Source organism: Pleurodeles waltl, chromosome 7 (assembly GCF_031143425.1).
Source record: "Pleurodeles waltl isolate 20211129_DDA chromosome 7, aPleWal1.hap1.20221129, whole genome shotgun sequence".
Lineage (NCBI taxonomy): Eukaryota > Metazoa > Chordata > Amphibia > Caudata > Salamandridae > Pleurodeles > Pleurodeles waltl.
Window position 1 is genome coordinate 7,168,740 of NC_090446.1, and position 122,549 is coordinate 7,291,288.

Consider the following 122,549-nt stretch of genomic DNA (forward strand, 5'->3'; position numbering starts at 1 on the left):
TGGCATTTCCTGGGCATCTGCCCATCTCCGACTTGCTTGTGACTTTTGGACTTGGTCCCCTTGTTCCACAGGTACCCCAGATTGGAAATCCACAGTTGTTGCATTGCTGGTTTGTGTCTTTCCTGCATTATTCCTCTAACACGACTCTTTTGTCCTTAGGGGAACTTTAGTGCACTTTGCACTCACTTTTCAGGGTCTTGGGGAGGGTTATTTTTCTAACTCTCACTATTTTCTAATAGTCCCAGCGACCCTCTACAAGGTCACATAGGTTTGGGGTCCATTCGTGGTTCACATTCCACTTCTGGAGTATATGGTTTGTGTTGCCCCTATCCCTATGTTTCCCCCATTGCATCCTATTGTAATTATACATTGTTTGCACTGTTTTCTAAGACTATACTGCATATTTTTGCTATTGTGTATATATATCTTGTGTATATTTCCTATCCTCTCACTGAGGGTACACTCTTTTGCAGGATGACTATGGGGAATACTGCTGCTGCCACCATGGGTATCTAAACCCAAACTTCTGTCTTTCCTTCTCTAATTCTAAAGACTGTCTATCCAAATCCAGCTGTTGCTTCTTGAGCTTCAGTCTGGTTTGTTCCACTCTCAATCTATTGAGCTCCCTTTCTAACAATCTGTCATCAGGGTGGGTGGGAGGGACATTTCTAGATACAGAGGTATGATGGGAATGAACAGAAGGAGACCTGTCCCTTACAGAGGGCACCCTAACAGCTTGGCTAACAGTATAATGTGAGAGCACACCATCAGTATGGTGTGATTCAACCTCTGTACCAACTATGCTAGACTGTCTAGTAATGGGCAGGCTGAGAAGTTTCTTTCCTGAATCTTTTCCTGGGGGAGTCCCTGGATCAGATTGAGAACCATTAGCTACTTTTTCACCAGATTGGGCACTTATGGCCTTATCCTGTACTCTAAGCATGTTAATTAACAGTTCTAAGGAAGGATTCTTCCCTACACTCAAACCTCTCTCTATGCAGAGACTCCTTGCTCCTTTCCAGCTAAGGTGATCATATGCAAGTTTGGACAGTTCAACATTTTGGCCTGTGCCAGACATTTTTAGAGAGAGTTAAAGTGATAGAAAAAGTGAAGAAAGTTTTCAGAACTTTTTGGAAAGACAGAAAAAACTTTTTAAACTTTTAAGAACTTTTTGAAAGTTTTAGAAGTACTTTTCAGCACTTAGAAAAGAGTGAAAAGAGGAAATGCAAAACTTTTTGGCTATGTGTATATACACTGACCTTGTTTTGTATATTTTTCTCTTATGAAAAGTACAATGACAAGAGTGGTAAGTAGTCTCAAGCACTTATCCCACCACTGCACAACCAATGTAGGAGGCTGGACTGGCTTGTAGTGAGTACCAAGGGGTACTTGCACCTTGCACCAGGCCCAGTTATCCCTTATTAGTGTATAGGGTGTCTAGCAGCTTAGGCTGATAGATAATGGTAGCTTAGCAGAGCAGCTTAGGCTGAACTAGGAGACGTGTGAAGCTACTACAGTACCACTTAGTGTCATATGCACAATATCATAAGAAAACACAATACACAGTTATACTAAAAATAAAGGTACTTTATTTTTATGACAATATGCCAAAGTATCTTAGAGTGTACCCTCAGTGAGAGGATAGGAAATATACACAAGATATATATACACAATAGCAAAAATATGCAGTATAGTCTTAGAAAACAGTGCAAACAATGTATAGTTACAATAGGATGCAATGGGGAAACATAGGGATAGGGGCAACACAAACCATATACTCCAAAAGTGGAATGCGAACCACGAATGGACCCCCAAACCTATGTGACCTTGTAGAGGGTCGCTGGGACTATTAGAAAATAGTGAGAGTTAGAAAGATAACCCTCCCCAAGACCCTGAAAAGTGAGTGCAAAGTGCACTAAAGTTCCCCTAAGGACAAAATAGTCGTGTTAGAGGGAAAATGCAAGGAAAACACAAATCAGCAATGCAACAACGATGGATTCCTGACTGAGGGTACCTGTGGAACAAGGGGACCAAGTCCAAAAGTCACAAGCAACTCGGAGATGGGCAGATGCCCAAGAAATGCCAGCGGTTGGTGCAAAGAAGCTCTTACTAGGCTGAAGAACTGTGAATACTGCAGGAACGACAAGGGCTAGAGACTTCCCCTTTGGAGGATGGATCCCCCACGCCTTGAAGAGTCGTGCAGAAGTGTTTTCCCGCCGGATGGACGCCAACAAGCCTTGCTACACGCAAATCGTGCGTTTGGCGTTTTTGGACGCTGCTGGGGCCCAGGAGGGACCAGGAGGTCGCAAATTGGACCTGCAGAGAGAGGGGACGTCGAGCAAGACAAGGAGCCCTCACTGAAGCAGGTAGCACCCGGAGAAGTGCCAGAAACAGGCACTACAAGGATGCGTGAAACGGTGCTCGCCGAAGTTGCACAAAGGAGTCCCACGTCGCCGGAGACCAACTTAGAAAGTCGTGCAATGCAGGTTAGAGTGCCGTGGACCCAGGCTTGGCTGTGCACGAAGGATTTCCGCCGGAAGTGCACAGGGGCCGGAGTAGCTTGCAAAGTCGCGGTTCCCAGCAATGCAGCCCAGCGAGGTGAGGCAAGGACTTACCTCCACCAAACTTGGGCTGAAGAGTCAATGGACTGTGGGGGTCACTTGGACAGCGTCGCTGGATTCGAGGGACCTCGCTCGTCGTGCTGAGAGGAGACCCAAGGGACCGGTAATGCAGCTTTTTGGTGCCTGCGGTTGCAGGGGGAAGATTCCGTCGACCCACGGGAGATTTCTTCGGAGCTTCTGGTGCAGAGAGGAGGCAGACTACCCCCACAGCATGCACAAGCAGGAAAACAGTCGAGAAGGCGGCAGGATCAGCGTTACAGAGTTGCAGTAGTCGTCTTTGCTACTATGTTGCAGGTTTGCAGGCTTCCAGCGCGGTCAGCGGTCGATTCCTTATCAGAAGGTGAAGAGGGAGATGCAGAGGAACTCGGCTGAGCTCATGCATTCGTTATCTAAAGTTTTCCCCAGAGACAGAGACCCTAAATAGCCAGAAAAGAGGGTTTGGCTACCTAGGAGAGAGGAAAGGCTACTAACACCTGAAGGAGCCTATCACAAGGAGTCTCTGACGTCACCTGGTGGCACTGGCCACTCAGAGCAGTCCAGTGTGCCAGCAGCACCTCTGTTTCCAAGATGGCAGAGGTCTGGAGCACACTGGAGGAGCTCTGGACACCTCCCAGGGGAGGTGCAGGTCAGGGGAGTGGTCACTCCCCTTTCCTTTGTCCAGTTTCGTGCCAGAGCAGGGGCTAAGGGGTCCCTGAACCGGTGTAGACTGGCTTATGCAGAATTGGGCACATCTGTGCCCAACAAAGCATTTCCAGAGGCTGGGGGAGGCTACTCCTCCCCTGCCTTCACACCATTTTCCAAAGGGAGAGGGTGTCACACCCTCTCTCAGAGGAGGTTCTTTGTTCTGCCATCCTGGGCCAGGCCTGGCTGGACCCCAGGAGGGCAGCTGCCTGTCTGAGGGGTTGGCAGCAGCAGCAGCTGCAGTGAAACCCCAGGAAGGGCAGTCTGGCAGTACCAGGGTCTGTGCTACAGACCACTGGGATCATGGAATTGTACCAACAATGCCAGGATGGCATAGAGGGGGCAATTCCATGATCATAGACATGTTACATGGCCATATTCGGAGTTACCATGGTGAAGCTACATATAGGTAGTGACCTATATGTAGTGCACGCGTGTAATGGTGTCCCCGCACTCACAAAGTTCAGTGAATTGGCTCTGAACAATGTGGGGGCACCTTGGCTAGTGCCAGGGTGCCCTCACACTAAGTAACTTTGCACCTAACCTTTACCAGGTAAAGGTTAGACATATAGGTGACTTATAAGTTACTTAAGTGCAGTGTAAAATGGCTGTGAAATAACGTGGACGTTATTTCACTCAGGCTGCAGTGGCAGGCCTGTGTAAGAATTGTCAGAGCTCCCTATGGGTGGCAAAAGAAATGCTGCAGCCCATAGGGATCTCCTGGAACCCCAATACCCTGGGTACCTCAGTACCATATACTAGGGAATTATAAGGATGTTCCAGTAAGCCAATGTAAATTGGTAAAAGTGGTCACTAGCCTGTTAGTGACAATTTAGAAAGAAATGAGAGAGCATAACCACTGAGGTTCTGATTAGCAGAGCCTCAGTGAGACAGTTAGTCACTACACAGGTAACACATTCAGGCACACTTATGAGCACTGGGGCCCTGGGTTACCAGGGTCCCAGTGACACATACAACTAAAACAACATATATACAGTGAAAAATGGGGGTAACATGCCAGGCAAGATGGTACTTTCCTACACAACCCCCCCCCAAACGAAGGACAATAAGACTAGCCATTACCTGATGAGTCTTCATTGTTTAAGTGGAAATATCTGGAGAGTCCATCTGCATTGGAGTGGCTACTCCCAGGTCTATGTTCCACTGTATAGTCCATTCCCTGTAGGGATATGGACCACCTCAACAATTTAGGATTTTCACCTTTCATTTGTTTTAGCCAAAGTAGAGGTTTGTGGTCTGTCTGAACAATGAAGTGAGTGCCAAACAGGTATGGCCTCAACTTCTTCAGAGCCCAGACCACAGCAAAGGCCTCCCTCTCAATGGCAGACCAACGCTTTTCTCTAAGGGTAAAACCAAAGATCCCACTTCAAATCTTAAACACTCTTCAGAGGGTGGGGATAAAACTAATTCTTCCTCTTCTTCCCAACCTGCACACATTAAAAAGCCTTGGGGGCATATTTATACTCTGTTTGCACCAAATTAGTGTCATTTTTTTTTACTCTAATTCGGTGCAAAACTAACTCCATATTTATACTTTGGTGCTAGACCCCTCTAGCACCAAATTTATGGAGTTAAAGTCATTTTTTGAAAGTGGAGTCCTACTTTGCCTTAATGAGATTCAAGGTAGGCGTTCCCGTGCCAAAAATGACTCTATGGCCTTAACACCATATCTAGGGGCATATTTATACTCTGCGGCGTATTTATACTCTGTTTGCACCGAATTAGTGTCATTTTTTTTAACTAATTCGGTGCAAAACTAACTCCATATTTATACTTTGGTGCTAGACCCATCTAGCACCAAGGCCCTTATTTAAACTTTTTTTGCACTGCATTAACGTCATTTTATGACACAAAAGTGGCGCAAACTTACAAAATATTGGCCCTTATTTATACTTTTTGCTGCAAAACTGCACTAACTCAGTTTTGCACCAAAAAGTTGAGCACCGGCTTGCACCATTTCTGTGCACCAGCCGGGCACCATATTTATGGAATGGTGCAAGCCGGTGCAAAGGGTAGGCTAGAGTTTAAAAAAATGACTTTAGTCGGGTGGGGCTGGCAGTATAGAAGAAGAGGGTTTAGCACCAAAAAATGGCTTTAGGCAGGTTAGAGTAAAAATAAATGACTCTAACCAGATTAGCGTCATTTTATGGTGCTAAACCTACCATGCCACATGACTCCTGCCTTAGGAAAGGCAGGAGTCATGCCCACCACCCCAGTGGCCAGCACAGAGGACAGGGGTCCCCTGGGCATGGCCATTGCACCCAGTGCCATATATGGGGGCCCATTTCAGGGCCCCCTATGGCACTTTCAAAAATAAAATGCACTTACCTGTACTTACCTGGGATGGGGTCCCCCATCCTCGCAGTCCCTCTAGTGTGGGTGGGGGTGCCCATGGGGCCTAGGGAGGGCACCTCTGGGCTTATTCCATGGTGTTCCACCATGGAAATAGGGCCACAGGTCCTCTAAGACCTGCCCTGACCCAGGTCTTAAAAAATGGGGCAAAGCAAGCTTTGCCCCATTTTTTGACCCTTCCTCCCTCCTTTGCACCATTTTTACATGGGAGTATAAATATGGTGTTAAGGCCATAGAGTCATTTTTTTGCACGGGAACGCCTACCTTGCATCACATTAAGGCAAGGTAGGTTTCCACTTCCAAAAAATGACTTTAACTCCATAAATTTGGTGCTAGACGGGTCTAGCACCAAAGTATAAATATGGAGTTAGTTTTGCACTGAATTAGAGTAAAAAAAAAATGACGCTAATTCATTGCAAACAGAGTATAAATACGCCCCTTAGCGTCAAAAAATGATGCTAATCTGCTCAGAATCATTTATTTTGACTCAAAACTGCCTAATGTAATTTTTTTTTTAAGCTAGCCTACCCTTTGCACCGGCTTGCACCATTCCATAAATATGGTGCCCAGCTGGTGCTAAAAAATGGTGCAAGCCGGTGCAAAACTTTTTGGGGCAAAACTGCCTTAGTGCAGTTTTGCACCAAAAAGTATAAATAAGGCCCTTGGTGCTTTGTGTGTAAAAACAGAGGCCATAGGCCAGGGGATAAGTCCTGTCCAGGTAAACCCCCTGAGCCTACCACCACTAATACATCAAGCTCTAGTGCCCCTAGCAGTAGTGGTACTAGTGGTGGGACTGCTGGCAACAGTCAAGCAAAGGGTGTAGTTGGGTTCACTTATGGGTCCATAGTGGAAACTGATGTAATCAGTCAAGACAGTTTCTGTCACACCTAGTGGCATTGGCCTTGCCACACTGGCTGCTTGTCCCCTTACAATGGATAAGTACAGGCAGACAGTTTCAATAAATGGTGTTTGAGGCCTTGGCCTACAGGGACACAGGTGCCAGTTTCACTTTGGTGACTGAAAAACCTAGTGCCTCCTGAACAACACATCATTGGACAACAGTATAAGATTATTGATGTCCCATAACTCCACTAAGTTTCTTCCTTAGCTATAATTCAGTTTAGTTGGGGTGGAGTTACTGGCCCTAAGCAGGTGGTGGTATCACCTAGCTTACCTGTAGACGTCTCTTAGGTAATGACCTAGAGGCCTCAGGTTGGGCTGATGTAGAGTTTTATGCCCATGCAGCCATGCTGGGCATCCCTGAGGAATTGTTCCCTCTCATTTTCAAGTGAAATGAAAAAGCAAGAGGCGAGAAGGCCTGAAAACTCAGGATCCCTCTCCATCAACAGGTAAAAAGGGTATCACAAGTATCCCCTAACCACCCTACCATTCAGGATACCAATCCTGTGGTGGGAGAAACCTCTCCTGGGGTGGCACCTGTTCCAAGGGAATCATCAGCTGGCAAAGCTGGACTCCCTGAGGTGGAGTACCTCTCTGTGGGATAACTAACATTGGTGAGAAAAACAGCACCATTTTAGTTAACATGGAGCATCCCTCCAACCCTCCCAGAGAAACTTTAGTGCAGAAACCCTGCACTACCTCACAACACTTAGGACAGCATCCCTGCCCTAGTGTGGAGCTCATAGGACAGCATCCCTGCCCTGCTCCAACTCAAGAGAAACAGCATCCTGTTCTCTCTTCCAGCCAGATGGACAAAGTTTTTGCCCAGCTATGGCTTTTCTGAGACAGCATCCCTGTCTGGCATTTCCATCACTACAAATAGGTTCAGTGGACAATTCCCACTGCTCTAAACTAAAACTTACTGATAGAAACTCTGAAAATACATCTTCACATTGTTGCTTAGCTAAAAAACTTCAAACAGGGTGGTTTACATCCCCACAGGGAAGTAACCATATAGTGGATGATAAAGGGAGTAACCAGTCTATTGCAGAGCTACTCTCTACTTATCACCACTTAGACAATAAAGTCTCAACTGGCCAAGGTTAGCCTTATTGTCCTTCGTTTGGGGGGGGGTTGTGTGAGAAGGTAGCCTCTTTCTAGCCTTGTTACCCCCACTTTTGGCCTGTTTGTGAGTGTATGTCAGGGTGTTTGTCACTGTTTTCACTGTCTCACTGGGATCCTGATAGCCAGGCCTCAGTGCTCATAGTGAAAACACTATGTTTTCAGTATGGTTGTTATGTGTCACTGGGATCCTGCTGGTCAGGACCCCAGTGCTCATAGGTTTGTGGCCTATATGTATGTGTCACTGGGACCCTGTCACACAGGGCCCCAGTGCTCATAGGTGTGCATGTATATGTTCCCTGTGTGGTGCCTAACTGTCTCACTGAGGCTCTGCTAATCAGAACCTCAGTGGTTATGCTCTCTCATTTCTTTCTAAATTGTCACTAACAGGCTAGTGACCACTTTTACCAATTTACATTGGCTTACTGGAACATCCTTATAATTCCCTAGTATATGGTACTGAGGTACCCAGGGTATTGGGGTTCCAGGAGATCCCTATGGGCTGCAGCATTTCTTTTGCCACCCATAGGGAGCTCTGACAATTCTTACACAGGCCTGCCACTGCAGCCTGAGTGAAATAACGTCCACGTTATTTCACAGCCATTTTACACTGCTCTTAAGTAACTTATAAGTCACCTATATGTCTAACCTTTACCTGGTAAAGGTTAGGTGCAAAGTTACTTAGTGTGAGGGCACCCTGGCACTAGCCAAGGTGCCCCCACATTGTTCAGAGCCAATTCACTGAACTTTGTGAGTGCGGGGACACCATTACACGCGTGCACTACATATAGGTCACTACCTATATGTAGCTTCACCATGGTAACTCCGAATATGGCCATGTAACATGTCTATGATCATGGAATTGCCCCCTCTATGCCATCCTGGCATTGTTGGTACAATTCCATGATCCCAGTGGTCTGTAGCACAGACCCTGGTACTGCCAGACTGCCCTTCCTGGGGTTTCACTGCAGCTGCTGCTGCTGCCAACCCCTCAGACAGGCAGCTGCCCTCCTGGGGTCCAGCCAGGCCTGGCCCAGGATGGCAGAACAAAGAACCTCCTCTGAGAGAGGGTGTGACACCCTCTCCCTTTGGAAAATGGTGTGAAGGCAGGGGAGGAGTAGCCTCCCCCAGCCTCTGGAAATGCTTTGTTGGGCACAGATGTGCCCAATTCTGCATAAGCCAGTCTACACCGGTTCAGGGACCCCTTAGCCCCTGCTCTGGCGCGAAACTGGACAAAGGAAAGGGGAGTGACCACTCCCCTGACCTGCACCTCCCCTGGGAGGTGTCCAGAGCTCCTCCAGTGTGCTCCAGACCTCTGCCATCTTGGAAACAGAGGTGCTGCTGGCACACTGGACTGCTCTGAGTGGCCAGTGCCACCAGGTGACGTCAGAGACTCCTTGTGATAGGCTCCTTCAGGTGTTAGTAGCCTTTCCTCTCTCCTAGGTAGCCAAACCCTCTTTTCTGGCTATTTAGGGTCTCTGTCTCTGGGGAAACTTTAGATAACGAATGCATGAGCTCAGCCGAGTTCCTCTGCATCTCCCTCTTCACCTTCTGATAAGGAATCGACCGCTGACCGCGCTGGAAGCCTGCAAACCTGCAACATAGTAGCAAAGACGACTACTGCAACTCTGTAACGCTGATCCTGCCGCCTTCTCGACTGTTTTCCTGCTTGTGCATGCTGTGGGGGTAGTCTGCCTCCTCTCTGCACCAGAAGCTCCGAAGAAATCTCCCGTGGGTCGACGGAATCTTCCCCCTGCAACCGCAGGCACCAAAAAGCTGCATTACCGGTCCCTTGGGTCTCCTCTCAGCACGACGAGCGAGGTCCCTCGAATCCAGCGACGCTGTCCAAGTGACCCCCACAGTCCAGTGACTCTTCAGCCCAAGTTTGGTGGAGGTAAGTCCTTGCCTCACCTCGCTGGGCTGCATTGCTGGGAACCGCGACTTTGCAGCTACTCCGGCCCCTGTGCACTTCCGGCGGAAATCCTTCGTGCACAGCCAAGCCTGGGTCCACGGCACTCTAACCTGCATTGCACGACTTTCTAAGTTGGTCTCCGGCGACGTGGGACTCCTTTGTGCAACTTCGGCGAGCACCGTTTCACGCATCCTCGTAGTGCCTGTTTCTGGCACTTCTCCGGGTGCTACCTGCTTCAGTGAGGGCTCTTTGTCTTGCTCGACGTCCCCTCTCTCTTCAGGTCCAATTTGCGACCTCCTGGTCCCTCCTGGGCCCCAGCAGCGTCCAAAAACGCCAAACGCACGATTTGCGTGTAGCAAGGCTTGTTGGCGTCCTTCCGGCGGGAAAACACTTCTGCACGACTCTCCAAGGCGAGAGGGATCCGTCCACAAAAGGGGAAGTCTCTAGCCCTTTTCGTTCCTGCCGAAACCTCAGCTTCTTCTGTCCAGTCGAAGCTTCTTTGCACCCGCAGCTGGCATTTCCTGGGCATCTGCCCATCTCCGACTTGCTTGTGACTTTTGGACTTGGTCCCCTTGTTCCACAGGTACCCCAGATTGGAAATCCACAGTTGTTGCATTGCTGGTTTGTGTCTTTCCTGCATTATTCCTCTAACACGACTCTTTTGTCCTTAGGGGAACTTTAGTGCACTTTGCACTCACTTTTCAGGGTCTTGGGGAGGGTTATTTTTCTAACTCTCACTATTTTCTAATAGTCCCAGCGACCCTCTACAAGGTCACATAGGTTTGGGGTCCATTCGTGGTTCACATTCCACTTCTGGAGTATATGGTTTGTGTTGCCCCTATCCCTATGTTTCCCCATTGCATCCTATTGTAATTATACATTGTTTGCACTGTTTTCTAAGACTATACTGCATATTTTTGCTATTGTGTATATATATCTTGTGTATATTTCCTATCCTCTCACTGAGGGTACACTCTTTTGCAGGATGACTATGGGGAATACTGCTGCTGCCACCATGGGTATCTAAACCCAACTTCTGTCTTTCCTTCTCTAATTCTAAAGACTGTCTATCCAAATCCAGCTGTTGCTTCTTGAGCTTCAGTCTGGTTTGTTCCACTCTCAATCTATTGAGCTCCCTTTCTAACAATCTGTCATCAGGGTGGGTGGGAGGGACATTTCTAGATACAGAGGTATGATGGGAATGAACAGAAGGAGACCTGTCCCTTACAGAGGGCACCCTAACAGCTTGGCTAACAGTATAATGTGAGAGCACACCATCAGTATGGTGTGATTCAACCTCTGTACCAACTATGCTAGACTGTCTAGTAATGGGCAGGCTGAGAAGTTTCTTTCCTGAATCTTTTCCTGGGGGAGTCCCTGGATCAGATTGAGAACCATTAGCTACTTTTTCACCAGATTGGGCACTTATGGCCTTATCCTGTACTCTAAGCATGTTAATTAACAGTTCTAAGGAAGGATTCTTCCCTACACTCAAACCTCTCTCTATGCAGAGACTCCTTGCTCCTTTCCAGCTAAGGTGATCATATGCAAGTTTGGACAGTTCAACATTTTGGCCTGTGCCAGACATTTTTAGAGAGAGTTAAAGTGATAGAAAAAGTGAAGAAAGTTTTCAGAACTTTTTGGAAAGACAGAAAAAACTTTTTAAACTTTTAAGAACTTTTTGAAAGTTTTAGAAGTACTTTTCAGCACTTAGAAAAGAGTGAAAAGAGGAAATGCAAAACTTTTTGGCTATGTGTATATACACTGACCTTGTTTTGTATATTTTTCTCTTATGAAAAGTACAATGACAAGAGTGGTAAGTAGTCTCAAGCACTTATCCCACCACTGCACAACCAATGTAGGAGGCTGGACTGGCTTGTAGTGAGTACCAAGGGGTACTTGCACCTTGCACCAGGCCCAGTTATCCCTTATTAGTGTATAGGGTGTCTAGCAGCTTAGGCTGATAGATAATGGTAGCTTAGCAGAGCAGCTTAGGCTGAACTAGGAGACGTGTGAAGCTACTACAGTACCACTTAGTGTCATATGCACAATATCATAAGAAAACACAATACACAGTTATACTAAAAATAAAGGTACTTTATTTTTATGACAATATGCCAAAGTATCTTAGAGTGTACCCTCAGTGAGAGGATAGGAAATATACACAAGATATATATACACAATAGCAAAAATATGCAGTATAGTCTTAGAAAACAGTGCAAACAATGTATAGTTACAATAGGATGCAATGGGGAAACATAGGGATAGGGGCAACACAAACCATATACTCCAAAAGTGGAATGCGAACCACGAATGGACCCCAAACCTATGTGACCTTGTAGAGGGTCGCTGGGACTATTAGAAAATAGTGAGAGTTAGAAAGATAACCCTCCCCAAGACCCTGAAAAGTGAGTGCAAAGGGCACTAAAGTTCCCCTAAGGACAAAATAGTCGTGTTAGAGGGAAAATGCAAGGAAAACACAAATCAGCAATGCAACAACGATGGATTCCTGACTGAGGGTACCTGTGGAACAAGGGGACCAAGTCCAAAAGTCACAAGCAACTCGGAGATGGGCAGATGCCCAAGAAATGCCAGCGGTTGGTGCAAAGAAGCTCTTACTAGGCTGAAGAACTGTGAATACTGCAGGAACGACAAGGGCTAGAGAATTCCCCTTTGGAGGATGGATCCCCCACGCCTTGGAGAGTCGTGCAGAAGTGTTTTCCCGCCGGATGGACGCCAACAAGCCTTGCTACACGCAAATCGTGCGTTTGGCGTTTTTGGACGCTGCTGGGGCCCAGGAGGGACCAGGAGGTCGCAAATTGGACCTGCAGAGAGAGGGGACGTCGAGCAAGACAAGGAGCCCTCACTGAAGCAGGTAGCACCCGGAGAAGTGCCAGAAACAGGCACTACGAGGATGCGTGAAACGGTGCTCGCCGAAGTTGCACAAAGGAGTCCCACGTCGCCGGAGACCAACTTAGAAAGTCGTGCAATGCAGGTTAGAGTGCCGTGGACCCAGGCTTGGCTGTGCACGAAGGATTTCCGCCGGAAGTGCACAGGGGCCGGAGTAGCTTGCAAAGTCGCGGTTCCCAGCAATGCAGCCCAGCGAGGTGAGGCAAGGACTTACCTCCACCAAACTTGGGCTGAAGAGTCACTGGACTGTGGGGGTCACTTGGACAGCGTCGCTGGATTCGAGGGACCTCGCTCGTCGTGCTGAGAGGAGACCCAAGGGACCGGTAATGCAGCTTTTTGGTGCCTGCGGTTGCAGGGGGAAGATTCCGTCGACCCACGGGAGATTTCTTCGGAGCTTCTGGTGCAGAGAGGAGGCAGACTACCCCCACAGCATGCACAAGCAGGAAAACAGTCGAGAAGGCGGCAGGATCAGCGTTACAGAGTTGCAGTAGTCGTCTTTGCTACTATGTTGCAGGTTTGCAGGCTTCCAGCGCGGTCAGCGGTCGATTCCTTATCAGAAGGTGAAGAGGGAGATGCAGAGGAACTCGGCTGAGCTCATGCATTCGTTATCTAAAGTTTCCCCAGAGACAGAGACCCTAAATAGCCAGAAAAGAGGGTTTGGCTACCTAGGAGAGAGGAAAGGCTACTAACACCTGAAGGAGCCTATCACAAGGAGTCTCTGACGTCACCTGGTGGCACTGGCCACTCAGAGCAGTCCAGTGTGCCAGCAGCACCTCTGTTTCCAAGATGGCAGAGGTCTGGAGCACACTGGAGGAGCTCTGGACACCTCCCAGGGGAGGTGCAGGTCAGGGGAGTGGTCACTCCCCTTTCCTTTGTCCAGTTTCGTGCCAGAGCAGGGGCTAAGGGGTCCCTGAACCGGTGTAGACTGGCTTATGCAGAATTGGGCACATCTGTGCCCAACAAAGCATTTCCAGAGGCTGGGGGAGGCTACTCCTCCCCTGCCTTCACACCATTTTCCAAAGGGAGAGGGTGTCACACCCTCTCTCAGAGGAGGTTCTTTGTTCTGCCATCCTGGGCCAGGCCTGGCTGGACCCCAGGAGGGCAGCTGCCTGTCTGAGGGGTTGGCAGCAGCAGCAGCTGCAGTGAAACCCCAGGAAGGGCAGTCTGGCAGTACCAGGGTCTGTGCTACAGACCACTGGGATCATGGAATTGTACCAACAATGCCAGGATGGCATAGAGGGGGCAATTCCATGATCATAGACATGTTACATGGCCATATTCGGAGTTACCATGGTGAAGCTACATATAGGTAGTGACCTATATGTAGTGCACGCGTGTAATGGTGTCCCCGCACTCACAAAGTTCAGTGAATTGGCTCTGAACAATGTGGGGGCACCTTGGCTAGTGCCAGGGTGCCCTCACACTAAGTAACTTTGCACCTAACCTTTACCAGGTAAAGGTTAGACATATAGGTGACTTATAAGTTACTTAAGTGCAGTGTAAAATGGCTGTGAAATAACGTGGACGTTATTTCACTCAGGCTGCAGTGGCAGGCCTGTGTAAGAATTGTCAGAGCTCCCTATGGGTGGCAAAAGAAATGCTGCAGCCCATAGGGATCTCCTGGAACCCCAATACCCTGGGTACCTCAGTACCATATACTAGGGAATTATAAGGATGTTCCAGTAAGCCAATGTAAATTGGTAAAAGTGGTCACTAGCCTGTTAGTGACAATTTAGAAAGAAATGAGAGAGCATAACCACTGAGGTTCTGATTAGCAGAGCCTCAGTGAGACAGTTAGTCACTACACAGGTAACACATTCAGGCACACTTATGAGCACTGGGGCCCTGGGTTACCAGGGTCCCAGTGACACATACAACTAAAACAACATATATACAGTGAAAAATGGGGGTAACATGCCAGGCAAGATGGTACTTTCCTACACAACCCCCCCCCAAACGAAGAACAATAAGACTAGCCATTACCTGATGAGTCTTCATTGTTTAAGTGGAAATATCTGGAGAGTCCATCTGCATTGGAGTGGCTACTCCCAGGTCTATGTTCCACTGTATAGTCCATTCCCTGTAGGGATATGGACCACCTCAACAATTTAGGATTTTCACCTTTCATTTGTTTTAGCCAAAGTAGAGGTTTGTGGTCTGTCTGAACAATGAAGTGAGTGCCAAACAGGTATGGCCTCAACTTCTTCAGAGCCCAGACCACAGCAAAGGCCTCCCTCTCAATGGCAGACCAACGCTTTTCTCTAAGGGTAAAACCAAAGATCCCACTTCAAATCTTAAACACTCTTCAGAGGGTGGGGATAAAACTAATTCTTCCTCTTCTTCCCAACCTGCACACATTAAAAAGCATTGGGGGCATATTTATACTCTGTTTGCACCAAATTAGTGTCATTTTTTTTTACTCTAATTCGGTGCAAAACTAACTCCATATTTATACTTTGGTGCTAGACCCCTCTAGCACCAAATTTATGGAGTTAAAGTCATTTTTTGAAAGTGGAGTCCTACTTTGCCTTAATGAGATTCAAGGTAGGCGTTCCCGTGCCAAAAATGACTCTATGGCCTTAACACCATATCTAGGGGCATATTTATACTCTGCGGCGTATTTATACTCTGTTTGCACCGAATTAGTGTCATTTTTTTTAACTCTAATTCGGTGCAAAACTAACTCCATATTTATACTTTGGTGCTAGACCCATCTAGCACCAAGGCCCTTATTTAAACTTTTTTTGCACTGCATTAACGTCATTTTATGACACAAAAGTGGCGCAAACTTACAAAATATTGGCCCTTATTTATACTTTTTGCTGCAAAACTGCACTAACTCAGTTTTGCACCAAAAAGTTGAGCACCGGCTTGCACCATTTCTGTGCACCAGCCGGGCACCATATTTATGGAATGGTGCAAGCCGGTGCAAAGGGTAGGCTAGAGTTTAAAAAAATGACTTTAGTCGGGTGGGGCTGGCAGTATAGAAGAAGAGGGTTTAGCACCAAAAAATGGCTTTAGGCAGGTTAGAGTAAAAATAAATGACTCTAACCAGATTAGCGTCATTTTATGGTGCTAAACCTACCATGCCACATGACTCCTGCCTTAGGAAAGGCAGGAGTCATGCCCACCACCCCAGTGGCCAGCACAGAGGACAGGGGTCCCCTGGGCATGGCCATTGCACCCAGTGCCATATATGGGGGCCCATTTCAGGGCCCCCTATGGCACTTTCAAAAATAAAATGCACTTACCTGTACTTACCTGGGATGGGGTCCCCCATCCTCGCAGTCCCTCTAGTGTGGGTGGGGGTGCCCCTAGGGCCTAGGGAGGGCACCTCTGGGCTTATTCCATGGTGTTCCACCATGGAAATAGGGCCACAGGTCCTCTAAGACCTGCCCTGACCCAGGTCTTAAAAAATGGGGCAAAGCAAGCTTTGCCCCATTTTTTGACCCTTCCTCCCTCCTTTGCACCATTTTTACATGGGAGTATAAATATGGTGTTAAGGCCATAGAGTCATTTTTTTGCACGGGAACGCCTACCTTGCATCTCATTAAGGCAAGGTAGGTTTCCACTTCCAAAAAATGACTTTAACTCCATAAATTTGGTGCTAGACGGGTCTAGCACCAAAGTATAAATATGGAGTTAGTTTTGCACTGAATTAGAGTAAAAAAAAAATGACGCTAATTCATTGCAAACAGAGTATAAATACGCCCCTTAGCGTCAAAAAATGATGCTAATCTGCTCAGAATCATTTATTTTGACTCAAAACTGCCTAATGTAATTTTTTTTTTAAGCTAGCCTACCCTTTGCACCGGCTTGCACCATTCCATAAATATGGTGCCCAGCTGGTGCTAAAAAATGGTGCAAGCCGGTGCAAAACTTTTTGGGGCAAAACTGCCTTAGTGCAGTTTTGCACCAAAAAGTATAAATAAGGCCCTTGGTGCTTTGTGTGTAAAAACAGAGGCCATAGGCCAGGGGATAAGTCCTGTCCAGGTAAACCCCCTGAGCCTACCACCACTAATACATCAAGCTCTAGTGCCCCTAGCAGTAGTGGTACTAGTGGTGGGACTGCTGGCAACAGTCAAGCAAAGGGTGTAGTTGGGTTCACTTATGGGTCCATAGTGGAAACTGATGTAATCAGTCCCAATACAGTTTCTGTCACACCTAGTGGCATTGGCCTTGCCACACTGGCTGCTTGTCCCCTTACAATGGATAAGTACAGGCAGACAGTTTCAATAAATGGTGTTGAGGCCTTGGCCTACAGGGACACAGGTGCCAGTTTCACTTTGGTGACTGAAAACCTAGTGCCTCCTGAACAACACATCATTGGACAACAGTATAAGATTATTGATGTCCATAACTCCACTAAGTTTCTTCCCTTAGCTATAATTCAGTTTAGTTGGGGTGGAGTTACTGGCCCTAAGCAGGTGGTGGTATCACCTAGCTTACCTGTAGACTGTCTCTTAGGTAATGACCTAGAGGCCTCAGGTTGGGCTGATGTAGAGTTTTATGCCCATGCAGCCATGCTGGGCATCCCTGAGGAATTGTTCCCTCTCATTTCAAGTGAAATGAAAAAGCAAAGGAGAGAAGGCCTGAAAACTCAGGATCCCTCTCCATCAACAGGTAAAAAGGGTATCACAGTATCCCCTAACCACCCTACCATTCAGGATACCATTCCTGTGGTGGGAGAAACCTCTCCTGGGGTGGCACCTGTTCCAAGGGAATCATCAGCTGGCAAAGCTGGACTCCCTGAGGTGGAAGTACCTCTCTGTGGGATAACTAACATTGGTGAGAAAAACAGCACCATTTTAGTTAACATGGAGCATCCCTCCAACCCTCCCAGAGAAACTTTAGTGCAGAAACCCTGCACTACCTCACAACACTTAGGACAGCATCCCTGCCCTAGTGTGGAGCTCATAGGACAGCATCCCTGCCCTGCTCCAACTCAAGAGAAACAGCATCCCTGTTCTCTCTTCCAGCCAGATGGACAAAGTTTTTGCCCAGTTATGGCTTTTCTGAGGCAGCATCCCTGTCTGGCATTTCCATCACTACAAATAGGTTCAGTGGACAATTCCCACTGCTCTAAACTAAAACTTACTGATAGAAACTCTGAAAATACATCTTCACATTGTTGCTTAGCTAAAAAACTTCAAACAGGGTGGTTTACATCCCCACAGGGAAGTAACCATATAGTGGATGATAAAGGGAGTAACCAGTCTATTGCAGAGCTACTCTCTACTTATCACCACTTAGACAATAAAGTCTCAACTGGCCAAGGTTAGCCTTATTGTCCTTCGTTTGGGGGGGGGTTGTGTGAGAAGGTAGCCTCTTTCTAGCCTTGTTACCCCCACTTTTGGCCTGTTTGTGAGTGTATGTCAGGGTGTTTGTCACTGTTTTCACTGTCTCACTGGGATCCTGATAGCCAGGCCTCAGTGCTCATAGTGAAAACACTATGTTTTCAGTATGGTTGTTATGTGTCACTGGGATCCTGCTGGTCAGGACCCCAGTGCTCATAGGTTTGTGGCCTATATGTATGTGTCACTGGGACCCTGTCACACAGGGCCCCAGTGCTCATAGGTGTGCATGTATATGTTCCCTGTGTGGTGCCTAACTGTCTCACTGAGGCTCTGCTAATCAGAACCTCAGTGGTTATGCTCTCTCATTTCTTTCTAAATTGTCACTAACAGGCTAGTGACCACTTTTACCAATTTACATTGGCTTACTGGAACATCCTTATAATTCCCTAGTATATGGTACTGAGGTACCCAGGGTATTGGGGTTCCAGGAGATCCCTATGGGCTGCAGCATTTCTTTTGCCACCCATAGGGAGCTCTGACAATTCTTACACAGGCCTGCCACTGCAGCCTGAGTGAAATAACGTCCACGTTATTTCACAGCCATTTTACACTGCACTTAAGTAACTTATAAGTCACCTATATGTCTAACCTTTACCTGGTAAAGGTTAGGTGCAAAGTTACTTAGTGTGAGGGCACCCTGGCACTAGCCAAGGTGCCCCCACATTGTTCAGAGCCAATTCACTGAACTTTGTGAGTGCGGGGACACCATTACACGCGTGCACTACATATAGGTCACTACCTATATGTAGCTTCACCATGGTAACTCCGAATATGGCCATGTAACATGTCTATGATCATGGAATTGCCCCCTCTATGCCATCCTGGCATTGTTGGTACAATTCCATGATCCCAGTGGTCTGTAGCACAGACCCTGGTACTGCCAGACTGCCCTTCCTGGGGTTTCACTGCAGCTGCTGCTGCTGCCAACCCCTCAGACAGGCAGCTGCCCTCCTGGGGTCCAGCCAGGCCTGGCCCAGGATGGCAGAACAAAGAACCTCCTCTGAGAGAGGGTGTGACACCCTCTCCCTTTGGAAAATGGTGTGAAGGCAGGGGAGGAGTAGCCTCCCCCAGCCTCTGGAAATGCTTTGTTGGGCACAGATGTGCCCAATTCTGCATAAGCCAGTCTACACCGGTTCAGGGACCCCTTAGCCCCTGCTCTGGCACGAAACTGGACAAAGGAAAGGGGAGTGACCACTCCCCTGACCTGCACCTCCCCTGGGAGGTGTCCAGAGCTCCTCCAGTGTGCTCCAGACCTCTGCCATCTTGGAAACAGAGGTGCTGCTGGCACACTGGACTGCTCTGAGTGGCCAGTGCCACCAGGTGACGTCAGAGACTCCTTGTGATAGGCTCCTTCAGGTGTTAGTAGCCTTTCCTCTCTCCTAGGTAGCCAAACCCTCTTTTCTGGCTATTTAGGGTCTCTGTCTCTGGGGAAACTTTAGATAACGAATGCATGAGCTCAGCCGAGTTCCTCTGCATCTCCCTCTTCACCTTCTGATAAGGAATCGACCGCTGACCGCGCTGGAAGCCTGCAAACCTGCAACATAGTAGCAAAGACGACTACTGCAACTCTGTAACGCTGATCCTGCCGCCTTCTCGACTGTTTTCCTGCTTGTGCATGCTGTGGGGGTAGTCTGCCTCCTCTCTGCACCAGAAGCTCCGAAGAAATCTCCCGTGGGTCGACGGAATCTTCCCCCTGCAACCGCAGGCACCAAAAAGCTGCATTACCGGTCCCTTGGGTCTCCTCTCAGCACGACGAGCGAGGTCCCTCGAATCCAGCGACGCTGTCCAAGTGACCCCCACAGTCCAGTGACTCTTCAGCCCAAGTTTGGTGGAGGTAAGTCCTTGCCTCACCTCGCTGGGCTGCATTGCTGGGAACCGCGACTTTGCAAGCTACTCCGGCCCCTGTGCACTTCCGGCGGAAATCCTTCGTGCACAGCCAAGCCTGGGTCCACGGCACTCTAACCTGCATTGCACGACTTTCTAAGTTGGTCTCCGGCGACGTGGGACTCCTTTGTGCAACTTCGGCGAGCACCGTTTCACGCATCCTCGTAGTGCCTGTTTCTGGCACTTCTCCGGGTGCTACCTGCTTCAGTGAGGGCTCCTTGTCTTGCTCGACGTCCCCTCTCTCTGCAGGTCCAATTTGCGACCTCCTGGTCCCTCCTGGGCCCCAGCAGCGTCCAAAAACGCCAAACGCACGATTTGCGTGTAGCAAGGCTTGTTGGCGTCCTTCCGGCGGGAAAACACTTCTGCACGACTCTCCAAGGCGAGAGGGATCCGTCCACAAAAGGGGAAGTCTCTAGCCCTTTTCGTTCCTGCAGAAACCTCAGCTTCTTCTGTCCAGTCGAAGCTTCTTTGCACCCGCAGCTGGCATTTCCTGGGCATCTGCCCATCTCCGACTTGCTTGTGACTTTTGGACTTGGTCCCCTTGTTCCACAGGTACCCCAGATTGGAAATCCACAGTTGTTGCATTGCTGGTTTGTGTCTTTCCTGCATTATTCCTCTAACACGACTCTTTTGTCCTTAGGGGAACTTTAGTGCACTTTGCACTCACTTTTCAGGGTCTTGGGGAGGGTTATTTTTCTAACTCTCACTATTTTCTAATAGTCCCAGCGACCCTCTACAAGGTCACATAGGTTTGGGGTCCATTCGTGGTTCACATTCCACTTCTGGAGTATATGGTTTGTGTTGCCCCTATCCCTATGTTTCCCCATTGCATCCTATTGTAATTATACATTGTTTGCACTGTTTTCTAAGACTATACTGCATATTTTTGCTATTGTGTATATATATCTTGTGTATATTTCCTATCCTCTCACTGAGGGTACACTCTTTTGCAGGATGACTATGGGGAATACTGCTGCTGCCACCATGGGTATCTAAACCCAACTTCTGTCTTTCCTTCTCTAATTCTAAAGACTGTCTATCCAAATCCAGCTGTTGCTTCTTGAGCTTCAGTCTGGTTTGTTCCACTCTCAATCTATTGAGCTCCCTTTCTAACAATCTGTCATCAGGGTGGGTGGGAGGGACATTTCTAGATACAGAGGTATGATGGGAATGAACAGAAGGAGACCTGTCCCTTACAGAGGGCACCCTAACAGCTTGGCTAACAGTATAATGTGAGAGCACACCATCAGTATGGTGTGATTCAACCTCTGTACCAACTATGCTAGACTGTCTAGTAATGGGCAGGCTGAGAAGTTTCTTTCCTGAATCTTTTCCTGGGGGAGTCCCTGGATCAGATTGAGAACCATTAGCTACTTTTTCACCAGATTGGGCACTTATGGCCTTATCCTGTACTCTAAGCATGTTAATTAACAGTTCTAAGGAAGGATTCTTCCCTACACTCAAACCTCTCTCTATGCAGAGACTCCTTGCTCCTTTCCAGCTAAGGTGATCATATGCAAGTTTGGACAGTTCAACATTTTGGCCTGTGCCAGACATTTTTAGAGAGAGTTAAAGTGATAGAAAAAGTGAAGAAAGTTTTCAGAACTTTTTGGAAAGACAGAAAAAACTTTTTAAACTTTTAAGAACTTTTTGAAAGTTTTAGAAGTACTTTTCAGCACTTAGAAAAGAGTGAAAAGAGGAAATGCAAAACTTTTTGGCTATGTGTATATACACTGACCTTGTTTTGTATATTTTTCTCTTATGAAAAGTACAATGACAAGAGTGGTAAGTAGTCTCAAGCACTTATCCCACCACTGCACAACCAATGTAGGAGGCTGGACTGGCTTGTAGTGAGTACCAAGGGGTACTTGCACCTTGCACCAGGCCCAGTTATCCCTTATTAGTGTATAGGGTGTCTAGCAGCTTAGGCTGATAGATAATGGTAGCTTAGCAGAGCAGCTTAGGCTGAACTAGGAGACGTGTGAAGCTACTACAGTACCACTTAGTGTCATATGCACAATATCATAAGAAAACACAATACACAGTTATACTAAAAATAAAGGTACTTTATTTTTATGACAATATGCCAAAGTATCTTAGAGTGTACCCTCAGTGAGAGGATAGGAAATATACACAAGATATATATACACAATAGCAAAAATATGCAGTATAGTCTTAGAAAACAGTGCAAACAATGTATAGTTACAATAGGATGCAATGGGGAAACATAGGGATAGGGGCAACACAAACCATATACTCCAAAAGTGGAATGCGAACCACGAATGGACCCCAAACCTATGTGACCTTGTAGAGGGTCGCTGGGACTATTAGAAAATAGTGAGAGTTAGAAAGATAACCCTCCCCAAGACCCTGAAAAGTGAGTGCAAAGGGCACTAAAGTTCCCCTAAGGACAAAATAGTCGTGTTAGAGGGAAAATGCAAGGAAAACACAAATCAGCAATGCAACAACAATGGATTCCTGACTGAGGGTACCTGTGGAACAAGGGGACCAAGTCCAAAAGTCACAAGCAACTCGGAGATGGGCAGATGCCCAAGAAATGCCAGCGGTTGGTGCAAAGAAGCTCTTACTAGGCTGAAGAACTGTGAATACTGCAGGAACGACAAGGGCTAGAGACTTCCCCTTTGGAGGATGGATCCCCCACGCCTTGGAGAGTCGTGCAGAAGTGTTTTCCCGCCGGATGGACGCCAACAAGCCTTGCTACACGCAAATCGTGCGTTTGGCGTTTTTGGACGCTGCTGGGGCCCAGGAGGGACCAGGAGGTCGCAAATTGGACCTGCAGAGAGAGGGGACGTCGAGCAAGACAAGGAGCCCTCACTGAAGCAGGTAGCACCCGGAGAAGTGCCAGAAACAGGCACTACGAGGATGCGTGAAACGGTGCTCGCCGAAGTTGCACAAAGGAGTCCCACGTCGCCGGAGACCAACTTAGAAAGTCGTGCAATGCAGGTTAGAGTGCCGTGGACCCAGGCTTGGCTGTGCACGAAGGATTTCCGCCGGAAGTGCACAGGGGCCGGAGTAGCTTGCAAAGTCGCGGTTCCCAGCAATGCAGCCCAGCGAGGTGAGGCAAGGACTTACCTCCACCAAACTTGGGCTGAAGAGTCACTGGACTGTGGGGGTCACTTGGACAGCGTCGCTGGATTCGAGGGACCTCGCTCGTCGTGCTGAGAGGAGACCCAAGGGACCGGTAATGCAGCTTTTTGGTGCCTGCGGTTGCAGGGGGAAGATTCCGTCGACCCACAGGAGATTTCTTCGGAGCTTCTGGTGCAGAGAGGAGGCAGACTACCCCCACAGCATGCACAAGCAGGAAAACAGTCGAGAAGGCGGCAGGATCAGCGTTACAGAGTTGCAGTAGTCGTCTTTGCTACTATGTTGCAGGTTTGCAGGCTTCCAGCGCGGTCAGCGGTCGATTCCTTATCAGAAGGTGAAGAGGGAGATGCAGAGGAACTCGGCTGAGCTCATGCATTCGTTATCTAAAGTTTCCCCAGAGACAGAGACCCTAAATAGCCAGAAAAGAGGGTTTGGCTACCTAGGAGAGAGGAAAGGCTACTAACACCTGAAGGAGCCTATCACAAGGAGTCTCTGACGTCACCTGGTGGCACTGGCCACTCAGAGCAGTCCAGTGTGCCAGCAGCACCTCTGTTTCCAAGATGGCAGAGGTCTGGAGCACACTGGAGGAGCTCTGGACACCTCCCAGGGGAGGTGCAGGTCAGGGGAGTGGTCACTCCCCTTTCCTTTGTCCAGTTTCGCGCCAGAGCAGGGGCTAAGGGGTCCCTGAACCGGTGTAGACTGGCTTATGCAGAATTGGGCACATCTGTGCCCAACAAAGCATTTCCAGAGGCTGGGGGAGGCTACTCCTCCCCTGCCTTCACACCATTTTCCAAAGGGAGAGGGTGTCACACCCTCTCTCAGAGGAGGTTCTTTGTTCTGCCATCCTGGGCCAGGCCTGGCTGGACCCCAGGAGGGCAGCTGCCTGTCTGAGGGGTTGGCAGCAGCAGCAGCTGCAGTGAAACCCCAGGAAGGGCAGTCTGGCAGTACCAGGGTCTGTGCTACAGACCACTGGGATCATGGAATTGTACCAACAATGCCAGGATGGCATAGAGGGGGCAATTCCATGATCATAGACATGTTACATGGCCATATTCGGAGTTACCATGGTGAAGCTACATATAGGTAGTGACCTATATGTAGTGCACGCGTGTAATGGTGTCCCCGCACTCACAAAGTTCAGTGAATTGGCTCTGAACAATGTGGGGGCACCTTGGCTAGTGCCAGGGTGCCCTCACACTAAGTAACTTTGCACCTAACCTTTACCAGGTAAAGGTTAGACATATAGGTGACTTATAAGTTACTTAAGTGCAGTGTAAAATGGCTGTGAAATAACGTGGACGTTATTTCACTCAGGCTGCAGTGGCAGGCCTGTGTAAGAATTGTCAGAGCTCCCTATGGGTGGCAAAAGAAATGCTGCAGCCCATAGGGATCTCCTGGAACCCCAATACCCTGGGTACCTCAGTACCATATACTAGGGAATTATAAGGATGTTCCAGTAAGCCAATGTAAATTGGTAAAAGTGGTCACTAGCCTGTTAGTGACAATTTAGAAAGAAATGAGAGAGCATAACCACTGAGGTTCTGATTAGCAGAGCCTCAGTGAGACAGTTAGTCACTACACAGGTAACACATTCAGGCACACTTATGAGCACTGGGGCCCTGGGTTACCAGGGTCCCAGTGACACATACAACTAAAACAACATATATACAGTGAAAAATGGGGGTAACATGCCAGGCAAGATGGTACTTTCCTACAAGGACATAGATCCTCTTGCAGGCAAGTGCAGTGAGTGGCTGTTCCTGCCTTCAGGAGGAAGTCTGGGGGACCCATTTTCCTCTTTCCTCCTGTTGGAAATGGCCCTTTCTGCAGGGTCACTATCAAATTTTTTGCCATCCTCCTTCCCTTTTTGCTGAATTTGTTTTTGTTGGCTTTAGGACTCTGAGCACCTTACCACTGCTAACGAGTGTTAAAGTGCATGTGCTTCTCCCGTAAACATAGTAACGTTGGTGTACAGACAATTGGCATTTTTAATTTACCTCCAAGTCCCTTACAAAATGGTATACCATATACCTGAGGCCTGTAAATGAAATGCTACTAGTGGGCCTGCAGCGCTGATTGTGCCACCCATGCTTTAAACATGACTCAGGCTGTTGTTGCAGGGCCTGTGTGCGCAGTTTACTGCCACTTCAACTTAGCATTTAAAACTCCTTGCCAAGCCTTAAACTCCCCTTTTATTACATATACGTCACCCCCATCTAGCCCATAGGGCAGGGTGCTATACAAGTAAAAGGTAGGACATGTACTTTTAGTTTTGCAAGTCTTGGTAATGAAAAACTCCCAAAGTCGTCTTTCACTACTATGGGGTCTATACCTTTCTTTGGCCAGCATTCAGAATGCCTTAATACACCTTTAAGCTGAAGTTCCTGATCAGAAAAGAGTAGCTTTGTCATGTTTCATATCTTTAGAATGGTAATGATAAATCGTTGTTATTGGTAAAGTCGGATTTAACATTACTATTTTAGAAATTCCACTTTTAGAAAGTGGACATTTGTCTGCTGTTATTGCTCTGTGTGCCTTACAGCCTGTCCCCAATACATGTCTAGGGTAGGTGACAGCCTCACTTTGTGCATTCCCTCAAGGTGGTCACAAACAAAAGAAGGGTAGGTGTGTCTGAGCATTCATCCACATCTTGATGGGCTTTTCTGGGCACAAAGGGTGGAGGGGAGCTGACACACATGAATAGGAAAGTGCCTGTCCCAACACAAAGGGCTGATTACTGCCCCCTCCCCTATCCCCCTTCAATTCCCCCTCCCACCCCAATCAACTGCTAGCCTGGAGCCAGGGTTGGGATGAAAGGGGGAATTTGTGGATTTCAAGAAGCTGCTTTGAAGTCAACCCCACTTCAAAGGCACATTTGGGTATAAGTACTGGGGCTCTGACTCTCTAAAATCAGATTACCACTGGACTTGGGAAGAACTCTGTTGGAGTAAAGACTGTGGAGCTGCAAAGATTGCCACTTTGCCTGGACTGACTGTTCCAAGGAAATGGTTCTCTGTTTTGCTGAGCTGCCCTGCTGCATGCTGATCTCTGTCCTGCTGAGGACAAGGACTGGACCCATCTCAACCCAGAGTGACGCCAAGGGCTTGCTGGCTTGCCACTTGTTCTTCTGCAGTCTCAGGGACATCAAAGACTGCATGCAACTCTCATGGTGCTGCTGGACTCTGTCATCTGTGAGTCCTATCATTGCACGAGGAGCCACTCTCCAGTCCTGGACCTCAGAAGTGGGTTCTGCAGCTAATTCCTGCAAAAACTGACACCGCCTCAACTGCGTTAGAATTTCCTCTGCATCACCCTTCAACACCAAGGCAGAGGCTGTTCGATGACAGACGATTCACAGCCTGCGTGACCCAACAACAGCACTCTGCTTGCCGACGCAGCATTGCATTCATCTCTACGGAGCCCTACGATGATGCAGTGACTAGGCTGTGTGGACAATACCAACGCAGTGTGCCCTCAGCTTCGATGCTTTGCTCCATACAAGGTACTTTCTCAGCGGACACTGTGTGGGTTCTGTAGCCAGACAACCCTCCATCACAGTGGACCTGAACTTTGGATTTGCACTAGTGCCTCATGACCTCAAGTAACCTTTTGACTGTTCGTGACTTCTAAGCACTATAGCCCATATTTATGGTCTGTTTGATTTATTTTGGCGTCATTTTTTTTCTTACGCTAAAACATTGCAAACTGGAGTTATCATAATTTTTTGGATGCATGAACCAAACTTGTGTCAATGAGATGCAAGGTAGGCATTCCTGTCCAAAAACAACGCTAAGCTCTTAGCGCCATATTTATCCCCTGGTGCAAAAACGATGAACGGGTGGGAGGTGGACCTATATAATGATACTAAGCTTGCCTAGCGTAATTATTTAACGCCTGGGTCAGAGCAGGTGTTAAGGTACCTGTGGACCCTTTTCCATGACCAAACACCATTGAATGGGCCCGTAAGTGCCCGCCCCAGGAACACCCCCACACATACCAGAGGATAGGGGTCCCCATTCTGGGTAAGTATAGGTATGTATTTAATTTTTTTTAAGTGCCATTGTGGGCCCCCTGCATGGCACTGGGTGTAATAGCCATGCACAGGGGGACACTGGTCCCCTGGCCATGGCCATTGGGGAGGTGGGCATGAATCCTGTCTTTACTAAGGCAGGAGTAATTTTTGGGTGCTACTGCGTCAAGATATGACGCTAGGCTGGTTAACACCATATATATTGGTGTTAACCAGCCTAGCGTAATTTCTGCCACCCTAATGCCATTTTCCCCTAATGCCACCCAACGGCTAGCTTCTTTTATTTTGACGCCAGCCGATCCTTAGCACATGCTTTCACCATTCCAAAACAATATGGTGCCCAGCTGGCGATCAGGAATGACACAAGCCGGCGATAAACTTTTTGGCGCAAAACTGCATTTGCTCAGTTTTGCTTCAAAAACTAGAACTATGGGCCTATGTTTGGGCGCTAATCTTTAAAAAATAATATCTAAACTTCTACTGATGGATTTTGTTGTTTTGGTCTTGTTTTACTCATATTCTCTAGTTTTCCAACCCTGTGTGGATTCTTTTTGTAGTGTTTTAATTGTGTTACTGTGTATGTTGCACAAATACATTACATCTTAAGTTTACCCTGCTTGCTCTGTGCCAAACTACCAGAGGGTGAGCACAGGTTAATGTCTAAATGTGTATCTAGCTTACCCTAACTAGAGTGGTGGTTCCTGCCTGACCTAGGTGCATACTTCAGCCGACCAGGAAACCCATTTTTAACACTCTTGTTCAAAATATGCCCTTGGAGGAGCACTGGACTGTAGTCTACCCCTATGCGGCGCAGTCACTGAACTTCCTAATAGCTTCTTTGCCTGTGCACCAACATCTATTGCATGGTGTAGGAGCAGAGGCAGTGTTTCACCAGAGACTGTGACAATGCTACATGCGCAGCAGAGCTATCTGTATTACAGAAGAAGCTGCACACGCTTCCGTGACCCACCCTTCTGAAATACTAATGTTTCCTGGTGGCACAAACAGCAGGCACACATCCCTATTGTTGTCCCCTCCCACACCCTGGGCGCTTTTGATGACCTCGCTCTGGGTGAATAAGGATTGACATTGCCTGGAAAGAAGAAAGTCTGTTAAGTTGCACTTGCAAAATTAAGGAGTTGCAAACATACATTTATCATCATTGAAACCTAAGTAACATTCAACTTCAATAGTCCAACAAGAGAGAAATGAGACCACAATTTCCTAGAGTGCTTTATCTTGTTAAATGAACATTCATGACTGGGCCATCAATTTCTCTTTGCCATTGGGTCTTTCACTACCCAACTCTCAATATTTCTTATTTTAATGACCTTAGGCATCAAAAGGGCAGATTAAGCCCTGCCAAGATATGAACCAATAAACAATAGTTCTTTCTTTCTTGTCTAGCTGTTGTGACACCTTTCACTCATTTACATCTCTGCAGAGGCCAAACATGCTTGTTTCATCAGCGATTTTGTTAGTCTGTATCCAAAGGAATGGAGCTCATGTGCCCCCGGATACTGCTTAATGTTCTTGCACAGAGGGTGTAGCGTGTGATGCTGTCGGTAGTGCCTCAGATCTAGTCTGCCACATCTGTGCTTAGGCAAAAAGAACAGTGTTCCCAAGACCAAGGATATCACAATTATTGTGCAAATACATAAAATGTTCATCTTGTTCAACTGTGTATAAAAACACTAGAAACAATGTGACGGCACAGTGGGTTTGTGGTGAGAAGCATACTCGATGCTCTCATACAAGTGATAAACGTGACAATATGTGATCAAGAGTGAGTATCAACTAAGAACAAGCCATTTTATACTTGAGTACAATCAAGGTGAGCCCGTAGAACTAGTTGACAATGTACACATGAGCGATACAAAATGAAAAATTATATGTGAGACACAAACATTACAGGAAATATAATTCTATTTTTCACAGAAACAATACTAATTAAAATTAATCGAAAAACAATACGGGCGTAATCAGTGTATGCTTTTAGACTGACGCGCCTGCTGTAGCCAGGAGCCACACCTCAATTTTGGATCTCTGCTCAGATACGCACATTTCCACTAACCAGTCTCCTCACTGTCACCCTCTTCCTTAATAACCCGTGCCCGCAGTTTGCTTTGTTCACTTCTTCGCATCCCCCTCATACACGTCTCAAATTCTTTAATTTTGTTTTGCAACTGCAATAGCTTCATTCATTCTCATTCTCCCACATTGCACTGAAAGACATGGAGCGACCTCCCTCTACACATAGAGCCTCCTCCGCACATCTTAAGTTCTGCAAGAAGCTGAAGACCTGGTTCTTCGCAGGGATCACACACCTGCCTATGCCCCTGAGTACCCTCCGGTTGATTAGTGCACTATACAAGTCAACATAACATACCAGGGAAGGAATGCTAGCCACTCACATGTGCTACTGCATTCTTTCTGTTGGCAAATTGTTCAGAGTTTTTTGTGTTAATCAATTAATTTCATTCATTTAATTAACCTGAACTGAGATTTTATTGCAGGCCCCCTTAACCTATCCCCAAACCCATCCACCATTTCACCCTATGTTTGAGGTGCCTGGTCATGGCGACACTTTGCAAACCAGGCTTCCAATCTCTTACGCCTCCTTATAAACATCTGGAACAGTTCCTTCTGCCCTTACCACCCCAGGTAAGAATCAGAAAATGTACTTTCTTGCCTAATGCACTTAGCGACAAAGAGCTCTTCCTGCTGGATGAGAATTTAAGCTCATCCAGTGCTTTCAAGACCTTGATCCAGTCTTCCCATTCAGTGGATTGGGTGTCAGCATGAGGGAGTTGTTGGGACTTTAACTGCTAATGAGGTATCCATGTTGTTGCGTCACACTATGAGAAGTAAGGTTGAAAGAGGCAAGTAATATTTCCTTATTGTTGTTTCATCTTTCTTGATTGAGGTTTTGGTACAAAATTGGAAAGAAAGGAAAGGGGGGTAGGTAACATGGAACATCAATCGGTACAAAGCAGGAGTAACATGTAGTGCAAGGCGAGCAGCAGCCAACCTGGTCCAGTAGACACATGGGCGCAACAGGGACCCAACCAGGGCGCATCTATGTAGCTAAATCACCACCCGAGGTGGCCACCCCACATGTGGAGAAAAGGAGAGAGAAAGAAAAGGGAGGGAGAGGCAAGAAATTGGAAGGGATATCAGCCCGCAGGATCCAGGACAAGTCTACAGAGCTACGAGGTTCCATCATCCTGGAAAAAGGGTGAGGAGGAAGGTCTCCGCCTTGTCCTGTAGGTTATAGTTGATGTGTTTGCATGAAGCTGTCCCGATACATGGCCGAGAGCCACTATTTGTGGGAGGGGGAGAAGGGCCAATGATGAAGAATGCAATTCTTTGACATCACAGACGATTTGTGGAGTAGGTGGCCCTCAAGCTGGGAGAGGGCTGGGGCATTCGAGAGGTCATGCAGTAGAATCAAGGCTCAAGTTAAAGGCACTGAAAATGGGAAAGTTTCCCTAAAAGTGACACAGCTGCTTCCCAGAAGGGCATTCATAGAGGATATGGAGCAAGTCACAATGGTCACTGTCACAGCACCAGCAGTTGGAGTGGGGCAACAGACCTGAAGCCCACAGTTTCGTCTGGGTACAGTGCGAAATTCCAACCATGCCTCTCTGGTGCCAACATGTAGCGCCATCCCGCCCAGTCCTCTGGTTCATATTCCATTTGTGGTCGGCTTGCCATTTGTTACATAGACTATTCAGCAGGGACAAGGAGAATAAATGGGGAGTCAGAAGGCGGTAAAAGCTGGCCATCACTCCTGGAAACATACCAACATTCCGAGTTAGGAAACCATGGGGGAGCACTGGAGGGTACAGGGGCATGGGCCCAGGCGACGGGTGAGGCAGTGTCCCAGCTGGAGGTACCACCAGCACTGATGAGACAGGAGGCTAAACTCTTCATGGAGGGCTAAAATGGGTTTACGGGCTCCTTGGGCAAGCACGTGACAGAAGGTGTGGATATCCACAGTGTGCGTCACTCCCCAGTTCAGGACCCTGACGTTGATGCAGAGACTGGAACTTCCCCATAAAGGCACGTGGTCATGAAGATAAGCATTAACTACAAAACTATAGTGGGCCCTGGGTAATTAATTTCCTTATTGTTCTTGTGTAAGTTGTAAAACGTTCTTGGTAAAGGACAACTTTGTGGAGAAACTAGTGAGGAAAAGGCAAGGCATAAAACGATCTGACTGGTGAGCAGTAGGGCGATGCACTCAAGTGAACACAAGCTCCTACCCGGCAGTGACAGTACAAGCAGTGTGTGAAGCGAACTATGGCCGTCCATGCGGACATGAGCTGCTTTAGATGATGCAGCCAGTCGCAGGTTGACCAGAGGTCCATCTTTGTTCCAGAAAGCCACTATCAGTAAACATGTAATGAAACACTCCCCACAGTCCTGGTAGAGTGAAGTGATCCCAAGCGGGATGTCTGGCTGGGGAACTGATGCGCTGTCTACGAAGGCCATAGTTTCATTTAGGATTCATTTTTTCTACCAGAATCCGGTCCTGCAGAGCCACTAGCCTGAATTAGATACTAGAATGTAGTGTCAATAACTTTACAGGCCGGTGGTGGGGAAGCAAGAAAGATTAAAGCAAGGATTCTGTAGTGCCACCAGAAGGTCAGCTAACCCCCTCAGCCACACACCGCAGAAGAATGCGCAGAATTTGGAAGAAACATAATCCTATAGCAGAGCACAAGGACGTAGCATCCCTGAACATTTTCAATGGGAATGCTGCTTACGCACGATATGTGCCTGAGCTACACACGCTGCTTCAGCGCAACAGACATTCTCAATACCAGCAATACAAGGTGCCCTGGCTGGTGGGCTGTGTGACGCAACTGATGGAGGTGAGGCCTTCCAGTACTTCACGCCCAGTGTGGCTGGTTCTGGCTGAAGGTAATGCAGATGTCTGATGGCTCCCGGAGCAGTGATGTGTCAGATCTGCTAACGGAGTTCAGTCAAGGACAAGGGGATGGCTAGCATGCTAACAGGAGCGCTACAACGAATCTTCTACGACAATTTAACTTAAAAGCTTTCAAGAATGGTACCAGGAAGTGCAAAAGTTCATAGGCTGCTTAGGAGCACCTGGCGGTATTCCGTCACTCTGATTAACGAGTTCCATGACAAGCATCAACTTGCTCCACTTCCTCGGTTGCAATCTTCCTCCAGACAGATCTTCCTGGGTGCAGCTTTAGGTAATGCCTCGGTTGCAATCTTCCTCCAGACAGATCTTCCTGGGTGCAGCTTTAGGTAATGCCTCGCTTGCAATCTTCCTCCAGACAGATCTTCCTGGGTGCAGCTTTAGGTAATGCCTCGCTTGCAATCTTCCTCCAGACAGATCTTCCTGGGTGCAGCTTTAGGTAATGCCTCGCTTGCAATCTTCCTCCAGACAGATCTTCCTGGGTGCAGCTTTAGGTAATGCCTCGCTTGCAATCTTCCTCCAGACAGATCTTCCTGGGTGCAGCTTTAGGTAATGCCTCGCTTGCAATCTTCCTCCAGACAGATCTTCCTGGGTGCAGCTTTAGTTAATGCCTCGCTTGCAATCTTCCTCCAGACAGATCTTCCTGGGTGCAGCTTTAGGTAATGCCTCGGTTGCAATCTTCCTCCAGACAGATCTTTCTGGGTGCAGCTTTAGGTAATGCCTCGGTTGCAATCTTCCTCCAGACAGATCTTCCTGGGTGCAGCTTTAGTTAATGCCTCGCTTGCAATCTTCCTCCAGACAGATCTTCCTGGGTGCAGCTTTAGGTAATGCCTCGCTTGCAATCTTCCTCCAGACAGATCTTCCTGGGTGCAGCTTTAGTTAATGCCTCGCTTGCAATCTTCCTCCAGACAGATCTTCCTGGGTGCAGCTTTAGTTAATGCCTCGGTTGCAATCTTCCTCCAGACAGATCTTCCTCAGTGCAGCTTTAGGTAATGCCTCGCTTGCAATCTTCCTCCAGACAGATCTTCCTGGGTGCAGCTTTAGGTAATGCCTCGGTTGCAATCTTCCTCCAGACAGATCTTCCTGGGTGCAGCTTTAGGTAATGCCTCGCTTGCAATCTTCCTCCAGACAGATCTTCCTGGGTGCAGCTTTAGTTAATGCCTCGCTTGCAATCTTCCTCCAGACAGATCTTCCTGGGTGCAGCTTTAGTTAATGCCTCGCTTGCAATCTTCCTCCAGACAGATCTTCCTGGGTGCAGCTTTAGGTAATGCCTCGCTTGCAATCTTCCTCCAGACAGATCTTCCTGGGTGCAGCTTTAGTTAATGCCTCGCTTGCAATCTTCCTCCAGACAGATCTTCCTCAGTGCAGCTTTAGGTAATGCCTCGCTTGCAATCTTCCTCCAGACAGATCTTCCTGGGTGCAGCTTTAGGTAATGCCTCGCTTGCAATCTTCCTCCAGACAGATCTTTCTGGGTGCAGCTTTAGGTAATGCCTCGGTTGCAATCTTCCTCCAGACAGATCTTCCTGGGTGCAGCTTTAGGTAATGCCTCGCTTGCAATCTTCCTCCAGACAGATCTTCCTGGGTGCAGCTTTAGGTAATGCCTCGCTTGCAATCTTCCTCCAGACAGATCTTCCTGGGTGCAGCTTTAGTTAATGCCTCGCTTGCAATCTTCCTCCAGACAGATCTTCCTGGGTGCAGCTTTAGGTAATGCCTCGCTTGCAATCTTCCTCCAGACAGATCTTCCTCAGTGCAGCTTTAGGTAATGCCTCGCTTGCAATCTTCCTCCAGACAGATCTTCCTGGGTGCAGCTTTAGTTAATGCCTCGGTTGCAATCTTCCTCCAGACAGATCTTCCTGGGTGCAGCTTTAGGTAATGCCTCGCTTGCAATCTTCCTCCAGGCAGGTCTTCCTGGGTGCAGCTTTAGTTAATGCCTCGCTTGCAATCTTCCTCCAGGCAGGTCTTCCTGGGTGCAGCTTTAGGTAATGCCTCGCTTGCAATCTTCCTCCAGGCAGGTCTTCCTGGGTGCAGCTTTAGGTAATGCCTCGCTTGCAATCTTCCTCCAGGCAGGTCTTCCTGGGTGCAGCTTTAGGTAATGCCTCGGTTGCAATCTTCCTCCAGGCAGGTCTTCCTGGGTGCAGCTTTAGGTAATGCCTCGGTTGCAATCTTCCTCCAGACAGATCTTCCTGGGTTCAGCTTTAGTTAATGCCTCGGTTGCAATCTTCCTCCAGACAGATCTTCCTCAGTGCAGCTTTAGGTAATGCCTCGCTTGCAATCTTCCTCCAGACAGATCTTCCTCAGTGCAGCTTTAGGTAATGTCTCGCTTGCAATCTTCCTCCAGACAGATCTTCCTCAGTGCAGCTTTAGTTAATGCCTCGCTTGCAATCTTCCTCCAGGCCGGTCTTCCTGGGTGCAGCTTTAGGTAATGCCTCGCTTGCAATCTTCCTCCAGACAGATCTTCCTGGGTGCAGCTTTAGGTAATGCCTCGCTTGCAATCTTCCTCCAGGCAGGTCTTCCTGGGTGCAGCTTTAGGTAATGCCTCGCTTGCAATCTTCCTCCAGACAGATCTTCCTGGGTGCAGCTTTAGGTAATGTCTCGCTTGCAATCTTCCTCCAGGCAGATCTTCCTGGGTGCAGCTTTAGGTAATGCCTCGCTTGCAATCTTCCTCCAGACAGATCTTCCTCAGTGCAGCTTTAGTTAATGCCTCGCTTCCAATCTTCCTCCAGACAGATCTTCCTGGGTGCAGCTTTAGGTAATGCCTCGGTTGCAATCTTCCTCCAGGCAGATCTTCCTGGGTGCAGCTTTAGGTAATGCCTCGCTTGCAATCTTCCTCCAGACAGATCTTGCCTCGCTTGCAATCTTCCTCCAGGCAGGTCTTCCTGGGTGCAGCTTTAGGTAATGCCTCGCTTGCAATCTTCCTCCAGGCAGATCTTCCTGGGTGCAGCTTTAGGTAATGTCTCGCTTGCAATCTTCCTCCAGACAGATCTTCCTGGGTGCAGCTTTAGGTAATGCCTCGCTTGCAATCTTCCTCCAGACAGATCTTCCTGGGTGCAGCTTTAGTTAATGCCTCGCTTGCAATCTTCCTCCAGACAGATCTTCCTGGGTGCAGCTTTAGTTAATGTCTCGCTTGCAATCTTCCTCCAGACAGATCTTCCTGGGTGCAGCTTTAGGTAATGCCTCGCTTGCAATCTTCCTCCAGACAGATCTTCCTGGGTGCAGCTTTAGTTAATGCCTCGCTTGCAATCTTCCTCCAGACAGATCTTCCTGGGTGCAGCGTTAGTTAATGCCTCGCTTGCAATCTTCCTCCAGACAGATCTTCCTGGGTGCAGCTTTAGGTAATGCCTCGCTTGCAGTCTTCCTCCAGACAGATCTTCCTGGGTGCAGCTTTAGTTAATGCCTCGCTTGCAGTCTTCCTCCAGACAGATCTTCCTGGGTGCAGCTTTAGGTAATGCCTCGCTTGCAATCTTCCTCCAGACAGATCTTCCTGGGTGCAGCTTTAGGTAATGCCTCGCTTGCAATCTTCCTCCAGACAGATCTTCCTGGGTGCAGCTTTAGGTAATGCCTCGCTTGCAATCTTCCTCCAGGCAGATCTTCCTGGGTGCAGCTTTAGGTAATGCCTCGCTTGCAATCTTCCTCCAGACAGATCTTCCTGGGTGCAGCTTTAGGTAATGCCTCGCTTGCAATCTTCCTCCAGACAGATCTTCCTCAGTGCAGCTTTAGGTAATGCCTCGCTTGCAATCTTCCTCCAGACAGATCTTCCTGGGTGCAGCTTTAGGTAATGCCTCGGTTGCAATCTTCCTCCAGACAGATCTTCCTGGGTGCAGCTTTAGTTAATGCCTCGCTTGCAATCTTCCTCCAGACAGATCTTCCTGGGTGCAGCTTTAGGTAATGCCTCGCTTGCAATCTTCCTCCAGACAGATCTTCCTGGGTGCAGCTTTAGTTAATGCCTCGCTTGCAATCTTCCTCCAGACAGATCTTCCTGGGTGCAGCTTTAGTTAATGCCTCGGTTGCAATCTTCCTCCAGACAGATCTTCCTGGGTGCAGCTTTAGTTAATGCCTCGGTTGCAATCTTCCTCCAGACAGATCTTCCTGGGTGCAGCTTTAGTTAATGCCTCGGTTGCAATCTTCCTCCAGACAGATCTTCCTGGGTGCAGCTTTAGGTAATGCCTCGGTTGCAATCTTCCTCCAGGCAGATCTTCCTGGGTGCAGCTTTAGTTAATGCCTCGCTTGCAATCTTCCTCCAGGCAGGTCTTCCTGGGTGCAGCTTTAGGTAATGCCTCGCTTGCAATCTTCCTCCAGGCAGGTCTTCCTGGGTGCAGCTTTAGGTAATGCCTCGCTTGCAATCTTCCTCCAGGCAGGTCTTCCTGGGTGCAGCTTTAGGTAATGCCTCGGTTGCAATCTTCCTCCAGGCAGGTCTTCCTGGGTGCAGCTTTAGGTAATGCCTCGGTTGCAATCTTCCTCCAGACAGATCTTCCTGGGTGCAGCTTTAGTTAATGCCTCGGTTGCAATCTTCCTCCAGACAGATCTTCCTCAGTGCAGCTTTAGGTAATGCCTCGCTTGCAATCTTCCTCCAGACAGATCTTCCTCAGTGCAGCTTTAGGTAATGTCTCGCTTGCAATCTTCCTCCAGACAGATCTTCCTGGGTGCAGCTTTAGGTAATGCCTCGGTTGCAATTTTCCTCCAGACAGATCTTGCCTCGGTTGCAATCTTCCTCCAGACAGATCTTCCTGGGTGCAGCTTTAGTTAATGCCTCACTTGTAGCCAGGAGGTTTTCTCTAGACCCTCTTTGCGGTTGGGATAAATATGCATCATATAAGCATGAGAAATACTACACAAGGTAAATGACAGCAATGTCTTTAACATGAAACTGATGGAAGGCTTAAATTAATCTCAGCCATCCCGAACTGCAAGGCCCCCTTCAGAAAGGATCACAAGTGACCACAGACTGGTTCCAACCTATTCAGGTCTCATCAGCGAGGTAGAGACGGAGTCCTACGGCAAAGTGATCAAAAAGCACAGGTATGAGCGAACTAGTTGCACCAAGGGTGTCAACGGCAACAACAAGGTAATGGATGGAATTCTTGAATTAATCTCCGCCAGTGGCAATCGCTCGAGCCGCATACCAGTCTCTTGTATTTTTTTTTTTTTAATGCAAAACCAACAAGTGAACCTACAAGGCTTATTTGTTTTTAAGGTTAACACATACTTGGTTGAAAAATAATGAAATCAAGCACTCTTTTTCTCCATATATGATTAACCCCTATTAAAAAAAAAACAACAAAAATCCAAGCTTGAGACTTCATTTCACTGTACTTTGTCCTGTCAGAGTCCTCATACAATGGATTCATACAATAGATTCAAATTTGGCTTATGATTAATATTCCTTCAGTGACAGCAGCTGACAAGTGTTTCACTCTACTGAACAATTATCTTCTTTGTCAAAGCTGATGTGGACCAGCACGTACATGAGAACTAGAGAAAAATCAATTGTTTGCTAGTATTTTGGAAGCTGTAGTTTCAAACCATTAATTTCATGATATCTTGAATCCTGTTTTTTTAAGTTGCAGCCTTTATCAGGGCTGAGGGGGAGGATACAGCTCCAGAGACTGAAAGTACTGCACAGCTTTTCCTTAAAATAATCCGAGCGGTCTTTATGTTCAGAACTGTAACATACCCTCTTCCATGTCACTTACAGATGTTCATTAGGGAGGTTTCATTGTGATCAAAGTACATTGCATGGACATTGGTTGAAGTTTGTGTAATTGTCATCATTTGAGAATGTGGGATCCCATCAAATCCTTGTTGATAGGTAATCCATGCTAAATTCAGTTTGTACCTTGTTGCGGTTGCTGCAATGACCTTTATTCCTGGGCAGGGCTGTGGATTACATATTAATCGTCTACAAACCTTTGTATTTGGTCAAGATGCAGTTAGCCGGGGGACCCACACAAACTGCCAGAAGCTATCTCTGTGCACAAACTGAGGACAGAGAGAAGTAGAGGTTTCGGATTTAGCAATCACACGACTAACAGCCATTTTATTCCCAAGTTTTATACAGATGTTGATTTCTGATGTTGCTGTCTGCATTCTTTCACGTTCTGGAAAGTCTGAGTGTGTGTCTTTGGATACCGTTGCACGTGCATCTGTGCACAGAAAAGACCTCAAGCCTGTGTGAGTTTTCAGGTGTTAAAGTATTTTTTATTTCAGAGTAATACTTTTCTAATAATAAGTGGGAACTACTGATGCGTCACAGTACACTGGTGATTTTTAAACCCAGCCTTTGATTTAAACCTCTTTGTACACTTGGTGCAGGGAAACAGCTCTGATCCTTTGTGGGTTTTCAGGTGTGGTATAAGATCTGACTTCCGAATAAACCTCTTTTCGCATTCTGTGCATTGAAATGGCCTCACTCCTGTGTGAATTCTCATGTGGCGAGAAAGGGTTGCTTTCACAGCGAAACTTTTCTCACAGTCAGTACACTGAAATGGCCTTGTTCCTGAGTGTATTCGTTGGTGATTTAAAAGACTTGACTTCTGGGTAAAGCGTTTCTCACAACTAGTGCACTGAAAGGGCTTTACTCCAGAGTGGATTCTTTGGTGATTTAAGAGGCTTGCCTTTTGAGAAAAACATTTCACACACTCATTGCAGGCAAAGGGCCTCTCCTCTGTGTGTACTCTTTGGTGATTTTGAAGATTTCCCTTTTGAGTAAAGCTTTTTCCACACTTGTTACAGTGAAAAGGCCTCACTCCAGAGTGGATTCGCTGGTGGTTGATGAGATTAGATTTTTGAGTAAAGCTTTTCTCACACTGATCGCACTGATAGCGTCTCTCTCTGATGTGAGTTCTTCGGTGGTTCAGATCTGCTTTTTCAGTAAAGCTTTTATCACAGGCAGGGCGCTGGAAGTCCCTCACTCCAACGTGCATTTGCTGGTGCTCGACAAGATGCAACTTTTTGGCAAAGCTCTTTTCACACTCAGTGCAGGAGAAGGCGTGTGCACTTCTGTGGGTTACTTGCCGATTTCCTAGGAGGAGTTTCTTTGTAAACTTCTTCTTCCAAGCTCTCTCATTCCCACTTCTGGTCTGTGATTGCTTTGCTGCAGAAAGAAAAAATAAAAGGTATTAAAAAACAATTCAACAATTAAGCATCAATTTTTTTTATACATCAAAGTTTGACAGCTCAGGGCAGGAATTTGTTTAGTGTTATAATGAGAGGAACCTGCCATGCTCCTCCTTGACCGACAAACATCAGGAATATCTCTGTTGTACAAGTGCCATCATTTATTCCCGCAAAGAGAAACTCCTGGGAATTCCAGTGATGGACATGAGTCGCTCAGTAGAAACAGCCAGTACTGACAGCGCAGCGTCAGCAGAAAGTAAAGGGCCAGAACTATCGACGAGCATCACTGCACAGATTCAGCTATCGGAATGTGGCATGCACTTTAAAGAAATGCATGAGGCAAGAAATGCAAACATTGTGCCCGATTCATTGAGCTTAAAGATCAGCAACTGTAAACAGAGCTCACTAGTGCAGGACCCTCTAAGCTCTACAGCAGTGGTTGTTAACCTTTTGACTTCTGTGTACCGCTACATCATTCATTACCGGAATCCTGGGACTGCCCACTGGATCATTATTGGAACACGGGGAGCCCCAGTCATCATTGTTGGAATCCGGGAACCCTGCACTAAGCAGTTTGGTTAATTTCAACCCTAAAACAATATACAAAAATACGAAACAATCATTTATCAAACAACCACACAAATGATGTAGCTGCCTGGGCCACGCTCCCACAGCCTGGCCTGGCCTATTCCTGGGCGTGTGCCCAACGCCCACAGCAGCCTGGCCTGACAAACAACATGGCGCGTGAAAGAAAAAAGCAGCTCCTAGCGTGGGAGCAGTGGATGGACACAAGTACTTGGTCCATGCTCCAGGGGAGGGTCAAAGATAGGTGAAGTGTTCCATGACCCTGCCCTTACTGGCAACTCTTCTGTGATTGATGTAAACTCCGTTCATTTGGACTTCCGCCTGTTGTATTTAATAATGGCAGCTGGGGTGCCACACGAGAGGCAGCACAAATTACTTCATACAGTAGTATGAAGCCGTACCTACGCCTCCAGGGTACTAATGTGTATTAAACCTGGTGTTTGTTTAAAAAAAACAAAAAGACTGCTGTACTCATTGACACGGACTCTGTTGTGGTAGAATGAAAACTGGACAGTTAGCATCGTAGATCTCCATGAAAAATTAGTGAAAAGAGAGGGATAGACGTTGACTGGCCCAGTCACTGGAGACTCGGACGTCTGGCGGGGCTCTCATCCATTCAACTGTGAATATTCCTTATATTCGACTATGTACGGGCCAAACACACGGTTAGATTAATACCTGTTGCCAAAGGCTTGATTAAGCTAGTCTCCAATGTTGAACATTTGTGTAGGAAACTGTCTAATCATACCCTGATGTTTCTGTTTGTTTGCTGAGGCAAACCCCTTATATACATAGCCTCTTGGCGGTAACCGTTCTCAGCACTGCAGAAAGCTCAGGTGCCATTTTGCACTATTTCAGGAAGGAGGGCTCTCTAGGGAACACGTACTGAATGGAGGGCCTAGACTGTGATCTGAGGAGCCTGCACAATATGGCCGCCGCACGTTTGAAGTTACCCATTCAAGGCTTGATCGTTCCCATTCATTTTAGGCGTTAATTGGAAAGCACAAAGGAGGGACCAGAGTTGCATGCCTATCAGGCATAGTGATAAATGGGTGATTTTGATTTAAAAAAATCCTTTTTTTTTTATTGTTATGACTTTGAAAGTAAGATGTTGTACAAACTGAGACTCTGCCACCATAAGTACCTTTTCATTGTATCTCCTTGATTATGGCCGTTGTGTTAGCGGGAATTAAATATTAGCAATAGCAAGTATTAGCAATAACAGTGCACCCCTTGTTTCTATGATTTGAGCTGCCAGAAAGTCACAGTATTTTGTTTATTTAAATGACCACACTATGGTCAGGCTTGGACACTGAGAAAGGCTTTTCACGCCGAAATGTGTTTGTCAAAGTCAGTTTTGGGTGGTGTGTGGACCAATAAATATTACAAAAATTCTATGGAGTGCACGTTCTGTGTTTTTGTAAAACGTGTGTATATATATTTTTTCCCTCACTAAAAAAAAAACAAAGGTTACAGGGACATTATAGTTAGGTTCTGAATTTACTTGTACAAAACCATAGAAATTCAGTAGTTATATAGTTAGAGTTCTTTTAGGTAACATATTACTTTAAAGAAGTCTAACTATAACTGCTGAATTCCTATTGTTTTGTACGGATAAATTCAGAACCTAACTATAATGTCCCTGTAACCCTTGTTTTTTACAGTGAATTTCAATGGCTTTTTACCGTAAAACAATTTGAATTACTATATGTTATTCCAACCAACACCTTTGGCTGTGCGCAGCATGGGTTGGTCGCAAAGGGCTAGCCTGCAGCCAGACCTTGCAACCAACCCCTTAGAGCCACTCAACCCCACGCCACGCACGGCCTTTGGCTGTGGACAGCGCAGGTTGGCCACAGGGCCAGTCTCTGTCAGTAGATCTGTGACTGTGTGCATGAGTGTTTGAGTGGGTCTGAAAATGGGTGTGCGAGTCTGAGTGGGTGCATGAGTCTGAGTGGGTGTGTAAGTGGACGCATGAGTGAGTGCATGTATGAGTGAATTAATTAGTGTATGAATGAGTGTTTCGTCTGTCAAATTTGTTCACATTCATGAATCACACATGGTGAGGCAAAACTATTTTAAACCCATAATTTGCACCCAAAACACCGATATCACCCTGACCGCTAAAGCCACTTTCAATTTGGATTTATCACTTCGGGGACCATGTCCCATGAAATAAAGTGACGGCCACAATTTTGTAGTCAGGTTGCGGTCAGCCAATTGCAACGCTTCTTTTCACAATCGTATTCACAAAAAATAGTGATTTTCACAAATTATTTGTGAAATATTCGAGGGCAGAGATATACATATTTATTTTTGCTTTAATATCTCAAAAACTACTGAACAGATTCACACCACATAAGTGAAAATGTAATCTGTGTACCAACAGCTAGCTTTCTGCCAAATTTGGTATAATTCAGTTCAGTGGTTCGGCCTGTAGTCGTGTCTAAAGAATTAACAAGGAAAATGCAATGTTTTTAGCCCCCTTTTTCTCGGCCCCCGCTTGACGGATCACCCAGAAACTTTCCATGCTCAAAACGAATCACAGCGACACATATTTCAGAAATTTCGTGACGATTCCTCAAATGGTACCAAAGATATAAATCTATCTATCCATCTATATGTGCACAAAATGTTAAAACTGCACATTTGCTAAAATCAAGCATTTGGAATTCAAAGAGAAACTCCCAGAAATTGAGGCCCAGTCTGACAAAGTCTGACTCTTGGACTGAAAAATGAAGTGCAACAGTTTCTTACTAAGGTATTCACAGAAGGCAGGACTGCAGCCAACATGTATGCCCTGAAAGTCTCTCTTTTTACCTTCCAGAAAATCAGAGAGTAGGAAGAGGAATAAGGAGACTGTGTTGGCAGAATTGGCAGATACTGGGCAACATGACTTTGTAACTCGGGCAGTGGCCAGAGCCCGTGTTTTATTTTCCAGAACTCGGCCTGGCTACCCAGAAGTGCTGGCAGGACCTGCAAGTTTCAAAGAGAAAATCAATTTATAGAGGTGCGCTGGCCACACTGCTCAGAGTCTGAGCTGGAGACAAAACCCATGTTTTTAATGAACTTTCTGGCAATGTTCTAGACTTCGAGAATGGATGCTACTCACCCAGAGTGAGAGAAAGGAACTGTGGGCCACCTGTTCAAAGTCCTTTTGAGGTCACAAGCCGGTCGGTTTGCAGAATCGGCCCATTTGCGAACGCAGAAAGACATTTTCACATGTACGAAGCTCAAACAGCGATTCAGTAACCTGTTAACGAATAACAATTTGGGTTTGCGATTCGGTATTTAGAAGGGGCGGGTTGAGAGCGTCCCTTCCTAATACCGAATTCCAGTGGTATGTATGAACATTTTGTGACCGAAATACGGTGCAAAGCATTCACATTTTACCACCAACTCAAAATTGGTGGTAACACTTTCACAAATGGGAAGGGGTTTGCAAGGGACCCCTTCCCCTTTGGGAAAGTTTGTAAAAATGTTTTTTTAAGAGTAGGCAGTGGTCCCACACACCACTGCCTGCCTTTAAAAAAATGAAAAAATAAACTTTTCTTTAAAACAAAAACAAAATTGTTTTCCTTTAAGGAAATGGGCCACAAAGCGAGACCTACCTCTTTAACATTCATGATGTAGGTCTATCTACGACCCACTGGGAATCACAAAATGTGTCAAAGACACATGTATACATTGGTGTTCGCGATTATCAAATAGTGAATTGCTAAGATTTGCCATGTCGTAAACACAAACAATTACCTTTGTTCGTGTGGCCCTATGGTTTGGGTTATGACACTGGGGCACTTAACATCCATGATGATTCACAAGACAAAATAAACATTTTCCTAACATGCAGGGAGTTTTCGCCCTGTGCTCAGGGGAATTTTACAACTTTCTTGGCCAGGAATGTCATGCCATAGGATAGATCATGATCCTGAACAGAAAGGATTGTCTTGCTCTACCTCTCGCCTGCTCTAATGCAGGAATACCTCTCTTTTAACTGAGAGGAGACTAGAGCAGCCTTTTTATCCATCATCTGATCACAAACAAGAAAAGTTTCCTAGGACTCAGATGTCAGAGAAACATGTAGCAGCAAAATCTGTTGCATTTCAAACTAGAATCTATGTTTGCTGTATTCAAAAAATTAAAGGGTCACTCAGAGTTTGTCTGCAAGGAATGACTTTCTGCCTCCCTATAGTTGGGAGGACTGCATGGTTTCTGATGCAGAGCCTCAACTGACTCCACCGCTGGAAACCCGTGGCGTAAGGTCGGCCAGGAGTCACTCGACATGCCGAACAGCTCCACCAGCCTGCCTCCGTGCCCCAGACCCCGCCCTTGCTTCTGGCGAGAGTTTGAGGCCCTCCACCACCCGCATGCACCCGTCTGTGCCTCATCCCTGGTGTCTAGTGGTTTGCTGTAAGGGGGGGGGGGTGGTGTGTGTGTGTGTAATCTGTATTAGTGCCTTTTACTGTTTACCGTTTGTTTTGCTTTTTCCGCAGTTTTTTGACTGTTTTATTGCCCTTTTTTTACTGCCATGTCTGCCCGATTCTCCCCAGCTCTGCCGCTGTGTCCCCTGCAGCCCCACCCCCCTCGCGCCCCCATTTGTTACCGCCTCCCAGCTGCTCCTCCCTCCCACCTCCCCTTCTTAATGGCACCCGCTGCGCAGTACCAAGTGTGACCCCTGACCTGCCTTAAGGCCAGGAGTCACTCGACACGCCGAGCAGCTCCACCAGCCTGCCTCCATGCCCCAGACCCCACCCTTGCTTCTGACGAGAGTTCGGGGCCCTCTACCACCCGCAGGCACCCACCTGCACCTCACCCCTGTTGTCTAGTGGTTTGCTGTAAGAATAGTGTGTGTAATCTGTATTTGTGCCTTTTACTGTGCCTTTTTTGTTTACCGTTGGTTTTGCTTTTTCCGCAGTTTTTAAACTGTTTTATTGCCCTTTTTTCACTGCCTTGTCTGCCCGATTCTCCCCAGCTCTGCCGCTGCGTCCCCTGTGTACCGCCCCCCTCGCGCCCCCATTCGTTACTGCCACCCGCCTCCCAGCTGCTCCTCCCTCCCACCTCTCCTTCTTAATGGCGGCCGTTTCGCTGGCGTGTCAGAGGCAAGCCCGCCTGGCCCGTCTGAGCCTGGACCGCACCCAGCGCCAGTCCCCCTGTGCTGCACGTCCCCCCCCCCTCACTGCCAGACGCCACTACACTGCGTCAGAACTCCTCACACTCAACCCCAGCCACTCCACTGCCTGCGTCCAGACCTCCCCTAGGCATGCCCATAGACCTTTCTCCTGCCACACGTGCCACTTCACCAGCACGCAAGCCCCCAAGCACAACAACGCCACCCACCTCAGCTGCATTCTCCTCAACGCCCGCTCCGTACACAAGCATGCCATCGAACTCTGGGACCTGCTCACATCTAACGCCCCGGACATCGCCTTCCTCACCGAAACCTGGATGAACCCCTCATCGGAACCATACATCGCCACAGCCATTCCTGAGGGCTACAAGATCACCTGAAGAGACCATACAAACAAGCCAGGAGGAGGAATCGCCACAGTCCACAAAAGCTCCATTAGGATCTCAACTGACATCCGCGATCCAGATACACATCAACACCAACACCACCCTGAGAGGAACCCTCGTCCACAGACCACCAGGTTCCCGCACTCAATTCTGCAACGCCATCGCCAACACTATCAGCTCCCATGCCCTCGCCTCCACGGACTATGTGCTCCTCGGTGACCTGAATTTCCACCTGGAGAACACCAGCGACAGCAACTCCTCTGCCCTACTAGACAACCTCCCCAACTTCGGACTCAAGCAACTGGTCACCTTGCCTACCAACTCAGCCGGTCACACTCTTGACACCATCTTCTCCTCCAGCAGCCAGATCACCTTCACTCACACCACCGAACTCCACTGGACCGACCACCGCTGTGTTCATTTTTCCTTCCGGAAACCCACCAGCCACCACCAACCACCCCAGATCCCCCACCGCAAGTGGAACAAGATCTCCAAGGATCAAATGATCTCCAACCTCGCCCGTGCCCTACCACCCACAACCAACGACCCCAACACTGCCGCCCTCAACCTCAAACAGTGGCTCGACGACTGCGCCAATACCCTTGCCCCTCTCAAGAAAACCACTATCACCCACGTCAACAAGAAAGCCCCCTGGTTCACCACAGACATTCAGTCCTCCAAACGAGAATGATGGAGAGCTGAGAAGATCTGGTGCCAAGAACACTCAGAAAGCAACCTCGCTGCCCTCAAGTCAGCGGTGCACAAACACCACCAGCTCATCCGGTCCACCAAAAGATCTTTCTACAAAGAACGAATTGACAACTACGCGCACAACAGCAAGGAACTATTTTAGAATGATCAAGGAACTCACCAACACAAAGTCCTGCTCCGCCATCCGACCCCACTCGCAAGACATATGCAACTCCCTCACCACCTTCTTCCACCGCAGGATCACAGACACCCATGGAAGCTTCACACCACTATCCCCCACCACCATCACCACCAAGGGCGACCCCATCAGGTCCTGCCGGACCAACATACTGAGCGCCTGGACCCCCACCAACGATGAGGAAACCACCAAGACCATGAGCACCATCCACTCCGGCTCTCCCGCTGACCCCTGCCCTCATCACATCTTCAATAAAGCCAGCCAAATCATCGCCCCCCCCCCCCCTCCAACTACGGACTATAATCAGCAACTCTTTCAAGATCGCCATCTTCCCGGAGAGCTGGAAATACACGGAGGTCAACGCCTTGCTCAAAAAGCCCAAAGCTGACCCTTAAGACCTCAAAAACAACTGTCCTACCTCCCTACTCCCCTTCCCCGCGAAGGTGATCGAGAAGATAGTCAACTGCCAACTTTCCCGCTTCCTGGAGGACAACGACCTACTCGACTTCTCCCAGTCCAGATTCTGCAAAAATCACAGCACCGAGACCGCCCTCATCGCCTGCACCGATGACATCAGGAACAGACCCGACAAAGGTGAAACTATCGCCCTCATCCTCCTTGACCTTTCCGCAGCCTTCGACACCGTCTGTCACCACACCCTGCGCACACGCCTCTTCAACGCCGGGATTCACCACAGAGCCCTGGACTGGCTCACCTCCTTCCTCTCAGGAAGGCCCCAAAGAGTGCGCCTTCCCCAGTTCCTGTCCAAGGCCAACGAGACCATCTGCGGAGTTCCGCAGGGCTCCATCCTCAGCCCCACCCTCTTCAATGTCTACATGGCTCCGCTCGCCAACATCGTCCGATCCCAAGGCCTCAACATCGTTTCCTACGTCGACAACACTTAGCTCATCCTCTCCCTCACGAAGGACCCCGCATTCGCTAAGAACAACCTCCACACCGGACTCCACGCCATTGCCTACTGGATGAAAGCAAGCCGCCTCAAACTGAACTCAGAAAAGACAGAGCTCCTCAACTTTGGCCCCAACAGCTCTGCATGGACGACTCCTGGTGGCCTGCCACTCTGGGGTCGCCCCCAATGCCAGCCACCCACGAACGCAACATGGGCTTCATACTGGACTCCGAGCTCTCTATGACCCAGAAAGTCAACGCCATCTCGTCATCATGCTACAACACCCTTTAAATGATCCGCAAGACCTTCAGATGGATTTCCTTGGAAACCAGAAGAACGGTCACCCACGCCCTCGTCAGCAGCAGACTGGACTACAGCAACACCCTCTACGTGGGAACAACGGCCAAGATCCAGAAGAAACTCCAGCGAATCCAGAACGCCTCAGCACGACTCATCCTCAACCTCCCTCACCACGAAAACATCTCGGCTCACCTCAAAGACCTCCACTGGCTACCCGTCAACAAAAGGATCGTCTTCAAACTCCTAATCCACTCCCACAAAGCTCTCCACGACGACGGACCAGCCTACCTCAACGAGCGCCTCCACTTCCACGTCCCAACACGCCAGCTCCGATCTGCCAACCTCACACTTGCATCCGTCCCCTGCATTCGCCGTACCACAGCCGGCGGCAGATCCTTCTCCCACCTTGCCACCAAAACCTGGAACTCCCTCCTCGTCAACCTACGTACGACCAAGGACCTCCCTACCTTCAGGAGGCGCCTCAAGACCTGGCTCTTCAAACAGTAGCATCCCCCTCCCCGACCCCCAAGCGCCTTGAGACCCTCTAGGTAAGTAGTGCGCTTAACAAAAAAATATCTGATTTCTGAGTGACAAGCACCTCGCTTTATTTACGGCTGTGTCACCATCACTAGATTTCACTTCCAGGGGCTGCCATGCAAGCTCTTGTGGGTTTGGACGGAGAACTAAATAACTTACCCCAACACAGAGTGAGCAAACACTCACATCTGGACCACAGACTGGAGTATGTCATTAAAAACAAACAACTTTGCAAAGGGAAACAAAGATGATACCTGGGAGAAAGTTGTCTCTTTCTAACATGGTTACCCCCACTTTTGGCCTGTTTGTGAGTGTGTGTCAGTGTGTTTTACATAGATAAAAAACTAAAAGTCAGTGTCTCACTGGTATCCTGCTAGCCAGGACCCCAGTGCTTATAGTTTGTGGCCTAATGTGTGTGTTGTTAGTAGTGCTTAACTGTGTCACCGAGGCTCTGCTAATCAGACCCTTAGTGCGTATGCTCTCTCTGCTTTTAAATTTGTCACTATAGGCTAATGACTTTATTTACCAATTCCAATTGGCACACTGGACTCCCCTTATAAGTCCCTAGTGTATAGTACCTAGGTACCCAGGGCATTGGGGTTCCAGGAGATCCTTATGGGCTGCAGCATTTCTTTTGCCACCCATAAGGAGCTCAGACAAACCCTTTCACAGGACTGCCACTGCAGCCTGCGTGGAATAGTGTACACACTATTTCACAGCCATTTTCACTGCACTTAAGTAACTCATAAGTCACCTAAATGTCTAACCTTCAATTACTGAAGGCTAGGTGCAAAGTTACTAAGTGTGAGGGCACCCTTACACTAGCAAATGTGCCCCCACGTTATTCAAAGCCAATTTCCCGGACTTCGTGAGTGCGGGGACACCATTACACGTGTGCACTACATATAGGTCAATACCTATATGTAGCTTCACAATGGTAACTCCGAATATGGCCATGTAAGGTGTCTAAGATCATGGAATTGTCCCCCCATTCCAAATCTGGTATCGGGGGGCCAATCCCATGTATCCCGGGGGCTCCACCAGTGACCCCCAGAACTGCCAAACCAGCTCTCTGAGGCTTGCACTGCAGCTACAGCTACAGCTGCTGCCATATCACAGACAGGGTTCTGCCCTCCTGGGGTCTGAGCATCTCAGTCCCAGGAAGGCAGAACAAAGCATTTTCTTTGAAAGGAGGGCGGTACACCCTCTCCCTTTGGAAATAGGTGTTTCAGGCTGGGGAGGGGTAGCCTCCCAGAGCCTCTGGAAATGCTTTGAAGGGCACAGATGGTGCCCTCCTTGCATAAGCCAGTCTACACCGGTTCAGGGACCCCCTGTCCCTGCTCTGGCACGAAACTGGACAAAGGAAAGGGGAGTGACCCCGCCCCTGTCCATCACCACCCCAGGGGTGGTGCCCAGAGCTCCTATAGTGTGTCCCAGACTTCAGCCTTCTTGTTTTCCAAGGTGTGGGGACTCTCTGGAGGCCTCTGAGTGGCCAGTGCCAGCAGGTGACGTCAGAGAGCCCTCCTGACAGGTCCTTACCTGATAAGGTAGCCAATCCCCCTCTCAGGGATATTTGGGGTCTCTCCTGTAGGTTTCTCTTCAGATTCTACTTGCAAGTTTCCAGCAGGAATCCTCGGCAACTACTACTTCATCCTCTGACCTCGGATCGACCGCTGACTGCTCCAGGAACCGTTGTAACAGCATGAAAATGTCACTTACCCAGTGTACATCTGTTCGTGGCATTAGTCGCTGCAGATTAACATGTTTCGCACAGTCCGCTGCCTGGTGTTGGGCTCGGAGTATTACAAGTTGTTTTTCTTCGAAGAAGTCTTTTTTGGTCACGGGACCGAAGGACTCCTCCCTCTTCGGCTCCATTGCGCATGGGCGTCGACTCCATCTTAGATTGTTTTCCCCGCAGAGGGTGAGGATGGAGTTGTTTGCTATAAATAGTGCCCATGCAATGGAGTGAATACGTATGTACATAAAAAGTTTATAATAATTATTTACAAATGTACAAATGTTTAAGATTTAAGATCTTCTTCTAAACGGCTACAGGCTTCCCGGGGAGGCGGGAGGGCACATGTGAATCTGCAGCGACTAATGCCACGAACAGATGTACACTGGGTAAGTGACATTTTCAGTTCGATGGCATATGTTGCTGCAGATACACATGTTTCGCATAGACTGTAAAGCAGTTACCTCCCCTAAAAGCGGTGGTTTAGCCTGTAGGAGTTGAAGTAGTTTGGAATAATGTTCTTAGTACAGCTTGGCCCACTGTAGCTTGTTGTGCATTTAGTACGTCTACACAGTAGTGTTTAGTAAATGTATGAGGCGTAGACCAGGTTGCAGCCTTACATATTTCGCTCATAGGAATGTTTCCTAGAAAGGCCATTGTAGCACCTTTCTTTCTGGTTGAGTGTGCCTTTGGTGTAATAGGCAATTCTCTTTTGGCTTTAAGATAGCATGTTTGAATACATCTGACTATCCATCTAGCAATGCCTTGTTTAGAGATTGGATTTCCTATGTGTGGTTTTTGAAAAGCTATGAACAGTTGTTTTGTTTTCCTGATTAGCTTTGTTCTGTCAATGTAGTACATTAGTGCTCTTTTGATGTCTAATGTATGTAGTGCCCTTTCAGCCACAGAATCTGGTTGTGGGAAGAACACTGGCAATTCTACTGTTTGATTTAAATGGAATGGTGAGATTACTTTTGGTAGAAATTTTGGATTTATTCTTAGAACTATTTTATTGTTGTGTATTTGAATAAATGGTTCTTGTATGGTAAATGCCTGTATTTCACTTACTGTAGGAAGTTGGCTCTGTATGTGCTATTTCAAAGTAAGGAATAGCATGCACAGAGTCCAAGGGCTCCCCTTAGAGGTAAAATAGTGGTAAAAATAGATAATACTAATGCTCTATTTTGTGGTAGTGTGGTCGAGCAGTAGGCTTATCCAAGGAGTAGTGTTAAGCATTTGTTGTACATACACAAGACAATAAATGAGGTACACACACTCAGAGACAAATCCAGCCAATAGGTTTTGTATAGAAAAATATCTTTTCTTAGTTTATTTTAAGAACCACAGGTTCAAATTTAACATGTAATATCTTGTTTGAAAGGTATTGCAGGTAAGTACATTAGGAACTTTGAATCATTTCAATTGCATGTATACTTTTCAAGTTATTCACAAATAGCTATTTTAAAAGTGGACACAGTGCAATTTTCACAGTTCCTGGGGGAGGTAAGTTTTTGTTAGTTTTACCAGGTAAGTAAGACACTTACAGGGTTCAGTTCTTGGTCCAAGGTAGCCCACCGTTGGGGGTTCAGAGCAACCCCAAAGTTACCACACCAGCAGCTCAGGGCCGGTCAGGTGCAGAGTTCAAAGTGGTGCCCAAAACGCATAGGCTTCAATGGAGAGAAGGGGGTGCCCCGGTTCCAGTCTGCCAGCAGGTAAGTACCTGCGTCTTCGGAGGGCAGACCAGGGGGGTTTTGTAGGGCACCGGGGGGGACACAAGCCCACACAGAAATTTCACCCTCAGCGGCGCGGGGCGGCCGGGTGCAGTGTTAGAACAAGCGTCGGGCTCGCAATGGAAGTCAATGAGAGATCAAGGGATCTCTTCAGCGCTGCAGGCAGGCAAGGGGGGGCTTCCTCGGGGAAACCTCCACTTGGGCAAGGGAGAGGGACTCCTGGGGGTCACTTCTGCAGTGAAAGTCCGGTCCTTCAGGTCCTGGGGGCTGCGGGTGCAGGGTCTTTTCCAGGCGTCGGGACTTAGGTTTCGGAGAGTCGCGGTCAGGGGAAGCCTCGGGATTCCCTCTGCAGGCGGCGCTGTGGGGACTCAGGGGGGACAGGTTTTGGTACTCACAGTCGTAGAGTAGTCCGGGGGTCCTCCCTGAGGTGTTGGTTCTCCACCAGCCGAGTCAGGGTCGCCGGGTGCAGTGTTGCAAGTCTCACGCTTCTTGCGGGGAGATTGCAGGGTCTTTAAAGCTGCTCCTTTGGATAAAGTTGCAGTCTTTTTGGAGCAGGTCCGCTGTCCTCGGGAGTTTCTTGTCGTCGTCGAAGCAGGGCAGTCCTCAGAGGATTCAGAGGTCGCTGGTCCCTTTGGAAGGCGTCGCTGGAGCAGAGTTCTTTGGAAGGCAGGAGACAGGCCGGTGAGTTTCTGGAGCCAAGGCAGTTGTTGTCTTCTGGTCTTCCTCTGCAGGGGTTTTCAGCTGGGCAGTCCTTCTTCTTGTTGTTGCAGGAATCTAATTTCTAGGTTCAGGGAGAGCCCTTAAATACTAAATTTAAGGGCGTGTTTAGGTCTGGGGGGTTAGTAGCCAATGGCTACTAGCCCTGAGGGTGGGTACACCCTCTTTGTGCCTCCTCCCAAGGGGAGGGGGTCACATTCCTATCCCTATTGGGGGAATCCTCCTTCTACAAGATGGAGGATTTCTAAAAGTCAGAGTCACCTCAGCTCAGGACACCTTAGGGGCTGTCCTGACTGGCCAGTGACTCCTCCTTGTTTTTCTCATTATCTCTCCTGGACTTGCCGCCAAAAGTGGGGGCTGGGTCCAGGAGGCGGGCATCTCCACTAGCTGGAGTGCCCTGGGGCATTGTAACACGAAGCTTGAGCCTTTGAAGCTCACTGCTAGGTGTTACAGTTACTGCAGGGGGGAGGTGTGAAGCACCTCCACCCAGAGCAGGCTTTGTTTCTGTCCTCAGAGAGCACAAAGGCTCTCACCGCATGAGGTCAGACACTCGTCTCTCAGCAGCAGGCTGGCACAGACCAGTCAGTCCTGCACTGAACAATTGGGTAAAATACAGGGGGTATCTATAAGATGTCCTCTGTGTGCATTTTTTAATAAATCCAACACTGGCATCAGTGTGGGTTTATTATTCTGAGAAGTTTGATACTAAACTTCCCAGTATTCAGTGTAGCCATTATGGAGCTGTGGAGTTCGTTTTTGACAGACTCCCAGCCCATATACTCTTATGGCTACCCTGCACTTACAATGTCTAAGGTTTTGACACTGTAGGGGCATAGTGCTCATGCACATATGCCCTCACCTGTGGTATAGTGCACCCTGCCTTAGGGCTGTAAGGCCTACTAGAGGGGTGACTTACCTATGCCACAGGCAGTGGGAGGTTGGCATGGCACCCTGAGGGGAGTGCCATGTCGACTTAGTCATTTTCTCCCTATCAGCACACACAAGCTGGCAAGCAGTGTGTCTGTGCTGAGTGAGGGGTCCCTAGGGTGGCATAAGACATGCTGCAGCCCTTAGAGACCTTCCCTGGCATCAGGGCCCTTGGTACCAGGGGTACCAGTTACAAGGGACTTACCTAGGTGCCAGGGTTGTGCCAATTGTGGAAACAATGGTACATTTTAGGTGAAAGAACACTGGTGCTGGGGCCTGGTTAGCAGGTTCCCAGCACACTTCAGTCAAGTCAGCATCAGTATCAGGCAAAAAGTGGGGGGTAACTGCAACAGGGAGCCATTTCTTTACACTTACTCTTCTGAGGGATGTGATTGCAATGAGAAATGCGACTTTCCAGGTTAGATATTGCATTTCACAGGAATGCATGGGTTCGAAAGGTGGACCCATGAGTCTTGTTAAGACGATGTTAAGGTTCCAGGAAGGAACTGGTGGTGTTCTTGGTGGTATAATTATTTTTAGCCCTTCCATGAATGCTTTAATAACTGGTATTCTAAATAGAGACGATGAATGAGTAGTTTGTAGGTAAGCAGATATTGCTGCGAGATTCGCTTTTTGCAAATGTAGTAAGTATCCCACTATGTCCTTTGTAGAGGCATGCAATGGTTGGATTTGATTGGTATGGCAGTAGCAAACAAATCTTTTCCACTTAGATGCATAGCAGTGTCTAGTGGAAGCTTTTCTAGCTTGTTTTATGACCTCCATGCATTCTTGTGTGAGGTGTAAGTGTCCGAATTCTAGGATTTCAGGAGCCAAATTGCCAGATTCAATGATGCTGGGTTTGGATGCCTGATCTGTTGTTTGTGTTGTGTTAACAGATCTGGTCTGTTGGGTAGTTTGACATGCGGTACTAGTGAAAGGTCTAGTAGAGTTGTATACCAAGGTTGTCTTGCCCATGTGGGTGCTATCAGTATGAGTTTGAGTTGGTTTTGACTCAACTTGTTTACTAGATATGGAAGGAGAGGGAGAGGGGGAAAAGCGTATGCAAATATCCCTGACCAACTCATCCATAGAGCATTGCCTTGTGATTCGCGGTGTGGGTACCTGGATGCGAAGTTTTGGCATTTTGCGTTTTCTTTTGTTGCGAACAAATCTATCTGGGGTGTTCCCCAAATTTGAAAGTACTTGTTCAGAACTTGGGGTTGAATTTCCCATTCGTGGACTTGTTGGTGGTCTCGCGAAAGGTTGTCTGCTAGTTGGTTTTGGATCCCTGGAATAAATTGTGCTATTAGGCGAATGTTGTTGTGAATCGCCCACTGCCATATTTTTTGTGTTAGGAGACACAGTTGTGTTGAGTGTGTTCCTCCTTGTTTGTTTAAATAATACATTGTTGTCATGTTGTCTGTTTTGACAAGAATGTATTTGTGTGTTATTATGGGTTGAAAGGCTTTTAACGCTAGAAATACTGCTAACAGTTCTAGGTAATTGATATGAAATTTTGTTTGGTGTACATCCCATTGTCCTTGAATGCTGTGGTGATTGAGGTGTGCTCCCCACCCTGTCATGGAAGCATCTGTTGTTATAACGTATTGAGGCACTGGGTCCTGAAATGTCCGCCCTTTGTTTAAATTGTTGCTGTTCCACCATAGAAGCGAGAGGTATGTTTGGCGGTCTACCAACACCAGATCTTGAAGTTGACCCTGTGCCTGTGACCATTGTGATGCTAGGCACTGTTGTAAGGGTCGCATGTGTAGTCTTGCGTTTGGGACAATGGCTATGCATGATGACATCATGCCTAGAAGTTTTAGCACAAATTTTGCTTGTATCTTTTGGTTTGGAAACATAGCACTTATTACCTTGTGGAATGCTTGCACTCTTTGTGGACTTGGAGTGGCAATTCCCTTTGATGTGTTGATGGTTGCTCCTAGATATTGTTGTGTCTGACACGGTTCGAGGTGTGATTTTGTATAGTTGATGGAGAAACCCAGTTTGTGAAGGGTTTGTATGACATATGTGGTGTCGTTTGTGCACTTTTTTACTGTGTTGGTCTTGATTAGCCAATCGTCCAGGTAAGGAAACACATGTATCTGTTGTCTCCTGATATGTGCTGCTACTACTGCTAGACATTTTGTGAACACTCTTGGTGCAGTTGTTATTCCGAATGGCAACACTTTGAATTGGTAATGTATTCCTTTGAATACGAACCTTAGGTACTTTCTGTGAGAAGGGTGTATCGGTATATGAAAGTACGCATCTTTTAGGTCTAATGTGGTCATGTAATCTTGCTGTTTGAGCAGTGGAATGATGTCTTGTAGTGTGACCATGTGAAAGTGGTCCGATATGATGTAGGTATTTAGTGTCCTGAGATCTAATATTGGTCTTAATGTTTTGTCTTTTTTTGGAATTAGAAAGTACAGGGAGTAAACTCCTGTGTTTTTTTGTTGTACTGGTACTAACTCTATTGCATCTTTTGCAGTAGTGCTTGAACTTCTAGTCCTAAAAGTTCTAAATGTTGTGGTGACATTTTGCGTGTTTTTGGAGGGATGTTTGGTGGGAATTTGTGGAATTCTATGCAATAGCCATGTTGGATTATTGCTAATACCCAATTGTCTGTTGTAATCTGCTGCCAAGATTGGTAGAATTGGCTTAGTCTTCCCCCCACTGGTGTTGAGTGAAGGGGTTGTGTGACTTGAAAGTCACTGTTTAGGTGGAGGTGTTTTTGGAGTCTGGAATCTTCCCCTACTCCTTGGGAATTGACCCCCTCTATATCCCCTGAAACCTCCCCTTTGGAATGAACCCTGATATGGTGTGGTTCTTGTTTGTTGGCTGGTGGGGTCTGTGGGTTGGCCACGAAACCCCCCTCTAAATGGAGTTTTTCTAAAAGAGCCTCTGCTCTGCGGGGAGTAGAGTGCGCCCATGGCTTTGGCCGTGTCTGTGTCCTTTTTAAGTTTTTCAATGGCTGTGTCCACTTCAGGGCCAAAAAGTTGTTTCTCGTTGAAGGGCATATTAAGGACAGCCTGCTGGATTTCAGGTTTGAAGCCTGAAGTGCGGAGCCAAGCGTGTCTCCTTATGGTGACAGCAGTGTTGACTGTTCTCGCTGCAGTATCGGCTGCATCCAGTGAAGAGCAGATTTGATTGTTTGAGATCGTTTGTCCCTCTTCAACTATTTGCTGCGCCCTTTTTTGGTATTCCTGGGGAAGATGGTCTACGAGAAGTTGCATCTCATCCCAGTGTGCGCGGTCATATCTGGCCAGCAGCGCTTGTGAATTTGCGATGCGCCACTGGTTGGCTGCCTGTGATGCTACTCTTTTTCCTGCCGCATCAAATTTTCTGCTTTCTTTGTCCGGAGGTGGGGCGTCGCCAGATGTATGGGAATTTGCTCTCTTGCGAGCTGCCCCTACTACTACGGAGTCAGGTGGTAACTGCGAAGTAATAAACACTGGGTCTGTGGGTGGTGGTTTGTATTTCTTATCCACCCTTGGGGTGATGGCTCTTGATTTTACGGGCTCTTCAAAAATTTGTTTTGCGTGCCGTAACATCCCTGGTAGCATTGGGAGACATTGATATTGGCTATGTGTAGCCGAGAGGGTGTTAAATAAAAAATCATCCTCTATAGGATCGGAATGCAGTTGGACATTGTGGAATTCTGCAGCCCTAGCCACCAGTTGCGAGTATGAGGTACTGTCCTCTGGCGGTGACGGCTTTGTGGGGTATGAATCGGGATCATTGTCCGGCACTGGGGTGTCATATAGGTCCCAAGCGTCTTGATCCTGATTATCTTGACTTATGGTAGTTTGCGCTGGTGAGTGCATTTGTGGCGGTGTTTGTGCCGGCGATGCCTGTTGTGGTGGAGAGGGCGGAGGCGTGACTTTTTTAACCACTTTGGCTTGTGGTTGTGCGTCATCCTTGAGAAGTCCGATCCTTCTTTTCCTCATTATTGGGGGAAGGGTTGATATCTTCCCTGTGTCTTGCTGGATGTACAGTCTCTTTTGTGTGTAGTCTGATTCTACACTTTGGAGCTCTTGTCCAAATCTGTGCATCTGGCCACTTATTCCTTGTTCCTCTGTGTAGGATGAAGGTGTGGAACTTTTCGGCGCCGAGAGAGAATCTTTTTTCGGCTTCGGCACCGACAGAATTTTTGTGGTTTTCGGCAGTGTGTCTCGGTGCCGATGTTTTTCGGTGCCGGCATCTTGTTTTTGCCTCTCGGAGCCGCTATCTCGGCTCCGAGGTTGCTCCATGGCGGTCCCTCGACCGGAGTCGGGTGTCTTCGCTATGGGCGTGCCCTTTTTCGGCGCCTTCGACGGGTCGCCGGTTTTATGGGTCGAGCCATGGCCTGTTGGCAGTGGCGTCCCCTGGGCTTTTGTCTTCTCGATGGTTTTAATTTTCGACGTCTTACTCACTGTTTGTTGCTGTTGTTCGACGTCGGAGTCTCCGGATTCTGATTCCGGAACCGAGAATGTTTCCTCTTCGTCGTCGAAACGTTGTTTTGTTGGCGTGGACGCCATTTGTAGACGCCTGGCTCTTCGGTCCCGGAGTGTTTTTCTGGACCGGAAGGCTCGACAGGCCTCACAGGTATCCTCCTTGTGCTCGGGGGACAAGCACAAGTTACAGACCAAGTGCTGATCTGTATAAGGATACTTACTGTGACATTTTGGGCAGAAACGAAACGGGGTCCGTTCCATCGGCTTCGACGTCGCACGCGGTCGGGCCGACCAGGCCCCGATGGGGGAATCGAAGCTACCCCAAAGTCTTCCGATGATCGGTGTCGATGTACCTAACTATCCCGATACCGAACGGAACAATACCGACGCTTTCTTCTGAGATTCTGACTAACTTTCCGAACCGAAACACGGAGCGAAAAGGAATACGTCCGAACCCGACAGCGGAAAAAAACAATCTAAGATGGAGTCGACGCCCATGCGCAATGGAGCCGAAGAGGGAGGAGTCCTTCGGTCCCGTGACCAAAAAAGACTTCTTCGAAGAAAAACAACTTGTAATACTCCGAGCCCAACACCAGGCAGCGGACTGTGCGAAACATGTGTATCTGCAGCAACATATGCCATCGAACACAAAGTATCCAGAAGGGCTACTTTTCTTCTGCAACTTCAGCTACAGCCAGCAACTGCAACAGTGTCCACGGTGTGCACGCTCTGGGAACTCCCTGTCTTCATCCTGCACCAGAAGGACCGAAGAAATCTCCCTGGAGTGATGTGCTCATGCAGGCACCTTCTAAGACTACTGGGTCTCCTGGACTCCTCTCCTGGCGACGAGTGTGCTCCTTGGAACACAGGCAGTGGACTCCTTCGTCACAGACTGTCCTAAGGTCCAGCTGTCCAAATTTGACAGAGGTAAGAGCTTGCCTTCCCGGTTTGCGACAGTACCCCTGTGCACCGCGTCATCTCTTCCTCCTGAGGCCACTATTTGCAAGAATCCTTCGTGCACAGCTTGGTCAAGGTCCCCAGTACTCCATCCTGCGACGCTCAACTCAGTGAGTTGTTCTCCGGCGGCGTGGGACCTTCTTTTGTTGTGCTGCACCAACCGCATTTTGCACCTCCTTTGTCCCCGTGTCCTGGGACCTCCATGGGTGCCGTCTGGTCATCTGTGGGTTCCCTCCAGTGTTAGGAGCCCCCTCTGCCTCCCCAATCTCAGTTGAGGCCCCCAGGTCCCTCTTGGGTCCAGGCAGCACCAGTTTGACGCAAAACGCAGCTTTGCTTGAACCAGGGCGTGACGAATCCAGCGCCGAAACTCACCTGCATCCAACATCTCTTCGTGGGACATCCATTGCATCATGCAGGAACCTGCTCACATCTTCCTTGGGTGCATTTCTGCAGTCTTCGTCCAACCAGGGACTCTTCTCTTGCACCCTCTTCTAGGTTGGCAGGGGCTCCTGTTCTTCCTGGAACTTCTTCCGACTTCTGGACTTGGTCTCCTCTCTTTGCAGGTCTTCAGGTCCAAGAATCCACCATTTGTTGGCTGCTGTCTTGCTTGGCTCTTGCAATAACTCTAATCACGACTTGTAGTGTGTCCTAAGGAAACTTGCAGTACTTTACTCCTACTTTCCAGAGCTCTGGGGTGGGGTATTTTACTCACCTTTGTGGTTTTCCTACTCTCCCAGCGATTCTCTACACATCACACTTCTAGGGGGAATTCGTGATTCGCATTCCACTTTCTTAGCACATGGTTTGTGTTGCCCCTAGACCTATTTTCTCTCATTGCATTCTATAGAATTTCCTATTGTTTGCACTATCCTATGTCTAATTACTTACCTTATTTTGGTGTCTAGTGCATATATTGTGTATAATACTTACCTCCAGAAGGAGTATTGCCTCTAAGATATTTTTGACCTTGTGTCACCCAAATAAACTACCTTTATTTTTGGTAACACTGAGTATTGTCTTTACTTGTGTATACGTACTGTGCAACTATAGTGGTTCTGCAGGAGCTTTGCATGTCTCCTAATTCAGCCTAAGCTGCTCTGCTACAGCTACCTCTATCAGCCTAAGCTGCCCTGCTACATCTACCTCTATCAGCCTAAGCTGCTAGAACACTACTACATTTCACTAATAAGGGATAACTGGACCTGGTATAAGGTGTGAGTACCCAAGGTACCAACTACAAACCAGGCCAGCCTCCTACAATACCCACCCTGCAAAGTTCCTGGCCTAGCGTGCGGTGGCCACTGCACTGAAGACTTACAGATGCCTGCCAGCAAAATATTTTGTGGGCAGTCCTCCAGGAGGGCAGAAGATGCCATAGCCTATGTTGACCAGCCAGGCAGCCCACCATTCTTTAAATTCCCTCTAAGTTTTACTTGGTATCACTTTCCACATAATTTAATTTATTTCTCTTATGAGGTATTGAGAAGAAATAACACTTGTCTCTATATAAAGTGTCTTGTTTTTGTATATTTATACCGGTAGTGTAGTCAGGCTAATTCTAACTAAATTGAATCTAAAAATAATCTTTTGAAGGAATATATTGTATCTTAAAATGGAAATTTGCATACAAGCGCAGCAGGACAAACCAGAGTGAGGAATTCAGTTGTAAAAGATATATGGTTGCTTACATCAAGCAGTGCTATGCTGTTTTATAGAAGAGGACTTACCACCAGGACAAAGAATATTTTGTATTTCATTCGAGTTTGGGTTGATCAGGGGATCGGTCTCTTCCTCATCTTTAATAATGACGGTGATCATTTCCGTGGTGAAATCTTCTTCTGGAATAAAATAAAAATCAAAGGACGGATTAACTCTGGGTATTTGGGATTGGAGCATAACTCTGGGTCAGTGCCATGTTTCTTGCAACAGATACCTCCAGTCTTAGCATCTGATATATTATTATACAGATAAAGGCATCAGTGGTCCATCGCGGGTGTGGGATTTCTGTTCATATACACCCTCAATAACCAAATGCCCACCCTCTGCCCCATTTCAACCCGGTCACATCAGCTAATACACAGGGAAAGAGGAGAAAGGCTATGGCAAGCCTATCTTTTTATGTGCAGATTGTCAATAGTCATAAAATTCATATTAACTAATAGTTAATTAAAAACAAATAGTAAACTTTCACAAATGTAAACTTGCATTTTTGTGTATCAAGCCCCATGTGCCCAGCCACACCAATGGCCATGAGGCCTCTTCGCTTCCCCCATCATAAGATGAGATTCAAAGTAAAAGGCACAGTGGGTCAGAATATGTTAATTTTGTTTTAGTTTTATTCATGTTGATTGACAACTTATTGCTTTTGTCGTACTGTGTAATCCTAACACCCAAGAGTTTTAGTACAGCTGCATGCAACATTTTTATTTACACAGCTAAAATAACTTAATTCCTGGCTGCTATGTTAAGCTGACTGCTCCAGAAATACCACTAAATGCCCAGATAATAATCCATGTTCAGCATTTCTATGGCTGAAGCACGCAGTATTTCTCTATACATTTTCATGAGATAATAACTTCACTAAGTTTAGAATGAAGGCTGAGAATGTCTGCGTTTGGACTGCACGAGTCAAGGAGGTGAGGTGAACACACACAGTGGAGAAGGACACTGCTTAGAACTGCCAGCTCTCGGCTCCAACCTTCACACCCAGGTTGGGGTAGCTTGCTGTTTGGCTCGTGAACCCCTTCATATTCTTGGACCAGAATGGGCATAAGCACAGGAGCGCCTCTACATGTGGGACAAAGAGTAAAAAAGCAAGAAGTCTGCCTTTGAACTAAGCCCATGTGCTGCTAACTTCTGGTTTGCTAAACAGCAAACAGCGATGCCTATGAACTTGTTCACAGAAATTTTATAATGGTAGGATAATCTGGTCCCCTTCCCAGCAATGTGTGATCTGTACAATTGCCGCCTGTGAAGGGCGAGCTTAGCGAGTGAGAGACAACATTCCCAACACCAAGGGCAGTGAACACACAGTCTGTTCTGGGCTCTGCGATGCACCTCGGACCACGGAAAGTCATCAGAGTGCTGCAGGTGTGGCAGAGTGCAAAACCTCTTGAAAGAGAGCCAACTAGACTACTCTCCTCATTTCGAGGGAGTGTTGCAGATTAACGGATTGCGTTGCTTGCACTCTGCCCTATTACCACCTTGCAGTAAACAATTTACCTGTGAACAATCTGTGTTTGATCCCCGAAGAGCCTAGGGGGGAACACCCTCTGAGTGGAGGTCTATATTGAGGTGCCGCCTGTCCATATACTTACTTTTAAGGACACAGCCCAGGTTCAGCCTGTGGTACTTGAGGCCGCAATGTCCTTCTCCCCATTTGGGATGCTGCCCTTTCCACGTGCACAAGTGAGTTACACTCCTCCTGAAGGAAGCGTATTGATTACAAGCACCACAAGTTGTTTTACTATTTGTGCTCCTGGATCTTGGATCAAATCAAATCAAATCATTAACATTTATAAAGCGCGCTACTCACCCGTGCGGGTCTCAAGGCGCTAGGGGGGAAAGGGGGGGTTATCGCTGCTCGAACAGCCAAGTCTTTAGGAGTCTCCGGAAAGCGGAGTGGTCCTGGGTGGTCCTGAGGCTGGTGGGGAGGGAGTTCCAGGTCTTGGCCGCCAGGAAGGAGAAAGATCTCCCACCCGCCGTGGAGCGGCGGGTGCGAGGGACGGCAACAAGTGCGAGGCCAGCGGAGCGGAGGGGGCGGGTGGGGACGTAGAAGCTGAGGCGTCTGTTGAGGTATTCCGGTCCCTTGTTGTGGAGGGCTTTGTGTGCGTGGGTGAGAAGACGGAAGGTGATCCTTTTGCTGACTGGGAGCCAATGCAGGTGTCTCAGGTGTGCGGAGATGTGGCTGTTGCGGGGTACGTCGAGGATGAGGCGGGCCGAGGCGTTTTGGATGCGTTGCAGGCGGATTTGGAGTTTGGCGGTGGTCCCGGCGTAGAGGGTATTGCCGTAGTCCAGGCGACTCGTGACAAGGGCGTGGGTCACGGTTTTTCTGGTGTCGGCGGGGATCCAGCGGAAGATCTTGCGGAGCATGCGGAGAGTGAGGAAGCAGGCGGAGGACACGGCGTTGACTTGCTTGGTCATGGTGAGAAGAGGGTCCAAGATGAAGCCGAGGTTGCGGGCGTGGTCTGCGGGGGTCGGTGCGGTGCCGAGGGCCGTGGGCCACCAGGAGTCGTCCCAGGCGGACGGGGTGTTGCCGAGGATGAGGACTTCCGTTTTTTCAGAGTTCAGCTTTAGGCGGCTGAGCCTCATCCAATCTGCGACGTCCTTCATACCCTGTTGTAGGTTGGTCTTGGCGCTGGCGGGGTCCTTGGTGAGGGAGAGTACAAGTTGGGTGTCGTCGGCGTAGGAGGTGATGATGATGTCGTGCTTGCGTACGATGTCGGCGAGGGGGCTCATGTAGACATTGAAGAGTGTCGGGCTGAGCGATGAGCCTTGAGGTACGCCGCAGATGATCTTGGTGGGTTCTGAGCGAAACGGAGGGAGGTAAACTCTTTGGGAGCGGTTAGCGAGGAAGGAGGCGATCCAGTCCAGGGCCTGGCCTTGGATCCCGGTGGAGCGTAGGCGGGTGATTAGGGTGCGGTGACAGACGGTGTCAAAGGCAGCCGAGAGGTCGAGGAGAATGAGGGCGACTGTTTCACCGTTGTCCATCAGGGTTCTGATGTCGTCTGTGACTGAGATGAGGGCGGTTTCCGTGCTGTGGTTGGTTCGGAATCCGGTTTGTGAAGGGTCGAGCAGGTTGTTGTCTTCCAGGAAGGTGGTCAGCTGTTTGTTGACGGTCTTTTCTATTACCTTGGCTGGGAAAGGTAGAAGAGAGATGGGGCGGAAGTTTTTCAGGTCGCTTGGGTCAGCCGTAGGTTTCTTTAGTAGGGCGTTGACTTCAGCGTGCTTCCAGCATTCGGGGAAGGTAGCAGAAGAAAAAGAAGAGTTGATGACGGTCTGGAGGTGTGGGGCGATGATGTCGTCGGCTTTGTTAAAGATGAAGTGCGGGCAGGGGTCCGAAGGGGCGCCGGAGTGGATAGAGTTCATGATGGATTTGGTTTCTTCCGTGTTGATGTGGGTCCAGTTGTTGAGGGTGATGTCCGGGGAAGCGGGTTCAGTGGTGTATGGTTGGTTCTGGTGTCCGAAGCTGTCGTGGAGGTCGCTGATCTTGCGATGGAAGAAAGTGGCGAGGGATTCGCACAAATCCTGTGAGGGCGTGACGGCGTTGGCGCTGGCGCTGGGGTTGGAGAACTCTTTGACGATGCTGAAGAGTTCTCTGCTGTTGCTACCTTTATAATGATGGACCCAGGGGGTCTGCTTACTAACATTCCAGACATTACAGAAGAGGCCAGAAAGTCAGGGTCCTTAATTTCAACTTGGCAGCCTTTCAGTCTGGGTGCACAAGCAACCATTTTCATGGGTAATGCAAACTGTGCCGTTTCAACTGAAAGATGAAGATCTCTCCTAACTAAGGTGGATCCAAAGCCGGGTGACCTGGCCTCCTCGGACGCTGAAGCAATAGCCCTGGGTAGCTCTTTTGGTGACTCTTTTATTAAGGTATTTGTTTCCAGGATAACATCCCTGGACAAAGTTCAGGTCTCCATTAAAAAAAGTCTTAGCTCTCAGGGTTTTTGGTGGGGCTGGTCATAGCAGGGGGCTTGACCAGTCACTTCCTGCACCAAGGCTCCCATCAGCAACAGTATTCCAGGAGATGGATTTGCCAATGCCACAATAGATCTGGTGGTTCTTTCCCTCTTGTGGTGGAGACAGAGCCAGAGGAACTAGTGGCTTCAATAAGAGTCTTTCAACACCAAAAACTATACTATACTCTGTGCTAACAAAGGTAGGGGCCAGGTTGGCAACCTCCGGGCAGAGTTGGCAATCCCTAACTAAGGGTTCCTGGGTCTTGCAGACAGCACAATGGCTCCACAGAGTTCTATGGGTCCCTCATTCAACATTGCAAAGCCCATTCTCTATCCATTTCCAAGTCACAAGCATGACTGCTAGACCAGGAGGTAATGGTGTTACATGGAAAAAGAACCATTATTAAAGCAACTACGAGCCCAACTCAAGGGTTGTGTCCGCAATCTCTTCTGGGTGAAGAAGAAAAACAAAGCAGTTCAGCATGTGACCAACCTCAGAGAGCTAAAACATTGGCTGGTTTACGGCCACTTCAAAATGGAGGGCAATCACCTTCTCAGTGATGCCCTCAGACTGGGCGAATAGATGGTGCAACTGGACTATCAGAAACCGAACCTCTCTCTATTCCTATTTTAAAACCACATCACAGATTTCTGCAATTCCTCTGGAAGGGACAGGTATACGAGTTCTGTTGCTTCCCTTCAGTCTGTTGTTTCTTCCTTGTGCTTCACCAAGGTCATGAGACTGGCGATGGAGGCGCCCCAACCCAAAGGGCTGACTAGGTGGAGAACATTCTACTGATAGAACAATGCCTGAAGAGTTTTTGGCACATCTAGCACAAACATGTTGTTGTTTTTGAGGTGTGGAGGGCAGCTTTCATTATAAATGCGAACAATGCAAAGAAGTTCAGCAATGGTACCAGCTGAACAGAAAACCTTCCTGGGTTTTGGCATCAACTTGTTCAAGTGGTCCCTCAGCCTGCCCTCAATGTTGCTCTGATACGACAGGAGTTAACGATGACAATCTGTAAGACCAGAGTCATGACCCTGCATCAAATACTGAGAGTGGGAGGACTACTCTTGCCAACTATCTTATTCCCGGTCCTCTTCACTAAAAGACTCTTCAGAGGCTAAAGGTCACACGACTGAGAAAGGGTCTTACCTATTCGGAACAGCAGAACCATCCTCTCAGCAGACCTAGATTTGATTACAGAAACAGATGCTAGCAGAACAGGCTGGGGTGCAAGATGTGGCAAATTGTCTTAGGAGAGTGTTGGTCAAAATAAAAACTAAAACTCCACATCAACTGACCAGAGCACCTGGTAGGCTCTTTCGAGGTCAAGTATTGTACCAGGGAAAAGGCCAAGTGCTGCTTATTGCTAAAGATGGACAATATGTCAGCGGTCCAATAAATTAATCATCTGGGAGGAATCAGGTCAATGGGTCTATCAGACGTTGCCAAAAACAGATAACAATGACATGCAAACTATCTACCTAAGTCTTAGAATAGCATGGCGGGCTGGCACTCTAGACATATTTAAGACTAGAGCAAATGGAATTTTGATCCAGAAGTCTTCAACAGACCATACAAATTTAGGGACCAATTTCGAAAGACCTCTTTGCATCCCAAAAGGATAATCAGCAGAATAAATACTTCAGCTGGACAGGAGTGGCAACAGCAACTAATTGTTTCCCGCAGGACTGGTTGCCGCTCAATGCACATGCTTTCCCGCCGCTCGCGATGATAAGGAAGGGGAAGGCGCACATAACGGAACAGAAGGTGCAGATAGTGCTGGCCACCACAGTCTGCAAATTTCAAATCTTTTATCTAGTTCTTCTGGAACTTTTTTGGGATTCTCCAAACAATCTACCTCAAAATCTTCACAATCTGAAGAGCCTTGCCATCCCTGACCACTGCCAGATGATTCTGCTGTATTAGGAGGGAAGCGGGTACTGATGTCAATACGTCTGGTGCCCATTCAACCAGGCCAGCCATGGCCTCGAAGGCTTTTTCTTTGGGTGCGAGACTACAGGACATTTTGGATGCAGCAGATTGGTCTTCAGATTCCACTTTTAAGAGGTTTCACTTCAAACCTGTGGTGTGTGTGGAACCTTCAGGTGTGAATAATCTTTGAATTTGTTTAATCCGGACATAGAATTTTAAAAATCCTAGCTATTGTACAGGAAAGCTTGAATTCTGATAAGGAAATGGAGGCGAGCATGATCCTAACCATGGATTGTTCTTTTTCTTGGCTCCTCCCTAGTAAAGGGATGTAAACAGTAAAGTCATTGGCCCGTTACCCAACAATACAGTGCTTCAGCTTTCTAACGTAAGTAAGGAATTCCGTTTATTAAAAGGCTTATACCTAAATGATTTAATAAAGCGTTTGGGGAGATGTATATTGCTTACGTCTTCATGCAGGTATTTCGCTCTCTTTCGATTCACGTGAGGACATGATCAGAACATGAAGTAAAAAAATACTTTTGAGTTCACAGCGGCTGTTGTGCGAAGAAAGAGGGATAACAGGAAGTGGAAAGCACTCGTCAATGGAAGCATGAAGGTTCTTGGCTGCCTACGTTTCACTCTGCCCCAGTGCTCTTGGGATATGTAGTTAATATTTCCTATGTATGCTGCTGGACAAATAAAACAAAGAAGATAATGCATAATCCTTGCATTACTGTCCTTAATAGAACTGAAACTTTCCTTTACAAATGTATATATTTTTTAATTACTATGACTTGTGCAATGAGTACCCATGTACATGCCACCTGAAGGGACACACTAAAAATATTGCTTAAATGTGTAAAAAAAAAAAAGTATATGTGCGCCTTTGGCCAAATAGGCACCTTTCAATCCATTCTTGTGAGTTTGACACAGGATTGACGGGGGAGTTTAGGAGCATTATTATAAAATATTTTTTTCAATGAAATTGTGGCAGTTGAAAATCCATTCTCAGCTTTGCTATCCCTAAAGAGTCAAGTAGCCAAATGGAGTCACATAACTGTGATTTTACCGGCTGGCAGGAGGAATTGATCCAGTGGAGGAAGCTGAGTGCTGGAGGTCTGGGGTAAGAAGCTGACTGGGGTCCATGGGCAGAGCTGCCTGGAGAGGGGGCTAGGATAAGGGGCAGAGTACTGGGGCATCAGAGTGAGAGACTGCATGTCCGAGGGAGCAGGGTTAGTAATTTAAGTACTGTAAGCCTGTGGGCTGATGAGAAAGCAGGACGTCATGAGTATGGGTGGGTCAAAGCAGAGAAGATCTGTGTCAAAGTAAGGTCAGAAAGGGAGGGGGCAGAAGATGCAGCCATGGGAGAAGGGAGCGAAATGTGAGATTTGAGGTGCGGGAAAGGCACTGGAAATTAATTTTAGAAAAAAATGTATTAGAAAGTGAAGTGCATAAAGCCTCATTTGTGCTTTTTACAGCAGTTGGAAATCTTTTGTTGCCTATTTTATTAACCTCAGATGTATGAAAAAGTACTCTTTGCTGCGATTTACATGTGAAGTACCAGTCACACAAAGATGTTAATGGTGAACACTTAGCTCACTGAGCCATCGTAGTCTGACAAGAAAGGCAGTGGCCACTCCTCACTAAGATGTTTTTGTCCTTGGTCAGGCAAAGCGATCTCCTGTTCCAGACATGAAAACTACACTGTTCTGTCTTAGCCAATGATGTCCCTCATGGTCCCATCTGGGCCCCCACCAGGACTGTGTTTGGAGGACATCATATTTCAGTTACTCTGAGTGAAAGCGAGGGCTTACCCGTTGACTGGGGAGAGGTTTCAATTTCCTTGGGCATTGGCTCACACACAGGATAGGTCTCTTCCTCTTCTTTGATGATGGAGATCATTGTTGAAGTGAACGTTTCTTCTGTAATGACAAACATCAAAGTGTAACATGCAGAGGCTTAGACATGTGTCTGTCACATCTCATTTACTTATATGTAAATAACCAGTTTGATTCTATTTGCCAATAATTGAACAAATAATTCATTCTTCATCTTTGAAAACATTATTTTCTGATGATTCCCTTGTTAGCCAGTTACCTTTACGATAGTCAATACAGAAGCTCGCAAGGGATTATTACTGAGTTGCCCCTTTTCTTTGACGCAATATAGAAAACTGGCTTCAGACTCCGCTGTGAGGGATGGAGGTCATGAAACACAAGCTGCAACATATTTCAGACTGCAACGAGATGTTGGCTGCATCCCCAGCTGAAGCTTGGCTTAGCATACCTTTTCAAAGAAAATAATGGCTGTTCTATTCCTAATACAAGTGAGGAGCGAGGCAATCATGCTTCTACATATATTAAGAATGGAATTTATTGCTTGCGGTACAGAAGTGGGAGCAATTCTGACAAAATCTGAATCGGGATCAATTTAGAACCCTGAAAAGAAGATGGTTATCACTGCCAGCAGCTGGTAGGCTCCCTTCCTGCACAGCAGACATGCTAAGTGTATGACCCTTGTGAGCTGCAGAATTCATTACAACGAAAGCCATGGAGGGACACTGTAACTGTTGCATCCCTGGGGTTCTGAGTAAGAAACAAGGGCTTACCCTGAGAGCAGTGAAGATTTTGGACATCCTTGGAGTTCTCGTCTGCCATGGCATAGGTCTGTTTTTCTTTACTGATGACCAAGATCATCAAAATGACAAACCTGTCTCCTGTAATAACATAGATATCAAAAGATGATTTAAATGAATGAGCACACACAAACACATGGATACCAGTCGGGGACCCCAGACACCAAGAAGATCAATGAACCAGAGCTGAGAAGGAAAAAGGTAAGTAGATGCCCAGAGGTACTGTGACACATTAAACATAGTTACATTGTGGGAAGAGCAGGAGAGCCATAATCATGAGAGAAATGGAAAATGAAAAGAAAAAAAACAAGCATTTGCAATGCAATAGGTCTCACATTTGCAAGAGTTAGAGCCATTGGCGTTGTAAATGACAATGTTTTTACCCATGTGTTTTGTTTTGAAGTGGGTGCATATGGTGTGGAGTGGAATTCTGTGGGTTGTATTACAATTGTCAGTTGTGGAATTTTGTGGGGAGGAATTGTGTGGTGTGGAGTGTATTTGTGCAGCGTAATTATGTAGCATGGTGAATAGAAAGGGATGAGAGCTGCAGGGAATAGATAAAAGGGAAGATAGAGAGGGATAGGTAGTTTTTATTTTAGAAACATCGAAGGAGAGCTGTGAAGGCAGTGGGGGTGCGACAATGAGCCTTATGGTGACATATAATTTGTTTTAAATGAAAACAGAAATAAAATTGCATTCAAAAATTTACGTAAAAGGCTTCTCCCTTCCCAGCGGCACCAGAAGTAGAATCATGTGAAAGGCCCTGCAATGTGATGTCACAAGGACATGGGAACATGCAGAGGAGAGGTCTCGACGGCAGCAAAGAACAAGCAATTGGGTGGGGAACGAGGGAAAATGGCACGGGTGAATAAAAAAGCGTTATGAAGCGGCCAGCGATCCCTGCTTCATAGAACTTTTTTTTTGCCTTCTGTCAGTTCAGCAGGAGAAAGCAGACAGGGTGGGAGGGGAGAGAAGAAACAAGATGTGGGGTGTGGAGGAAAAACAGGACATGTGCAGGTTTGGGGGTAGAATACTAGTTAAAAGTGCAACATTTTGTGCAGCCCTTCAGCATTGAAAACACACACATAGGAGCCTCAAAATGCAGTGAGATAAATAATACACAATGTAGGGAGGCAGCCAGAACGTTAACGGTTTAGAATTTCACAAGAGACATAAAATCAAACATAAAACTGACTCTTATTTTACATACCTGTAGATCATGCGCATGGCTCCGTTCAATCACAGAGAGCAAAATAAATCCTTTGCTTCAGCTCATAAACAGAGGAAATGTCAATATGAGCAATTGAAAGGCTAGGTGTGGCAGAATACGTGTAGACGGACAGTTTCTGTTTTCTGCAGTTTTATATAGCGCAAACTCAACTGAAGGTACTGGAGGTTTTGTTTTTTTTAAGCATGGGATTTTAGTGATGTGACTAGAATCACAGGATGTGGAGCGAATGCCAACATTTGAACCTGGTTCCCCAGGTCCAAGGTCGGCCCCTCTGTCCTGCCACATTCTGTACATGTGCGTCCAGTGCAGTGAGCGACAGCACACTGTGTACACCAAATATCTTTGTACTGATTTAAGTTCCCCTCGCCCACAGGTTATGCTCTATGGTCACTTCTGACAACTCCTCACTTCTCCTCAAGGGTTCAGCGGTGAGAAGCAGAGCAAACCACCGCCCTCGCCGAGAACGACCAAAAGAACTTACCAGACTACCCCAATTCACACCAGACAAAGAACTCTAGGGGAGAGGATGTGGCGTAAGGGCGAGAGCTGCCGACTTCAGAGCTGGGGAACACGGTTCGAGTATCGGCACCGGCTCAACATTCTGTGATTCTGGGCAAATCACTTAATCGCCCCTTGCATACCAAAAATTCATGTGTTCTTATGTAATGTAACTGGTGCTCATTTAAAGGCTCTGATCTGCAAAAAAATAAATAGAAAAATGCAGTCACAGCAAGAGGCCTGAAAACAAGGAGCGGCAAAAGAAAAAAATAGTGCGCCACTCTAAGGTACATGGCTGAAAGGCAGGCCCGCGAACAAATGAAAGTGATGAGCGTGGTTTAAGCCCACAGACTAGATTACAAGTCGAAAAGCTATGCTCAACCTGAAAACAAAAGTGGGGTAATGTAGTGATTGGGTGTGAACTTCAACGAAGTGGAGAGCCTTAACAACGTCATTTTGTTGGGAATTTCCGTTTTGCTTTGGCCTTAACTACTAGCCTTGCTTACTTTGACCCAGGAGTGCACCACTAAACTTGAAGTGAGTCAGTGAGTGCAAAGATCCACTCTGCAATCTAGTGCTTGCGTACTGGAAATTTCCATAATGCTGTTATCCATTTTCCATATTTTCCAGACCTACAAATAGTCCTTTGGCTATGATGTATGTTCTCGGACATGGAGCTACCCATCAATAACTACGGTATCAGCTAGCATTTCTCAGACTTCCCGGCCAAAAGCATTCAGGAATTTCGTAGATGGAATTCTACATACAATTCCCTCACACACAGCATTCCATAGTACTGCTGAACTGCCCTCAACACAGCATTCCATTGCACTGTTGAACTTCCTGACACATAGCATTCCATAGTACTGTTGAACTTCCCTCACTCATAGCATTCCATAGCACTGTTGAACTTCCCCCGCTCATAGCATTCCATAGTACTGTTGAACTTCCCTCATACATGGCATTCCATAGTACTGTTGAACTTCCATCACACATAGCATTCCATAGCACTGTTGAACTTCCCTCATAGCTAGCATTCCATAGCACTGTTGAACTATCCTCACACACAGCATTCCATAGTATTGGCGAACTTCCCTCACACATAGCATTGCATAGTACTGTTGAACATCAGTCACACATAGCATTCCCATGTACCTGTGAACTTCCCTTACACATAGCATTCCACAGTACCGGTGAACTTCCCTCACACATAGCATTCCACAGTATTGGTTAACTTCCCTCACACATAGCATTCCCTAGTACTGCTGAACTTCTGTCACACATAGCACTGCATAGTACTGCTGAACTTCTGTCACACATAGCACTGCATAGTACTGCTGAACTTCTGTCACACATAGTATTCCCCAGTACTGCTAAACTTCTGTCACACACAGCACTGCATAGTACTGGTGAACTTCACCCACAAATGGCATTCCATAGTACTGGTGATCTTCCACCACACATAGCATTCCCTAATAATAGTGAACGTCCCTCACACATAGCATTCCCTAGTAATGGTGAACTTATCTCACAGTGGCATTTTCTAGTAATGGTGAACTTCCCACGCACTTAGCATTCCACAGTATTGTTAAACTTTCCTCACACATAGAATTCCATTGTACTGGTGAACCTCCCTCACACACAGCATTCCATAGTACTGTTGAACCTCCCTCACACATATTCCATAGTACTGGTGAACTTCCCTCACACACAGCATTCCCTAGCACTGATGAACTTCCCTCACACCTAGCATTCCCTAGTAACGATGAACTTCCATCTCACATAACATTACCTAGTAATGGTGAACTTCCCTCACACATAGCATTCTATTGTGTTGGTGAGCCTCCCTCACATATAGCATTCCGTTGTGTTGGTGAACTTCCCTCACACATAGCATTCCACTGTGTTGGTGAACTTCCCTCATACTCAGAATTACCTAGTACTGGTGAACTTCCCTCACACATAGCATTTCCCAGTAATGGTGAACTTCTCTCACACATAGCATTACCTAGTAATGGTGAACTTCTCTCACACATAGCATTAACTAGTAATGGTGAACTGCAGGTTTTTAAAGGCACCAACTGAGCAATTCCTATACTTAACTGTGGACTGTATACACACCCTGATATGCCCACCTCAGCAAGTGACCCCCTTTAGAGAAACAAGGAAGAGCGGAGAGGACGTGTGTGTGTTTAATGTTGAGTGATTCATCACACTCTTAGTGGTATGGTACTGTAGGGGCACGCATACACCACAACTCTCCTTCCATCAAACCATGCTCAGTACTTCATCCGTACCAATCTGTCTGTGTTTCAGGAGATGAGGTTGCAGAATACATCTGTCAAGCATGACACAAAAAGCTGGTTGGGTCAGGTTAGGTGGCCTTAAATAAGACAATGGCAATGGCTGTGGTTGGAACTAGCAACCCCTGTTTATTAACAGAGAAAAAGGACAGGGATTATGTACAATGTTTATTTTTCAAATAAAAACAAAAAGACGTTACCATAATTGTGAAATAAGCATTGCATGTTGTGTGTAAAGCCCAAAAGGCAATTCTCTTTCTTTCTCTTATGATGAATGGCTGGGGCTTGCCAGCTGTCTGCCTCTTTCCTGTGCATGTCCATTCCTGCTCCCACTGCAAGTAGTGACAAAACTTTCAGCCACCAAAGCGCTGCTTTGAAAGGAGAAAGCAGCCTTCCTCATCCTGCCTGTGGTAGAACAGCCATTAGGGCCTAAAAGTAACCAAGCACTCCGAATGCTAGAGCCTTCCTCAGCCTGCTGGTGGTAAAGAACCCACGAGGACCACCAAGTAATCAAGCAATGGGTATTTACAGCCTTCTTCACTATGCTGGTGGAAGAGCAGCCAGAGCCACCAAGTAACCAAGCACTTCTAATGCCAGAGCCCTCCTCCCTCTGCTGGTTGGAGTGAAGTCAAAAAGGCCACAAAGTGCTGCTTGGTCCAGAGCCCTCCTCACGCTGCTGGTAGGAGTCCAGTCATAAGGGCACCAAGCACTCCAAATGCTAGAGCCTTCCTCAGCCTGCTGGTGGTAAAGTAGCCATGAGGACCACCAAGTAATCAAGCAGTGGGTATGTTACAGCCTTCTTCACTCTGCTGGTTGGGGTGCAGTCATAAAGGCCACAAGGTGCTGGTTGGTCCAGAGCCCTCCTCACGCTGCTGGTGGGAGCGCAGTAATATGGACACCAAGTAACCAAGCGCTGTTAGCGCTAGAGCCTCCCTTGCTATGCTGGTGGGAGAGCAGTCTTAAGGGCACCAAGTAACCAAGCACCGCTAATGCTAGAGTCTTTCCCTCTCTGCTGCTGGGATCAGCCTCTTGTTCAGTAACACAGCACAGAGCGCTCCCAGGAGGAGGGGGTGTTTAGAGTGGCCTGAGGAGGAGGAAGGAGTGTCTGGGGTGCCCTCAGGAGGAGGAGAGGGTGTCTGGGGTGCCCTCGGCAGGAGGGGGGGTTGTGGTACTCGAGAGGAGAAGTGGGAGTCTGTGCTGCTCTCATGAGGGGGGGTGTCTGTGGTGGTCTCAGGAGGAGGAGGGGGTGTCTTGGGTTCTCTCAGGAGGAGGAGGGGGTGTCTGTGGTGGTCTCAGGAGGGGGTGTCTGTGGTGGTCTCAGGAGGAGGAGGGGGTGTCTATGGTAGTCTCAGGAGGAGGAGGGGGTGTCTATGGTAGTCTCAGGAGGAGCAGGGGGTGTCTTGGGTTCTCTCAGGAGGAGGAGGGGGTGTCTGTGGTGGTCTCAGGAGGGGGTGTCTATGGTAGTCTCAGGAGGAGGAGGGGGTGTCTGTGGTAGTCTCAGGAGGAGGAGGGGGTGTCTTGGGTTCTCTCAGGAGGAGGGGGTGTCTGTGGTGGTCTCAGGAGGGGGTGTCTGTGGTGGTCTCAGGAGGAGGAGGGGGTGTCTGTGGTAGTCTCAGGAGGAGGAGGGGGTGTCTGTGGTAGTCTCAGGAGGAGGAGGGGGTGTCTGTGGTAGTCTCAGGAGGAGGAGGGGGTGTGTGGTAGTCTCAGGAGGAGGAGGGGGTGTCTGTGGTAGTCTCAGGAGGAGGGGGGTGTCTGTGGTAGTCTCAGGAGGGGGGGGTGTCTGTGGTAGTCTCAGGAGGAGGAGGGGGTGTCTGTGGTAGTCTCAGGAGGAGGAGGGGGTGTCTGTGGTAGTCTCAGGAGGAGGAGGGGGTGTCTGTGGTAGTCTCAGGAGGAGGAGGGGGTGTCTGTGGTAGTCTCAGGAGGAGGAGGGGGTGTCTGTGGTAGTCTCAGGAGGAGGGGGGGGTGTCTGTGGTAGTCTCAGGAGGAGGGGGGGGTGTCTGTGGTAGTCTCAGGAGGAGGGGGGGGTGTCTGTGGTAGTCTCAGGAGGAGGGGGGGGTGTCTGTGGTAGTCTCAGGAGGAGGGGGGGGTGTCTGTGGTAGTCTCAGGAGGAGGGGGGGGTGTCTGTGGTAGTCTCAGGAGGAGGGGGGGTGTCTGTGGTAGTCTCAGGAGGAGGGGGGGTGTCTGTGGTAGTCTCAGGAGGAGGGGGGGTGTCTGTGGTAGTCTCAGGAGGAGGAGGGGGGGTATCTGTGGTAGTCTCAGGAGGAGGAGGGGGTGTCTGTGGTAGTCTCAGGAGGAGGGGGGGTGTCTGTGGTAGTCTCAGGAGGAGGGGGGGTGTCTGTGGTAGTCTCAGGAGGAGGGGGGGTGTCTGTGGTAGTCTCAGGAGGAGGAGGGGGTGTCTTGGGTTCTCTCAGGAAGAGGAGGGAGGGTCTGGGCGCCCTCAGGAGGGGGGCTGCCCCAGGGGGAGGAGGGGGTGTCTGTGGTGGTCTCAGGAGGGGGTGTCTGTGGTGGTCTCAGGAGGAGGAGGGGGTGTCTGTGGTAGTCTCAGGAGGAGGAGGGGGTGTCTGTGGTAGTCTCAGGAGGAGGAGGGGGTGTCTGTGGTAGTCTGAGGAGGAGGAGGGGGTGTCTGTGGTAGTCTGAGGAGGAGGAGGGGGTGTCTGTGGTAGTCTGAGGAGGGGGTGTCTGGGGTAGTCTCAGGAGGAGGAGGGGGTGTCTGGGGTAGTCTCAGGAGGAGGAGGGGGTGTCTGGGGTAGTCTCAGGAGGAGGAGGGGGTGTCTGTGGTAGTCTCAGGAGGAAGAGGGGGTGTCTTGGGTTCTCTCAGGAGGAGGAGGGAGGGTCTGGGCGCCCTCAGGAGGGGGGCTGCCCCAGGGGGAGGAGGGGGTGTCTGTGGTGGTCTCAGGAGGGGGTGTCTGTGGTGGTCTCAGGAGGAGGAGGGGGTGTCTGTGGTAGTCTCAGGAGGAGGAGGGGGTGTCTGTGGTAGTCTCAGGAGGAGGAGGGGGTGTCTGTGGTAGTCTCAGGAGGAGGAGGGGGTGTCTGTGGTAGTCTCAGGAGGAGGAGGGGGTGTCTGTGGTAGTCTCAGGAGGAGGAGGGGGTGTCTTGGGTTCTCTCAGGAGGAGGAGGGAGGGTCTGGGCGCCCTCAGGAGGGGGGCTGCCCCAGGGGGAGGAGGGGGTGTCTGTGGTGGTCTCAGGAGGGGGTGTCTGTGGTGGTCTCAGGAGGAGGAGGGGGTGTCTGTGGTAGTCTCGGGAGGAGGAGGGGTTGTCTGTGGTAGTCTCAGGAGGAGGAGGGGGTGTCTGTGGTAGTCTTAGGAGGAGGAGGGGGTGTCTTGGGTTCTCTCAGGAGGAGGAGGGAGGGTCTGGGCGCCCTCAGGAGGGGGGCTGCCCCAGGGGGAGGAGGGGGTGTCTGTGGTGGTCTCAGGAGGGGGTGTCTGTGGTGGTCTCAGGAGGAGGAGGGGGTGTCTATGGTAGTCTCAGGAGGAGGAGGGGGTGTCTATGGTAGTCTCAGGAGGAGGAGGGGGTGTCTTGGGTTCTCTCAGGAGGAGGAGGGGGTGTCTGTGGTAGTCTCAGGAGGAGGAGGGGGTGTCTGTGGTAGTCTCAGGAGGAGGAGGGGGTGTCTGTGGGGGTGTCTGTGGTAGTCTCAGGAGGAGGAGGGGGTGTCTGTGGTAGTCTCAGGAGGAGGAGGGGGTGTCTGTGGTAGTCTCAGGAGGAGGAGGGGTGTCTGTGGTAGTCTCAGGAGGAGGAGGGGTGTCTGTGGTAGTCTCAGGAGGAGGAGGGGTGTCTGTGGTAGTCTCAGGAGGAGGAGGGGGTGTCTGTGGTAGTCTCAGGAGGAGGAGGGGGTGTCTGTGGTAGTCTGAGGAGGAGGGGGTGTCTGTGGTAGTCTGAGGGGGTGTCTGTGGTAGTCTCAGGAGGAGGAGGGGGTGTCTGTGGTAGTCTCAGGAGGAGAGGGGGTGTCTGTGGTAGTCTCAGGAGGAGAGGGGGTGTCTGTGGTAGTCTCAGGAGGAGAGGGGGTGTCTGTGGTAGTCTCAGGAGGAGGAGGGGGTGTCTGTGGTAGTCTCAGGAGGAGGAGGGGGTGTCTGTGGTAGTCTCAGGAGGAGGAGGGGGTGTCTGTGGTAGTCTCAGGAGGAGGAGGGGGTGTCTGTGGTAGTCTCAGGAGGAGGAGGGGGTGTCTTGGGTTCTCTCAGGAGGAGGAGGGGGTGTCTTGGGTTCTCTCAGGAGGAGGAGGGAGGGTCTGGGCGCCCTCAGGAGGGGGGCTGCCCCAGGGGGAGGAGGGGGTGTCTGTGGTGGTCTCAGGAGGGGGTGTCTGTGGTGGTCTCAGGAGGAGGAGGGGGTGTCTATGGTAGTCTCAGGAGGAGGAGGGGGTGTCTGTGGTAGTCTCAGGAGGAGGAGGGGGTGTCTGTGGTAGTCTCAGGAGGACGAGGGGGTGTCTGTGGTAGTCTCAGGAGGACGAGGGGGTGTCTGTGGTAGTCTCAGGAGGACGAGGGGGTGTCTGTGGTAGTCTCAGGAGGACGAGGGGGTGTCTGTGGTAGTCTCAGGAGGAGGAGGGGTGTCTGTGGTAGTCTCAGGAGGAGGAGGGGGTGTCTGTGGTAGTCTCAGGAGGAGAGGGGGTGTCTGTGGTAGTCTCAGGAGGAGGAGGGGGTGTCTGTGGTAGTCTCAGGAGGAGGAGGGGGTGTCTGTGGTAGTCTCAGGAGGAGGAGGGGGTGTCTGTGGTAGTCTCAGGAGGAGGAGGGGGTGTCTGTGGTAGTCTCAGGAGGAGAGGGGGTGTCTGTGGTAGTCTCAGGAGGAGAGGGGGGGTCTGTGGTAGTCTCAGGAGGAGAGGGGGTGTCTGTGGTAGTCTCAGGAGGAGGAGGGGGTGTCTGTGGTAGTCTCAGGAGGAGGAGGAGGGGGTGTCTGTGGTAGGAGGAGGAGGGGTGTCTGTGGTAGTCTCAGGAGGAGGAGGGGGTGTCTGTGGTAGTCTCAGGAGGAGGAGGGGGTGTCTGTGGTAGTCTCAGGAGGAGGAGGGGGTGTCTGTGGTAGTCTCAGGAGGAGAGGGGGTGTCTGTGGTAGTCTCAGGAGGAGGAGGGGGTGTCTGTGGTAGTCTCAGGAGGAGGAGGAGGGGTGTCTGTGGTAGGAGGAGGAGGGGTGTCTGTGGTAGTCTCAGGAGGAGGAGGGGGTGTCTGTGGTAGTCTCAGGAGGAGGAGGGGGTGTCTGTGGTAGTCTCAGGAGGAGGAGGGGGTGTCTGTGGTAGTCTCAGGAGGAGGAGGGGGTGTCTGTGGTGGTCTCAGGAGGAGGAGGGGGTGTCTGTGGTGGTCTCAGGAGGAGGAGGGGGTGTCTGTGGTGGTCTCAGGAGGAGGAGGGGGTGTCTGTGGTGGTCTCAGGAGGAGGAGGGGGTGTCTGTGGTAGTCTCAGGAGGAGGAGGGGGTGTCTGTGGTAGTCTCAGGAGGAGGAGGGGGTGTCTGTGGTGGTCTCAGGAGGAGGAGGGGGTGTCTGTGGTAGTCTCAGGAGGAGGAGGGGGTGTCTGTGGTAGTCTCAGGAGGAGGAGGGGGTGTCTGTGGTAGTCTCAGGAGGAGGAGGGGGTGTCTGTGGTAGTCTCAGGAGGAGGAGGGGGTGTCTGTGGTAGTCTCAGGAGGAGGAGGGGGTGTCTGTGGTAGTCTCAGGAGGAGGGGGGGTGTCTGTGGTAGTCTCAGGAGGAGGAGGGGGTGTCTGTGGTGGTCTCAGGAGGAGGAGGGGGTGTCTGTGGTGGTCTCAGGAGGAGGAGGGGGTGTCTGTGGTGGTCTCAGAAGGAGGAGGGGGTGTCTGTGGTGGTCTCAGGAGGAGGAGGGGGTGTCTGTGGTGGTCTCAGGAGGAGGAGGGGGTGTCTGTGGTAGTCTCAGGAGGAGGAGGGGGTGTCTGTGGTGGTCTCAGGAGGAGGAGGGGGTGTCTGTGGTAGTCTCAGGAGGAGGAGGGGGTGTCTGTGGTAGTCTCAGGAGGAGGAGGGGGTGTCTGTGGTAGTCTCAGGAGGAGGAGGGGGTGTCTGTGGTAGTCTCAGGAGGAGGAGGGGGTGTCTGTGGTGGTCTCAGGAGGAGGGGGGGGGTCTGTGGTAGTCTCAGGAGGAGGGGGGGGGTCTGTGGTAGTCTCAGGAGGAGGGGGGGGTCTGTGGTAGTCTCAGGAGGAGGGGGGGGTGTCTGTGGTGGTCTCAGGAGGAGGAGGGGGTGTCTGTGGTGGTCTCAGGAGGAGGAGGGGGTGTCTATGGTAGTCTCAGGAGGAGGAGGGGGTGTCTGTGGTGGTCTCAGGAGGAGGAGGGGGTGTCTGTGGTGGTCTCAGGAGGAGGAGGGGGTGTCTGTGGTAGTCTCAGGAGGAGGAGGGGGTGTCTGTGGTGGTCTCAGGAGGAGGAGGGGGGTGTCTGTGGTAGTCTCAGGAGGAGGAGGGGGTGTCTGTGGTAGTCTCAGGAGGAGGAGGGGGTGTCTGTGGTAGTCTCAGGAGGAGGAGGGGGTGTCTGTGGTAGTCTCAGGAGGAGGAGGGGGTGTCTGTGGTAGTCTCAGGAGGAGGAGGGGGGTGTCTGTGGTAGTCTCAGGAGGAGGGGGGGTGTCTGTGGTAGTCTCAGGAGGAGGGGGGGGTGTCTGTGGTAGTCTCAGGAGGAGGGGGGGGTGTCTGTGGTAGTCTCAGGAGGAGGGGGGTGTCTGTGGTAGTCTCAGGAGGAGGAGGGGGTGTCTATGGTAGTCTCAGGAGGAGGAGGGGGTGTCTATGGTAGTCTCAGGAGGAGGAGGGGGTGTCTATGGTGGTCTCAGGAGGAGCAGGGGGTGTCTATGGTGGTCTCAGGAGGAGCAGGGGGTGTCTTGGGTTCTCTCAGGAGGAGGAGGGGGTGTCTGTGGTGGTCTCAGGAGGGGGTGTCTATGGTAGTCTCAGGAGGAGAGGGGGTGTCTGTGGTGGTCTCAGGAGGAGGAGAGGGTGTCTTGGGTTCTCTCAGGAGGAGGAGGGGGTGTCTTGGGTTCTCTCAGGAGGAGGGGGGGTGTCTTGGGTTCTCTCAGGAGGAGGGGGGGTGTCTGTGGTAGTCTCAGGAGGAGGGGGGGTGTCTGTGGTAGTCTCAGGAGGAGGAGGGGGTGTCTATGGTAGTCTCAGGAGGAGGAGGGGGTGTCTATGGTGGTCTCAGGAGGAGCAGGGGGTGTCTTGGGTTCTCTCAGGAGGAGGAGGGGGTGTCTGTGGTGGTCTCAGGAGGGGGTGTCTATGGTAGTCTCAGGAGGAGAGGGGGTGTCTGTGGTGGTCTCAGGAGGAGGAGAGGGTGTCTTGGGTTCTCTCAGGAGGAGGAGGGGGTGTCTTGGGTTCTCTCAGGAGGAGGAGGGAGGGTCTGGGCGCCCTCAGGAGGGGGGCTGCCCCAGGGGGAGGAGGGGGTGTCTGTGGTGGTCTCAGGAGGGGGTGTCTATGGTAGTCTCAGGAGGAGAGGGGGTGTCTGTGGTGGTCTCAGGAGGAGGAGGGGGTGTCTTGGGTTCTCTCAGGAGGAGGGGGGGTGTCTGTGGTAGTCTCAGGAGGAGGAGGGGGTGTCTGTGGTAGTCTCAGGAGGAGGAGAGGGTGTCTTGGGTTCTCTCAGGAGGAGCAGGGGGTGTCTTGGGTTCTCTCAGGAGGAGGAGGGGGTGTCTGTGGTGGTCTCAGGAGGGGGTGTCTATGGTAGTCTCAGGAGGAGAGGGGGTGTCTGTGGTGGTCTCAGGAGGAGGAGAGGGTGTCTTGGGTTCTCTCAGGAGGAGGAGAGGGTGTCTTGGGTTCTCTCAGGAGGAGGAGGGAGGGTCTGGGCGCCCTCAGGAGGGGGGCTGCCCCAGGGGGAGGAGGGGGTGTCTGTGGTGGTCTCAGGAGGGGGTGTCTATGGTAGTCTCAGGAGGAGAGGGGGTGTCTGTGGTGGTCTCAGGAGGAGGAGAGGGTGTCTTGGGTTCTCTCAGGAGGAGGAGGGGGTGTCTTGGGTTCTCTCAGGAGGAGGGGGTGTCTGTGGTAGTCTCAGGAGGAGAGGGGGTGTCTGTGGTGGTCTCAGGAGGAGGAGGGGGTGTCTTGGGTTCTCTCAGGAGGAGGGGGTGTCTGTGGTAGTCTCAGGAGGAGAGGGGGTGTCTGTGGTGGTCTCAGGAGGGGGTGTCTATGGTAGTCTCAGGAGGAGAGGGGGTGTCTGTGGTGGTCTCAGGAGGAGGAGAGGGTGTCTTGGGTTCTCTCAGGAGGAGGAGGGGGTGTCTTGGGTTCTCTCAGGAGGAGGAGGGAGTGTCTTGGGTTCTCTCAGGAGGAGGAGGGAGGGTCTGGGCGCCCTCAGGAGGGGGGCTGCCCCAGGGGGAGGAGGGGGTGTCTGGTGTAGTCCGAGGAGGGGGTGTCTGGGGGGTCCCATGCCATCCTCAGCATGGGGTGCACGTCACACCTCTCGCAGTGCCTCGTGGGGTGAACACCTGTCCCCTCCAGGCTGCTGCTCTCCCACGTACCCCGGGTGCGCCGCGCGGGGTCTGCAGCGGCTCCAGACTCGCTCACCTGCGCATGCAGCCCTCGCTGACGTCCCTGTGTCCGGCTCACCTCGGCCGGGCCGCTCCTCCACAAGCCCTCGGCGTGTCTTCTCTTGTGGCAGCGACAGAGGACGGATCACGGATCACCGGACCCCACGCCGTGTAAACAACCCGCAGGCTGCAAGGCGGCCATCGCCCTGCGCATGCGCACGGCACACTAGTGAGTAGTGTCTCTGCAGTGCGCAGGCCTCTATCATTATCTGTGTATGACGCATGCGTCCTAACCTGTGTCACTACCTCCCGCAAGCGCTTCTTAAAGTCCTTCCTCAATCTTTGCCGCTCGTTGTTGTCGTTATCGAGGGTGGAGCTCTAGCTTGGCCCCGCCCCCTCCCTATCACTTCCGGGGCATGTTAGCAAGAGTGCGCTGCTGGCGTCACTGCCGGGTCCTGGCTGACGGGTGTCAGTCTCTGGTGAAATCACATGGCGGACGGTGAGGAGGTGACCCGCCGGGTGAGCCTGTGCGCGGCGGAGGCCCTCAGACTCCAACATCCTCCCCGGAGCCGCCGGGTGAGCCTGTGCGGGGCGGAGCCCCTCAGACTCTAACATCCTCCCCGGAGCCGCCGGGTGAGCCTGTGCGGAGCGGAGCCCCTCAGACTCCAACATCCTCCCCGGAGCCGCAGGGTGGGTCTGCGCGGCGGAGGCCCTCAGACTCCAACATCCTCCCCGGAGCCGCCGGGTGAGCCTGTGCGCGGCGGAGCCCCTCAGACTCTAACATCCTCCCCGGAGCCGCCGGGTGAGTCCGTGCGGGGCGGAGCCCCTCAGACTCCAACGTCCTCCCCGGAGCCGCCGGGTGAGTCCGTGCGGGGCGGAGCCCCTCAGACTCCAACATCCTGCCCCGGAGCCGCCGGGTGGGTCTGCGCGGGGCGGAGCCCCTCAGACTCCAACATCCTGCCCCGGAGCCGCCGGGTGGGTCTGCGCGGCGGAGGCCCTCAGACTAAAACATTTCCTAGCTATTGTGAAGGAAACTTTCAACTCTTAAGGACACGGCGAGGATTAGGCATTACTTTCTTCACTTTAATAGTACAGCAAGTTCAATTTTTAACAAATAAAACGTTCTACAAACTCCAGCTACCATGATGCCATGATCGTAACCATAATAACCAGTAAACTAGTCCAGTGTCCATCCGAATGTCCATAAATGTCAGACGGGAGCATCCTTCCTCTCCTTCACTGTAGGAAGTTAAGTTCAAACGATCTCAGTCACCCTTGTAATCGTCTCCCAAAAGTGTCCTTAATAGAACTGAAACTTTCTTTTACGTACGCTAGGACATTTTTCATTCTATATCAGGACTGGAAGCGAGGATTATGCAAGTTCAAAGCTTACTCGCCACCAACAATGTGGCTTCAAGTTTAGGTTTAAAGTAGAACCTCTTGAAGACGATCCAGATGACCAATCCTCCTTGTTCATAGTGTCCTCCAATCTACCACCTACCTGTATGGCCTTTGAAGCCATCTCCCTTCTGGGAGAATGAGCCCCAAAGAGGTGCACATCTGTTCCTGCCTCCATCATCATCCATCTTACCCACCTGGCTATAGTAGGAGGTGCAACAGCCCTAAATGGCTTCCTGATAGTAATCAGTAACTGTCTCTTTACCAGAGGTCTAGATTTCTCCGTCATTTCCTCAAACGCTTTAAGGCATTTTACCACACATAGTTTAAGATATGAGTCAAAACTGGGATACAATACTGACTTTGTGCTCGGTTTAATTCTCCTGGAAATGGTAAACGTAACCCCTTCTGGAGTGAAAACCCTTGCCGAAATATCTAAGGCCCGTACATCTGAAGCCCCTTTGCAGGAAATCGGGCACAACAGCATTGACAATTTTGCAGAGATTTTTTTTCTGGACAGAAACTGATTATCGTGCCACAAAGAGATGAGGTTGAGTGTCTAATTGACATCCTATAAGCCAGAATATCTGAGTTCTGGAGGTCTCGACAATCTAACTCCTTTGAGTAGTTTATTCACCCAAGGCTATTCACCGACCGGCAAATTATTGACTTGTTTGTGGCCCGCAGAAATGGCCGGTCAGAAAGAATTGATCGTGCAATATGCCAAGCTGGAATTATACAATGAGCCCATCAGTTCCAGGCTGACTGGTATTGTTTGATTGTGCCTGGAGCCCACGACTGTCTGATAAGTGCATTAGTGTCTTGTGTAAGTTGGATGTCTTGCCACCGTCCCCTGAAATCCTCAAGCCATGAGGCTGAGATGACCCTGAGTTACTGACTGGTGTGGACATCCAGCTAGATCCCAAAGGATTTCCATGGAAGTCGGAAGTTTGAGGGGTGCCATCCACGACAATTCCAGAAGTGTAGGGAACCACGCTTGAGCTTTCCAAATCGTTGTGCTCAAGATCAATGATGCTCGCTGTCGTCTGACTTGAGCTACCAGCCTGGGGATCAACAGAATTGGAGGGAAACCATATCCCAGAATTCCCGACCACCCCTGTAGAAAAGTATCCACGGCAGTCGCTCCCAGGTCCGGTCTCTAGCTGAAATACTTGGGAAGCTGAGTGTTCAGTTGTGACAAACAGACCCACCCCATAGGGTTCCTTACGATCCATCAGAGATCGAAAAATCGCAGGATCCTGTTTCCTGTCGCTGGAAGCCCTGAGAAATCGGGAATTACAGTCTGCCACCTTACTCTGCTCTCCCGGGAGGTATTCCGCCGTCACCAAGATCTGTTTCTGTGGTCAATAATGCCAGAAGTCCTTTGCCAGTTCCGCCAGGGCTCTGGAGCAAGTGCCCCTGTTTTGCTTCACTAATGACCGAGCTGAAACACTCATGCACTGTCAAAAATCTCTGGAATGCACTTCTTAGTCCAAAGAACACATTTATTTCACTTGGCAAGGTTCTTAAACGAGATTAGCATGCTGAAAGCACACATTTAAAAATGGTCACAGCAATGAAATAAAAAAATGTACATATGATTCTCCACTTCAATATACACAGCAAATATATGTATATATATTACAATGCAAAGCAAATAATGAATGAAAAAATATGCTTCACCATGAGGCACTGGCACATCTGCTTCATCTCCCTCCTATCAGCATCAGATCGCCAGATCCCAGAATCAATCGCGGAGAGAGAGACAGATCAGTTATCCTCACAGGAAGGATGACACACCTCAGCGTCCTGAGCACGTCAGAGATCTGAATCACCCCCGGTCCATCTGGTCTCGGCCTCTTATACTTTGAACAAACAAGACAGGAGAATTATAGAAACTCCCTCTTACTACATACATTTATTATTAAAAAAATGCTGATTACTTTAGGTCAGCTTTGAAAAGAACACGTCAGGACTTGGTCAAAATCCCAAGGTGCCCTGAATCAAAACAAAACCGTTCCCTGCAGTCCTAGTACATTCTTATCATCCTAAGCCTTTGGTGGGAAAAGAACATGAAAACACGCAAAATGGAAACATGAGCACATTGTATAACATGAGCATCGAAAATTACTTGCAGCTTTTTACTTGGTAGTGGCTAATGCTAAAATAAAGTCAATAGGCAAAATGAAGTTGGTGGTCACTAATGTGACGGTGTGCTGCTAGGCTAAGTACAACGTGGAGTCAGTCAATATAATTACAGCCCAGCCTGCGACAATATCTGTCTGTAAGAGGACCCCGGATTGTTTGGAGGCCTATCCCATTTCAATGATCTTGGTGATTGGACCCAAGACATCCAGATGTTTATCCTGGCAAGCCCGCCAGGAGCGATCAATACCCTTCTTTGGATCGCGCATGTAGTTAGAAAAGAATGTACACAATTTAGGTTCAGTGGAGGGGTTTATAGCCACCTTGTCCTCCAGTGCCGGTCTGAGGCACTCCGCCTGCAAGCAGGCTCTCACCTCCTTGTCCAAAGGGTGGCAAATGTCCTTGGCCACGTTAGCTGCCACCTTGGCATCCGGCACCCACTCAGAATACCTGGGATGATATGTGTTCTGGCTCAAACGTCCAACTCTTCTGGCTCATCCTCAAAACTAGAGGTGGTTGTCGATGGGTGCCAATGCCTGCCCAAATCGCACCCCTTCTCTGATGATCCCTCTTTATTGGAGTAATCCCCCCCCCGCTCCCCGAACGGGAAGATCCCTGGAAGAGATCAGTGTCCAGAGCGGCTGCACCACCATGCTCTTCGGATATTACATCTTCCCGGCAGGGTATGTGTTTCAGCGTGTGCGTACTCTTGCAGAATGCTTAGCGCAGCTTATCAAAGCCTTCAAGGTGCCCCCCCCCCCATCACACTTCATTTGTCTCGAGGAGGAGGCCTTGGTAGCGTTACTGGGCCGGCACCTAAATCTCCTAAAATGGCCGGGGCATTGGACACCTGGTCTATCAGCTCGACCACCCTGTCCTGTAGGGGGGCGAGAGCCTTCACAATGGTTTGCAAAAGGATTCTGTCAACCCCTGCTGGAAGGTGACGCTGGGAGGGCCAAACTTAATCAGCAGCCGGGAAAGGGGCTTAAGCACGGTCCTCCCCACAGTCCATGAAAGAAACTGCCCTGGGCTAGGTTAGGTAATCACTTATTCCCCAAGGAATGTCAATAAGTCAGGGGTGGGAGCACCAGTAATCACCTTAGAGATTCAAGGGTAGCCCCCTCGCTGTGCTGCAGAATATGTATTTTATGTGAGGAGTGTACAGGAAAAGACCCAGGCTCTGCCAAGTACATCAACGTCCCCACACGGGGTTAATAATTTTGACAGGCCAGGCCTGTTTCTACCGCACACACGGTGTCAGCGAGGGTTGGGAGGGAAAAGAAAGGCCAGGACCGCCCCTCTCGCGCCGGCGATTGCAGGGAGCGAAGAAACACTTCCGATGTGATTGGCAAGTGCCTGGAGGAGCACCAAGCGGTGCCCCCAGCGACTCCGCGTGTCTCCGCACACGCTCTCGGGGCTGAAGTCTACTGCACAAGACAATAACCTACAAAGGGAGAAAACAACAACAGCAACACTAATAGCAGCGTACAATAAGCACAAGCAATCCCTGAAAGCCCTGCAAGGAACATTCAGAAAGCGAGGACTTGACTGATGTTACAACAGTGAAGAAAGAGGAAGGGCTGCTATTGTCTGACAGTTGTATGGTTATCGCATGGGGACAGTATTGGTTATCGGTCACCATGGTGATGATGGAGCATCATGGGATTTCTAGTTTACAGCAGTTTTTTCTCTTTGTTGAACTCTGAACTTGATATAATTAATAAAAATGAAGCATAATCCTCGCCTCCCGTCCTGACATAGAATCCAACATCCTGCCCCAGAGCTGCCGGGTGAGCCTGTGCGGGGCAGAGGCCCTCAGAGCCTCCAGGTTAGTCTGTGCGGGTCAGAGGCCCTCGGACTCTGACATCCTGCCCCAGAGATGCCGGGTAATTCTGTGCGGGACAAAGGCCCTCAGACTCTTAACATCCTGCCCAGAGCTGCTGGATGAGTCTGTGCGGGGCAGAGGGCCTCGGATTCGAACACCCTGCCTCAGAGCTGCCCGAGCAGTCCCAGGAATGGTGAAGCGCCGAATGTCTCACAAGAGTGGTGGGAGGAGCTGTATAACTAGTACTGCTTTCAACGGCCCGGCCTCTATGGAAGAGAGCGCCCCTTGTGTCATACACACATGCTGCTTCTTATACATGGTATCAGACCGTCAGAGAAGGAAATGGAACATTACTACAGGATCCCTAAACTGGGCCCAGTCAAGCTTTGGTAGTAGGAAGTGGAAAAACAAACCATATCCCAGCTGGTATAAAGGACAATTTCAATTCGATTAAGGATACACGGCTGAACATTATGCTAAACTTTCTTTACTCACAGCAGCAAATAAAGAAACACAACTCCCACTAATATGTCGTCAACATCATGTGACTACCATGACCAAACGCAAAGTCCATCACAGTATATTGACGCCATTGCCTTTATTTCTCAGCAGCCAAAAAAATGAAAGTTTCACAACACTACATTCCCAATAAACCACCATAGTCACATGATCAACCATAGCGTACACTCCTTTAAAACCTATCAACGTCAGAACACTTTTGGGGTCATTACGACTCCGGCGGTCGGCGATAATGTGGCGGTAAGTACCGCCAACAGACTGGTGGTACTTACCACCATATTATGACATTGGCGGGTTGGCTGAAGCCAACCCGCTAATGTATCACTCCGACCACCACAGCGGTAACAGCCGCCGGGCTGGAGATATCCATCTCCAGCCCTGCGACCGCCATTGTTCCCCCTGCAGGATTATGACCATGCCTACCGCCATGGTTTCCGCGGCGTTCGTAATGCCATGAAAACCATGGCGGTAGGCCATATCAGTGACAGGGAATTCCTTTCCTGTCTGTGATAGGGTCTCTCCCCCCCCTCTCCAGTTAGCCCTCTATCCCCCCACCTCTACAAACCCCCCTACATTCACGGCCCTTTCACACACACGAATGCACACACTCATTCACGCATTCATACATCCAATCTCACACACACTTCCAAACATATGCAGACACACATTCACATTCACAACATACACGCACTCACACATCCATACATGCACACACGCATTCAACACTCAACACACATCCGTATTCATGCACACACATACACCCACCCCCACACACAACACCCCCCACCCCCCTCTCCTGTCGGCGACCCTACTTACCTGGATCCAGGGGGTCCTCCAACAGGAGACGGACGGGGCGCTGCTACTGCCAGCAGAACACCGCCAGGCCATATTATTGGTCATAATACGGCTGGCAGCGGTCTACTGGTGAGGCGCTGCTGGTGGTGATTATAATATGGCAGCGGCTGGTAGCCGTCGCCACAGCGGTATGCGTTTTTTACCGCCAAGGTTAAAATGAGGGCATTTGTCTTTCTTTGCTGCCCTTCATGCAGTTAAGTACATGTTCTTTAATTGTCCTTACGCTAATGTGTGATCGATTGATTGTGCTTACTTGGCTTGACAGTGTTTTCTTTTTTTTTATCACGTAATTAATAATTTTGACAGGCGTCTATACCAGCCATCGGCCAGTTAGACGCATTTTGCAGGTTTTGGTTTCTTCGATTTGTGCAAGCGTTTGTTTATTGGAGCGGTTCGACCTCCAAATGGAGGGGCCTGCCGCTTTCGTTTTATTGTGTGGTACATAAGAGAAAGGGAGCGAGAACGATGCAACCGTAAGCCGCGCAGTCCTCTTTCTACTGCCCATATCCAGGACGCTGTGTGCATGCGCGACCTGATGAGTAATCCAAGTGGGTCTTTTCCAACATGAGGAGAGTTGCATTTGGTGTTTTCTTAAGCATTCTCAGAGGCTTTTAGCTCCCATTGGCACCCTGGTTTGACTGAGTTCCCCACAGTAGTAACATTTGGCAGAGGCTTTGTCCCAAGTATATATTTGAGGTTCTCCATTTACTTTCTATCAACTTTTGATTATTTGACCAGACTTTGGGTTGTGGTTATATTTGGCCTTCCAATTTGTGGCTCTCTGACACCCATGAAGGGTCTTTCTGGACCAATCTCTTCTCTAATAACATCATTAAGGTGGTGTCCATACATAATGTATGACTAATACCAGGAAGGTGATGAGAGTTACTATTATGATGAAGGCCTTTCAAGCTTGTTTGAACAGAATCTGGTGTACACCCTGGGTGCAGGGGTATGCCAGACGGTTAATGACGCTTTAGTAAAGGCTATTGAACCCCTGAAACATCACCTCTATGGCTCCACTCATCAACAGGGCTGGTTAACCTCCTGTCGGGCATGATTGCCGAAGGTGAAGGCAAACCTAAGGCCAAACAAAGTGAGGAGTCCCACACGGAGGCATTTGAAAAGCTGGCCACTTCTTTAGCTAGTGAACATACCTATAGTATTAATTCTGGCTCCCATGCAGACACAAACACAGATGACTCCGACTCTTTATCCTCTCGGAGCTCTACGCACAAGAACAACCAGGGCCCACACAAAAGTAGGGCTAAGATCCATAACATGGCACCTGGCAAAAAACCCAAAATCCTTACTTGTGAACCAGATGACATTATGCATCCCGGGTCTATTTCATAGGTCCTCCCTCAGGAAGTGGTGGATTATGTCAAACCCCACTTCTGACAGGATTTTGACAAGGGGGTACGAGCTCGTCTGTGATCTGAGTGCCCTAGTCCTGAGTTGCGGACAAGGTGGCTGATACCCCTAAAGTGGATCCCACCATGGTAACATACCTCAAGAAGTACACAAAGGATCCAAAAAAGGGCCTGTATCGGGCGTGGAAGTCCTGCCAGGACAAGCTTATAGATATGACAGTCCAGCTAACAAAGATTCTAGAAATTACCTCTTTTTCCAAAGTATCAAACACCCCTATAGATACTGAGGTCCTTGTGTGGTGGGCCCAACGTGCCATATGCCAGTTGGGTAATACCAATTGTGCAATCTCTAACAAACACCTCAGATCCATGCTGATGAAATTGGCCCCTAAATTGGCAGAGCTAGCCTCTTCGTAGTCTGGCCCAGCAGCGCAGGGTCATTTATTCAAAGTCCCATTCTTAAAGAAACTGTCAAAATTCGTTACGACCTCCTCCAATTTAGATAAGGCCTAAGGATCAATGAACCAGGTTCTTAGACCAATTTTTGGAAGGGCCGGACGCTTCCGGGAGCTAGGTTATCAACAAGGCTCTCCAAGAGATAATTTCCAAAGAGGCAGAGGTGGCTATCAAGACCAAATTCCACCTTCTGTCCTACCAGATTGCATTCCTTCAGAGGATGTTTTCGGAAAAGGGGATTTAGTGGCTCCCCGGGCTCCTTCTAGGACTCTAACACCTCAGGTGACAATTAGTCATTGGTCGAAGTTTCGTTGGCTGTTTTTACACAATTGGCAAAAGATTTCACAGGACCTATGGGTTCTCAGGACTATTCTAGGCTTCAAGTAAGAGTTTTACAAAACTCCTTTACAATCGAGTCCTCCGCACATGATGTGTTTTTCCCAACTGGATCAGACCCTTATCAATTCAGAAATCCAGACACTTTTACTAAAAGATGCGATAGAAGAGTCCAACCTACACCCATGGGCTTCCTAAGTTCCATTTTCCTTGTCGAAAAGAAAGAAGGTGGCTCAAGATTGGTTCTCAGTCTTCAAGACTTCAACCAGTGGATTTTCTACTGTCATTTCAAGATGGAGGGGATCCATTTGTTAGAAGACATTCTTCAAGAAGGGTATTGGATGGTTCGATTAGACCTAAAAGATACTTATCTGGCCATCCCTGTTTTTCCACTTCACAGACGCATCTGGCCATCCCTGTTTTTCCACTTCACAGACGCTTCCTTCAATTTTGGTGGAACAGCAAGTATTACAGGTTCAAAGTCCTCCACTTCAGTCCATCATCAGTACCTTGGTGCTTCCCAAAGCCGGTAGTGGAATTTCTGAGATCCTTGGGCGTTTGCTGCATCATCTATCAGGACAACATAATCATTATGTCCCAGTGCCCACAGATATCCATTCTACATCTGGAGTGGATTATATCCCTTCTCCAGGGCCTGGGATTTGTTATCAATGTCCAGAAATTTATTCTGAGCCCATCCCAGTCCATAGAATTTCTGGGTTTCCAGGTGAACTCTGTCAGCTCAGCTGTTTCTCTCACCTCAGAAGATGAAGAATGTCAAGAGCGAGTTGAAGTTAGGTTTGTCCATACAACTACATCTTTAGGTCCATAGCCTGTCTAGTGGGCCTTCTTTCTTCCACCATTCAAGCGACATTTCCAGACCCCCTCCGTTACCGGGCCCTTCGACAGTTGAAAATCCAACATCTGAACAAGGGTCTCTCATATTCTCAACAAGTCGCTCTTTTGTAAGACACGAGGATTGAAATTTGTTAGTTGTTGAGCCACATTTAGGCTTGGGACGGCATAGCCATCTTTGGCTTGACGCTGGAGATGACAAAATAGTCAGATGCCAGCCGTTGGGGCTGGGAAGCCGGTTGTGGCCAGATGTTCATGGGCAGTTGTTGGTCCTCGACAGAGTTGTCTCTGCATATCAGTTGCCTAGAACTTCTAGCGTGTTCCTTTGCAATCCGGAGTTTTGCGGCAGGGAAAGCGAAATGTTGCATCCTCCTCTGTATTGACAATATCTCGGCGGTCCGCTATGTGAACATACTTGGCAGGACCTGATCCAAAATTCTAACAAATAGCCAAAGGTTTTTGCCACTTCTGTCTTCAGAACCACATTTCACTTATGGGTGGAATATCTGCTGGGCCAACGCATGTGATAGCGGACTGGCACTCTCGCCATCTGTGGGATTTCAGCAATTGGAGATGTCACCAGAAGATCTTTCGCTCTCTTGTTCACAGATGGTGTCCCTGCGAGGTCAATCTGTTCGCATCCTGTTTGAACAGTCAACACCTCGTGTATTTCAGCTGGCACTTGGATCCGGGGGCGAAAGTGACAGATGCATTTCTGCAGGACTGGAACCTGTTCCGCTCCTATGCATTTCCCCTATTTACGATGATACCCAGAGTGCTGGCTCGTACCACCCGTGAGGGTCTCAAGGCACTGAGGAGGGGAGGGTGCTGCTACTGCTCAAATAGCCAGGTTTTGAACCGCTTCCTGAAACTCATCTGAGACGACAGGAAGCAGAAATGATCTTAGTGACCCCGCCTTGGAGGGCACAAGCTTGGTTTTCGGAATGTTCTAGTTAGCATGTGCTTCTCCGGTCCTGATACCTTGGTGTCGGAATCTGCTGCTAGACCCGGTGGATCAACCACATCCATTGATCCAAACAGGTCAGCTGTTAGTAGCAGCCTGGCATCTTTTGGAAAAAGATGGACTCTCCCACGCCATTCGCGAGAGATTTAAGACTACATTAGCCAAGCATGGCCGTCTGATACTCACAAACGATACGTCTCCGCTTGGAGACGCTGGTGTTCTTAGTGCGGTACACAGGGTGAAGATCCCTCTAACAGAGATTGTACCATGGTCTTGAATTTACTTTTCTCCTTGGCAGCTACAGGGATGGCCTATTGGTCAATTAACAATTTCTGCTGAGCCACTTCTGCTGGTCACTCCTTTATAGATTGAAGACCAGTTGGACAACTTCCCATTGTGTGCAAGTCAGTGCAGGAATTAGGATGTTAAACCCTCCTCTACCCAAATACTCAGAATTATGGGATGTTAACGAAGTACTGAGGTTTTTAGACTTTTGGCCGAGCAATAAATATCTGTCCGAGAAACAGTTGTCAGCCAAGTTGACTATATTGTTATGTCTTATTTCATGTACACAGGTTTCCGATGTGAAGGCTCCAGACTTGGCAGAGTGCCGATTTTCTTCGGAGGGAGTCTCATTTATTCTTTCCAAAAAGGCGAAATGTAATACCAGATTAGTATCCTATCCAGCCTTTCCAGATAACGCCAAGCTTGCGTGGTACAATGCTCAAAGGCTTATGAGGTAAGTACAGCCAAATTCCAGACTGACATGCATGCTCAATTATTGATAGCCTTACATAAGCCATTTCGTCCGGTATCATCTGCTAATTTAGCAAGATGGATGAGATGGCTTCTATCGGAGGCAGGTGAAGATGTTTCTGAATTTGGTGCTTATTCGGCCATAGGGGCAATGGCATCAAAGTCTTTCATCCGGGTCCCGTTAGGTGGACATATTGAAAGCTGCTGACTGGTCATTGGAATCTACTTTTAAAACTTTTAATTATAAACCTATAAGTGATGTATCTTCTGTGGTGATGGGGCAGCTTTAAACAAGCATAATCAGAGCCTCTGGGCCTAACATAGAATGTAAAATCTTCTAGCATTCGCAACAAGAATTTTCATTTCTATTAAGGACACGGAGGCGAGGATTATCCAACTTGTTTACTGCAAAATTTGTATTGATGATATATATATATATATAATTATGAAAATTATGTCTGTATTTATCAAAATTGTTCCCTCTCCTGCTTGATTCACTGGTAGATGTGTTCAGTGATTGATTTTCTTCCTTGAGACAAAGTTTATGGCTTGTGTTTCTTTATTCTTCTTCCTAGGACAAGACAACAAATAAATCGTGCCTTCCTTCAGTTATTAGTTGTTTGCGATCCTTTTTCGATGGAGTCTTCTGATGCGTTCCAGCTCTCCGACTTTGGGTCTATTTTCTGAGACTGTTTTTCCTGATTGCGTCCTGTTGGACTGAGGTTCTTTTGGTCTTGTTATGGACTGCATTTGCAGATTCAGTGGATTAACTGTATCTAATTGTGCAAAGACAGAGGAAGTGTCTTGAAGTCAACAGGTTTTATAGGGATGTACTCTATGGTTGGTCATGTGACTGTGGTGGTTTATTGGGAATGTAGTGTTGTGAAATTTTTATTGGCTGCTGAGAAAGAAAAGCAATAGAAAGAGAAGCATGATCCTTGCCTCTGTGTCCTTAATAGAACTGAAAATTCTTGTTGTGAATGCTGGAAAATTTTACATTCATGACATCTTACTTTTGCCCTCTTTCTTTGTGCGAAAGATAGTCTGCTGTAGTCCACACCAGGATTCACTGTTTGTCATCTGTAACTAAAAAAGCAAGAATAGTAAATAATTCTCTGCATGATCCAAACCTTATGGTAATCAAGAGTGTACCTTCACATTGGCAACTTTAGATAATCAAACAATGCATGTAATTGTTACTCATACAAATATCTTAATACAGATCCTTATATTCAATGTGGACTTTCCAGCCTTTTGACTCACTTGGATGGGCACTGTAGGCAATATAACGGATGGGATAATCTTCACCCCTGTCTCCTTAGTAGAAATGTTCCTTTACATCCGCTAGGAAAATGTTTATTCTGCGACAGGACCTGAGGCTTGATTGTGCTCTTATAAAGCTTACTCACCACAAAAGAGAACAACTGACTCACTGGTTTGTAATAGAATTTCTTAAAAGTAGAGTCTGATGACCATTCTGGAGTCCTTCAGATATCTTCCAACCTAGTCCCCAAAATTAAGGTCTGGGGGGGCAAGGGGGTGCCTGAGAGCCCAACGGCAAGATGGCCGTCACTTTATGAGGCTCTGCCGGTTAAAGTTACTTTCCCTTCATTTATCCTTGTTTTAATGGGGCACCGGCGCCTGTCTGGAGGCACACTCCTTCTATTTGTCCAATACTTGCAGGGATCCCCAAATATATGTATGCCTGAACGCCAGGGATAGAATTTATCACCAAGCTGTTGGCAGCGGTGCGGCCTGCCTCGTGGGTGCGGCCTGTGCTACACTGTGATGAGGGCCTGGCCGATCCCCAGCTCCGAAGGGGCACATGGGCTGGTTTGCTCCTGGAAGCACTGAACACCACTGCATTGACTAGTAGAGACAACATGGTCGGAACCGCTGCAACAGTGCACGCAATCGTGGGCAGATGAAAGCGGAGGACATAGAATGGTGCAGAGCCCGCTGGCTGCATGGACCATGAGCGTGACGAAGGAAATGAGTTCAGCGACAGCTGCCCAGATCTGAGGTATGGCCCTACTGCATATTTGCATGCGTCCCTCTAAAGAAGCGCAGAGGCTGCAGAGTGCTAAATTGAGGAGGCAGTCCCCAGAAATGTGCTGCAGCTGTCCCTGCGGTGTTTCATCTGCACATGAACTGGTCTGTCCCACTGGGGAATGTGATCCCTGCAGGCCTAACACACCAGTGAATTGCCCTTGCTGAGCATTTGACATCTGCACACTGAACCCGTTCATGGATCCCGATTGCCTCCTGCATGGCCCTGGGAGGCAGTGCTACGCATTTGACACGATGGGCCCCTTGCATGACACCTATTTTGTCTTACCAGCGCCTGCTGCTTTGAGGGGGAGAGCACATTTGAGAAGGCGACTGTACAGTTCTTTTGCTCCCTAGCTAAACTGCATCAGTAGCCTCCTGACCTCAACATCAGTGAGTTCACCTGACATGGGGCAGCTGCAGTGACTCTTGACATTTTCACATTATCATCCTGCCATTCTTCAACTACACCAAACACTTGTTTGATTGACACCCCCGATGGAGACCTACTTCTAGTTTGGGCCTGCTTGTGCCCCCGACGAAGGCTCGTGGAGAGTGGTTGGGCCTCTTCCTGACTCCACTTTGGCTCTTACCACCTTGGCTTCCAACTCAGGATGGGCAATTACACCCTGACTACTTATACCTGGTGCGCAATCGCCCCCTGGGAGCCTGCGCCACCTACAACGACTGGCCTGCTTTGCCCTCCCCACTGGATCTGTGTGGGGGTGAGGCGAGACTGGCCCCTGCACACTTTCTGCCATTCCACTGCCTTAGTTTGCAGTCCCTTTGCATGAATGATCCTTCTTCCATTATCGGAGGAACCATTAAGGCGGGGAAGGCCGATGCTAAGATGCCCAAACTTACTTTTGAGAGTCGCAGGCTGGCTGGGGGTTCTGACAGGGTGCTTGAGGACTCTGGCATGGACCCATCAGGAAGATGATTCCACCTCACAATCATTGAATATTCACTCAGTGTTCCTGGACCTCAAATATAGGTAGTCATTAAGAACATGGCAATAAACACCGCACCACCAGTGGTGGCGGTAACTACAGTGGTCTGGACCGCCAAATAATGAAGCACTTGAGAAACAAGCAGCAGTCCATCCACAAACCGCCATCTTTGTAGTCCCGACGAGGATGGAGAAGGCTGCCCTCAGGCCGGCGGAAAGGCCAAACCCGCCCACCAAATAATGAAACACCAGACCGCCAGCAGTTCTGGGACGGCAACCACAGCCAGGCAAAGCGTGGCAGAAACGAACAGTATAAAAGGAAACACTCACCCTAGGTACACAGAACACGCCGATGCAGACATGGAGCTAGAGTTGGAAATAATGCCAGTGCTACTCCTTGCCATATTCCTCCAGGACTGTGACCGACGATGAAGACGACGACGGTAAGTACTGCAGCCTAGTACACATGGGAAAAAAGGGCACAGTTACACATCCACCCCACCCACCCCGCAACGCACTCCCAACCCCTCCCACATCCAAGCCATACATACCATAACAAGATGTACTTACAAGACACAAGCCAATAAATACCTGCACCAATGTACACACGTGCACACCATACCCCCACAGTGAAACGCTTAACAACGTCACTATATTGTACCAACAGCACTACTGGGCACTTAAAATTTGCCAGTCCATGTCAAAGTCCCTGAAAACAAACATAGCCCGAACTTGACTCCCACTTGTGCAAAGGGTACTTCACTGGAAAGGGGCATCAATGGGGTAGCCAGGCACCTCAGGGAACGGGCAGGCGAAGGGGTGTGTGGGGACGTAGGTGTGGAAGGGGGGGCTTGGGCTTAGTTTTGGGAGGTGAAGGGGGTTTGGGCTTGCATTTTAAAGGAGGGGGAGTGGGCCTGGACCGGGAGGTTGCAGAGGGACCTGGGGCAACACGGGGCCTCTTCCTCTCTGGGGAAGGGGCATGGGAATGGGAAGGGCAGACTTGGACGAGGAAGGAGTGGACTGGGCAAGGACATGGGCACGTTTAGGGACAAGACAGGGTGGGCCAATGGGTTCAAACAGGTCAACATAGGAGAGGAAAAGCTTCTTAGGTGCAGTTGGAGGGGATTTGGAGGCAGGTCTGGGAGTGGAGGTTGAGGGAGTGCTCATATCTGGTGTAGGTGTCCCGGATGTGGATGCAGGTGCCTGTAAAGTATGCTTATGTGTGGTGGATGTGTGAGAATGCCTGAGTGTTTTGGGAGGAGGGGGGTTGGACAAAGTGGGTGAAGACAGGCTGCCAGTGTAGATGGATGTTGTTTGTGTGTCTGCAGGTCTGGTGAGTATGCTGCAAGTTTCTGTAAATGTTATCGTGGTGCGTGCAGGTGTCAGGGGTACATGTCTGGATATCAGAAGTTGTGGTGACTGCATGAATGGGGGCAGCAGCAGTGACTGAGGGTGCAGTGCGTGTGGGTGTGCATGGTGAGATGACAGACGGGGTGGTGGGAGAGGTTGACACACTGGAAGAAGTGGATGTTTGTAGAGATAGATTTTTAATTTATCTAATGAAGTAGGTAGTACTAGAACTCTATGAGGAATGGATTCTAGAATGGAACAGGGAGGCTGGGAGAGAGGAGATGAACAGAGAAGGAGGTGGGAGCTGTACTGGAGATGCTGTACGTCGCTGTGCTGGAGATGCTGTACATCAGATGTGGAATAAAGAAAAAGATGGAATAAAACTTTGCTAGAAGACTCATCTTTACAATGTTGTTGTGTGTGCTTTGGTATGTTGGGTGTGTGCCTGTTTGTGGTAGGAAGTTTTTGTCTGTGTGCTTCTTGTGTGTTGATTTGTGTGCATAGCTGTCTGTATGTGTGCTTGGGATGGGTGAAGGGAGTGGGGTGCTGGAAGGGGTAGAGGTGGTGGTAGGGGGGGACGAAAAAAACAGGGACACTGGCTGCCATCAAAGAGGAGGCCAGAGCCTTAAAAGATCTCTATAGGCCAGACATGGCACCCTGAATGCCTTCCAGATATGCATTGCATTGCTGCATCTGGGATGCCCTGTATGGTATTCACAATGGTTGTCTGCCCTACAGTGATGGTTCTCAGGAGGTCAATAGCCTCCTCCGTGAGGGCAGCAGGGCTGACTGGGGCAGGTGATGAGGTGCCTGAGGTGAAGGAGACACCCACCCTCCTGGGTGAGCGGGCACGGGCAACTCGGTGGAGAGAAACTGGGAGGGCGGTGATGGCATCGGGGGTGGCAGGAGATGACAAAGAATGGGTGGGCCCAGTAGGGTCCGCCACCACAAGGGAGCTGCCATCGGAGGAGGTATCAGAGTCACTACCTCCAGTGGTAGTTGCCTCCCCCATGGTACTCCCCTCGACCTCCAACCCACTGCTCCCCTTGGCGTCAGTTGACTTTGCCTCCTTGGAAGCGTGGGCTGCTGCATCCCCACTCGCCGGTGCCTCAGCTCCTTTGCCAGATGATGCTAATGTACACAAATGACACGAGCACAGGGGTGGGGAAACAAAACAAGAATAAAGTATGTCAAATCCTAAATATATGTACATTTTAGCTCACACACACTCCCACCCAGGTCACGCTCATACCCTCAGCAGAAACAACATACGTAATGAATGTGCCCCTGACTAGGGGGCATGACCCCAGACTACACAAAATAACCCTCATAAAACACGACCCTGATACACTGTGTGAAGTACACCCATGAGAGACCATGCCCAGCCAATGCACTTACAGGTCCATAAGGTCGCAAAGAATACCAGATGACAGAAAGGTGACCCCTCATAGGCCTACAGACCCTGCCAAAACTAGCTCTTACACCATCCCAAGGACCGGGAGGGGGCAGGACTGCAGGGATACACCTGTCTAAGTGCCTGGCATTACAATGCACACATCCCACAGCACACGAATTCAACCATCAAAGTGGTATCACAACAGTGTTGCTACTCACCCCCCTGTGGCTGCTGTGCTCCCTTAAGTGTCCATCCAAATCCGGATAGGCCACCGCCAGTATGCAGGCCATTAGGGGGGTCAGGGTCCGACGGGCATCCCTTCCTCGTTGGGAGGCCTTCCTCAGCTGGGCCTCCCTGGTCTTCCTGGCCCGGCGTCTCAGGTCCTCCCACTGCTTCCTGCAGTGGGTGGTCTGCCAGTTGTAGACTCCCAGGGTCTGCACTTCCTTGGCGATGGCTTGCCACAGGCCTTTTTTTTTTTATGGGCCCTGACCTGCATGTGCCACTGGATTCAAGCTAGCCTGGCTGATGAAGGGTGATACCCTGAAACCGGTCCCAGGATGCTTGTTTCCGGTCCAGAGAGGACCTGGCTTGGCAGTGTCGCGTGGGCTCTCATTATCCTAAATGAGACTACTGGATTTCTAGGCAGCAGGATCGATAACGGTGTGGGGGATTGAGTCTGACCCACGTGTAAGGAACTCTGTCACCCTAAATCCGGTTGTTGCTCCGGCTAACTAGCTGTGCCTCATTTCTCCCATGGGGAAGAGATGATTGGGCAGCCGAGCGCATGACATCTTTGGAACTTCTCAGGGAAGTCGTGGTCACTCAGATCCAAACCAACTCTCTCATTTACAATATGGTCTCATATACAAATGACAAAGACAGTATAAGTTTTATATAATGTTTTAATAAAACAACTGTATTTTAGATAATAAGGCGTGAGCCGCAATAACCAGAACAATACAACATAGTAGGATTGATATAGTCACCAGGAGAGTAAAACATAAGAATAAAGCTATCATATTTCCTAACAGTTTCTACTCTCCCTCTGCTTGTTCTATTTAGAGCACAGCATGTTAAGCTTCTAGCTTGCCTTTCTGAATCACTAGGGAGACAGACGCCCTCATACCTGAGCAAAGGCCTGTGATCTGGTTCAGCATCTGCAACGAGGCAGTCAGCGTCTAGTTGTGGTTCCCTGGTTGGAATCTCCCTCTTGCATGTATTGGGACAAGGAAGTGATTTTATAACTAACATGTCATCGTGATCACAAAATGTCCCTACGCAGGAATGCCAAATCTAAACTCCTACCACGTCTATCGGCAATGTACCAGACTGTATCCTTGACTGAAGCACAGAGTGAATATGTTATGAAGAACTCCAGTGCTGAAGTAGGCAAAACAGTGTGATATGAATAAAAAACAACACCGTAGAACTGGCTATTTTGTAAAATAACAGTACGAAGCCTAATAAAAAGCATTTAGAATAAAGTGCACAGAGGCTCTAAGCTGTTAGCAAATGAATAAAATACATTTAGGGCAAAGTGCACAAAGGCCTAAAGCCTGAAACTAATGCGCAAAATATACGTAAAACTAACCACACTACAGCAGTTCGGGCTGGACTGTTCCCATGAGGAACAGGGTCAAGACTGATTTGCATATGGCTGGGTCCAAACTGGGGTGGCATGGTGAGCAAAAGAACGATGGATTAAACCCAGATCTGTGGCTGGGGGTGAGTGTTTGCATTGTTCAGCACTCTGTCCATCATCCTTTTGTGTTGCTAAAGTTGCCCTATGTGGGAAGGGTATGCCCAGATGTGGGTCCCTTGCTCACTGTGCCACTGTATTCAAGCTAGCCTGGCTTATGAAGGGTGATACCCTGAAACCGGTCCCAGGATGCTTGTTTCCGGTCCAGGGAGGACCTGGCTTGGCAGTTCGGGCTTGACTGTTCCCATGAGGAACAGGGTCAAGACTGATTTGCATATGGCTGGGTCCAAACTGGGGTGGCATGGTGAGCAAAAGAACGATGAATTAAACCCAGATCTGTGACTGGGGGTGAGTGTTTGCATTGTTCAGCACTCCCTCCATCATCCTTTTGTGTTGCTAACGCTGACCTGCATGGGACACACAGAGCAAAGAAACAGACGTCAGTATGGGTGCACCGTATACATATGCCATGCCGTTCCATATGTAACGGCCATTGTTGACATGCATTTGAACAAATTACAGGCAGAATGTGCAAGACAAACTATGGCTGGGTAGTCACACATCGAACACACATGCATACAGGCATCTGCCAAAATCACACACATCTACAGATCAATTAATGGTTAACCGTGCTACCTCTGAGTTCTAGAGACACACTATTGTTCTGTCTCAAACAGCATACCACAAAGAATCTGGGGTTGTCTCGGAAGGCTAGGTAGAAAATTGTTCTATTAGATTTTGTTAGTTGAAAAACAGTAAACATTAACCCCTCTGTGGTGTACGATCGACCAGGTAAATCCAGAGCTCTAACATTGGACAACTTTTTAAAAGAAATCAGACAAAGCAGCATAGTGAGCTCAGCAAAAAGTTGTTTCCAAGAAAGGTCAGAGTTGTTTGAACACCCAGTGAATAGTTAACACCCGGTTACGATGCATACCGAGGTTTCAGCGGATTTGAAAACCTGAGACCCTTCTTCAGTCTGCACATCAGTGGAGGAGAACCTGCCTGGGAATAGGGCTTAAGTTTGCATATTGCCTTCTCACATCTGGACCTTGATTCAAGTAGCCTCAGTGGGAGGTTTAAAATTGGTGGAGGGTAACTCTTTAGCTACTAATCAACCACATTATACGTTGGCAGTATTAGCCAGTTATGGGGGTTAAACTTTCCTTTAAAAAGTAACAAAACCAAAAGTCTATGGTAAAATGCAATTGTAAATGCCAGCTCTGTGAAACACTTTAAAAACACTACAGATACCAAACACAGCTGGATCTAAAATGTTATGCCCCCAGGCACATAGTAAATGCTGATGTTCTGTGTAGTAAACAGAAATTCTCTGTGATTTTAGATTTTGTATGTTTATGAACTTGGATGCAAATTAAATACAGCTATACCAACACCCTGGCTTTCCTTTCTCCCTGCTGTTCAGCACCAACTGGAGGGCAGGTCTGTTTCAAAGGTAGTGCTGTGGTGATTTTGTATGACGCTATGTATTGTTTTGTTGTGTTGTGTGAAGGCTCGTCCATCATCCAGGCATGAATGATTATTTGTTGTTCATTGGTGGAGCTCCTTCCCTGACAAACTCAGGGTCCCCCCGTTCTCTTTAAAAAGGGGGTTGCTGTGTGTATACTGCCAGAGCCTGGGCTGCCTCCACTGGTGTAAAACCTCTCTTCTGGGAGCCCTTTCACCAAAGGGACACCAGGACATGGGGGTGTCATCTTGTCCCTTTGAGGGAGGGATGCCACTTGCCCACTTGCCTGCTGATGGTCATGGGCAGGGAAAATGCAGAATGTTTCCTATTAGCAGGGAGAAAACACCCTATGCTGCGTGCCGGTTGCCTTTTTTTTGGTTAAAGAAAACAACCCCAGCTTAGGGAATTGTTTACGCTAAACAAAGAGTTTGCTGTCTGGGCGCTTTTAACATGGCATCTGCTCAGCAAATGTTCAGTGGCGAGAAGGAAGCATCAGTGGCTGTTCACATCAGAGATCCCGCCAGGTGCGCATGGATCTTATATAGGGTGGGCAATGGAGTGGTCGCCATTGTCTGAGTGACCCCATTAGGCTGGTACTGCTCAGTTTTGGGGGTACAGTTTTATTTTTGGCCACTGAATGTTCATTACTTGTGACTGATCTACGTATATTGAAGAATTATTTTGATAAAATCTACATTTATGAAGAACCAATATTGAAGCTTGCATTCGGAGTAGCACTATAGTCAACCTGTTCCAACATATGCACTAACCTTGCCCCATTCTTAGCCGGGATTAAACCCGACCTTAGCTCTGTTTTAGCAACTGATAGTGCAAACATGTTTATAATGTTTTGTATTCTGTTAGAGTGATGCACACATGTAATGTTGTGACTGCCTTCTAATATGGTTTCTTTGCCTATCTATTGCGACACCCTGCAGAATACACTCAGTAAACATGCAGATTCATAGGTGTAAAGAGTGTCTTCAAGTTGGACACGCATGACCAGCAATAAAAATTCTACTTTTACTCCCCTGGTAGTCCTGATGGTGTGCTTTATCTGTTTATTTTAGCAATATAGTTTTTAATCTGGAATCTTTAATTGGTGCAGAAGCAGGAGGGAGATTAAGCCCTCCTCCGAAAGAAATGTTCCTTCTACATTCTCTGCAACAGGATTCCGTTTTGGAATATCACTTCATCATGGATCAATCATGACCCTTAGTCCAGGCATCCGTCACCTTCCGGGATGTTGTTGCCTCGAAGCTGCTACACAGTTGGCAGAATGATCTTTATGAGAATGAGATGAAAGAAATCCAGCAAGGGTTCATCTCACCAGGTAAAGTAATTTTTAAGGTTTGCACACTTTGTAATCACTGGGATAGTTTGGCTCTCATGAGTTTCTGAGGCTGCTTCAAACTTACCTTCCCAGTCAGAACATCCATTAGCCAGGTATTTTTCTGCGGTTTCATTTAACATAACCCCGGCTAACCTAACAGTGGATGATGTGGTGATCAGTTTGGTATAAAGGAGGTAGGATGGTGGTAGTTTTAAATTAAAGATCCAGTACTGGATCCTCCTAATTGTTTCTTTAATAAATACCAATTCTATGACCGGAGGCTCGATTATGCTTATTCTTTCTTTATTCAAACTCACAGCAGCAAAATAAAAGAACTACAAATCCCATGAATTCATTTCAAAGGTAATATAACATCTGACCCAAACAGTCCAGTTACAGTGTCCTCTACCCTATAACATCATAGGACATTCCCATCTTGTCCTCTTTCTTTGCTGCTCCCAGCAGCTTCAGTTAAGTGCTCTGATTTTTGCTATACAATCCTGCGATTACTTGTGGCAGTGCTATTGTTGCGGTGCGCGATTCTCGACCGACTGAAGTTGGTCGTGACGCTTTGCGCTGTGTGCTCTGGCAGGTTTTGCCTCCGCGAGGTACACAGCGCACCAGCAAATCAGTCTCCAACTGACTGGGGTTCGATTGGTAGGTTCTGGAAAGACGTAGTGGCCATTTTGTGGTCGTGAGAGCACGTCTTCAGGATCCTGTCAAACGGACACCAAGGGGGTCATTCTGGTGGGTTCCGCCAGGGTCACCGACCACGGGAGCACCGCCACCAGGCTGGCGGTGCTCCCGAGGGCATTCTGACCGCGGCGGTTCAGCCGCGGTCAGAAAGGGTAAACCGGCGGTCTCCCGCCGCCATGGGGATTCAGACACCCCCTACCGCCATCCTGTTCATGGCGGGAAACCCGCCATGAACAGGATGGCGGTAGGGGGTGCCGCGGGGCCCCTGGGGGCCCCTGCAGTGCCCATGCCAATGGCATGGGCACTGCAGGGGCCCCCGTAAGAGGGCCCCGCAAAGTATTTCAGTGTCTGCTTTGCAGACACTGAAATATGCGACGGGTGCAACTGCACCCGTCGCACCCCTGCAACTACGCCGGCTCAATTCTGAGCCGGCGTCCTCGTTGCAGGGGCATTTCTGCTGGGCCAGCGGGCGCTCTTTTGGAGAGCGCCCGCCGGCCCAGCGGAAATGTCTGAATGGCCGCCGCGGTCTTTTGACCGCTGTGTGGTAATTCGGCGGCGGAACCTTGGCGGACGGCCTCCGCCGTCCGCCAAGGTCTGAATCAGGCCCCAAGTGTTTATCCAGCTAAGGGCTTCAAGCAATTGTGGTGCTAAAAAGTGTGGAATTTTTTTAATTCAGATATTTATCCCAAATAGGTTTTCTGTAAAACTAATTTGAGGATAATCTCCAACTTGGAGAGCATTTAGGTTTTTAGGTCAGAGTTTTTGGTGCCTCGTGATTAGTGAGGCGTAGTTAGAGAGTTCACATTTGGGAGTTTTTCTAATATTACTCAGACATGACTAAGGATCATGTTTATTTATGCCGGGAGGAGGCTCAGGAGGGCGTGAATATGGACCCAGAGCTGGCTGCGATGACTGATTTGGCTGTTTCCAAATCAGAGGGGACCGCGGTGTTGTTGGCATTGCAAAAGTGGCAGAGTTCCACCGCCAAGACCCCTAGTGGCTCTACAGGAAACTTCCCACAAACACATCATACAGATGCGGGTGACGCGTCCTGTGGGGAGCGGAGCAATAACATGCTCAGACATATGGTGCACACATCCAATCTTTTGCAACAGCTATCCCTGTCTGCGGGCCCTAAGTGGCCTTGCACAATCGTGCCTCCAAATCAGGGGTCCGATCAGGACCAAGGGTCTCAGATCCCCTTTACTCTGATAACTCTGATAGGGAATCTAAACGATCCAGAGACTGGCATCCCTCTGGTGGGACCAGGAAAAAATGAAAACAGATCTCTCTACAGCGGGTAATGACTGGGATTTCAATAAGGATTTATTTAATCCTGAGGATATCAGGCATCCACCCTCTTCAGAGTGGGAACTGTCAGAGAAGGTGGCATTTTACTTGAAGCAGTGTCTTAGCCAGCCGCTAAATAGAGAGGTTCATAATAAATTCAGGGCGGAGTGCCCAAGACCCGCCATTGAGGGTAAAGTGGCAGCAACCCTTGAATAGGATTCCACCATGGTGACCTTCATGGGCATACTGGTTAAGGATCCAAAGAGCGGTACTGATAGATCCTGGCGTTCCTGTCAGGATAAGTTGTTGGATATTACGGGATCCCTTAAGAAAATAATGGAAATGATAGACAACAGGTGCAGCAATAGACCCCGAGATTTTATCTGGATGAACCCAGCGGGTGAAACACCAAATGTGCGATTTCGTCAGAACAGAGACGCTCACTTTTGTTACGCCTGGACCCCAAATTGGGTGTATTGGCTTCTGTGGAGGCTGGACTAGATGCGAAGGGAAATCTGTTTGGAGGCACCTTTGTGAAGGAATTAGCAAAATGTGTGCAGGCTTTAACAGCCCTGGATAAAGCCCAGGTGTCTGAAAAAGGTGTTTAACCCCCCTGTCGCAAGGCAGTTGCGGATTTCAAGATCCCAGGAGATCAGACTCGTCAGACCAAAGAGGAGTCTCGCCATTCTTCCCATTCTAAAAACAAATTTCAAAGGGGCCACAGCAGTAAATCCTTCAGAGGAAACCAATCCAATCCAGGTAAGCATTCAGTCTTTTTCCCTTCAAAAACTAGGGGGCAGGATAGCAGAGTGTCTGAACAAATGGAAATTAATATTGTCAGACGCATGGGTTCTGCAAACGGTACAGGGCATCCACATCGAGTTTTGGGGTTCGCACGTTCAAAGGTCAAGACTGACCCCTCTAGTTTTTTCAGAGGATATATGCGCCCTTATAGATCAGACTGACAATCTGGTAAGCAAGGGAGCCATAGAAAGATTATTTCTTCAGCTGAGAGGTTTCCTGAGCAATATCTTTATGGTAAGAAAAAAGGACAAAGGAGTAAGACCGGTCATAAATTTGAAAGAATTCAATGGTTGGTTAGTGTACCGCCATTTCAGGATGGAGGGAATTCATCTTCTGAAAGACTTGCTGAGGCAAGGGGATTGGATGATCAGGCTAGATCTCAAAGACACCTATCTGACAATTCCAATCCGTTCCACCGTACCACCGGTTCCTCCAATTTCTCTGGTGGGACCATGGGTGGGAATTCAAAGTACTTTCCTTCTGCCTTTCCTCAGCCCCATGGTGTTTTACAAAACTACTCAAACAAGTAGTAGCCTGGCTGAGGCTGAGGGGAAATCAACTCATCATTTACCTGGACGACATCATTCTGATGGTGCAGGATCAGAGATCCCTGTTACAGCAGGCACAAACAACGATTTCCTATCTGGAAGATTTGGGGTTTGTGATCAATCAATCCAAGACGGACCTGATTCCCAAACAGAGGATGGAATTTCTGGGATTCATGACAGATTCGGTCAAAGCGTCCCTGCAACTTCCAACCAGAAGTTAAGGCAGATCAAGCAAGAGTTGGGGAATTTGATCTCAGCGGCTTTTGTCTCTCTGAGACAGCTGGCCCACACAGTAGGTCTTCTATCATGTTCGATACAGGCAATCTTTCCGGGATCCCTCTACTACAGGGCTCTTCAATGCCTGAAGATCAGACATCTCCAGATGGGTCTTTCCCACAATGAGGAAGTCCTTGAAATGGACAAAGTCCGGACAGAAATGTGCTGGTGGTTAACACACATAGAAGCATGGAATGGACAAGCAATTTTTAGCTAATTTCCGGAGATAATCGTAGAGTTGGATGCCAGCTACTGGGGCTGCGGAGCCAGGTGCAGGGAGATATCCACCGGCAGGAGATGGTCACAGGAGGAGCTAGATCTGCATGTCAATTGCCTTGAGCTACTCGCGAGATCTTTTCCAAACAAGAGTCTAGCGGGGTTCAAGATGGCATGTTCCGTTTTGTTGAAGATGAACAATGTATCAGCTGTGCAGTATTTGATCAAGTTTGGGGAGGAACAAAATCCAAGCCCATAGTGGAAATAGTCAATGATTTTTGGCATTACTGTCTAGAGAAGAGGTTTTCAGTGAAGGCAGTTCATCTGCTGGGGACAGCCAATGACATAGGAGACTGAAATTTGTGATATCTGAGGGATTCCAGCGACCGGAGGCTGGACACCCAGGTGTTCCAAACTCTTCGTCAGAGATGGGGGAATCCTCCCACGGATCTGTTTGCCTCATGGCTGAACACAAAACTTCCACTTTTTAACAGCTGGAGACTGGATCCGGAGGCGATTCAAGTAGATGCCTTTTTACAGATGTTGGGACTGATTTTCAATTACGCCTTTCCCCCGTTCATCAAGTTGTCCAGTGTAGCAACCCAGATCAGGAGGCAACAGGTGGAGTTTATACTGGTGACTGTTTTGGAGGTCGTAATCATGGTTCCCACATGTTGTGGTACGTCCCATTGCAGATACCCAGCTTCCCATCCATACTGCAAGGTCCTGCAGGGGAAATCCGTCTGATGATTCGGGACAACATTCTGCATCTGATGGCTTGGAGAATGTCAGGCTCTGCTGGCAGGTGCCAGGCCTTTCAGAAACAGCTTCAACCTAAATGGGACAAGCATGAGCGGCAGGAACCCACAAACGATACAGATCTGCTTGCTCTACCTGGTATAGTTGGTGTTTGGAACAGGATGATGATCCCGTGGGGTCCGACATTGTATACGTATTGAATTTTCTGGCTCAACTAGCAGACACGTATAAGGCTTATTCATCGGTTAACTTGTTTAGGTCCATGATTTCGGTGGGGCATTTGCCAGTGGTAGGCAACGTAGTGGGATCCCATCCTTTGGTATGTTCACGTATGAAGGGCATTAGATTCTTTAACCCTCCACAATCTAAAAATACCACCACGTGGGACGTGAACAAGGTTTTGAAACTTTCCAGGACTCTCTCCAGGAAACAACTTTTTGCCAAACTGACAATGTTATTGTGCCTCATCTCTTGTAAGAGGGTGTCGGGTGTCAGGGGCCTGGATCTGAATGGGTGCTCCTTTTCACTAGAGGGCGGGTCTTTCATCATTTCAAGAAGAACAAAATCTAATACCAGATCGGTATTTTATTCAGAATTTTCTGACAGGCCCAGATTGTGCGTGATGAATTGTTTGAAAGAGTATGAAACAGTGTCTGCGGATCTTAGACCAGCAGGGACATCACAGTTATTGATTTCTTTTACTAAACCACACAAACCAGTTTCATCTATGTAGGAAAGCACCCTCTTTCTTGGCATGGTTTCCCCCATGTTCTGCCTGTTGTCAGTATTTTTGACTATGTCTACGGGTTTTGCTCTCTTCTCTAAAGTGTACCTTTTTCTTTCCACAATTGGCATACTGGTCCCACCATGTAAGTCCCTAGTATATGGTACCTAGGTACCCAGGGCATTGGGATTCCAGTGGATCCCTATAGGCTGCAGCAGTTATTCTGCCACCCATAGGGAGTCCATGCAAAGGGTTCTGCAGGCCTGCCGTTGCAGCCTGCTTGAAACGGGTGCATGCACCTGTTTTCACTTCAGGTCACCCCTATGGCAGGCCCTCTGAGCCCAGTGGGTAGGGTGCAGCTACCTATATGTGAGGGCACCCCTGTACTAGCAGATGTTCCCCCACAAACTCCAGATCCATTTTCCTGGACTTTGTAAGTGCAGGGACGCCATTTTACGTGTGTACTGGACATAGGTCACTACCTGTGTCCAGCTACATAATGGTAACTCCCAACCTGGGCATGTTTGGCATCAAACATGTCAGAATCATACCCCAATACTGTTGCAAGTATTGGAAGTATGATTCCATGCATTCTGGGGGTTCCTTAGAGGACCCCCAGCATTGTTACCACCAGTGTTAAAGGGGTTTCCAGGCAGCCCAGCTGCTGCCACCCCTCAAGCTGGTTTCTGCCCTCCTGCTGTTTGATCTGATCAAGCCCAGGAAGGCAGAAGAAAGGATTTCCTTTGGGAGAGGGAGTTAACACCTTCTCCCTTTGGAAATAGGTGTGACTGGCTTGGGAGGGGTAGCCTCCTCAAGCCACTGGTTTGCTTTGAAGGGCACATTTGGTGCCCTCCTTGCATAAACCAGTCTACACTGTTTCAGGGACCCCCCAGTCCCTGCTCTGGTGCAAAACTGGCCAATGGAAAGGGGAGTGACCACTCCCCTCTCCATCACCACCCCAGGGGTGGTGCCCAGAGCTCCTCCAGAGGGTCCCTGGGTTCTGACATCTTGTTTCCAAGTTTGGCAGGGAAGTCTGGGAGGATCTAAGTGGCCAGGCCAGGCAGGGGACGTCAGAGCCCCCTCCTGATAGGTGCTTACCTGGTTAGGTGACCAATCCCCTTTCAGGGCTGTTTAGGGTCTCTCTCTTGGATGGTCCTCAGATTCGGCTTGCAAGATTCCAGAAGGACTCCTCTGCAACCTCTGCTTTGACTTCTGGCCACTGGAACCGCAACTGGACCCTCCAGGAACCGGCAAACGCCGCTACAACGAAGAAGACTCTTCTGCAACTTTGTTTCCACGTTTCCTGCCAGCCTTGCAACATTTTCCCAGCCATACATCCTCAAAAGACTGTAACTCTTCAGCCTGCACAAGAAGAAGGAATCTCCCTTGGGGTGAAGGAGTCACTCCCCTGCAACCGCAGGCACCTACAACAAGCGACAACTGCCTGCGTGGATCCCCTCTCCTGCTGTGCTGTGTGGATCCTGCATCATGGGTGGTGGTCCGGAGTAGTCCTCTTGGTCCTCTCTGCCAGCTGTTCAACTTTGGTGGAGGTAAGCCTTTGCCTTCCCACGCAGAAAATTACCCCCATGCACCGCGTCTCTTGCAGCTGCCATGGCTTGTTTGCATCTCCTCCAAGGGATCTTCAGGCGACGTTTAGCTCCAGCTCCCAACACTCCATCCTGCAAAGCACAGCCTTCTGCGTGTCTCTCCTGTGGCGTGGGATCCTTCTGCGACACCAGGCCAGCTTCCTACAGTCTACCGTTTTGGCTAGGTGGGTTTGTTGGATAATGAGGGAGGCTGGTATTGAAGTCTTTATTTTTAGGGCACATTCAACCATGGATGCCATGTCCTCTAAAGTATTCACGCTGGGTGCACGTCTAGAGGATATTTTGAGAACAGACGATTGAGCATCAGAGTCTGTTTTAAGAAGATTTTATTTTAAACTAACTCCACTGTTGGCCTCCAGAGGGTAAGTAAGCTTTAAACAAGAAAAATTGAGCCTCCAGTACTGTCATAAAATTAAACATTTCCTAGCAAACATAAAGGAAAAGTTCAATTCTCTTAAGGACACAGAGACGGAGATTAGCCCACCCTTACTGCCTGTGGAGTTGTGTTTCCCTCCCGCTGTGACCTCAGTATTTGGATCTACTTTGGGAATAACTAAAAATGTTTAATGTGACTGTTTTATTGCATATCAACTTGTATAATGTGTTATGGTGGAACATACAAATTGGGGTATTATTTTGGATTGCATGTACATGAGTGTATAGGAATGGACTGGTAACATATGTTTTTTCAATTTTAGCAATGGAGGAAAAATGTAAGATTTGGAAGATAATCCAGAGAAATCGTTGCTTTGACGGCATTTGCACAAAGAAAGAGGACAAGACGAAAATGTCCAAAGATGTTATAGGGTGGAGGGCACTGTGATTGGACTGTTTGGGACAGATGTTATATGACCTTTGGAATGGATTCATGGGATTTGTAGTTCTTCTGTTTTGCTGCTGTGAGTTTGAATAAAGAAAGAACAAGCATAATGTTTGCCTCTGTGTCCTTAATAGAATTGAAATTTTCCTTTACATTTGCTAGGAAATTTTTCATTACTGTAATACTTTTGTTTGTGTGTATTGATAAGGGAATGGACTACTGGATGGAGGTGCAGAAAGTCCCTAAATTTCCTAGATAGCTCTTCTGACAGTTGTGTTCGCCAACCTTCCTGTCCAGTATGCATGGCCCCAAGGAATAGTAGGAGTTAGCTATCTTTTGTTCTTTTCTCTGCAGAGACAGTGCTACACCCATCTCTCTGGGGGTTAGGAACATCTAGCCGCATTTGACCCCTCCATTGCACTTCTACAAAGTGAGGTGCATTAAACCTCCATTATGAGGCTTGTTACAGACCACTGAGCATTGTTGAGATGTGCGTGTTAACCTATCATCAGTTGGAAAGAGGATAAACCGAGAACTAGCAAGAACAAAACAATGTTGATTGTAGGATGGCTTTTGATGTTCACTTGATGTTCTCATAGAACCTCTAGACTCTGGAGGTTTAAATCCCCTGCCACGCAGATCAATCTAACTCATCTCCTGGCTGCTGTTCCAGGCATCACGCGGCACCGCAGATATGACCCTGGATCCTCCAAAACGCTTTCCTGTGGGAACGCAGACAAGGCAGTGCCACTGCCAGAAGGTATGGTGTCTGCAAGACAAAAAGAAACAGGAGGATCTGTGGCAAAACCTTTGGGGGTGGGGTCTTCGGAGGCCATCCTGTCTCATACCATCATGCATTTAAGCGAGGGAGGGATGCTGGGGTAATATGTATGAATGTAACTATGTCAACAAACAAAGTAGTGCTAATAAACACAATAAGAACATGTTGAAAAAGAAGCACAAACCTGTGACACTTTACTAGATGTTCATTCGCTTGAATGGGAATCAGCCTTGTTTCTCCAAGCCCTCTCTCCTAGCCCCTATCTAAGCTGTCTTGGCAGCAGAGTTTCTTGAGGTGGTCTCCTGCTCACATATCAGAACTAAAGAACACCTCTGTTCTGTACTTTGAGAAGGTTGCTCTGTGTCTCCGGTGTGGTATTCCCAAGCAAGTCGATATCACCAGGCTGGCGCCAAGAAGCCTATGACTTTTGCTGAGGATCTTCGCAGCTACAATTGCACGAATCAAGTCTCCCACGCCTCCCAGGAAGCCAAAGACTCCTCTCTGCCTAGTGCATGCCTGACCCCGCCTGAATACACACTTGAAATGCGCAGGCTTCCTGCAGGGTCAGGTAAAATGCAAGAAGTAGTATATTTATCTTGTTGCACCTTCACTGAATTCTTTTGTGCATCATAAACCATATAAATAAATATATATGAATTATTGTTACACCATCACACTAATACAGAGCAAAGGGTGTGTTGTATGTGTGCAGTAAATTCTAACTGCAATTAGCATCTGTTTATAATTAAAAAGGTATGCTCAAATACATGAAAATACGGATTGCGACATACATTTGCAGAAAACAGCAAGAACTCCATAATGTACCAGAATGCGAGGGCTCTCACTAGGGAAAACCGGAATTCTATAGGTGATGAGGCTGCTGTAGATGGGCGTGAGCACATTTATGGTCAGATGTACAAAGCGTTTTTGTGTTCACAAACGGACCAATTTGCAGTATCCACCCGTTTGCGAATGGAAAAAGGTTTTTTCAAATGTACAAAGCCCTATTTGCGATTCAGTAACCTATTATTGAACAGCAAATTTGTTTGTGATTCGGTATTAGGAAAGGGTGTGTTTAGGGCGTCCCTTCCTAATTCCGAATCGCAGTGGTATGTATGAATGTTTTGCAACCAAAATGCGGTCGCAAAACATTAGCATTTTACCACCAACTTCAAGTTCGTGGGAAACCATTTCTAAATGGGAAGGGGTCCCCAAGGGACCCCTCCCCCTTTGAGAATGTTTGTAAAAACATTTTTAAGAGAAGAAAGTGGTCTCAAGGACCACTGCCTACTCTTAAAATTGAAAAGAAAACTTTTCATTTTTCTCTTAAAAATGCATCCTGTTTTCCTTCAAGGAAAACGGGCTGCATTTTATTTTTTTCATTGCTTTATTGAAAAGCAATCACAGACACGGTGGTCTTCTGACCCCATCAGGCCACCACTGCTTTCAATTTTGTGATTCCCAATGGGCTGCACACCAATTCCTACCTCATTAATATTCATGAGGTAGGTCTATTTACGACCCACTTGGACTTGCAAAATGTGTAAAACACACATTTGTACACGGGTCTTTGCGACTAGCAAATAGCGAATCGCAAACATTCACTATTTGGTAATCGCAAATGATTACCTACGTACATCCTTCATTTCTTTACAAAGAGACCCCTGGCTTTAGTGAGGTTGCTGAGGACTCTGTTTCCAACGCTACCATGGACGTTTGCCAATACTTGTTACAAGGGCTGTCTTTGCGGAGGGCAGCAATACGAATGTGGACTGAGCGAGGAAGACCTGTTACTTATGTTCCCTGGAGGCCGCGCGCACGCAGCCGACTTTCTCCTTGCGCCCAAGGTGTCACTAGGAGAGATGGACTCTTAGTTGCTTCATCAAAACAAAAGAAAAAAAAGTAGGCAGTGTAAAGTTCTTCTTTAGTGTGGCAAGTTCATTTAAATTGTGTCACACTGCCAACTTGATGAGCACAGTAAACAACCCTCACACAAATGCTGTTGCAATCAAGTATGTTAATTTCTGGCTTCGACACGCTGTGTGCTGCCAATTTCTTCCCCATATTTTGAGCTTTTGTTAACTGCTTTTGGTTCCATGAAATCTCAGCCTGCTATTTAATGCAAATGAGCAATGTTTCTTAAAAGAAAAGAAGGAATTGGGCATGAAAAGACTTGAATTCTTTAGTAGGTGTGAGAAATCTTCTCAGCAGGCCGCGCTGGCACATCTTACTCATAGCAGCCAAGTTTATAGATTGCTTGGGTGTGACGTGTCCAAGGTTTCAAGGTACTTATGAGTGACACTCTACTGCCAGATGTGTGAAACTTGGAGTAACACTTTCTCACATGTAAAACCAATCAATGAAATAAAGACATTTGCAGAAATTATTACTAAAGTGTGGGAATCTGGTTTCACTGAATATTTCCTTTGTGTTTCTTTTGTTCCTATTAAAATGTTTGTTTACATCACACTTCAGAATTACAAAAAAATGTGCTTCATGTGTGCTTTTCTAATTTCTGGTGTATTTTGACAAAATTGTAGAGTTCACTCACATGTATTTCAATTTTGTTGTGTGTTAGGGAAAATGTTTTTGTACAGCCTTTGCTTTCTTACTCATTGTACCAAACATGATTATTAGATAGTTGAAAGTCCTTTAACTAATCAGCATGAGAAAGAACAGTAAACACCAAACTGTCTTGTAATAGAATAAGCAGCATTTTGTCACAAGACAAAGCCTGATGGGTGATCTTTGTTGTTGAACGTGCAGCAAATGTGACTAGATATAAACAAAATTCAAGGGCATCTTTATTCTTCTAGACCTGTATGTGTGAATGTATGTGTGTATGCTTGGTTGGATGTGTGTATGAATGCTGAAGTGATTGCGTGAATGGATGTTGAAGTGAGTGCGTGTAAGAATGTTGAGATGAGTGCGTGCATGGATGTTGAAGTGAGTGTGTGTATGGATGTTGAGGTGAGTCCGTGTATGGATGTTGAAGTGAGTGCATGCATGAATGTTGAGGTGAATGCGTGTATGGATGCTTGTGGGTGAATGCATGTATGAATGTTTGTGGGTGAATGCATGTATGGATGCTTGTGGGTGAATGCATGTATGTCAGTGTTGGTGTATGAGTGTATGCGGGGTGCATGTGGGTGTCTGTGTGCATGTATGCGGTGGTGCTGTACCAGAAGGAGGGGTGGGGGGCGCTGTACTAGAAGGGAAGGGTGGGGGAAGGGGGCTCTGTTCTGGAAGGGGGGGTGGGGGGTATTGAGCTTGTAAGGGGGGATGGGGAAGTCATCTGTCGGTAACAGGAAAGAAATTTCCTGCCACTGGTAGCCTTTCCGCCAGGGTTTTCGTGGTGGTGCTACTGCCGCGGGAACCCTGGTGGAAAGCCCGCTCCTAATACCATTGGCGGTCTTCATTAGACCGCAGGGTTGGAGATGCTTATCTCCGGCCCCGTGGGTCCAACCGCCCTGGCGGTATGAGCGGGAATGCGGCAGGTTGGTTGAGGCCAACCTGCCACACTCATAATGTGGCAGTCTTCACCGCCAGCCCATCAGAAGACCGCCAGGGTCATAATGAGGGCAACAGTGCTTTTGCCCCAAAGTTTAGTTTTTTTGTTATTTTTTTCCTCCCAGATTTTATTGATGAGCTTCGGATTAGCTTGAGTCATAAGGCTGCCTCCTCGTCAGTATCGGGATCCTATAAGGATTCCTCCTTTCAATGTGGCATGAGACAGATATTTCAATCCTTTTTAAGTCTTGTGAGCACTCTGTGGCTTTGCGTGTGCTTAGGCGGCTATTTAATGAGTCGGTGTTCATTACACTGTTTGTAAAGAGTGCCCGTTTAGAGACAGGGATGAGGTGGTCGTTATTGAAGCGATGCCTGACAAGAGTCAGGTGGTTTCCCTGATTGACCCCACAGTGTTGTCGGGCCACCGTACCTTCATGTAGTTTATCGTTCTGATAATCCCCCCGCAGAGTGTTTGCCTGCTGATGGAGAAGGCACTGAGCATTGAGCTCTGTAATTTGTTGTCCATGGCTGCTTTCCTCCATTCTACTGATCTGACATAATGCCATTAAACGAAGTAGGGGAAGAGTTACCTCCATAAAATGAATTACGGAGTGTGAGCCAGCTGAGTTGTAGGACCACGCTAAAGGGCGTCTTGTTGGAATCTGCCGTTTGATACTCTTAGCCCAATGGATTCAAGATCTTTTACCAGTGCCCCCGCCTTGGCATCACTGGGTCTGTTACTTGTATCTCTGGCAGGCTGTTTGGGAACAGCCCAGGGATAATCCTCTTGTATAATATGTCCATCTCGGGCAAAGGGCCACAGCAGGTTCGTATTAAAGTTATGTGCAACAAGATTTTCAGGGATGTTGAGTCTTGTAGGCTATCTAGTAGGATATTTGACAGTTTGGATGATATTGATTTTCTGTATCATGATTCTGGGTGAATGTATAGGCTGATTAGTAAAAAGGATCTCTGTTTTTTATGCCAATCCTTCAGCTTGACTATTAGAATGTTGCAGTGCCCTGATTCCACCAGGTCACTTTATATCGTGAGTGCTGCTGAAAACAAGGGTGGGTGGCCAGGCTTTCTTGTTTTAAGTGTTGGGCTGAAGTTGCCTGCAAATCCGTTGATTCACAATGGCCATGTAGCCGATGTTTCTTGTAGTAATATAATCTGCTATTCCATCAAGAGATTTATCAAGTTCTGCTGATCTTGACTCCCCAGCCAACCAATGGTTGGGTGGTACAGTCTACACTGGGGTTTACAAGGTCCTTAGCGCTTTAAACGTGACCCTGCGGAGGATCCTTCAACCATGTCTGTGGGACAACTACAGCTGGTGTTTGCCACTGAACCAGCAGATTATTATTCAGCGTGCCATTGATCGCTCTTTATGGGGGTGGATAAGGTGGGTGCCTGGTCTGTGCTGACTGTGGGAGCTTCTAGGCTTCCACCATTATTAGATGTAGATTTTGAATTGAGTTGGAACCTCTGCCCTTTGATTGGAATCCTTCGGGACTGGTATCATGAATGGATTAGTGTCAATGGAAGCGGGGTTCGAGCATCACAAACCTCAGGGACGATGCTGTCTTAAGTTGTTTTTCCTTACTTCTTGTCAAATAAGGGGTGGGGCTTCCTTTTCTTTGATGGGTCCTTACTGTAGGAACCTGGCCTAGTGTGTGGTGGACACCTATGGTGTTATCACCCTGTACCAGGTCCAGTTATCCCTTATTAGTGAAGTGTAGGCAGTGTCTAGAAGCCAGGCTCTCTAGAGAAAGCTGTGGATGAGCAGCCAAGGCTTATCTAGGAGACATGCAAAGCTCATGCAATACCACAGTAGTCACACAATACTCACACACATGAAAGAACCACACAGTGTTACAAAAATAAAGGTACTTTATTATAGTAACACAAATATTAAAATACTGTATACGCAATACCCCAACTGGAGAAAAGTAACACAGTATTAGGAACACATCAGAAATCAGTAAACAGCAGGGAAGGCAATAGGCACTGGTAAAAGCATTAGCAAATAGTGAGGGCCGGGGCATATACTAAGGAAGTGGAATGTGAAAGGCAGTACCCCACCCATGGATGTGGAATCAGGAGAAGGTAGCTGGAGGAACTAGGAACCCCAAAAGGTAAGTACCAGCGTGCCCCCCAGAGACCAGAAGAGAAGAGGTAAGTACCTAGTTTTCTCCAAACCCAACAGTTGGTCTTTGGAATATGATTGTGCAAGACTCAACCAAGACTGAAAGAACCCAAAAGTGGATCCTGACAGAAGAGGGCCTGCAGAGAACCTGGATCAAGTCCAGTTTGAATTGGGGTGTCCGGTTGTGGCAGGAGCCACTACCCACCCTTCTGTAGTTGCAGGACCAGGTCGACAGGTTAGACGAAGAAGACCAGCAGTGCAGCACCGGAGGGGAAGAGGAGTTCTGGGAGTGATGCAAGTGATGTCCCACGTCAGCATTCGTGATGAAGTCGTTTAGTGGTGCCGAAAAATCACCAACAAGCCTTGGCAAATGCAGAAGTCAGAGAAGAAGGTGTGCAAGGCTGAAGAGGACCAGCAAGGTCCAGGGGACTCAAACCAAGGAGGGGAGTCTGGGGCGACCCTCATCAGCTGGAAGAGTCACAAGAAGAGGAGGCAGCTCCCACGTGCAACCCACTGGCAGCGGGCACAGGAGTCGCAGTGAGGCCCACTCAGCACAACTGGAGGAGTGTCCCATGCCGATGGAGCAGCAGACCGTACACTGTGTGTTGCAGAAAGAAGTGCTGGGGGTCAGGGCTACCCAGAGCCTGAAGATCCTTTGTAGGAGGAGCAAACAAGCCTTGGTAGCTGCAAGAGTCGCGGTGCACAGGGGTACTGTCCTGCAAGGGCAGGTAAGGGCTTACCATCTCCCAAGTTGGATAGCAGGCAAAGAGGACAAGGGGACCACTCCAGGCCACCATCTGTGGTGCAGAATCCACGCAGTTCCGGAAGAGAGCAGATCTGCGCAGCCGGTCGTCATTGCAGTTGGTGCCTGCAGATGCAGGGGAGTGACTCCTTCACTCCGAGGGAGATTCCCTCTTGCTTCTTGTGCAGACTGAAGACTCGCCATCCTCAGAGGATGCACAGCTGGGGAAATGTTGCAGTTGCTGGAAGGAGTCGAAGAAACAATGTTGCAATTCCAGTGGCCAGAAGATGAAGTAAACAATGCAGAGGAGTCCTGGTGGAATCTTCCACGTCGAATCTGAGGACCCATCCAAGAGGGAGACCCTAAATAGTCCTAAAAGGATTTGGTCACCTGCAAGGTGGGGGCTGTGACATCACCTGCCTGACCTGGCCACTCAGATGCTCCCAGGGGCCTATGCACATCTTGGATTCAAGATGGCAGAACCAAGTGGCCACCTGGAGGAGCTCTGGGCACCACCCCGGGGTGGTGATGGACAGGGGACTGGTCACTCCCCTTTTTTTAGTCCAGATTTGCACCAGAGCAGGGACCGGGGGTCCCTGGACTGGTGCAAACCGGTTTATGCAAGGAGGGCACCAAATGTGCCCGTCAAAGCATACCAGTGGCTTGGGGAGGTTACCCCTTCCAAGCCATGTCACACCTATTTCCAAAGGGAGAGGGTGTTGCCTCCCTCTCCCACAGGAAATCCTTTGTTCTGGCTTCCCATGCTTGAGCTGGGCAAGCAGCAGGAGGGCAGAAACCCGTCTGGAGGGTGGCAGCAGCGCGGGCTGCTTGCAAAACCCTGAAAGACTGGTAGGAGCAATACTGGAGGTCATTTAAGGAGCCCACAGAGTGCATGGAATCATACAACCAATACTGGCAACAGTATTGGGGTATGATTCCAACATATTTGATACAAAACATGCCCCGATTCAGAGTTACCATTATGTAGCTGGACATAGGTAGTGAGTGACCTGTGTCCAGTACAGGGGTAAAATGGCATTCTTGCACTTACAAAGTCCAGTGCAATGGAACTGGAGTTTGGAGGGGCACCTCTGCTCATGCAGGGGTGCCCTCACACACAGGGACCTGCACCCTGCCCTCTGGGCTATGAGGGCCTACCATAGGGGTGGCTTACAGTGACCTGGTGCAGTGACCTGTGGTGAAAGGGCGGATGCACCTGTTCACGCAGGCTGCAATGGCAGGCTTGCAGACACATTTTGCATGGGCTCCCATGGGTGGCACAATACATGCTGCAGCCCATGGGGAACCCCTGGTGCCCCTATGGCCGGGGTACCTAGGTACCATATACTAGGGACCTATGTCGCGGCACCAGTATGCCAATTGGGGTGTGTGCAATGTCTTAGACAACCAAATTTAGAGGGAGAGAGCACAATCACTGGGGTCCTGTTTAGCTGGATCTCAGTGAACACAGTCAAAATACACTGACAGCAGGCAGAAAGTGGGGGTAACCATACCAAAAAGAGGGTACTTTCCTACACTTACTATCTTGCCTTCGCTCTTCAACAATATCTTCATTAGACACAGTTGTATAGTTGGTGTTTTGAGTTGCAGTAGTACAGGGTACGATTACTAGACTGCTTCTCATTTTGTTTCTAGCCTTGCATTGCTTTTTCTTTTGTTTTTTTTTGTCATTGTTTTTGCTGATTGAACTTGGAGTGGGGTAGTTGAGACTTGTGGAGGGAGCGTTCCCTTAGGTTGACCTCATCATTGACTGCCTCCTCCATAGGTGTTGCGAATTGGCTGTGTTCCTCTTCAACTGTTGTACTAGAATCCACTTTAGTAGAATCACACTACGTATCACGTTGCCGGATTAGTTGTGCTGGAGGAGTTAGGGCCTTTTTACAAAGGGATATGTCAAGATTCAATTTTAGGTCTTCTATTAGGGTACGCATGGCATCCGGGATTGTTGCGAGTTTGTTAAACACACGTGCACAGGTAGTCTACGTAAATTGCTGTTGCATAATTTTGGGCCCGGGTTATCAGATTGTTTAAGTTAGCCACCCCCTGTTCAGTTTCAGAAACAGATTTGGCCATGATGTTTAGCAGATCCACTTGCACATCGGTTTTATTTGACTATTATGTCAAGCCGTCTAATGTCCACTATGATGTTTTCATCAAAACGTCCCATAAAGTCCTTGATCCTATTGGTACTGAAGAGCCTTATTTTTGAGAAGACTCAGTGTTTTCTTTCCTGGATCTTGCTTTCTGTGGGTATCCCTATCTGAGACCCTGTGCCTGCTTTAGACCACATATTTTGGAGCCTGGTGTTTGAGTTATTGGTTGGACATAGAATGTTTCATCAGAGATTTCCCCCCTCCTCTTGAGGGCTTTTGTCATCAGTCCTCTGCCCCTTCTTTGTTGGAATTAGGCTGCTGGGTCGCCCGTAGTTTGTTCACGTTGTAAAATTAAGATAGATTGAGGGGAGCGCAGTGTGAGTCTTGGGCTCGGCAGCTGTTGTTCCGGTCTCCCATTTGCTTTGTGATGTAATAGATTTTGAACATCCAAGTGTGACTGAGTTTCCAGGCTGTTTTGCCCCTTACCAGTTTTTAGTCTGACCTCTGTTGGTAGTGCAGCGCCATTTATTAGCAGTGGTCTGGGGACGTTTGAGGTGAAAGTGAACGGGGAGATGGTTGTGGTAATGATGACTTCAGCAAGTTCCTGGTCAGTTATCGGTCCCCAGGCTGTCTCTTTATTCTCTTCATTCTCAATCATTACTGCAGAGCCCGCAACCTCGTTATGAGGGTCAGGATTTTGACTTGCCTGTTGCAAAGTACTATTGCGTATGATTGAGAGACTGGTGCTGGCAGGGTGTTCATGTGGCCTGAGGCAGAGAAAATAGCTTCTATTGGGTCCTTTAATAAGTCAAATTTATGTGGTACCTTTGTAGATTTTTCAAACTTGCAGAACACTGGTGAGAATACAGACAGGTCCTCCCAAACTGATTTTGCTTTGATACTATTTGCTGTTGAAAGAGTTTGTCGTTTTTTCTCTCTCCGTTGGAGGTTGTGGTGCCCTTTCTTGACCAGACTGCATCCCTTCAAGACTATTCAGACTTTCGTAGAGGGCTTTCCTGGACCACAGGAGGTTGAGGCGTGTTGGATAGCACTTTCGGTTATAGTCCTGTGTTTTAGCACACCTGTGGGAGGCTATCGATTGACCCTTCACACTCGGGCCCCTGAAGGCAGGGAGAATTAGTCAAGTGAAAGTCCTCCGGTTGTTGCCCGTGGTGAAGGCTTTCCAAGGCGGCTGCGGTTTGCAAGGGTGTAGTGGGCACCAAGGGACGCACAAGTTGCCTATCGCCAGCCGCCTCTGTGCAATGCGTCGTGCCTGCAGCCTAGTGCTTGCTGCCCTTTGCCGAGCTCCTATGTGCCTTGACCTCCTGCAACCTTTAAAATGCCACATTTATATTTATGCCCTGTGGCTTTTTTATGCCGGTTGTCTCACCTTCCTTATTGTTGGCCGCAGCAGTGTAAAAACAAACTCTTGCCGCAGGTCCGCCGGGGACTAGAGGGACCCAAGATGTGATGGGGAGCTTTAGGGTGCTGTTGGGTGCTGCGGAGGAGTACTGCAAGCTCTTGGAGGCTTAGGGGTGGCAAGTCGTTCAGCAGGATGTGCTGCTGCGCTGACCCCGGGCCGCACTAGTGCTGCCTTCTCCCAGCGGACCACATCGCTCCAATGGAGGACACCGCAATCCATCCTCCAACGGAGCTATCAGGGCCCAACTCGGGTAGCAGCAGCCAGGTGAGCCACAGGTGGGCACCCGACTTGGGTAGTAGCGGGCAGGTGAGCCGCAGGTGGGCGTCCGACTCGGGTAGCAGCAGCCAGGTGAGCCAAAGGAGGGCATCCGACTTGGATAGCAGCAGCCAGGTGAGCACCTAACTCGGGTAGCAGCAGCCAGGTGAGCTGCCGGCTCCACTGGTGCGAGTGCCATATGGCATTGTCAGCTGTTTGGTGTTGAGGCTGACTGCTTGCAATTTGCTCTCTCCGTTTGAGAATTGAGCACAAAATTGTTTGTGAGAGTTAGAGTTGGCAGGGAGGAGTAGTTTGCTGCACTATCCACGCTTCCCAGATGGACCCTCAGCACATTCCTTCAATGATCGCTGTCGTTGTTAATTGGGCTGGGTAAAAGCCTCTCTCACCTCACCCAGGGGCTTCTGTTCTTTAAGTACTGTCCACAGTGACTGAAGAGTTCTCTAACAGCAGAGTCCTAACTGGAAATAGCAGAATGGAAAGCGTATGGCTTCAAGACAGGCGGGTACAAATAATGCCTCAATAGCTCCTCTGCTTGCACAGAGCCGGCTCTTATGAGTTTAGTGGCGTGGTGCTGCTTAATTTTACCACCAGCTCCTTATTACTTGTTTTTTGCCTGTGTACGATGCAAGTCACAGAAATACAACAACAGCACAGCTTCTCCCTGATCCGTGTGAGGGGAAAGACTGCGCCATCCAGATTTGTTGATTTTCCTGATGTCTGTGACGTTGGCTAAGACCAACCATGTGATCCGTTCAGACACTCAGAAGCTGTATGGGACTAAAGCCCGAGCTTGTGTCCACTTCTCAGTACCTGGTTGAAGAACACAGATAGTTCGCCAGTGCATGATGTGTACGTTACTACTGTGAGACTACAGGCAGGCTCTGGGCAGCAGCACAGGCTCTGCCTGAGGAACCAATTTTAGCCACCAGGAGCTTAAGTGCAGCTTAGTTAAGAGCGCCTCACGGGGTAGGCCTAGCAGTGCTATAGGATGTGACCCGTGCAGTTAGTGCAGTGATGCGAATACCAGCACTAAAATGCGTTACTCTAACCCCTAATGCGTGATACTTCGCAGGGCTGCGGGTGGAGAAGGACTCGCGTTCTAGGCATGCGCAGTAGAGCGTTACGTATCGCCTGCCATCGGCCGGAAGTAGTGGAAGCTAGTTTTGCGCAGGCGTGTTAGAATGTAGC

The 122,549-nt window shown here is 48.6% G+C and overlaps 1 protein-coding gene across 2 annotated transcripts; it reads right to left on the reverse strand.

The window, feature by feature from the left end:
- Positions 1 to 35,916: 35,916 nt before the first annotated feature.
- On the reverse strand, positions 35,917 to 81,157 carry LOC138303531 (zinc finger protein OZF-like). Of its 2 annotated transcripts, none has more exons than XM_069242745.1 (5): positions 80,980 to 81,157; positions 68,437 to 68,544; positions 67,643 to 67,750; positions 59,930 to 60,040; positions 35,917 to 38,939 (listed from the first exon to the last, which is right to left on the reverse strand). In XM_069242745.1, the coding sequence occupies exons 2-5, from the start codon at positions 68,522 to 68,524 to the stop codon at positions 38,083 to 38,085; spliced, it is 1,164 nt and encodes a 387-aa protein (XP_069098846.1). In that variant the 5' UTR covers positions 68,525 to 68,544; positions 80,980 to 81,157; the 3' UTR covers positions 35,917 to 38,082. The 2 variants fall into 2 exon arrangements, with proteins under 2 accessions (XP_069098846.1, XP_069098845.1); XM_069242744.1 differs by having other exon boundaries at positions 80,938 to 81,157.
- Positions 81,158 to 122,549: the final 41,392 nt, after the last annotated feature.

What these genes read in the sequence shown, in the direction of transcription:
- LOC138303531 (XM_069242745.1), bottom strand. Translation starts at nt 68,524, where the DNA reads ATGATCTTGGTCATCAGTAAAGAAAAACAGACCTATGCCATGGCAGAC. An exon ending in AAATCTTCACTGCTCTCAGG is followed by an intron (nt 67,751 to 68,436) that starts GTAAGCCCTTGT and finishes TTGTCATTACAG; the next exon opens with AAGAAACGTTCACTTCAACA. An exon ending in AAATATTCTTTGTCCTGGTG is followed by an intron (nt 38,940 to 59,929) that starts GTAAGTCCTCTT and finishes TTCTTTCTGCAG; the next exon opens with CAAAGCAATCACAGACCAGA.